This window comes from Opisthocomus hoazin, chromosome 12 (genome assembly GCF_030867145.1).
Source record: "Opisthocomus hoazin isolate bOpiHoa1 chromosome 12, bOpiHoa1.hap1, whole genome shotgun sequence".
Lineage (NCBI taxonomy): Eukaryota > Metazoa > Chordata > Aves > Opisthocomiformes > Opisthocomidae > Opisthocomus > Opisthocomus hoazin.
Genome location: NC_134425.1, coordinates 17062841 through 17197316, shown reverse-complemented (window position 1 = coordinate 17197316; position 134476 = coordinate 17062841). Strand labels below are relative to the sequence as shown.

The following is a 134476-nucleotide window of genomic DNA, read 5'->3' as shown; positions in this document are numbered from 1 at the left end:
AACACCAAATAAGTTTTAGCAGTAATGATAATAAACAAGCCTGACATGACCTACTGAGGCTTTTTATTACAAAAAACTACTTAGACAATATCTAGAGGCAGAGGAGAGCTCTTTAGGAGTAAGGAATAAATACTTTTAGCATCAGGAAGCACTTCTTTCTAGCATATCTCACACATGCCAAAATTTGGTGTCAGATAAGACTCTGAAGCATCTAACAGTGTAAAGATTTTTTTTTTTTTTTAGTGTGAAATAAGTATTATGCAATTTTAAATGCACATCACCAAGGTCCATAATGTTACCTGAAGGGACATTCAGACTCATGGCATAGGTTTAGGTAATCCTGCCATGCCTTATTCTTCCCTTATTAAGTGAATGCTGTGGTATTTAATTCCCCTCGCTTCTTATTCGTAGAAGCTTTATGAACCCTCCAAAAGATAAACAGTGAGTTTAATACAATTTCTCAGTTTTTCTGGTTAATATACTATATACAGCTGCTATTCTTGATTCATTTCAGCTGCAGGCTTCTACTCAGGTAATATTGCTTTTCCCCACCATACAATCAAAGGTGAGAAACATTAATATTTTCCATACATTTGCAAATACCTTAACTTATAACAAGTTCGTTAAGCTATTTTTTTCCACAATGCAAGCCTATTCAAGTTATGGTGCCTACTTGTACTTTCAGCTCAACCACAGAAAATAGAAGCTAGCTCCACGATTACACAAGTAAAGCCAAAAGCAGTTTTAAGCCTAATGAACTTATACAAAGATTAGAATCACTCAAACAACAGAATACATTAAAAAGTAGGTTTAACATAACATAAATGAATAAAATGCAGATGTATATATGGATATTAAATACACACTTTGCACTCCAAGAGAAACGTAGATGTAATCCCATTTTATACCATGTATCTTAAGATACAAAAGATGGGGACAATCTTTTTAGTAGAGACAGCAGTGACAGGACGAGGGGTAATGGTTTTAAACTAAAACAGGGTAGGTTTAGGCTGGATATAAGGAAGAAATTCTTTACAATGAGGGTTGTGAAACACTGGAACGGGTTGCCCAGAGAGGTAGTGGAGGCCCCATCCCTGGAAGCATTCAAGACCAGGCTGGACAGGGCTCTGAGCAACCTGATCTAGTTGGCAGTGTCCCTGCTCGCTGCGGGGGAGTTGGACTAGATGACATCTAGGGGTCCCTTCCGACCCAAAACTTTCTATGATTCTATGATCTTCACACAGGACAACTTATAACTGTACACACTTAAACAGCAATGAGAAATTGTAATTATGACTAATAACTAACACTTATAGAAAGCCAGTGGGGCTGATCTTTATAAATTCCATCTGCTTGGTTCAGCTTGAGAATTGCTCCTGAAATTCCAAAGATTAAAAAGGAACAGAATGTACATAGCTTCAAGCCTCTGAACTTACAGGTGTTCAGTAAAGGATCAGTGTGTATTACTATCCAGATCTAACATTCCTACAGCTCATCAGTTTCTTCTTCTGTGCACAAGTCTCCAGCACTTAGTATTTTCCCTTGGTGGGCCTGAAACAGGGTAGATTTTGATTTATTTAAAGATAGAACTATAAATATTTGTTTGCAGTTATTCAGACATATCCCTTAAGTTACAAATGAGGTACAAGATGTGTGTGTGTACAAATAAATCATTCTTTTATTGGAAGTTGCCACAGAGACACACTACTTACTATTGACCAGAATGGCAGCTCCTGTTGAAGTAAACAGGTTTGAGAAGACAAGAAAATAATAGACCATGAGATTTAAAAACTAAATCCCATTAATCTACCTCTTCAATAAAACTCATTAGCTACACAGAAATTAATTTGGTGCTAAATATTCGTGTGGGCTATCATAACCCACTGACTTCAATGGAGTTACCTCAGGGATGAAGTTGTCTCAGCTCTACTGAGGCTCAGTTTCTGATAAAGCTTATCTGCCAGTGTGAAGCTGAACAGAAGGACTGGGTCAATAACAAGCTATCTCCTAACTTCAAACTGTAGTAACAGCTCTCCTGGACTAAATGAGAGGCCTCAGAATACATCCCCACAAGCTTCATCGTCAGAGCTGCTTAAAAAAAAGTATGATTGGCAGAACTCATTAATTTTATATTAAACTGATGTTAAATGCCCCTTGCAATTCAGCAGATAATTTTCTATATACACACACACAGAGTCTGTTACAAGCTTTAACTCCTAACTTCCAATTCTTCACTATGCCTTCTTTTTGCCAACTCTGCTGATCACCTACATGTCGGTTTACACAGAAGATTATTCTCATATCTTATCAGAGCCTTTCTTCCAGTGGCTTGTTCAGAAACGTTCCTCTGCCCAGCATTTCTGACATCTTTATTAGGCTGGAAACATGGAATCTTCAGGAAAATAAGATTAGACTAAATCATTCTACTCAAAGGAAAAGCCAGCCCCTCCAATAACGCAAGTGAGAAGCAGAAGACAAAAGTACAAGGAAGCCATTTTACCATCACCTCAAAAGATTAATGTGGTTTGACTGAGACCATTTAAGGTCCTCTTAGTTAAGTAAGGCATGCACTGACATCCAACCCAAGAGCTTGGTCAAGTAGGAAGGCTTCCAGTTCAGTTTATTTAAAAACTATTAGAGCAATAGGTACTTTTCAGCCAATGCAGAAATAACAGATATTCCTGCAGGACTCTAAAGTGACTACAGAAAGAATAGGCAATTTCAAAACAAGACATGCCTGACTAACAGGCAGGTCACAACTTCTGCTGCACACTGGTCTTTCATACAGGTGAGGAAACAATAGACAAACAATGAAATGGGAGAGTGGGAACTAAACTAACCACTATGATCCACCCCATCTCAGTTTTTTTTCTTCCAGCATTAAAAAGACCCACAACACCTGAGTCTGGAAAGCAAGGGAGAATCAAGGGCTGGATTTCTAAGCCATTGTCTGCTCCCTTTTCTTTTGTATGCATCTATTCACTACCAGGGCAAACAGTGTTAAGACCAATACTAGACAACTATCAGAACACTTTGCAGAAGACAGCTGTGGCAGGACATCAGTAAGCAAGGAAAGCTTTTCAGATTTCAGAGACATTGCTACAGGAATTTCCCCATGCCTGCAACATTTTGAAGTCTTCACAACTAAATATGCATTTTGCCTATCAGCCAATTTCTCATACTTTGTTGCTATCAGGAAAAGCAGCCATGGCACCAGTCATACAAATATATGATTTGGTTCCGAAATGAACTTTTAACACTATATCCATGAAGACAGCCAAAATCTAATCAAGTGATGTTGTAAGATTTGCAAAGATAAATGACATTTTAAAATGGACAACAATCCATATCCTTCAAATCTTTTGTAATATTTTTTGAATGAAGAAAGCCTTATTTGTTCTTACATCCTGATTTTAATATGGAAATAACCACTTTTGCACCAGAGGAATATGATGGCTATAAAAATGCACATAAAATTAAGCAAAAACTTTGCTACTTCAGGCTGATTTTGTTCAAACTGAAGTCAGAAGAATGATTAATGTAAAAAGATACGGGTTTAAACAAGACAGAAGTGTGCTCTGGAATGAGACCTATTTTTCAGCATTCGGTCCCTCCACATCGAAACTTTCCTTGGTTTTATTAGTCTTTAAGCAGAACCTGCTGCACACTACATAGCAACTAGAGCTGTAACAGGTAGTTTCACCTTCTAGGAAAGAAAAAAAAAAGTAATTTATACTGTCATCTGTTAAACTACAGTCTGTAAATAGTTCTTCTGAGGAAAGCCATTCGAGGACAGTTTAAAACATTTTAAGACTTGGGACTAGTTCTCCAAACCCTTTCCTTCCCACTCATTCTTGAAAAACAGAAAGGGAGGATATGGATTTGTACTGAAGATCAATAGATAAGGCTCCCATAAAATATACCCTTAATTGTCAGAGTCCTTATTCTTAAAGGAGCCACTTCAGCATCTCTAAAAACACACTCTCAAAAGGAAAGAGAAGGAAGCAGAGAAAACTAAGCAGAGAAAACTATTGATGGTGTGTCACCCGCAGAAAGATTTCATTAGTATACTAAGAGGGCTTTTCAAAGAAAAAGCTGGTTCTTGCTTTCTTTCTAGTCAAAGGTGAACATCGAAAGTTCCAGAGCTTTGGCCCTGGAGGTCTTGGTCTGGATCAGGCTGTCTGAAAATATGAGTAAGAAGAATCCATTACAGCTTCTCTAGTCAGTTCTTGCTGGCAGGAGGAATAAGCTGACACTCCTTTTTCCCTGACATTAGTAGGTCATATAGGTGTTAATATCATGAGGAACTTTGCTTCAAGTTTTTTTGCTCTCCTAGATTTCATAACCAAAAAGAGTGAACATACTGTTACAGTGGATCACACAGGCAACAATAATCTTCCAACATTAACTCCTTGCTGAAAACTGTATCACATCTAAAAGATTACCATAGAAGGACATCTTTTTAGCCCCTATGCATTACTGAGAAGTCATTGCACTATTTGCAGGATCCTGCAGAAAGATAATAGCTCATTAAAAACAAGACAGCTGGAGAACAACTTTATCTGCCAATTCCAAGAGCCATCATGGGGCATATGAGGTCAGCTCATACCCTTCTGTCATGTGTCTCACAGCATTAATCTTTCCGTGATACAAAGAGACTAAAGCTGCTGGGAAAACCTGCAGGCACCACAGCGTCTCCAGCAGTATTTCTAGGCCACTAACACAGCACAATTAATCAGCATGTGCAAAAGTGCATTTCATGGAAGTTATTAATCTCTATCTGTTCTTCTTCTAACCGTTGGGCACTCATATCTACAGACCAGCACAGCTGCGCTGGCTTCCAAACAATTTGGAAAGGTGAGGAATAGTAGTATCAAGGGACAAACAGCATAAAGCAGAGGTTCAGTTACAGTTTTTCCTTTGAGAAACAGGACTGAATGACCTTCCTCCCATGACCTTCTACACACAGAGACTGCCCCTCGCTCATGCATGAATGTCTCTGCCAGCTCCTCTTCACCCGGCAGCCTGTGCAGGAGGCACGCTACAAGCTATTTCTTTTTTCCTTTAAGAGAGACACAGACTAATTGAGTTTGCCAGAAAAATACACAAAGTTACACAGCTTTCACTTCAGGGATCCTAGGGCCAGTTACGTACAATTTCAGACAGAACTAGAACTGACATGGCACCAGAATATTAGTGTATCTACAGATTTTAAAGATTATTTCAGAGGCAGAGGCCATAGTACTTATTGTTGTATGGAAGGGGAGGGAAGGTATAAACCCAGTTCCCCTTCTCTTCCGAAGGAATTAGAGAATGGGTGTCAAGATTTGCTTCTTATCCCTTCCACTGATTCTGCTCAGAGGTGGCTCACTTTCAGTGCATATTTTACCCCACACATCCAGATGACCAAATCAGAGCCATCTGCCATTCTCATCTACCACTTATACAGATCCTCCTGTCTTTGAAGAAGCCAGGATGCTGTTGTCTCACTTCAGTCCTCATCTCACTTTCCTCAGCCCATTCAAGGTTTATGCATGAATACCAACTATTTGCCTACTGCTATACTCATTTTGTTTTCCTGTTCAGATGTCTCCACTACATTTTTCTTCTCATCTACCGTATTCTACCACACATAGATCCTCCTGTTTTGCCAATCATTTTAGCACACGAATATTCCAGGACTCTGTATCACAACTTCCATAGATTCATCTTCCCTGCACCCCTCTGTCTCTAGACAACAATTCTAGCAAGAGAGTACTTTCCCAATGAGACTGTTTATCAGGACCTATAGGACATATCTAGTTTTGATCCCAGTTATGTCAATGGCAAGCTTCACATCACTGAACACAGGATTTTGATCAAAGGAAGACATTTCACACTGAATTTTACATAGCAGGGAGTGTCAAATCTTTTTATGTAATTAGAACTGGGAACCAGCTACATGCCCATTTGTAATAGCACAGCTTCCTTTCCCAGCAACAGCAAAGAAAATATGCCAAGCCATAGGATTTTAAACTCTTATCTTGTAATTTCGCAGACAAACCCAAGCAGTTATCAAAACATGGCTATCAATCTATGGATCAAAGTTGGGTAAACGCTACTTTAAAAATATCATCACAGCTGAGTCAGAGACAATAGCCTTTTAGGTAGTGTCTTTTAACCTATAAAAGATTATCTGAAGCACTATGTCCATAAATGTGCACATATATCTTATTAATGCCAACTGAAATTATACTTGGGTGTGGAGTACAGAACAGATAACTCAATCTTTCATCTTGAATCAAAATTACAAATCACGTGTTTATTAAAACTCATTAAAAAATATCTTAATGCCCTTACTTTAGCAGAACAGGAAAGGTGGAAATAAAATATCAAACTGGGTTTTGGTAAGGTCTCTCACTGTAGATAACAGCACTCTATATCTGGATGACATCAGTAAAGCAAGCCAAACTCTTTCTTGCCCTTCTCACATAACAATCCTCACACACATGAATGCAGTTACTATTTTGCAGGGGCAAAACCCTCAGAAATTATCTATTTCATTAAACATTCTGCCATAGACTATGCATTTGGGTTCAGTAGAGGGTTTGGCCCCAATGACAAAAAAGAAAAACAAAGGCCTCAAAACAAATGGGGGGTATTGCTCTGACTAACCTTGTCTTGAGAAATACATTTCTTTCATTTTCCTTAGCAGCTCCTCTACATGGGAGCAGCAGAAGAGAGGAGACTGAGTCTTCCATTGCGTTGAATAAATTTATGTTTCCTTGAATTAAGGGACTAGTTAGACATTTTGGGTTAAAAGTGCTTCTGTTGGGTCTGAATAGGAAAACACACAGACAGCTCCTGCACTTCATTGTTTCTGTCCATTTCCTAACATCATTTAAGTGGTACAATCGAGGCATCATATTTATTTCCATCATTCATACACCTTTTAATTCAAGTTGCTGGTGCAATATTTAAGATATGCAATGAACTGATATGCCAGAGTATACAAATCACTATAAATCCTTCCATTCAAGGAATTAGAGATGGCTTACACAGGCCCTTTATTAAATAGCATTCATCTTAAAGGGAAAAGAATCTCAAATTTGACGGAGGGTTTCCTTATGAAGGCAACATGCAATATAAACCCAGCAGCTGAGCACAGTTAAAGAATCTTAGACTTTCTTCTGCAGGTACAGAAGCCAGAAGATCCCCACCACACATTCTACTTCAGTGAAGCAAATCACTTAGTTTGGCAGTGTCAGTCAAGACTCCCTAAGCCCTAGCAGGCTCTGAAAAAAAACTCTGAACTATAACAAAATAGATAAAATCCCCAGGCCACATTAAAAATCACATTTAAGAAAAAAAGACCAAACACTTAAACATGGTGTTTTAGAAGTTACAAGAGTAATCTAATGGGGTTTTTAGACTATTTCTACACAGATGAACTTTAACCAAATGGGCATTTTGAAAAAAAAAGTCAGAGTTGCCACTATCAGCTTTTGTTCAGCTGCAATGCTAAATTTTTTGATTAAAAAACTGGCAGGCAATCTGTTCACAGTTCAACACCACGGTATAGGGTCACAAAGTGCTTTTATAAATAGCAGCAATAGCTTATGCTGTTTCTTTTATGAAGAAAGCCAAGAATAGTGACAACCAAAATATACTATGCATTCACAGGAATTCCTCATTCTACAGAAAAAGCTGCAACCCAGCAAAGTTTCATGTACACTAAGTATACTTTGGCAAGCCATGATGTGCAGTTTTCTTCAGCCAAAAGGCATTCACTTGAACTTTGCTTCAATTCCCCATATGAAACAGGAGGGGGATTCCTTTCACCAAGCACATGGTGTAGATGTGAAACTTTGTTGAATGGATCCTCATACAGACATTTTACTTTGTTGGGCTAAACTGGGCACTCAGGTGCCAATAATATATAAAGATACTGCAGAAACTGCCTTAGGAGCATATGTGGAACTAGTACATACACTGGAAGTGAGAATGGCACTGAACTAATTAGTTGTTTAGCTATGTTGGTTTTCCCACTATCTTCCAGACAGAAGTGTTATTTCAGTCTCATTTACATTCAATATTATAATAAGAAAAACTGTCAATACAAGCCCTTCACTAGTGGTCATAAAACACTGAATAACTAACTATAACTGAGTATAGCTTAAGTTCTCAACAGGAAAACTACAGTTGTCATCTCCTAAAATAGTCTGAGGAGCCTCTACAGTCTCTACAAACATCATAACAATTAATTTCTCCCTAACACTAACTTCAATATGCTTTTTTTAAAAAAGATCATCACTTAACTTCTTAAACCTTGAAAACTAAAGCACAGAGAGGGAAGGGATGTGCAAAAGCCAACCAACCATCCAAATTCAGGGAGGAATGAGGTCTCCCAAGTTCCAGCCTACTACCTTTGACTATTAAAGAAAGGTTTTAATACACATCACATTTTCAGAAAAAAAAAAAAAAAAAAAAAAAAAGAAAAAAGTTACCTCTTGCTGAGTCTGTCTTCCTGCCCAGAGCAAAATGCAAATGCAAGCAGTAGGAAATAAGTGCCCATCTTTATACGGCTGACCTTATTTCACTGACTGCAGCCATCAAAATTAAGAGCTCTGTTTCCCCAATAGTTGTAGTACCAAAAGAGGATGCCACTTTTCAAAGGTGACCGGACTGCCAATAATTTGCTAGAAGATTTTAAATTGGGCATTTAAAACAAATAAAAGCTACAATGGTCACTACTAAAATGTCAGAACTCTATGGTAAATGCTGAAACCACTGACATTTTAAATGTCAACTATGTTATATTCCCAACACTACAGCAGCAATCTTTTATCATTTAAAAGGCACTGTCCATTTTTTTAGACTTCATACCTGTGGAATTTCTTTCTAATTTTCATGAGTTCATTCAAGACAACATTATGTACAATTTAACTCAAGCATGTATGTCCCAAACATTGATTATTTCATGCCCTCTTTTACAGTACCCAGACCAAATCAAGGCAAAGCCCTTCCAGTACCTTTTATTGCAGTGTCACCACTTCTCTTCCTTCTATCTAAAGCACATAATTTCTAAAGTGCAGAATTACAACTGTGCATGACTAATGCCAAGCTGGTAACAGTCTCACCACCATCGATTCCATGGTGCAGTGGTATTTCCAAAGCGATTCATTCCAAACTTGGTCTGTTTTCCTTCAGTTCATTTCAGTTGGAGAAACAGGACAATACTGACCATGCTTGAAAACTGCACCAGTCTAAAGCGATTTGGGAAATACCAACACACAGCTCTTGGAAATACTACACAAATTAATTCTTATGGTCATACAGGCTACAATGCTGAGAACTGTTCTGCACAAGCAGCTTTCCTTCCGTATGTTCCATGGAATGGAAGGAAGTCCATAGGCCTCCAAAGAGAAGACTGCTCAAACTACCCATAACCTTAGCCAAAATTAGTGATTTTTGCTTATCTTAAAAACACCAAATCAAAAACACTTCATATGTGAAGGTAACGTAGTTTTCTGAGGGTTCAGAAGTGCCTTTACCACAGAACTGCAGTCTCAAAGCTCAGTGATAGCTGACTGTACTAAAGCTCTTTCTCTCTCTCCTCACTCTGCTGCTTCAATCTAACACCCCTTGCTCAATTCTTGCTTACAAAACAGAACAAAGCATGCCTTCGGCAATCAGACACACTGAAGCTCTATGCTTACAAGTACTCCTTGAAAAAAGTGCTTCCTACACAAACGCAAATATATCTTCTGTAAGAATGTGAAGCGCATCACATACTGGGTAAACACTGCTAAACAGAGGCACTGGAAGATTTTTCCTGTTTCGCATGAATTCTCAGCATCAGGTTCACTGCTTAGTTTCTCCCATTTCTGCACTGTAACAATGTCACAAATTTTATTTCCAGAAGTGACTGACATCATTAGCTGAGCAGTTTTAAGATCATCCTCAGATGCAGTGCCCTGGTGTACGTTAAGTAATAGGTAAATGCTATAGACTGCACTCCCTCTTTCCAGTGCCACTTCCAAACTCTCTCCATCACTTTCTGACAGCTGCCCCATTGCTGCAATTTTTACCTTCATTTCTGTAATGCTTAATTCAAATCTCTAAACAGCAATTAGGATTTGCTTCTACCTACAAAACTAACATTTCAATCACCTTTAAACTCAGACTATAACAAAACCAAGCTGGAAAATAATGGAGAAAATAGTACTCTTCAAAACAAACAAGGGCCAGCTTATGTTTTAGATGCAAATACAGGAGAATTCCTTGGTAACAACGGATAAATATATTAAGAGTGGATGGTTAAAAAGGCAAATGGCACATTTGCTTGTTTTAATTCCAAGAAGCTACATATTTCAGCATCAAAACCCAGATAAACATACAAACTTACTTCCCTCAGTACAGAAGAAATATGATTATTTGTACATGTCATTGTGTTACTCAAAAAAGGATTCCAGCTTTCTTCTTTCCCATATCCACCTACGTCAACTATCATGCAAAGAAAGTATTGATACCAAGTCACAGTAGTTTTACTATACTACTTTAAATGACACTTTTCCACTGCTCAAACACCATGCTTCCAGGTCCACATTTAGACTAAAAATTAATCACATTCCTGATCATTTCAGAGTTAACTTACGCAAGCGGTTATTAAAACATTGAGCAGAAATACTCCGTTTTGAAGCTTGGATCACAGTTACACATAGTACACAATCTTCCTTTTTATACTCAGGCTATTTTTCGGTGTCCTTTCTTTTTGTCAAGTACATTCAGAGTTGGATGGTAAGACATTGCTCTCCGGAACAATCCTTCCGGCCTTCCTTCCCCTGAGCTTCACCCACCTTTTCTCGTGTGACTGATACAGGTTTAGGGCAAGAACTGATCATGCTTTCATACAGAGACTAAATGAGGGCCTCCACTGCCAGTTCGGTAAGATAAATTGGCACTTTTCCCCTACTACTAGTTGTAAAGCAGAAGCAAAAAATCTCATTTTGCCAAAATACTGAAATTCAGATATGTGAATTGGATAAAGGCTCTGGAATGAACAGGCCTGGTACAGAAGCTCTTTATCTCTGAATCCTTGCTTACAGTCTTCATAGCCCACATTGTCAAGTGCCTCAGAATGCATTAAGAAGTGTGTCAATGATCATAGTTGATCACTGCTAAAAAACAGATAATATCGTTTCCTCCTGACAATATTTCCATTGTGATTAGCTCTGATCTCTGTCATCTTCGAAGTGTGGGGCTTTACATTCTAAAATTACTTAAACACCTTAAAGACTGGCATTTCTTAAGAACTCTGCTCCTGCAACAAAGGAAACTTTGTGGTGGCTTCATTACAGTTCAGTGAGTGCTTCTGTTATTCAGACTTCTTTTATGGAGGAAGTTTTAGAAGAATATAAATATTTCCTTGAAGCTGAACATGGAACGCTCTGCTTCTGTCTGTCACCACCTAGCTTTTACCTAGAGTAGCAGGGCAACAGCCTGCTGCTTTTCAAATTCAAGTCACTGACTAGCTGCAGGAACCTGAGGATTTACTGGTTCATTAACACTTCAAGGTCTTCCCAAAAGTAGAACTCAAATCACATCCTCGATTTTTGAGGCCCAGAGAGCAGAGTCCAATTAACATGTGTGACTACTGTGATAGAGTACAAATAGATTTGTGTGTATTGATGACCATGAAAGGAAACCTCATAGTTTAGCAATCCACTGTGCATTTCATGTACACATTCACATATACAGCATGTGAATCCTGTTATTCTCTGGGGCGCATGCTCATTTCCAGTCTTTTGTAAATCATGCTGTATTGAATTCAATCTGTGGAAGGCCATGAGTTCTGCTTAAAATGTAATAACTCTGAGCTGAGGCATCTACAGCAGGGATAAGGAAAACTAGTCTTTTTGTGGTCACCTGAAGCAGACCTGTTTTAGCAGACAGAATTCAAAAGATCATAGAATGGTTTGGGTTGGAAGGGACCTTTAAAGGTGACCTAGTTCAACCCCCCTGCAATGAGCATGGACACCTTCAACTAGATCAGGTTGCTCAGAGCCCCTTCCAACCTGACCTTGACTGTTTCCAGCTACAACCTCTCCAGGCAACTTGTAAAGACCCCTTTCTTTATGCAAGTCACAAGGCACTTAATACTCCTCCCCTGTGACAAGTAACAATGGATAATGCCCAAACAGCTTTCTCTAGGAAGACAACACAAGTATAGATCTTCTATCTTTCGATAAATCTCTAAAGAAATACCCTTGAACCTCTTTGAGGCTAACTGGTTCCCATTACAGAGAAATGTACAGACAGATGTAGGACTCTGACTATTTTCAATGTTGCTTTTCACAAAATTTAAGTTGTACTTAACTAGCAGAATTCAATAACAACTTTTGTTTTAAGTCAAGCAAGGGAACAGTATGTGTGCCTTCATATTCAGGGAGCAGTACTGCCCATTTGCAACAGAACCAGCCATCTCAGTTGCCGCCACCTCTGGTGATCATGAAATGCTGCAGTTTCAAATGACATACAGCACAAATCTCAAATGAAGACCAAACATGCACAGACTGACCACATTTGGTACTGAATATGACAAGGTTTGAAGTGAAAGGGTATATTCTCAGGCTTACAGTGCTGGGAAACACTTTAAGACCTCATGTCACTGTTTCCCCCTCTGACCTTGAAATGACCATAAAGGCAAGATTTCCAGTAGGCTAGCTTCCACATAGAAGCTTCCATTGTAGGAGGCCAGATTTTCAAGAGATCTTAAACATGATTAGATGCTGGCTCCAAATCTTGTTGATCTGCATGCATAAAATTAAAATTTCATCTCCCTGCCACGTCTGCTCTGTCACAACGCTTCATGCTGTAAACTTCAGAGGCTCCCATTACGCATTTGTAGCTTTGCATAGCACAATGAAACTAAGATTTATTAGGGCCTCTAACTATATTACATAGAAAACTAAGCCAGATTCTAAACAAAACTCCCTTTCTCCCCCGTCAAGTGATTTTTACTTCACTCACTGGCAATACAACCTCAGGAGACAGGTAATAGACAAAGGAGAACAAACACACAAAAATATTTGCCTTACTCTTTCAAAGCAGTAACAAACGTCCCACTGTTTTCATAATCTTTCCTATGTCAAAGGCCACTTATGTTTAACTAATTAAAAATAAAGCCAAGAAAGAACAAACCAGCAGGGTAAAAGAAAATGAGAAAAATAAAATATATTTGGGAAGTACAAACAAAATGGAGTAAATGTGAAACAGGAAAGCGCTAACATGACTCAACAGTACAACTCACAGATGGCCTAAAGAGACATTTTTTGATATAAACGTATGAATGAAACCACATTAAACAAATACTACCCTTGATACTTTTCACTCATCATTTTACACCTTTCCCACAGCAGCTACACTTCAGTCTGCAGCCAAAGTCCATCAGTAATTTGAAAAAAACACTTGAATTTTTTAGTAGTAAAATATAGTCCCGTTGAGAGTAAATAATTTTCCAATTTATTGCTTTTAGTAATGTAATTTCTAAGTACTGTCATTTCTACATGTCCACATAGGAACTTGAAACAAATATTTAAAACATTAGAAAATAATTTAAAGTTTGGAAGATGTTTAAAGAACCACCAAGTCCTTAGCTGGATCACGATCCATATTAGATAATCTATTACTGCCAACAAAGGTTATTGATACCACTTATGGAGAGAGCACCAAGAAAGTGAGAGATGCATTCATTCCAGCAGAAAACAAACAGCCTTCCAACTGAAATGTTGACAGAGTGGCCAAAACAGCAAGTGGTGTAACAGACCAATGCTTAGTAGCCCAAAATGGTAACACACAAAAAGCTAATACTATTTGAAAAACCTCACCGTAGCAGAACATACCAGTACTCCTAATTCAAGATACCCCAGCTTTATGATCAATAGCAAAAATTGCAGGGGACATCACATAGACAGCTATGCGACTTGTTTCTTCCCACTAATCTCTATCATCCACGAGCTTTTTGCTGTAAGAGAATTTATATGTCCCTGAGCATACTGCAATTCAGAGGAACACTTGCCTCTAAACCAAACAAACTTCCACACCTTATTGCATTGACGTCCACAGATTGCGAGTTAAAGCATTTATTTGTTTGGATAGGGAACACAAGTAACACACTTTTGAGGTGCGTAGCTATGCATTCTTACTATAGTTGTAGTCATAGTAAGGATAACCTTATTCAGTGCCTTAGAACAAATGAAAAAACTATACTGTACGCATCTCCGTCAGTACACAGTGGGGAATCTAGGCCACATTCCAGGATTTGTTATTTCTGTGAAGCAGGCTTACAGGTCATTGTCTCACGCATCCTCCACAGACTGCAGCCCTCCACAAATGTCATTTTTGTTTAACTCTGATGACTTTAGTGATCTGGCTTCAAGGGTGTTCCCAGAAAAATAGCCTCAATGGAAAACTATGGCAGTGGTGAAATGCAGGGTTGGGAACTTGTAGCCTGCGGTGGGGGGTGGGGTCATGGCAGCACTTCACAAGCGAGTTTCCTAAACTGTTGAAGTTACCACACAACAGAACAGGAATTTATGAAAAATTAATCCAAGCCACTACAAGATTCTGATCCCTCTGGAAATTACTTTGAAGCACCAAGGATAGCACAGTGTAATATAGACTAACTTTGGACTGGGCCCTGAGCAACCTGATCTAGCTGAAGATGTCCCTGCTCATTGAAGGGGGGCTGGACTAGAATACCTTTAAAGGTCCCTTCCAACCCAAACTATTCAATGATTCTAAATAATAGAAGATTTTCATGGCACACAGCTTGTTTTTGAAGCCACATAAGCTCATTTCAAATATTAAGTTATCAGGAATTATTGTGCCACAACAAATGACACCTGAAGGTCAACTCTGAGCTCAACTATTCAAGTATAGTGAAAATTAAAAACACCAATACTAGCTAAATGGAAAGGCCTGCTGACACAAGCCACAGGGTTGGGCACTGTCAACAAACAGAACACATGGGGGCACCAAATTAAACAAGCTTTCAATCTGACACTTGGAGAAAACACTTTCCTCAAAAGAGGTTCTCTCAGTAGGAGATCTTGAGCCTCACCATCACCCCTGCTCAGCAAGAAAATTAACACAGGAAATCCCACTGTCTGCCACACATCTGACTTTCCTCTATCCTTTATTCTAACTGCCCTTTCTGTCCTACATCTTCATTCAACCTACAGTCCAACTACACCATAAAAAGACCACTCCAGAGCAAGATACAGCTTATCCTACTCTTCCCAGCTGAAGAGCAACGGGGATAGTTACCAACAAATCACCAAATGAAGGAACAGACTACAGCTCAACACATCACCTGTCATGTGCAAGCTCCATGAATGATCATAGCTGGTGTTACAGCTTTAATGCTTTCACTTTTAGTTGTTTAATTTTTCCTTTACTGAATATTAGTCGACTTACTCATAAACCAGCATGAAGTATCTTCAGCTATGGAACTAAGCCTGATGGAGTTTCAGTTCAAGATCTTAGACTACATTTAATTGTGTCCACATCTACTCTGCATCGTGGTTACACCTTGTTCTTTCTAGGGGATTTTATTTCTTCAAAAACTAGCTTACCATTGCCCAGCTCTCACAAAGCTATGAACAGTTTGGGAAAGAGAGATACTCTAGATTCAGAAAAGATTAAATTTGATTTTTACAAGCACTGGACTTGCATGTCTTCCCAGGCAAGACTGGCCATAAAGCATCTAACATCACATTTGAGTAATGACTGACCTCCTAATCACTGATAATACTTCCTCCCTAGAGGACATAGGATTATGCTAGATTGCAACACCCGGCACATGTTCTCCAATTTCATTCTTTTTCTTGAAAGGAAAAAATGAAGTTATGGGTAACAATATATCAGACACTGGTTTGATTTCAAGCAACAGAACACCAAGATACCATGAAATGTCACCACACAACCATACCAAAGTTACTAGTTGCCTTTCTCCCAAAACAATGACCTGAAATAAATATCTATTTTCCACTGACAGAGAAGACACCTTGTTCTAAATTTATTTGAAAGCAGTTGTACTTTAAGAAGTTGAAGAGCTTTGCAGTATCTTACAGTAAAAAACCTATAAGACATTATGAAGTTTTACAGGATCCTCAAGATACCTTCGTAAGTACATTTTTTAGTCTAGGGAAACAGTACTGCGTTGGCTGAAGAAAATAAACAGAATCACATTTAATCATATGTTTAGTATTAAATATATGTTCTCTCGGAGGCAGAAAAGGCATGATTCTAGTACCCAAAACACAGTGAATCTGGTAAATAGTACATAATATAGCAGGGAGCAAGATTCAGTGACTTCAAACATTCCCTAATGCTATTAAAATAAAGGAAAAATGTGATTTTTTTTGATGGCAAAGTGAGTTCAGTTTACAATTACAAACTGTAATCTAAAGGTGAGCTTCAAAAGGTCTGGATCTGACAACACATCAGCTTGAACTTTTGGCTGCTTATCTGAACAACTAGAAATCTCAGGAGAGCAGGCATTTTCATGAGCTTTCTAATATCTCACAAGGTAGGGCAGGGGTGGTGAAAGAAAAGCAGGAAAAGAAAAAAGCAACTTCTTTTACAGTATTTCAGAGCTATGGATTTCCAAGCCTCGGTGAAATCTAGAAGAGAAGTAGAACACTAGAGTGTTATAACAAAAAAGGAAAAAGAACATTTTAGAATTTGAATTTTGTTAAATGAGGCCTAGCCAGAAAATAATTCCTCTAACCAAAAATGCTGCAGTTTCTACAGTTTTGTTTTGCATCCAAATAAAAAGCTAAAACTTTTTAAATAAATTTTAAAAGACAGCAGAATTAAAGAACCCAAAACTCACTCAGCAACTACACTCAGCAGTAGGACACTCATTTTGCAGATTCTCCTCTCTGTTCCAAATCTGAAAAAGTATAAATTTGAATCCATGCCCACAGTAAAAACTCTAATGCTGGGTGTTCTAAATCATTTAAAACTTTTGTCTTCCTTTACATTCTTTGGAAAAGGAGCCACAATTAATTTCTATTTTACTTCTGCCTAACTATATAATTAATGAATACAAGCTCTTAGAGTGACTCTAAACACTCCTCACCTACAGCAGCATTATCATTTTAATCTAGTTTTACTTACCCATTTACCTACTTGGCAGGTACTATGTGTGTATCTTTGAGGGATGACAAATAATCCCCTGACAACACTTTTGTCAGAAAACTGTATTTTCAATTAAATTTTGGGTAATTTGGCATAAAGCTGTTCTTCAGACATTTTTGCTGCCGCATAAATGATTTCATTTTTTAAATTAGTCAATTTTCTGCCGGTTTTCCCAATTTAATTTGGCTGGAACTGCTGCTGCTGCCCTTTCTAGACTTTCTCCTTTCGTTCAAATGGGATAAGTATTCTCCTTTTCAACGTCTAGCTAGGGTGCATTCCAGCCATACCTATTCTTCATACATTTCTTTGGGACAATGTGGCAGCTGAAGTACCTGGCAGGTCATTTCACTTTCAAAACATAACACCAAACAAGCATTGGTTAAAGCTTTGGAGGTACATTTTCAGTTAGGAAAATATCAGGAGCCAAGTAAATACTGTCAGCGGAAGAAAAACTGGGTTTGGAAGAATAACCAGAAGACTAAGTAATGGAATGCCAAAGTTCGGAAGCTAAAATCCTATGAACAGTCAGTACTTTCTAATAAATGAATCCTTATGCGAGTTGAGTGAGAAATCAACCCCACCCTGGGCCAACACATCGCCATTCTTGAGAAGATCAAGGACAGAGTACCTGCTGACTGCAGAGGTAACTGCAGTAGGTCAGCTTCAATCCACAATACCAGATTAGCAAAGGAGACAGATTCCAGACTGCCAAGTAACTGCTAAGCACGAGATCAATTCTCAAGGCAGTAAACCCAGCACTTCCTTACTTTAAAAGCATGTAACACTACAACGTCACACAGTCAGAAGTACATCTGAAAAATAGCAGGAAGCAGTGGTCTGTTGATATTGTCTGAACAATTTAGGTGAGTGTAACTGCCCATTATCAGAAAGGGGGTACACATGCTACTCTTAGTTAAGGACAGAAAACAATTATCTGTTGTGTTTGGCACACTGACATTTTCTTTTCTTCATGATATTTACATTTACTAAAAGCAAGAAAAACATACATTGCTTTGCTCCATCTTGTACTTTTGTCCCATCTTAGAAGATTCTGTAGTTAAGCAAAGCCATTACAAGGGGTTTTTCTATAAACCATAATATTGGCAGAATGTCAATGTCAAAAGCTTTGAGATCCGGATTTAAAAGCAATTTAAATAGTCAAAAAAATAACAGCCAAGACCAACAGCACTAACTCCCTATGTAATTTTGTTAGGGCAATAAATTAAATGCTTCAAAACAAAGTCAAAAAGACTTATTAGCCAGCGACTTCACAGACAACTAGCTAGGATTTCAGCAGAATTGCTTATACACCAGAAAAGCTCAGAGAGAATGGTTTTAGAAAATCCACCAGGTAGCATATTTGATAATGTAGTGCTATTATACTAGTAAAACAAGCCAAGAGTATCCCACCAGGACTCATAATTGTAAGCAGCCAATACTTAAAAAAATAAAAAAGAGGTAAAATCCATGTCACCCTTAAGACTTTGTTTCTACAATATCAGCTGCAGGTGTTTTATTCAAGTGTATGTTCTCGTCTTACCATGATGACAGGTTTATTGTAGGAAGTTCTGATTCTGTCCGGTCATAGGCTGCTCCTTGAAGAGCCTGAAAATTTATCTCGGGGTAATTTCACCAGGTCTCAGCAGTAAATCTATAAGAAATACAAAAAGCAGTTTAGAAGTCTCATTTTTAGGGGACAATAGCCTACATAAAAATACAACAGTTTCAAATACATCATCTCCTATGGAATCACAAGAATAAAAAAATACATATAACCCTGCAATTGTAACTTTTAACTATAATTATATAGAAAGTTGTTATGTTAATACTAATTAAGTTCTCATGACATGATTTCAAATACATGGGGGAAAACTGTACCAACCCACTAGGAGTACTACACAACCAATAACCTACCATTCAAAGTTTTCAGAATTTGCCTGCCCAGGTCCTAATCCCAATTCCTCATCTATTGAAGGTAACCTAAACTATATATAATTTGCTAACTACAAGGAAATAAGGGACTGTTTTCTATGGGTAGAAGTGGGTTAAGGAAAAAAAACACACCCAAAATCTGTTCAATTTCGCTCAAAAATAAAAGGTTCTTCTTGTCTCACTGAAAGAGAAAATTACTTGTATTAGTGTGAGTGCTTCAATTAAGTTTTATACACTCATAGAATCTTCCAGCTAAAGTTTATGGGTGATTGAGTCAGGACTAGTTTATAACCAAGTATTAGTAGATCCTTGCCTAGAGCTACTTTTTAAGTTCTGGCTTTTGGTGAAAAGCCATCTCTACTTTCACGCACCCCAAAATAACCTAGGCCCTATATTTGGATAAATGATTTGCTTCTTACATCTTTTCTTCAGAGTTCCAGTTATCAAAAGCACCACCACATGCACAAGTCTGCTCTTTGTTAATAACAGAATAAATAAAAAAAAAAAATCCTTTCTTATGGCACCGAATATTAGCGCTTGCAGTTGTTTGAAACTAACCCCTTGCAGTGCCTGCTCCAGAGCAGATGAGCAAATGAAAGCAGACCAAATGTCTGACCCAGCTGTCATCTCAAACTGCTCCTCAAGCTTTTCCGTTGCACCCGTACACCTGCCAGCCTCAGCTCTGGGTTTAAAGAAAACACTTTCAACGAAGCAGCCAAGCAGAACTGCCACAAAAGATTCAGCAACTTAACCGCCCCTTACAACTACTGATTTAAAATTAAAACCTGTAGCTGATGTAGCTGAAGTTACACCAATTAAATGAGGAAAAAGATGGGAACTCCATGATGGATCAGTCACATGTCGATTGTATTTTCCCCAGCAGCACAGCATTTCACCAATGGTTACACGCTGTAACATGAAGCTGCCATTTATTTACCATATGAGTGTATTTTTCAGTTTGTCTCTGGGTGAGCTCTCCTGTATGCAGTACGCAACACGGTTTCTCTTCGCCCGTGTACCAGTACAGCAGGTAACCCTCCCATCGCACGCCGTCCCGAGGCCCCTCCAGCCAGAGGAGCAGGGCGAGGCCCTCCGCACCCGTCCCTTCTCACCCAGCTCCCAGGCACCCAGAGGGCTGACCGAGGGGTTCCGGCCAGCCGAGGACGAGTACTGCCGGGCAGGGAAGCTCCCGGGTCTGCCAGCACAAACCGGCAGAAGCCGCCGGCGCGGTTAGGCGGAGCCGCTGGCAGAGCCCCGCGCTCGGCTGCCCCGGGGCCACCGCCGAGCTCCCGCCGCCTTCGCGCCTCTCCTTGGGGGGAGCCGCGCGCCTGCCCGCCGGGACTGCGGCGCACAGCTCCGCATGCGCGGGGCCGAGCCGCGTGCGGGGAACCTCGGCGTGCTGCGGGCGGCACCGCCCGCCAGGAGACCGGCAACAAAGTCCCCAGCGCCCCGCTTCTCCCCTCAGCCCGCGCTGCCCGCCCTGGCCCCGCAGCCGTGAGGGGAGGCGGCGGGCAGCAAGTCAGGGGCGGGCGTTGAACCGAGGTGCCCGCGGCTGCTTGGCCGTGAACACCCTCCCGAAGTCAGCGCTGCCTCAGGCACAAGGCTGCCCTCTGCCCACGCTGCTCGAAGGGAGGCTTGAGGCACCAGAGCGCTTGATCACCAGACGGCTGTCCTGTTGGGGTAGCAGCCCCAGCAATGGATCCGAGCGTGCGGCAGCTGACAAGATGGACAGCTGGATGCTTGTTGAAGTCTCAAGCTTGTTGGTACACAAGGAGTCACCTGGCGAACATCTGCCATAGCCTTAAAAGGTGGAGTGCTCAAGACTATGGCTTTGTGCCTTATTTATAGTGGAAAAAAAACCTGCTTACACACACCGTAGCCAGTTCAGTAACAGCTATCATTAGTTGTATTTCAAATGATGTGACATGCCATTGCTTTCCCCCCCCGTGCCGTCCTCTATAATTGCCATGGGAAAATCCTTGAAGGATCCCAAACATCTCCCAGTTAAACATGAAGTTCTGAAATTCTGGCTGTTCTTATGGATCTTTATATAGACAGCTTTTTGGTCCTCCCCTCCCACCAACCGTAAAAAGCAAGAGGTAGTGAACAAAAGAGAAGAGGGTGAGAGGGATTCAAGTTCTGGGTCCCAGCAGTCAATGTTGTTTTCACAAATGTTGCTGTCTAACCAGTTGCCATAAGTAACTCGAGGCCGATGTCTACCAATTATTTAAATATCTGGAGTTAGATTCACAGGTAACATGCCTGTAGTAAATGCCATTTATTAGTGCAAAAAAACCGAAAAGGCAGTAGGCATCCCCCCCACGCTGTGTTTTAATGCCAGCAGGCCTGCCTGGCAATCAGCTGTAGCGTTTAGCATGGAGCAGAGATGAGAAATAGCCACTTGTTGCATTATCAGTAACATTACCACAACTGTCTAACTCAGCAAGCTCTTTCTCAAACATCAGCAAAACTAAAATTAGTGTTTCCCTGTTACTAACTGGATTCCTGGACTAGTTTCTTGGTAGAAAATGCTATTTCAGAAAAACCTTTTTACCAATTGTGACATAAGAAGTTAATGCAGCAAGCGGGAAAATCTTCCATTATTTCTTTCTATGTAAAGAACTAGAACTAAGGTGACCTTTGCACTTGCTGTTTGCTTTGCATCCAGTCTCAAAGATTATTTTGTGCTAAAATATCACAAATGTCCTCAAAGAATGAACACTGCAAGAGGTTATATTTATTCCTATACTGGTACCTTCTAGTATGGTTGTTCTTTAGACAAGCTTTTAGAGGAAGCCTGCAGCCACCAGACCTGCAGCTACATACAAGCTATTAGAACTGGCTAAAGAACGCAGCCCTAGTTCAGTGCTGTAAGGCCACCATTTAACATCTACACATGGATAATCCTTTTCAGTGTCACAAGGGCACATATACTGAGGTACCACTTGCTCAAGCAAGCTGTGCCCAGACTCATACAGAATAAAGCCTTATTTGCCGAGCTTCCTTTCTGACAGTGGCTTCCACTGACAACTTGTTGCTCTATTCTTTATCTATGAAACAGTTTTGCTTTCACCTATCACAGTATGAAAAGCTTTACCTATGCAGTAAGGACCAGAAACAAGGCGAGTATGTGTAGCTGTTGTGCTAGAGTCCCATAGAATTTACATTCTGTTGAGATCTACTGTGTCTCAGAGATTAGAATGAAAATTCAAGTCCCCTTAGCTCACCACAACATGAATAGACAATATGACACTGTAAGAGAAAGTAATACAAAGTTATAGCAGCTATATTCTGCTGTTTCCCCTTTTCTTGCAGGCTGCCCAGCACACTGAAAAGCTTGAGTATTCTTATGAAGTGGATTCCTCCCTGTGCTTTTCATCTGGTCTGGTTCAGCTGAAGGAATTAAGTTACAGCAGTTAATGTTTTCTTTTAATCGCATTCACAAGGGACAAACAAGACTGTTTACACAGTTTGCTCACTGTTGGAAAAGCAGTTGAGTCTTGTTTGTTGTTGTAGTGGTTTTTAAGACAAACTAGAACTTGTGTATTAAGCCGGAAGTTGCCACCTTTTACTTCCTTAGTGTTGCACATGGTCTAACATGGGAACAGGTTATGAAATAAGTGTTTGGAAGTTAGTCAAAGGACTTCTGGTTACTACATTATTAAGTGATAGGGTCTGTTGTAGGAAACAAAAGGAGCAATCTCCTGTCCTACACTTGTTTCCCTTCAGAGCTGCTATGTGAATTACAGCTTCTTTAAGTCCGCAGCTATTTCTTGTGATTCTGGCAGCACAAAAAGTCATGAAAAAGTCAGCTAGATAGATGACATAGCACATCTCTATGCAACAGCTGTCACCTGAAGACACTCTTAGCAGGTAGGACAGACTGCTCTCCAGTTCTATCAGTTAGGCAGAAGGGTAACCAGCAGACTCCACAGTTTTAGAAGGCCTGTCTAATGCCAAGACTTTTCCATACTACTTAAGCAGGAAGCCTGTGCAGGAAGAAATACACATCTTTGGAAGGAGGGTGATATGCTAAGATTGTGTACAGCCTTGACTGTCTGAAGAGTGTGAAAAGTCTTGTCATCACAGGAAGTCTCTGCTTGCCTTCGTGGAAGACCTATCACCTTCCCAGTATCCCGATTCCTGCGTGACAAAGTGCACTGAAAGCATACATTGCTGGCTTGCATTCACAGAAGACTGGACTTAACTCATGGCCTATGATCTGTATGTAGTTGCTTCCCCATTCCCTTTCATACTACAGTAGCCACTGTGAGAATGGCAGAGGTGAAGAGTTTTAACTTTGTTACGATGAGGGAACATTTTCCCGCTGCCCTCTCAGCAGGACGGCCTGATGGCTCAGAGCTAAGACTGAAATCTCATACTCCAGGAGGAGGTAAAGGGTTGCTATCTTCACTCATCTAGCTCTGGTACTCTGCATGTGGATCATTCTTAGCAATACACACCTTTGTTGTTCCTATAATCTGAGTGGTAGGAGGAACATGCAATTCCACAAGCTTTGTCTTAAAATTCTTTGTATTCCCCTCAAGAGTCACCAGCTCTTTCATGAGTCCCAATCGCATAGTAGCAACAAGGACTAAGTCCAAGATAGAATCACAGGAAAAATGGAAAATACATGATGCTGAGAAGGCTCACAAGCAACATTATCAGATGGATATTCCTTACTGCTTTTCCATAATGCAGTGTTACATCAGACAGCATTGGCAAACACCAGGGCAATCTAGTGGATTATTGCTAGGATCTCAGCAAAGTCAGTATTCCCATTTTTATTGTTATTTTTTTTTCTTCTTAAGCTGATACAGACCATGAGCTCTCCTCTACAGACTCTGCCTCCACTGGACTAGAAAAAACAGATGAATGAGCTAAACAACGGGACTCTGTTGTCATCAATAAATATTATCAGGAACAAAAACCCTCGTGAAGGTGAAGAGTTATTTAAGCTAAAGGACAGTTTTGTTATGAGAATAAGTGGCAAGAAAATCCTAGCTATTTGAAATGCAGAACTCAAGTTTGAAAGGAATGCATGCCGTTTTCCCACGTTCATAGAATAATTAGATTTAGTTCAGTCCTACCATTTACAGCTTAGTAACTTTTGAGCAAGCCAATATGCTGCCCTAAACTAATATATGAACCAGTTATTTTACCTCTGCAGTTCTGAGAACTGGGGATATTCACAGTGCATTCCCCGGCTAAGGAAAGACACAGTGGTTGCAAGTCTAAAATACCAGAAATTATATTTCTGATGATTCCAGTGCACGATCCAAGAGATCTTCCAGGTGGAATGTAAAGAGTCTTATGAGGACAAGAAATAGGGTATTTTTCTAGTAATGAAAAATATAGAACAAACCAAGTTATCAGTGCAACTGCACACATGCACTGAATGTAAACCCTTATTCCATGAGGTTCTTCAGGCTTCAGCAACTGCTCTGGATTTTGTCCTGTCAGAATTCCTCCTGGAATTCTCCACTGTTCTTTGTGTTAGAAAGTTCCTCATGGCAGGGAGCAAGGACACCACTTTATCTTACCTACTTCTCAATAATTCCGTTAGCACTAAAGTTAATGTAACAGTGTTGTCTTGGACAAATAATAGTAGTCTTAACTGAAGATCACAAATGGGCTAAGCCTGAACAAACATCGCAATGGTTAACACAAAGTACCCCCAGGAATATTTTGATATTTAGGGCAGTGGGTAAAGCAAGCATAATTTGGGAATAGGTTCTTTACTGCATGACAAATTTCATCCTTTTGTTGTCTACCATAACATACTCCTCCTTCCTTACCTCACACTGAATTCTTTCTTCACCACAAAGCATTATTGCAACAACCCTATTGGCCTTACAAAAGTCACTTTGCTTTTCACAACTTCCCCATACATTCTTCCCTCCTCCAACTGAAAGAAATCTAACAATACCACATTAATGAGACTGTCAAATGAGGTATAATAGTTTATTATTTACTGCAAGAACCAGACTTTGTTGCAAGTGAAACAGCAGAGGGTGGACTCTTCCAAAAAATCCAGAATTGGATTTAATTGTTCTCCCTGTGGACATCATTAAAGAGGTGCCATTACCTGCTGTGCTAGGTGTCCACGATGAGAGTTCTGGTGCATATCAGCTCACAGGTCTATTGAGTTTTGTATTGTTTAGGGAGTCACCCTGCTGCAGAGTTTACCTTGCTTTCGTTGCTGGCAGTAGCCTTGAGCAGACCCTGTCCCTTCTGAAGCTGAAAACTACAAGTTCTAAGATGAGGATTCAGGAAGAACTGGGAACTGTAATGTGGCCACAAAACAAAAACCCACAAAATTCCTGGAGGGAATTTAGTTCTTGAGCAAAACTAGAGTTTGCTTAGTGCTGCCTCCTGCTCTATCAAAAACATGGCTAATTTTAGAACATCTAACTTAAATCTTGATTTCTTAGTACAGTCAGGAACATTCTCTCCACAGAATCTTTATCACGTCTCATCCCCTAGTTCGGTAAAAACAATTTCTTACACCAGATTTAATGAGACAAAACAAACACTATACAAAAACTATATAGAAATCAATACAGCCACCTTTTCCCCCTACCCACCCTACACCACCTTTAATTCTGATCAATTAAAGCATCCACCATAACTGACAGTTGTTCTCACACAGTAGAAGCACACTCCCTACTAGCCAGATTCTGACTGCAGCTCACTGAGACTCCATAGCTCAGTAACTGGGCAAAGAGAATTAATAAGAGGTAGGCTATTTGGGTAGAGGGGAAGGCAGAATTTGCCTCCTCCCTTTTTGGTTTTGCGCTCTTAGATATAATATCTTTAATTTCAATCAGATTAACAGTTGTCTCCTCACTTAAATTTTTCAACCACACAGCTTGTCAGCAGTACCTTCTTCCCAAATCAAACTTACTACCAGCTGACAGAACATCTTTAAAATTTATTACTTCACATCTATGCATTTACTTTGCAGCTTTCAGGGAAGAAATACAACTCGTCCCAGTTTTATAACAAACTTTCAATGCACTCAGTATAGAGATCGGTGCCATGGGTCACATGGGTACCAGCATTCCCAAAACATTGCTACGCTTCTTCCATGCAGCTCCAGCAAGTGCTTTGACATCTTTCTTTAAGAAAGGATGTAGATAGAATCATTTATTCTGATACAATGACTGTCAAAGTGATGATTCTGTGGAACAAAAACTCCACATAAAAACTTCTGGCAAAGATCTGCTTTGTTCTCTGACTACTCACATATGTACCATGTACACATCTGGAACAGGGCAACACAAATCAGATAGGCAAGGATGAAGTCAGATTTACTTCATTTCAGGTTGTTAATCATCAAGTTTCATCATACAAAAGTTCTTACTTTTCACTTGGTCTCCATTTGGGAGATGTTTTTATAAACATAAGGTTTTTGCTTAATGTGAATGTTTTGTCTCTTGGCCAACTCTGATTATAGTTCTCACACTAAATATATCATAAACATGTGTTTTGGCAGGGGCAAAATTACTGTCTTCCAAGCATAAAGAAACCAGAAACTACTGATTTGAGCTGACCTAGCTCCACCTCCAATTCCATTGTCCTTACTTTTCAACTGTAAATTTTTTTCTATTGCTTCAATTGCGGGGGGGGGGGGGGGGAAATCTATGAATCATGCATATTATTTTTTGTGCAGCTGTCAATCTAGAATAAATACATAAAGTATCCCAAAAATTTAAATTTTCTATCCGAAGTCTATGCTAAGGATACCCAGACTTTTTTTTTTTTTTTTTTTTTTTAAGTACAGCTATGAGCAGCAGCAGTAAGAGCAGGGGGCACAACCGCTGATACGTCACAGCTTCGTGACAATTTTCATACCACACTGAACTGGCTTTTTACTAGCAATACATATTCTCAATAGAGGAACTGCTCCTTTAAGCCATAACAACCAGCTACCTATTTGATTGCCACATCTTTTATGCAGGCCAACCAAGAATACTATAATAAAAGCTCTACATGTAATCCATTTGTCTCGGTGTATTCTTTCCTGCACTGTAGGACAAAGGGAGTACAGCTCTCAGATCATCATGGCATGCTGAGGAAAAAAGGGTATTTTCCATACTTCATCATGAAAAAGCAGCTGCATAGGAGCCCTTCCCAATACATTTGCAACCCTTGCTGTTTAATTCCAGCCACATAAAGAACTACTGCAATAGTTCATATTTGGAGGGCGCAGGAAAGCAGGAGTCTAAACAAAGGCAATTCTAGCTGAATTGCTTTTTCCAGAGCAGCAATTACTGTCCATGCCTTGCAGACTGTCTCATAGAAGCAAAAAGAAGACAAGCTGTAGCAGCATTAGAACAGCAGCTGATAGCAAGAGACAGCATACTCCTCCTCCCACTCCACACAAGTAGTACTAGCATTCGTTATTACAAAAAAGTGGAAAGCAAGGCAGACTCTAGATCAGTTTGCAGTTACTAAAAGAGGTGACAATCTGGAAGTTATCAAACCAGGTCTGATTCTAGAAACAGCATTTCAGAGTAACTTTATACAAGACCATTTATAATATCTTTCAGCAGGAGGGAAGACATTAGTTCCTTTCTTCACTCTTCTGAACTTTTTACAACTGTGCAGAAAAACCTTAGATTTTGTACAGAATATCTTTAGCACCATTTCAAGACCACTACTGCAGGTTAGATTTTCCTTATTTCTGTTTTAGTGTGTGGGTTCTTGACCAGAGTCATTGGTCCCCAATGTAAACTTCAGAAAGGAAAATTTGTCCAGTCGTGGATATTTCTGTTAGTAGTTAGTGACTGTTGTGGCAGACTTTTGCTCTTATAACCACAGAAGGTGTAGTAACTAGGCTATCTGAGATAACGTCATCACAACAGAGAAGTCCTTCTGACATTTAAGCAGTTCTCCCTTAGATAGCCCCTTCACGTATTGATACAAACCCCACCCTGAAAGGCTTATAAATCACCACAGTCTATGGAACTTCGAGGGAGATGTTGCTGAAGAGGGCTAGTCAGTGTACTCTGTACTTGCTTGTAAGCAGTCTTAACAGAAGTTTGCAAACGTTAAGCTAGGGAAAGTAAACAGGACAGATTTTTGTTTACAATAACTAGCAAATCTCACTGGAGCTTTCGACACTTAGTATCTATCTTGGAGCTTTTAAGTCTTCACATCTATTGCAATAGACTATATACAGGCTACTGAGAGTGAGATAAAGAGACCCGTTCCATTTTACACATTAAAAGGCTCAAAAATAAGGGCTTAATGTACAATAGCACACACGGGATTGAATATAAAGTGAGACCTCTCTGAACTGGCAGTTTCACCTGTTCTGCAACACATGCTTGGTGAACACAGTCCACTGTTTGCCACCCATGTGAGAGTGTAGTGCTACAAACAAGCTCTTACAGATCACAGTTGCAACTATTTCTGGGTTCTATACTACTTTAGCCTCCTCACTGTTTCATACACCTGCTTAAAGGACTGAGCTCTCCAGTGACTGTGGGAGCACAAGTTTAATCAAGTAAAAGCCTGGTGTTCGTGCCAGATCCTACACAAATCAATGGCAGCTTTGCTCAATGCTTATACTGAGGCACCAGAAATTGTTGGAGATGCAGAGGAGAAAACTCTTTGGGATTTCCTCAAAGCTAGAATGACAAGCTGTGGAATCCTATTGCTTGATCTGCAGTCAGCTTTTTCTCAGAGTACTTCATCTCTTGCTTAGACTGGCAGTAAAACAGCAAAGGTATGTCCCTCTAGTGCCTGATTTCTCCTGTAGCCATGAGCCCTCACACAAAAGTCAGATTTCTGTCACTAGCTTAGCTTTCTAGCAGGGCCTGGTTGGTTTTCTTTAGCTGCAGGGCATCTTGTGAAGCCTCTAGGCTGTTGCCTCGATAATCCTGTTCTGGCTTGTGATAACCAGGATAACACATAAGCGCCACAGGCACCTTCTCTATTTCCTATTGAGGCACCTTTTCCCAAGGCACAATGGTTTGAGAAGCCAGACCCATTATTTCACTGAAAGCAATATTCTAATGCTTGGTTAGCTCTGCAAGAGCTATCAACAGTCAGTAACGCAACTACAAACATAAACAAGGCAGGGAAGACAAGCAAGGCGGCTTGTTTACTCTGTATCCAGTTTATCCTTTGTATGAAGGGTAAGTCTAAGCTTTTCACCACAAAAATCTCTAAGCCAATGCAGCTAAAACAATGGGATTAAGTAGCCAAACTGCTTCTCATATCTCTCAATAGAAAGACTTTTTGACTGATTACTTTAGAGGCTTTAAGCTTTTCTTCTCTATACCTTTCCCAGTTTAGTTCTCCTATGAAACTGCCCTCTAGATCTTAGGTTTTAAAAACATTGGTTTACCTCGCCATCCTACAAGATACCTCCTTTATATGCTCTTTTCAGATACCTGATGACCTTCTCCATATGTTTCATCTCCTTATAGGGATGCTTTTTCAGGACCACATAATCATGTTTAAAAACAATCTGACTAAAGAGAAAGGACACCAGGGAGGCTATTTCCATATTTGCTGCTGATGAACTAGTTAGTAGAAGAGTTGGATTTTTCCATCTGAGTTACAGGTGTTTAATGTGCTTGCCTTCTCCTCAGTCCATAGTAGAGATGCACATGCTTGTTTACTCATTCCAAACAGAGTCCCTAAGGTCAAATTCCTTTCTGTGAGTATCTGTATATGAGGTAACACAAGCAGCCCCCACAGAAGTACTTATAAAGTTTATTCTAAAAAGACAGAAGAAATAACAGACATTCATAGAGACAGCATAGCTACTCCAAGAATTCAGTTGCACCTTTGACAACAGCTTGCTATTCAGTCCTCCAAAAGACCAAAGTACTCAAGAGAAGCTAGGAATCAGGAACAACTTTAGTCATGGGCACCGCATGTACTACATAAAATGCATCTCAAATTTGTTGAGCAAGACATGTAGTCTTGCAGAATTCTCACACAGACTTTTTGAGTATTCCACCATAAATAGCTTAAAATCCCTAATAACAGATATCTGCAGCAGATTACTAGGGCTTCTAGGTATCAAAGAATAATCAAAATCCCAATTCATACTAACCATAAGTCCTCCAAGCACCAAAGAAGCTAACACAGCAAGAAACAGTTTTCTTTCTGAAGGAACAGTAATGCAAATAGTTCTTTACAAGCCTCAGGTGACAACCAGTACTTGCAAAGAGATAAAGCAGTGAAAGATAAACAACTATCCACAGACAGACAGACAGACGCTGCTGGAATACAGCACCATGCTGTTCCCAAGATCTTCACTGTGAGGGAGGAAGCTCTGATATATGTGAGATTCCATTTTAACCAAGTCAAAAGTTGCACTCACCAGAAACCCCAGGAACACAGCCACAGCACTGAGAAAATAGGGCTCTTCCTCCCACAGGTGGTATTAATACTCATCAGCAGAGCTGCAGACCTGAGTGGCTGTCACTGCTGGCCTATAGAAACCCTTAGTAGCTAATTATCATTGCTGTTCTCTGGGTCTAGGAATTCTGCACCACCTGTGGTGCCCCCAGGGGCCCTCTCTGGGTATTCAGAACTCTCTTCCAGATCACCAGTAGTAACCCAGTGGTGGGTTTCATTGCTCTCATGGTCCAAAACCTCCGAAGTATCTAGGGGCTACAGCCAAGTAGCATGCATAGAGCAACATGGAGGCTGGGCTGTAAGCCTCGGTATCTCCAAAAGAGTGCAAACATACGATATGTAGAAGGTTCTGGAGAGGAAGTGCTGGAGGCCCAACAAGGGAGAACATGAAGTAGAGAAGGATCAGCCTTTTCCTGAGGAAAGAGAGCCCTTGTCTTAACATTATCAAGAGTAGGTGCTGGAACAGAAATGAACTCGATAATGTGAGAGGCCTAACTGGTATCCAGATAAAAAGGCTCTACAGAGTGGCACTGCTGACAAGCTCTGTTCCCATTTGGTCACAGTGATACGGTGAGCATCTGGCAAGTTCTGTTTAGGAGACCTTTTATTAAAATGGATCAATTCAGGGAAAAACAAACTGCTTCCTGAAAGCAGATGTTCAAATATGAAACTCCATGGAGTTACCAGTGAACACATAAATAACACATTTTGAAATATGGAAGAATAAGAAACATTTAATTGCACAATTCCAGTTGTGAACAAGAAATTACATAAATTCCCAAGGCTCCTATTCCTACGGCATGTCCTGAAAAACATGACATCAGTATATTGAGCACATCCTTATTTTCTCTCAGAATTCAGAAGGCTTTTAGAAGTGGCTAAAGAGATTGCTACAGATAGGATATACATAATGTCACTTTCCCAGTGACTTTAATGGAAGTTGTGTCATTTATTACCAAAAAAAAGCAACAAATAAAAAGCATGGGGGTTTTCCTTGCTGCTAAGCCTGGTTGCAGAAAGGCTCTTACACTTCATTCAGTTCATGTACTGAGAGTGGCCACTATACCACCTGTGCTGGAGTCAGAGACTTGTTCTGCTGAGAGCAGAGATGAGAAATCTCAACTTCTCCCTGAGGATGTACATGGTCCATCAGGCAACGATGGAAACAAATTTTCTTTCACATAGCTGGTATGGCAACAAAGACGACATTAAACCTAGCACATTTTAACTGTCCATTTGAAAAGAGTGGTTATCTGAACACAGGACTATGGGACTGGATTTTTTGAGGCTAGTGTCTGTTTGATTTTCAAGCAGTATGAAGAACCATGTATTTGTGTCAGTAAATAAGGTTTTCAAATGTAATTCTGATGAGAAGAGGAGCTCAACACAAGAAAAACTCTAGCTTCTTCCTTTGGCTTAGCAGAGGTACCAGGACCTAGTTAAAGTTTCTTTTTTGTCTTGTCTGTGGTACGGGTAACCTGTGAAGATGCCCTCAGCCTGAAAAATTTTCATCCAAATTCCAATTTAATCCAATAACTCAGACTCACAGTACTGCATTTGGAGTAATTTCTGATTTTAAAATGAACATCAAGTATTCATTTTAAACTTCCAAATTTAACTGAAAAATTGGCCGAGACTAGTATGATGACACCTGAGTCTTGTTTCCTGAGGAGTTCAGCACCTTCTGTGAGCTCTACTATCTCCAACAAATGTATAGATGTTACAGGCTGGGTACCCTAATGTAGCAGGTTTGGAGTCTCGTTTGACATGGGTTTCTCTGATGATGCCAGTATGTGAAACGACTTGGACATCTGAGGTTGAAGCATGTCTAATTCCTTAGTTACAAAGGTGAGATTGGTTTCTTGGCCAATTTTGGTATCTGTGAGATACACCTTAAAGTAAAAGAAAAGTCAGCATCAAGAGAAGGTCAGCTTTGCTAAAATCTGTACACTTTTTCCTCTAAACCTTTAATGTCTAAGACTATTGACTTCTGCTTTTTTTTTTCTAAGTTGTCTTCTCCGCTTCGTAGAAAATTTGCCACTGTATGCCCAATTTAAAGATATTATTGAGTTTTCCTGAAAATACTGGCAGGCAAGTTGTAGTACCCAGGATTTGATTGTGGGCATATGGTTAGTAATGAGATTCTAATTAGATTTTGATACTTTAGCCTGGTGTGAGAAGGGTCAGTCTCTTAATCATGTTAGACTTTGAAGAGATTACAGGAGTGACTTTTTCCTCCTTACAGAATCTGCACTAAGAGCTGCCTCTCTTTAACTAGATTGCGACACTAAATGCAACTTGATAAATGTTGGCACACTGCTGTATTAGCTATAAAATCGCATACACAAATTTATTCGTTTTGTAACCCCACAGCACTGAATTGCAATATGAAAAAGGGCACTCCACATGTTCTCCTACTAGAATAAACTCTCTGGCATAATCATGAATGTCCTATTAAACAAGCACTCTGAATTCTAGCAGGATTTTTTCTCGCTGCAGATTTCACTGACCAAGGCGAACCAACACAGACATAAGACTACCTCTAACTTCAGTCTCACAGTAAGTTTTCTCTGACTTGCTACTTCTGTGTAGATCAGAAATAATACTAAAGGGCACCTCTGTCACTTCTGCTGTCATTTTTGTTCTAACTTCATCCAAAATGAGCCTTTCAGGAAAATGAACAGCACTCCTGGTATTAGAGAAAAGCTAAAGGGGAGGGGAAAGTGCAGGGATATAAATCCATGGCCTTAGAGGGCATATGGTCTAAAATTTATGACTTGGCATTCTCATCTCACGTACCTATCCTTCCTCCACCTCCCTGCCAGCGAGTACTGGTCTTTACAGCCGTGAAACACACGTCAAGTAACTAGCTCTGTCTTACATGGTTTTCAACAGCAGTAGCATTTATTTATGTACATTAAAAATTGACATGTGCCTTAGATCAGAGGCTGTACGTTGAATTAATCTCCCTGATTTTGCATGTAAGTTTACATCCACACGGGTCAAGCAGCCATCAAAGTGAAAGCTCTCTGACTGTTACAGAAAGGATAACCTACTTTTTCCAAAGCCGCCATCCTGGGCTGCCACTGTACTCAAGGTACAATCTGTCCAGGAAGCCAGAAGGAGTCCTGTGCAGGAGACAGCAGGAAATGCGCACATCAGAATCAGATTTAGCCATATTAGGATTTAGCCATACTGACTTTCAAGGCTATGTGATGTGCTCTTAGCATGCATTCTTAAGATGTGTGGCCTGATTGTGTAGATGCTGAGGTAAAACACTTCTGTTTTACCCAGTAAAGTGGATTTTTATGCCAGTTTCCATTAATTACTGACATACACTTGGTGCGTAGCCACTTTAACCCAGCCAGTGGGAGATACGCACATATGTAGCCACAGATATAAACATACACATATATATATACACACATGCACACACTAGCATATTTACTGTGTCTGTATAAAACCCTGTTTGTTTACTGAGGAGTATAGCCTTTACAACAAAAAAGTCTCCAAAATACTTTCTAATAAAAAACAACCTGGGGAAGCTACTTTCCCTTCTTTCTTTCCTCCTTCCCACATCTGCTTTCTGTGGTATGAAGAAGGAAGAAATTTTTTTTATAATGAGGGTGGTGAAGCACTGCAACAGGTTTCCCAGAGAGGTGGGCATCCCTGGAAACATTCAAGGTCAGGCTGGACGGGACTCTGAGCAATCTGACCTAGCTGAAGATGTCCCTGCTCATTGCAGGGGGGTCGGACTAGATAGCCTTTAAAGGTCCCTTCCAACCCAAACTATTCTATGATTCTATGATAACAGCTAGCAGAAAGAAAAAAGTAGATGAAGGGAGTGTTCTGTCCCCAAACATAAGGAGTAAATCACGCTTGTTTAAAAGGAGCTGTTTTTAAAATCTGACGAAAAAAAATACATTGTAGAAACCATGCACTACTCTGGGAACAATATAACTGCTAAGCTTTGCTCACAGCAGAATCTTAGACAGCTTTAGCTTTAGCATGTGTAAAACAGGGCACAGGAATCTGAATCCACCTAAGAGACTGGCTGGAGTAAATCTCATCTACTTTTTATCTTCAGTATGTTCATTTTAGTTGGCTGGCCTGGCTGACCACTTCAATAAGCTCTTTTTGAGGTGAGAAATATCTCCATAAATGCAAACGAGTTGTTGAAAATGGTAATGAATGGAGCCCAACCAAACACGCTTCTACGAAAAACAGAGCTGAAGCCACTCTGACAAGACAAGAGTTGTGCTAGTTTAAAGTCTATTAACAATAAATAGGGCCATGCTTCACCCCCAGCACAGCTGGCCTCTGAGGAAGCTAATTGTACTTGTCCTTGAAAGAGAAAAGAGCAGATAAGCCACAAAGAGTTATATTGTGGGAACAGCTTGTGTGGACTCTGGTGGAGGACATGAAAGGAGCCAACTAAAAATACATTCAGTCCTGATTGTAGCCAGCTTATTTTGATGGGAACTATTCATATATTCCGTTTAGATCTTTAATGTTTCTGTGGTGAATTCCTCCTTCTCTTTTTTTTTAAAGCCTCAGCAATTGATTCCTAAATAACTGAGATTTTTTAAATCTAATCGAAAGCAAATCAAGGTATTTAATCATAGCTGTAAATTTAAAAGTACAATGAAATTAATTGTTACACTTAGGAAATTGTTTTGTATGTGTAATGAGAAAATCCTTTGTATTCAGCTATGTAAAGCAGGCAAGTTTGTCAAAGTACTACATTCATATGACTTGCTACCTTGTTACCTATATTAAGTCTTGAATTTAGAATTTATGCCTCTCAATTTTAAGCTGTAAGTCTTAAAATCCTTACTGTTGCTTTCAGATTGCGAGCGGGGTTTCTGTAGAAGTACTGACTGCCTGACTAAAGACCCAACCAAACATGAACGCACACAAACAGATTATGAGAAACTGAGGAGCAATAATCAAGATAGGTTCATAAGCTTATTGACTTTGGGTTCCTTACTTCTTTTTTCTGTGAGCGATTTTTCTCATTCGCATGCTCTGCTGGATGCTGGTTTTGCCTCTTGTTGACACACAACGCAAAGGACGAAATTGTCAGAGAGGGACCACACATCTTTGCATTGACAATATCTTACACAACTTCATATACAACTGCTCAGTGTAAGTCACAGATACTCTCGTATTAAATCACACGGAAACCAGCAACTCTTGAGAGAGGATCACCTCAGCTCTTGCATTTCAATTTGCTGAAGAGAAGAGCTTTTCAAAGGTATCACTTTTTGAAACTTCAGAGTATGGGTCATGTTGGAAAGAATTTACCTTCACTCAGATTTACTGCCCTGACCTCCTGCAGAGGTGCCAAGGACAGGCCAACCCCATCTTACATAACTATGAAGCTGGTGTTTCTCCTGAGCTCTCCAGCTAAGAGTGTAGGCGCATTCCCTACGCTAAGAAAGCTATTGTTCAAATCCCTTCAGTACTTTACTGTATTTGAACCTTGGAGATTGTCTTCTGTCTGGACATTGCCTTATGTCTGGACAATGTTGTGTCCTCCTGGCAGTGGTATTTTGTTGGCAAGAGAAGAAGCTACATCAAGAGGACATTTTCAATTTGGAGCTGGCAGGCAAAACATGGTGAATTGTCTACTTTGGTTCTTCTTAAAAAGCATCATTTTATGGGGACTGACTTTGCCAGACATTTAGCCTTTATCTCCCATCCGGTGCTGCAGTTTAAAGAGGAATTCAAATGGGCGTAACTTGTCACTGCTGCCAAAAGGCATGGTCCCATCCCACTGCTACACGGCTGCATGACTGCTTATGCCAGCACAAAAGGGGCGGAGGTAGAAGACATGACAAGAAGCAGGAGAGGGCAGGCAGGACTGCCTCCAGAAGCCATAGCAAGCTATGGCAATTCAAAACCTTTCATGAAATTAGATTTGAGCTGAGAAGGATGCTGAGCAAGAACTAAATAGATATATGCAAATCTTACAGCAGAAGCACAGGCACCTCCTGAGTCAGGTGAAAGGAAACAGGTGAAGAGTATCGAAGCATTGGATATTGATGCACCAAAATGGTAGCTTGCTGCTTTCGTCTCCCTGCTGAAGGTAACCCAGACTATCCTGTACTAGATCCTGACTGCCTTCACCTAGATTGGTGGCTCAGCTAGTATTTTCCTCTTCTAACAGTTCTGTAAAAAGTCTTTCTCTGGCGAGACAGATGAATTTTTGTTTTACTTATGAATGAGATCTATGCAGCATACAGTCCTATCCTCTCCCTCTTGCATTTCTTTCAACATCATAGAGAATCACTGGCCTACTTGCACAGCACAGACGTCTCAAAGGTGGAGACCTCAGCCCAAGGTCTCTAACTCTGTTACTAATCCGTAAGTAAGGCCATCTCTGCGGGCCACGGACGCATCCTGCCGTGTTTCTGTTTCAGCAGTGACATCTGTATTATTGACATGCCAGGGAACAGCAGAAATCCTTGCAAGCTGGAGAGCCTCAGACCTCATGGTGTCAGGTACTGACAGCTATCTTGGGAGTCCCGCAGGATGGTGCAGAGAAGTGCAAGAGAACCTCAGACGAAGCCCTGTGCAGAGATAAGTCAGGGACACCTCCCACCGCCACCAAGCACTAGCCTGGTACCCTTTGCTGTTGAAATTGTCCTGTTTGCTCAGTCTGTCACCCATTTCTAAGCTCGGATTCAGCCCATCACATGAAGTGCACTGGCTGTCTGGCACTCCTTGAAGCACTACAACAGCCTTGCTTCAGGAACTGACAGAATTGACCATCAAGCCTGCCTTGAGTAAGCAGTATATGCCCGGTTGGCAGGCGCCTTCACAGCCAGAGGAGGAGACGTGCCCTTACAACACTTTTCCCAGCAGCAAGAAGCCTGCCTGCATTATTTTCAGGGCAGACAGATAATTCTGGACAGAAGTTGCCATTTTTGTCACAGTCTGTTCAAAGAGCTGTCTGAGCTTGGAATATAGAGTGTGACTATGATGGGAAATCTTCAAAAGCCCGTCGCCTGCTGGACTGCGCCGCAGTTCGGACCGCTGCTGCCTGACGTGGCAAATCCAGAGCCATGGGGTACCTCTCCCCAGAGGGAAGCGGCACTTTCCATGGGCAGCATCCGCCTACAGACCTGGGCCAGTGACTATGCTGGGGGGTAACTTTTACAGAACGGAATGAGAACTTTTGACCTCCAGAGCACAGCGTGAGGCAGTTTTTCCTTTCCCAGGGGAACTGCTGAGGAAGCAAACATTATTATGGATGACGCAGATGAGAAAATGAGAAATGGGGACAGGGGAGGAGGATGTATTGTTTAAATGGAAATTTTTTAATTTATCACGTTTCATTTCCTATCAGTGCATCTAGAATTCAAAGCGGTAGTGTTTAGATGAATAGTGTGAAAGATGCCCACTGCGCATTCATTCCCAAGTAACGCGGGTCAGGGCAGCGGTGTTCCTTGGGCAGGGCAGTGGCCCGGATCCCTCCAGCGGGTGTCGGGCCCAGAGGCCCAGCACGCCTTGCAGGCCAGGTCAGTGCCCGGGGAAGGAGGCGAGCGGCACGCTGCTCCTCGCAGAAAGGAAACCAGCTTTTTGGTTGTGGGTTTTTTCTGACTGCGAGTTTTCTGGAGGTGAAAGATAAACGCAAGTGGCATCTTTGTGGTACAGTAGGATTTTTTAAATAACTAATTATTAAAAGTACACCACAGAGGTTTTAACTGTAATTTGCTATACCCCTATACAAAGAGCTTAAAATAGAAAATGACAAAGTTGATTTAATTGCAATGATCTCAACTCCTTAAAAAGTTTTAGCGTAGGGACAGGAATGGAAGCTGACTCAACTAGAAATTACCTTCTTCACTGATGTTCTTCTTACACGACCTTTTCCATGCTACTTCCAGTTTTCACTGACATGCACCCCTAGACTGCACTTTAACATAAGCTAAGTCTCAGAGAACATTATTTTGAACCTGCTCTATATAGAGGTCTTACATAATTGAAGCCTATTAAATTGTCAGGGTCCACACAATGCTGAATTAGGGTGGTTTTTTTAATCCACATTGTGTAGAATCACCTCTGAAAGCCTAACATTGTATCTGTAAGGATATTCACTTGGTTGATTTGATACTAAAACTTAATAACACTGCAAACAGGTTACTTGGGTCAGGTTATAAATGGCACCAAAATCCTTTTGTGAGGTGGAGTTATGTCATCTAAATGCAGAAAACTTCATAAGAAGTGCACGTATTTCTCAGCATGGTTACAGTAGAAGTTTACATTTGGTAAAAGAAAGTTAGTATCTCATAGTTAGACCTACAAAAGTCTGAGGAATAAAAAAAGTTTTCATAAACTTCTTTTATTGCTCCTGTAAAAAAATGCTTGGAAATAGTTAAATATCCTGATTGCTGTACACTTGCATACTACTCCTCAGCCCTCTGAAGATGTAAAACTGGTCTCTACAAATAGCACAGTTACAAATAAGCAGGCTTTATTCTTTCCCTTCATTTTAAAATGTGTGTGAAATAAATTTCAGCTTTCAAACCCAAAAAAGCAAAGACTGTTTTTCAAAAAATAAAATAAAAAATATCCAGTAGAGAGCGCACCCTAGAGTCGCTTCCTGGCTGCTGTCTTGCAGGGATCTCGCACGCACCAGCACCATCACGCACGCCCTGTTTCACAGAGACAACAAACTTAGGCTTTAACTATAAAACTCTTATAACAAGCGGGGTTTTTTTTAATTATGTTATTCAAGGTAAAAGCCTGGATAGTTTCTCAGATTTCTGTCTTGCCGACAAACTGGTCATGCTGTTATCAGCAAAACTATCAGGAGTACTATCCCAGCAGGGCTGACAGAACTAGTACACCAAGGAGCAAGAGCACACAGGTCAGAGCAGTGTGTCAATCCCCACCTTCCTTCCCATACTACTAATGCATCCCACAGAGGTTAGCTCACACTTCTCCCTTGTATGGGATTACCGATTTCCCAGACAGCCGAAATCTTGAGGGGGTACCAGCTTGTCTGTGTTGTATAGTCTACAGGTACGGAGTGCTACCTGGCTATTGCACGTGGCAGTAACTTCCGACCTGGGAGCCTCTACCCGCTTACGCACGCCACCAGGCTGCTTTAAAGACAAAGCTGGCACCTCCACATCGCAGTATGTGCACCATTTGGGGAGTACCTTCCCTTCATACGGTGGATCCACCAGTGCTGGTGCACTGACACCAGATCACAGCAGTTCTGCACAAGGAAGGACAGACGGACTTTTCCTAGGTAATTCACCATAGCACACAGAAGAGAGAATAGGTTCAAAGTGTATGCAACATTTTATTGAAAAAATATGAATGTTCTGTACATAAAGTACAACTCAATGGGCTTGATAAAATCTCCAGAGACTTATTGGTTAATGTAGGTCATCTTTTCTTCTTTTTCCTCTAAGGGCATAAAGTATATAATGAAGCTGCAGGTCCCCTGTACTTGTGCAAGGACAACCCCGTTGCTGTGCGTGCAGCATAGCGCCTGGCTCTACAGACGGGACTCCAACATGCTCAATGTACTTTGATGGATGGTCTGCAAGAAATGTAAAGCATGGAAGAACTGCACAGGACTGGTCCTTCAATCCACTGATGATTCAAAATTTATTGCGAGATCTCTGTTATCCTAAACAGTGTGCATCTGCGTATCCAATATTTCTGACAAATAAATACAAAAATAAATAGGGATCTGGCCTCACAGAACCTAAGTCTCAGAAGCAACACAATTTGTAGCAAGCTACATACATAATTTCAACTATACCAACATAATTTATTTAAATCTCTATCAATAAAGGTATTAAAAGTATAAATTCTTACCCAATACTGAGAGTTTAGTTCTGGAAATAAACCCAGAAAAACAAAGCTTTTTCAGTCCTCTCTTTACAATTTAGTGTGCTCTTAGAAAATGCTTTATAGCTGAACTTCAGCAGAAACTAGCTGCTATATAATGTAATTCTATCCCCCAAACCTAATATAAAAAGCTTTTAAAATCTTTTTACAGTAACTGGCTTTCATGTCCTAACTTTACATACAGTTACGAAAAATACTGCACATAGCAGTGCTGACTAAAAATAGGTTTAGTGTTGAAACTACATGCACAAATGCTGGAGTATCAAAGCAGAAACTGAATAATGTGGCAGCTTCACAATTAACTTATGTTGCTAATTGGATGGTGTAACAATACTGCAATCCCAAAAGATATGTATGTTGCAAATGGAAAGACAATGAACAGGACTGGATGAGGAGAAAGTTAGGCAAAAAACCTTTTTGTCTTCTCCATTTAAAACTGGAATGTCCGTTATCGCCAAGAAGGTAAATGTAGACCAGCGTTAGAAGCTTGTACTAAATCAGGAGTAAATTGTGATGACTTCTCGGCCGCCTCCCCTAACAAGTAATACTCTCTCCAGACCCTCAGTCAAGACTTCAAGAAACTCCATGTCTGTTTGGGTAAAGTCAAGGACAAAATACATATCAAAACCAAAATACACAGAGACCAGCGTGCATATTGGGTTTATGTGGCAAGGCGTTGGTAGCGGGGAGGTTGCAGGGACATCCTCTGCAAGACGAGACCAGGGGCTGCCCCCATGTCAGACAGAGCCGGTTTCAGCTGGCTCCAAAACGAACCCACCACTGCCCAAAGCTGAGCCTGTCAGTGATGCTGGTGGCACCAGATTACACAGCCGAACACCCTCCCAGCTGCTCTCTGTGAAGATTGAGTGGTTTTCAGTCACAGTGGCCCAGCCTCTCCAGGGAATGGTGGAGGAATAAGCATCCTCACCCATAACCTCAAGTTTAAAACCTCTCCTGAGCTGTAGTAGCTGTGGCCAGCACACTGTTGTGAAACAGCCATTGACTATTACTATCTTGTTTTAGGAGAAAACAATCATTCCATCTGTGATTTGTGACTTGTGAGGTGCGTTTTGTGGCACAGGCCAGTGAAAGGCTTACTAATTTGATGGTACAAACCAAGGCTGAAGAGCAGCTGTGCACAGAGAACAATGGTGCCAACTGGCTCACCAGATCACAATCCTGCACACTGGCCTTGCTTAGGGCAGGGTGCAAGTATCCCTCTAAGTGCCACAGTGCTGTCGGTTTGAATTTTAGTCTTCCCAGAGCAATGCACTTGGAGCTAAGCTCCCAAGTTTGGATGTGTGAGCCACGCCTGAGGTACGCCCGCTCTGTCAGGACTTCCTCTTTGCTCCAGTTCAGACACTGCCCTGCCCAGGGCGCTGGCTGCTGTGAATGCCACCTTAAACATCTGCTACATCCACTACTGACAGTTAAATTAAATAAATTTAATAAATAAATAAAATTAAGTATGACTTTTGACAAGACTGAGTTCAAACCTACAGGGCTTCCAGAGCAACCAACTTTATGCAATTACCACGTAACAGCCGCAAGCCAGTTCCCTCCCCTCAGTGGACACTTTGTCACATATGACAGCTTGACAGCATTTGTGGCAAAATGAATTCAAGAGCACAGATCATAGAAGGATTTTCTCTGTGGACCAGGCCTTGCCTGAAAGGATACAGTTTTCATCACCATCAGTATTCTTTGGAGGACCAGGCATGTTGAGGAGAACAAGTCTGGCATCATGGGATCTATTTACAATAACTTCATTGAGCTTCACTGCTGTGTGCATTCTTCGGACATTAGACTGGTTCCTGTAGAAGGAGCACATTCACGCTTATTGTTAGAAACATGCCTCTGAAAACTGAATGATTAACAAGGCCCTTAAAAGCATACCTTGAATCTCCTGAATACCCTGTTAAATGTCAACTCAACACGCAATAAAATTCTTTAAACTTAATGATGAAGATGCAAAAGAGATTTCAGAGTTCTTCAGGTACGGCTAAATCCATCGGTTTTAAGACCCCTGGAGTCAAGTCTCCAGTTTACAAAGTTGTATTGCTCTTCAAGAAGCATGTTTTATAAAGATGATTTACAGTCTTGCATAAGAAGTTAAAATGCATTTTCACAAGGGGAACACGCTCTTTGACTGTGGACACTGGTGACTGCAGAGCTTCCTGTCGGGCAGCCCTCTCCAGATCCCCTCGCTCCCATGGCAGCGCAGACCACGCACCTCTCCTGGACTCAGTACCTGAAAACTCTCTCTCACACCCATTGGAACCGAGTAGGAGACTGGCACCACTGTGCTTAGTCCACACTTCCCATGACTGCACTTGTCTTTCCCTGTTGAACAGCTGTTGACATCTCCAGAGAAAGCCTGGTTTCCTCCAGTCGCAGGCTGGAACGCAGCCTACAAAGGGCTGGATGTATGCCTGCTCCTGGGCTTGTCTGGTGTACAGTAAGGATTCTGACTTTTCCTTCAGCTGGATGCTAATCAGCCTCTCTGTCTGGTTATTCACAAGAAACACTTATGGCCCAAGTATCTTTAAAATCTCAATCATGCTTTCGAATTTGAGTAGCCACTTGATTCAAAAGTTATGGAAGAGAAGGGAATAGATGCAGCATGATCTCATAAGCCTCTGCTCCTTAAGAATCCAGGCTAAGAGAGGTAACAGGATTAATTATTCAGAATATATCATCACAAAAAAACACCAATTCATGCAGGAACAGAACTGGAGAGTGCCCTTGGGAGATTTTGAGCCAGAGAATGATGTTCCTTCCTACAGGAAATCAACCATTATTTTGGTAACACAAAAGGAAAAACAATATAGAAATAGATTTATCAAAGGGAGAATACATTTAAGCTTTGAGGAGTTCCACTTGTTTGTTGTTTTTTCTTTATTTTAATATATTAAAAACAAGTACTAGTAGAAACAAATCAAATATGTATCTACAGTTTTGTTAATTCAGCTTTACATCATGAGTGAAAGTCTCTAGTAACCTTGCTACTCTTCTGAATATTTAGGTTTGCAAAGAAATGTTTTATATAGACAGAAAATAGAAGATGCAATGATGACAATCATGTTTATTATACTAACACCATAATATACCCAACTTTGAATTACCTCTCTGTTATTTCATGTTCTTATTTAATTTAGAGCAAGGACATCCTCTGTCTCACCACGTCAGCTTCAGAAAGCCAGGGACAACACAAAGGCCAGATCAAGTTTACAGGAAGTGAGGAAGAAATCAGCACCAGAAACAATACACTGGTATTAACTGTGGATAGTTTTGGAAAAGTAATTGAAAACTAAAGACTTGGTATTCTCTAAAGTGACATTTAAAACTGGCCTCTCCCCAGTGATTTGCAGGTGTACGCTCTAAGAGAGGGTTTGCTTAGTGTCCAGAAACTGCCAGAAATAACATCATAGCAGTGTTGCAGAACAAGAGCTTCTCTACATGAGTAATGTTTCCTCCTGCTTGTGTCATACTCTGCTTAAGGAAATAGGTTCAGACCTGTAACTGTTTTCTATCCTGACTTAGTTCTTGTCAGGACAACTCCTGTAGTTTATTACGTACTATTTATAACGATACTTAGCTTAAGTGGCTAATCCTGCTCCCTTTAGAAACATTGCTAAGACTGCTCAACTCTAACTGCTTCTCTTTTCTTCCATAATTACATATAGTTTTCCTGATTTTTAGTTGAGAAAATGAAGTCTTCCCTCTCAACCATCTTAATGTACTTCTAAGTTAAATAACAAACTTACAAGTTTTCCCACTCTCTGAAAGCATGGAAGAGGAAAAAGTACAGGTAGTTAACACCAAATTCAGCAGAATTTTTACAGTATATAAACTATGTATGATTCATCCTAAACTAGATTTGAATTCTCACTGATTTATTAGGAAGAAGTATCTGGAACTTTGCCAAGTACACAAAGCTGACTGAGTGAACGCTTCATCTAAGATGTAGTATCACAGGAGACTCACACGTTTTTATACAAAGCCACAAACAGAGCCTTATTTCTAGCTATTCAGGGGCACACATGTGGTAATACCAAGGCTGTTGTTACACGTCAGTGCTCCTTCAACAGCAAGTCTGTCTCGGAGGGTTTTATCACACACATATTCTATTCACAGTCATTCATCAGCATCTCCACAACTTCTTCCTTGCTGTGTTAAGTATCTGCACTACACATTAGATAGTGAAATTATCAGTCTTTTTTTTAAATTCTGATTAGATCAGTGAAATCATCAGCCTGGTTTTCAATTGTGTGTTTTGCTGAGGTATTTGGGAGACAGGAGGAAAGTTGTAACAGGATTTAACAGCTTCAGTTTAGAATTTAACTATACCAGGTAGGATGGTATATGTATGTATGCCACATTTAATTGGTTATAGATTTCTCAGGAGGCTAACTGCTGTCTTTTCAGTAGTCAGATCTCAATGTTTATTGCGCAAATCTAAACCAAGGATTACGAGACAAAAGATAATAAAAGCACAGCACATCTAGAGTTTCAGGAGGTGCAAGCTGTTGACTTAGACAAGACTCACGGCTTAATGCTGATGAGATCTCTAAAGCTTCCCACAGCACTGCCTCGGTTCCGCTTCTCAGCATCACATTTCTCTTTTGTCCAGGTCATCTGGATGTTCTCAGGAACTGGGTCCCCCTCATCTTCTTCATCCGAGTAGAGGCTCTCCAGACGTGCTATTGAATGTCTGTCCTTTACCAGCTGAGCCTAGAGGGCACATGAATGACAAGGTGAACTCAGAGACTTCATTTTACATTCTCTGGTTCTGTTTAAGCAATGAAAGGCTTTTTCTTCCATTGTATCCTTTATTTTGTCCAGTCAATTTAGCATTTAGGACAGCTCTGATACCAGACAACGTCCCTAGCCAATAATCTCACATATCAAACTTGACTTTAAACAGTTTGATGGGTGTCAGTCACACAGAATTTGGACTAAGAGAGGCCCGTATCTATACAAGAGAAAAAGACAGTCTAGCTCACATTGTGACATAGTCTGAAACAATGCACAAGTCTGACTCAAAAGTGACAACAAAAAAAAGCTGGACAAACACATGCAGAAGAATGAGATCATCTGCACCTTTCATAGCTACATGCCCTAACAGTCCAAACTGGAATGAAAGCTTCAGTAGCAAAACAAATAGAGACAAACTCCAGACATCCCATATAAAGCAAAAACAAGGTCAAGAAAAGGTTAAGACTTACATCCTCAAGTCATCGAGCATCATTTACATTGCAAAGGGGAACACACAAATCCCTTCAACAGCATATATGCTGTCATTTTTTTCCCCCCCGAAACAAATGATTTCTAGCATTATTTTGCAAGTACAGCCAGGCTATTCAATGACTTTGTGCAATTTTGGGAAACAAAAAAGCTACATTAAAAGTTTGTCCTTACATCTTTTGAATGCAGGATTTAAATCTAAACAGCAGCTATACAAAACACTACTAGGAAGGCACTTTGTTATCCACCTCAGCAGCCCGTACCAATCAACCACAAACGACACACATACCTCCCTTTCCCTCTCTGTTTTTGTCAGCCTCATTTGCCTCAACATCTGAGATCTCTGCTCCATCATAAGAGTTCTCTCGTAAGTATATGCTGAGATATCACTATTGTGCTGCAGAAATAAGAAAAAATTATTGTGCTTGTAATCAAGTCATAACCAAACACCATTTGCATCATAAGTTGAAAAACAGGCTCAAATCCCTTACCATTTCTACCACTTCTACCTCTGCCTCTATTCGGAGTTGATAGAGAAAAGTGGCCAAGTCCTTCTTCATCTGGATGCTGTTATCATCCATCTGGGCTACAGTAAAAATTCTCATTTTGCATTTTCTCCAAACCTGGTGAGGGAACGCAAACTCTCAGTATTTGAACCAATAATATTTTGCTCTACAAAACAGGAACTTATCAATATATCCACTCTTGTTTATCAATACAGGCTCCATGACTGGACCTTGATTCTTTAAACTAAGGCACACAGAAGTAGCTGAGTGACCAACATTCTTTGGCTAGCTCCTTACTTTGTGCTGTTTGAGAAGAAAAGGAAGCAACATCAACATGCCTCCATCATGCACAATCCACCACACGTCAATGTTGCCTTCATTGTAGCGGTCATGGTTGCTGGGGTAGAAAGACACATTTTTGGGAACCAGCAGAGCCAGATGGGCTGCAGTTGTGCAGCGAACAGTACCTGCCCAAAAGGGGAAGAACAGACAGTTACTTCCAATTCTGCAAGAGTCAGCTATGGTTTAAAAAAAGAAAAGAGTTACTCACTGAGCAAATGTCAGCAAACCACAAAAGTCATTACTTACGTAAAGAAAAGTATGTACAACAAGGCTTGCACAGACAGGTCGGACCAACTGACAAAGCTAGGATAAAGCAGACTTACAGGAACACAAGCCCTATTTCACGTTTGAAATAAAAGCAGCAATCTTCAAAGCTAAGTATGAGCAGAAAGCATCTGCTCTGTTCTAATTTGAGTGTGTGAAGTAACTGGACCATAGGGGAAGGAGAGGGATATAGGCAAGGAGCGTGTTAGCTCCAGTAGTGAAAAGAGATGGATAGGTTAGGACCTGTGAGAAGACAGAGATTATCTAGGACACAAATTATACTTTGCCATAAACACAGTATCTCTCAAGTCTGTAATTTTTTAACCATTCATTGGACAGATTAATTTTAGCCGCTTGATCTCTGAAGATCTTTCACAGGTCTTCTACCTACAAGAAGTGGTATTTCAAACATAGAGCAGTTTTGTGAGAAATTATCTACTTCACAATCAATACTAGAAAAAACAGACTAAAATCCAAAACAAATTTCACAAGGATTCTGTTAAAATCCCCTCTGTGTAGTAAAACACCTCTGTTCACAATGTTTGATCACACAGAACCTTTAAAGCTCACCTATAAATGTCTTCCATGACCTTGGATCTTCACTTTGTCTCCAGCCATATGGCCATCCCAAAACCACAGTATTATGTTTCATGCCACCTAGTCCACAGGACTGGATCAAGTGGGCAATTCCTTCACGAACTTTATTGGCTACAACTACTTGACAGAATCCTTTCACCTTCTCGATGTCCATCATATTCTTAATAGTCTGCAAGACAGACAAGGAAAAACCTCACAACCAAAAAGGAACGCTTAGTATTTCTCTATCATGTGACTACAACGTAAATTCCCAGTTCATGCGTCCACAGGTAAAACATATTTCAAAGCAAAGTTCTGCTCATCCGCTTTCCTTAATAAAACGAAGAGAAAATACCCACTAATTGTGAATAATACTTGTTAAAACACACATAGTCCCTTCCAAACATAATTATTTCTAACATATTCCAATGTATTCTAAGATCACGGTTTTTTGGTTTGTGTTATAATCTCTTATTCATAGTAGTAGTCAGTGATACAGATGTCTCACTTCCTATTTTCTAATCCTAAAACACTCACCTTTTTAAAACCAAGGTTAATTAACTTCATTCAGATTTCCAGCTTCAGATTTCTATGTAACATGCTGTGTTATTACATTCAGTTTACAAATATAATCACCAAACATCCCACACCTGTCAAGCATACAGGACCCTTTATTTGTTTAAAAACTAACCAAACTTGATCACCACATAGGCCTATGTATTAGTTTTCCCTTTATAACAGTTTTCCCGTATAAAAAGACTCTGGGCAAGAAAACAGTCATGTGCTGATACTATACAGAGGTAAACAGGGCCATGATGTCTTGTTTACACAGTGAGGAAGACGAAATGATTTATTAACAAATTTTCAAGACCATTCTTCAATGCTTTTTGTGATAAATTTATCACCACACTGAAAGAGACACAGCACATTTGCTAAGTTTGTAATAACTGACAGTTACTGAAATGTTTCTTGGTATGTTCAGAAAACTAGACAGTCCTCTTCTCTCCATTGATCTGCATAAACAAACTTCCACAGCAATTCATTCTTATAAATGAAGACAGTTTTATACAGTAAGGCTGTTTACACAAGTTGCAAACATTGATCATCTTATATTCCCAAAGCCACAACTGGAAGCTGACGCATCTGGTCCCGTATCGCACAGAAGCCTTACCAATACCTTTTTCCCTGTATGACTATGAAACTTTTAAGTTCTCTGTCCACTCACCCATTTTTAAGTTAGGAATTTAAGACACTGACCTGTTCAGCAGCCTGGGCTTCTCCATAAGTTTCCAAGAAATTCCCTTGGATCACTGATCCTATGATAGTCAAACCTTTGCCAGCTTTCAGCTGAGATGCAAATGTTAACAATCTAGGGTATTTTACATGCAAATCTTCATCAAGTTTCAGAAGCACCAGCAACTGAGGCCTGAAGAAGATAAAAAAACATTGAAGATGCATCACAGACTTGAAGCATTGATGCAACCTTTCTGCTGCATTGTTTTGACAGTCATAAAACTCATTCATGTACTTAGCTTAAGAGGCTTGCATTAGTGTTTTATTTACATAACTGATTTTCAAGGCTCTTTTAAGTAGTCTTGGAGCACACACTATGTTCATACTCGTAAGGCCGAATCTATCTGGATACTTGTGCCAAATACCTGGGAAATATGAATATTTTCATCTAAACACAGATCCCACCTGCTTTCTGTCCCCTAAGGTATTGCTACACATCAATTAAATCATTTTCTCTCTTAAGCTGTGGTTGAGCAAGTATAAAAAGATTTCTAAAACTCTCTCTGGTAGATTCCTAGTCCTCTTGTTCAGAGCCTAAGAGTTGTGTGATGCGTAACTGAGAGGAGGGTTCTTGCCCACTTAATCTGTCTTCAGCTCACAAAGCCACAGGCAGAAATGTTGGCCACTATGCCCATTTTTAATTCTAGGATGATAGCAGTGACTTCTTTGTGCCCCCAGTGCAATTGACCAGGGGCCTCTGGACCTCAGTACTCAGAGATCTCCAGGCTTTCCTCAAGTTCCACTTCTGAATTCACCAGTTCAGAGTCCAATTAGAGATCCAAAGGACACAAAAGGTCTGCCCATACAGGGCCCACACAGCAGGGCTTGGCCAGTGACCAGGCAGCTTACCGCAGACTCAACACCAGGCATTTCAATTGATTCGCACAGACCAAAAGCATCTTGTTTGGAGTCCAGTTTAATTCCTTAAGTGTAAGCAGAAAATCATGACAGTGCATTTTATCAGTCTAAACTGAGTACCTCCAGTTCTTCGTGTGTGGAGGGCCCTCCTCCAGTCTGAGTAAGGCATATCTTGCTGCGCTGAGTGAAAGACCTCGGATACCATCACCCCATTCCTTCTCCGCACTGTGAAGAACACACAATGTAGCCAACATATGGTTTCATGAGCATTGAACTGCACACTTAGTCACGCTACAGAGAAACCATTACTTTGTAATGAGTTTAATAATGTGATACATAGCATGCATCACATGTATATTTATCCCTTGTACATGTATGTAACGTGATACTTACCAAGTATCACCTAAGAGAAATGCAAATGTTTCAGTCAAATGTATACCACAGGACCACCATTCTGTGTTTACTGTAATCAACACTCCACTACAGAGAATGCTTCCCAAGCATAAACAAGTATCAGGCATGTCCATACCTGATTTGTTAAACTTCAGTTACACAGCCATAGTACAGCCTGGCTCCGTCAGACATTAACAATCTCAGGCAACTTAACCTGCAGACTGAGCTTTTCAAAGACTGTTCTAGACAGACCTTTGCATCAGAGAAATTGGAATGAGATGGTTGTCTTCACTTGTTCTGGGCCTGAAGTAATTGTGTGTGATAGACAGCAGAATGATAGATGCCACCCAGGGTTTCTGCTTCCAGTGACTCTCAACTTTCACCAAACACCTTTAGAGGCTTAACAGCAAAGCACTTCATGACCTTTTGTTTAGCACTGACACAGTAAAACAATGAAAAAAATTTAACTAGTAAGGGAAGCCCACTAAGTGATATCTCTGGACAGTTCCTTCTACAAGCGTGAAGGCTAGAGATAATTCATAAAAAACAGACCAAATCTCCTTCCTACCCTTCTCTATCCAGTTAACACTTACCCTTGGTATTCAATATACTTGTAAATCATGCCTGCAATAAGCATAGCTACCAAAGCATAATACCAAGATGAAATGAACATCAGTGCCAGGCAAATACTCATGCCCAAGAATGAGAGGGCCCTGAAACAGAAAGCAAAGATATTAGTGAGCAGTGGGGAAGAAAAGCTTAAAAACAAGTAAATTCTTCTCTTGCTCTTTAAATTGTCTATTCCGAATTGGCAAGTGAAAGTAAAGCTTCCAATGAAGCTCCCCAGTCCCCGACAGTTCTCGTATCCTGTTGTTGGAATGAAACCCTCATGCCACTAAATGTCTGGGTCTGGTCCACTATGAATACTACGTCGATGTACTCTTGTCTAGAACTGATATCCAGAGAAAGAAGAGATGCCCACAGCCCTCATGGAGAGGGTTCTTCTAAAACCCATGCTGCAGATTACAGGAAACATGTTGAGCATGCTGGCCTTTTTTTACTTACCAGTGGTAGTATTTAAACCGGGGCCGCCAGTTTGGAGTTCTAAGAAGTGTTTGTACTGCACATGCTAGATTAACAAAGAGGTAACACATCAAGAAAAACCTGCAGAAGCAAAAAAAGCACAATACGTTTTAGCACGCACCTTTTAGATTCTGGCACAGATTATAAACACAAGCATGATTTACAGTCAAAATACAGCTGACCTGCCACCTGTGCCTATCCCTCTGAATTTTATTAGCCTGAAATATCAGTATAAAGCAGTTAAAATGGCTTTTTAAGTGGATCAGAAGTCAGATCTATCCACAACATCAACACTATCTTTGTTCTGTGATAAAAATAACATTGTCCCAAACAAAATAACAATCTACTAAAAACATGATGATTCACAAATGCTCCAGAGCAGAAACAAATAGATTTATGTGCAGAGCCTGAAGTCAGAGAATTTACAGAAATAATAAAAGTGGAACTCAGGCTCCGTTAATTTGCTTTACTGGCTTAAGATATGGTTCTGAAAAACAATCCAATTAGCAAAACTCAAAAGAGTACTGCTCTTTTCTTCCCCTTCCACATCGCCTTTACATAGCAACCACCCTGCTTCTTACATTGAGAGAATCGGAGCCACCATGTCAAGTGAAGCAATAAGGATTCCCAGCTCAGCAATTAATGCTGTTAACAGAAGAGCCCACGTTGGTTCACCATTCGCTTTTCCATGACCAAAAATCTGAAAAAATAGAAACATTAAGCATATCTTCCAAATATTTCATAAAGCTATAAAGAAAATTTTAAAAATTATGTTTTAAAAAGCTACAGTAATTTTTCTACATACTTTTCTCTCTAGAGCAAGGAGTCAAATTATTCTAATGGCTTTCGGTGCTTCACTGAATTAGATGTTAGACTTTTTCATAAAATTACCATATATGTCTATTCAAACTCCTTTTAAAATATTCTTAGTTTTTAACAAAAGAAAACAAAGCATTAAAATAAAAAAAAATATTGACCTTCACTTCGATGCTGGGCAAACAAGGGAAAATAAATCTAATTTCCAAGAGCATAAAGTCAAGTAGCTGGTTAGCTACTACATACAGAATCTGTTCTGTTTGTTGTTTTTTTTTTTAAATAAAATAAAATAATAAAAAGAGGTAAGTACGAACCCAGAGGAAAGGAATGATGTTGTCCTTTGCGATCGCCTGCAGCAGCCGGGGGGCTCCGGTAAGGCTCTGTAAACCTGCTCCGCAGGTAGAGAAGAAGGATCCTATCACGATGACCCACGGCGAGGGCCATGAGAGGGTGCCCACCACTAAGTTCTTGTTCACTGCATCACCGTACCTGCGGAGAGGAACAGCAAGACATTCGTATTCAAAGGAGTATTTTGACACTCACGTTTGGTTTTCTGGGTCAGTTTTAAGATATCATTTAAATACTATTTAATATTACATATTTTCTTGATTAGGAAATATACAAAGTAGTAAATCTGAGTCACTTTTGATACACAGATAGGAATTGTCTGCAGCCTGATCTCAACAATTCAAAAACTTTCTTCTGAGTATATATCATAAAACTGTTACGTTATTATGACAACATTCTTTTCCACTTTCACCTAGAAAGATGCAGCTCTTAACAACACAGTAAGTTTAATGTTTAAAACACCCAACACAATCCTGTATCAGACATCCCTACAGAAGACTTTGGGGTTTTGTTTGTTGGTTTGGTTTGTTTGCAGGTTGTTTTCTCAGACAATTATATTCACAATTATACTCATTGCTTCTCCCCTGGAAAGACTCCATTAACGCAAGGGAAGCTGTCAGAAAAAGCCCTGGTAGACTCTAGTATGGGAACACTGTCATTGGGTTTACAGACAGAAATGTTTGTTAACTAATAATCCGAGGGCAAATATAACCAAATACCAAACTTTGTCCAGTTATGGATGTCTGGTTGCATTTCTGAATTTTGTTTCTATGCAAGAAATCATCACAAATGCCACGAGGAAATACTTCTTCCTATGAATACCACTATCAGCAATATAACATACACAGATACAGATGTGTGCTATCTGCCTGTCCTTGAAGATTTTTCTTTGGGGATGTACATTATACTGGTCATTGCTTTGTATCTTGCTTCTGCAGGGAACAGAAAGAAACAATAGAAATCTCTAGTTCACTGCTGGGGATCTGATCTCTGAATGAGTACCCCTGGAAACTGAAAAGGGTACATCAACACAGGACATGATAGCTTTGGGGGGGTGGGAATTAAGACATAGGATGGAAAATCTGTATCAAATCAAATACAAGAAGATTCCCAAAACACTGTTTACAATTTACATACAAATATGGTTCAAAAAGCACCCAGACGTAAAAGTCAAAAAAAAAAAAGCGGGGGGGGGGGGGGGGAGGAGGGTGAGGGGGAGACAAGGGAGGGGCGAGATAGGAAAGAACACACCTTTCCTGGAAAAAAGAAAAGAGAGCACTAAAGCAGTAAAACTTACTTATCTCTCAGGACTACGCCTTCTATGCAGGCTCCAAATAATAATACACAACTGAAGTCTTGAGTACAGAGTGTGCTAAGGAAGCAGGATTTATTTAGACATGGCAGATGAAAACAACCATAGAAAGTACTGTGGAAGTTCAGCGTGTGCCTCTGCCCTACAGCATCTGCACTGCAGCATCTCCACAAGTACAGGGTAAAGCTGGCGAGTAAATCATTGTCTCACTGCTCATATATATCTTCTAATGTGAAAGTGACAAAGTTACTATTCTAAGTTTCAATTTTTAAAAAAGATAGTTTAAAATGTTACGATAAAGGACATAATATCAAAGGAAATAGTTATACATAAATGTCAATTTAATCTGCAAGTATAGAACAGAAACTGCTATTAAAATATCTTTCTTTTCTCTCTCTTGTGCCTGAAGATATTTTGAACATATAGCAAACCATTACCTTGCAGTTACTCATTTTGTGGTCTCTGATGACATTCACATCACTAATAAGTGTTTGAATATTGGGTTTGTAATTAAACTGTACTACTACTGCACTGGAGAGTGCAAAATACTTCAGGTTTTTTAGATCTGTCATTGCAGTAAAGTTTTTGATCTTGTGATTTAAGTTCACAGGAATGGTTAAATCCTAAACCCGACTCTCTACACCTGAAATGCAAAGAGTAACAGAAGAGGGAAACACTGATCCCTCCTGAAAGTTACAGTGTCAGCCTTCCACGGGGTGGCGTATGAATATCGAGGTACGTCGCTAACCACCACCCAACAAGATTTGAACTGCAAATGTTTTAACGCGCCAGCTGGGGGTTACGTCTGTGACCTGTTTTGATATTTATCACGGTCACAAGAACTGCAGACTTCTTGGTACAGGGTCAGGGCCCAGAGTAACATCTGGAAAAGGCTGTGCTCCTAAGAATCTGGGACAAGCAAGCTAGGATCCCAATTTACAGCTAGGCAAGGCTTTGCTAAAAGCAGGTTTAAAACGGCAGAATTTCCAGGAGAGTCACCATCTCAGCCAGGCGCCCGTTTGGTGGGATTTATTCAGAAAGTTCTTGCAAAGAAGTTTTGAAGTCTTTGCTCATATTAATTGCCTTTGGGGTTTTTTTGTTTGTATTTTTTTTTAAATCTCCTATGTTGATAAATTGTAGATTAGGACACCAACAACTAGCTGAAGCTTTAAGACCTTGACTTCTCTTCTCTAGCAGGAGAGAAGAGATTAAGACAGTCTTTCCTAAGCAAAGCTCCTGTGGTCCTACGCCCTGAAGAGTTTAACCACATACAAAACCCGGCAGCTTTAGCTGGGACAAAGGCTGTTCCTCTGAACACATACTTGGCACCTAGAAATGTGGGATGAGGAACATCCTCACGTTCTGCAGATTAAGTGCTCCAGTCTCAGTGGAAACAGGCGGGAAACAACGAGTCATTCACAGCTACACAGAGCTCACTACTGAACATAGCGTTTGTAACACTTCCACGAACACCAGCTGGGGATGTGTCTCAGAATCATGGAATAGCATTAAATCAGATTACCATCTTAAAAATCAAGGGGGAGCGGGGGAGAATACAGTCTGTAAACTGGTGTAAGATGATCTTGTTTCACTGACTTCAAAATAAATACATAGATTCCTGGGTAGCAGTGCACAGCTAACTCTACACGTGAACCTTCAGCCCCCTCCCCCCAAAAACACCTGGGAAACACCTAGTCTAATTTCTAACTCTAGTTTATCTTGCCCTAAAATGTTCAAGCAAGCACACACTCCTTAATGCCACTCAAACTAAAAGGTTTTGTTTTGGGCTTTTTAAGGAACTGAAATTTATCATCTCTCCCATGTAAAGCCTTCCCTCACCTTAACAGTCCACTGCATCCTAAAAAATATCTGTGTTTCACCAGCCTGAAAAGCTCTAGACAACTGCACAGCAAAGCAGAGGCAACAGAAATGCAAAAGAACAAAACAAAAAACCCAACACAAAAGGGGGGATGGAAGACAACAGGATAATAATTCTTTCAGCTCAAGGACTGTTTGGGTTTTTTTTTTCCATTGACCAATCATACTCTACACTGAGCACACTGATAATTTCGTCACCCAAAAGCACTTCCACAAATCAGATACAGTAATTCAGCTGAGTCACTTACAACGTGCCAGGACTCGACTAATTTTAAAAGGATACAGACTAGCGATGTGGTGACAATAGCAAGAATTGTTCCAACGGGAATGGATTTCTGTGCATCTTTGAGGTCCCCTGATCTGTTTGAACCAGCCATGATACCTGAAAATACATTTTGGATGTAAGATCAAGGGAGAGAAGAAAGCTCAGAGACCCAAGACGCCCGCTTGTCCCAGCATTCTCACCGGTCACTGAAGGGAAGAAGATGCCCACCAGCACCATGAATGAAGTAGCTATATCTGAAAGCACATATAGGTGAAGGTTGTTCTTATGGCCTGCTACATCAACAGAGGGGTGATGGGCTTTCTCCAGTATCTCCCCTTTCTCCAAATAATTGCTCCATAAGTTGTCTTCAGTGTTAGTATCACCCCACAGAAAGAAAAAGCATGTTTCAGTTCACGCCTGTTCTCACTATAATGCATCTACAGCTGATGATTACAAACTCAATTCACGCAATTCAGTGATCAACACAAATTAAGACATACACAAGTTACATGAAAAAAAAATTTATATTGCATGCTGTCAGGGGAATCTGTAACAAAAACAATAAATAAGTATGAAAAGCCTACAGAAGTCTAAGCACTTTTTATCCTTTAATGTTACCATATATAACATTCTTTTAAATTCATACCTATTTTAACCTCAGTAAACACACTGAATATTTTTAATGAACCACCATATCCACACAAAGCCGCAATACTGACCAGCTTTCTATATATAAATGGATTGTTCTTTAGACAGTGGAAGAATTACAGAATTATTTAGCATCTGAAATTTCACTGATAAATGCTGAGTCCATTTTAGAAACCAGACTATTGGTTCCTGTGCAAATGGGAACCTTGGGTGCTCAGCACCCGCACAAAGCAACTGTTCTCCGGAGTTCATTTCAATAATGAACACTTTTCAATGGTATGATATTCAGGAGCAGACAAAGAAGGAGGTACATTTTTTTCATAAAGTACTTTTATCTTTCAGGACAGAATCTTAACCTGTCTAAAATGGACAGTCATAGCTACACAGAATTAAGAAAAATTTTAACAACTTACTCATGTTAGTATGGTTCAAAATTACAGCTGACTTTCTGCTGAAATGATGAGACATACAAGGCAAATTTGATCAGTTTTACAGCAGACAAGTACCGTATCAAGACAAAAGTGCCATCTACTTTTTTATTATAAGTCTTTGCTTTCTTTATTGAAAATAATTTTCTTCACTGTAATTACATTTCTTTAGTCCCTCTTTCTTAACCAGCAGGGAACAGTTCAACCCATTTCAACTGCTCAGCATGTCTCCTCTTTAACGGATAGCAATATTTTACTATACCTTTTAAAATGCCACTAGCAGCTCCTGGAATTCCTGCTATCTCAGAGACATTGTTCATTAGGAAATACTCATCACAGTTCTCGGTGGTTAAGTTCGTACTGTGGCAGAAGAGCTCCCAAAGCTTAGAGGCCACAGTAATGTTATCCTTAACTATGGTTTTGGCACAAACATCAAATTGATCTCTTGACAAAGTCCTGTTGCCCAACATGCAAATCCTGGAAGGGAAACATGAAACCCAGTATTATCCTATGGTACCGGGAAAATGACATCTGCCCTTCCCCATCATTCTTCCTTCACATCATGGAAATTTCAAGTGGCTCTAATCTGCTACATCATTTCTCTGCTTCAAAAAGACAGTGGCAGCCGGATGAAGACTGTGTATCTGTTTCCTTTAAGGGTCAGAAGTACATACCTACTTTTCCAAAAATTTTGGTAGAGGTATAAAAAGCTACATCAGTGTGATTTATTGAATTTGGTAAGTTTACCTTTAACAATGAAAGGGAAAGATTAGGCAACATTTTTGTTTTCAGTTAAACCAAACTACTGGAATGGAAGAGATCTGAAGAATACCAGCATTCAAATTACTATATATGTAGAGTATCTGAAGATATTTGGAATTGCATTATCCCAGATTATGTATAGTAGCACTCAAATGACTCCTGACATTGTAGCTTCAGAATTAGGAACATACATTTCAACCACAATTAGCAAAGGTTCTGCTTGTCAGAGGATACCATGCATAACTGCTAAAATCCTCTGGTGCCTGTTGTGTTTCACCTAACTACAAATACAATTTATTCCAGCACTGACAATTTTTAACCCACTTCTCCAAAGACAGTTCCATAAGACATGGTGATACAGCATAGCAGCTCGCTGCCACTAAAAGTTCATTCAGCTTCTCTGCCCAGTGCCAGAAAACATCCACAGAAAAAAACACATTAAATTTATTGCTACTTGCATTTTAATAAGTTTAATTGTTTCAAAGCTTTCATCAAGCACTAAAGCCAGGAAAATGGAAGAGACAGGGCCATTTTTGCAGGGTTTTTAGGCCTGTGAACCGTAACTTCAGAAAAGCTTTCCCCTCCAGAATTTAAAATAAATACTTCTGGTTACTTCAGCAAAACAAAAAGGAATACAGCCCAAGGAAGAAAGACAGGGAGAACATTCAAGAACAATCCAAGAGATAATGAGGGGGAGGTAAAGACACTGTTTTATTTTTACTGCTGTAAACCTGCCACTGTTGTAAAACATTATAATCATTGGGCCCTAAATATCTAAAGGGAGCACTTGAGGGTTGCTAGTACTTAGTTGTGGTCACAACATTTTAAGATGTGAATAATTATGCAGACTCAACTCCTCTATTTCCAGCTCATCCATCTCTTGTCAGCAGTATCAGGAAACACTGTGTGCATTTCTGGTAAAACATCTGCATTCACATTATTGCTGCTCCAGCTCTGAGTTTAAGAAACTGTATTATGTTTAACTGCTAAAGTGCCAAGGAGCACACGCTGTGCTCAGAGCAGGGCTGCTCCTATGGTGGACTCATCTGCTTACAGACTGAGGGGAAGTTTCTCTGGAGCCTCAGCATGGCCCCCCCCCCCACCTCCCACATTCCGAAGAGATGCCCAATTTCTCAGCAAGCAGCTGCATCACATCACCACAGTTTCCAGCCACACAGGCAGCCCATCATGTCTGACCGGCCTGAGGAAAATGGACCTGCCAACCTGCTTGCTACTGGGAAGGGCTGCCATAAATAACCCAGCCAAATTCTTGCTAAAATTTAACAGCCATAGGCTAAGATACTGGATTGTCTTTGCAGAAAGCAGAGAAATGTCAGCCTCCGTCGGTCTGTATACTCACCACAAGACTTCATTCTACCGAGACAGTTAAAGAATGTAATAATGCATTCCTTTTACCCTAAGAAACTTCTATTCCACAAGCTCTGCATGCGGAAGACTCTCACTGTCACTATATACAGCTAAAAATATCTGAAGTAATTAAAAAAAAGAAATCTTTGACAACGTATTAGGCACAAGTTTTAAGTAAATTCCATTGAACCCCGCCTTCCAGACCTGTAGGCAAAGCTATAACCCCATCAAGAAGTATTACTCACGGAAATTCAGGTGGATCAAAGATGGACTTGATAGCTCCAGCATAAATGGACAGTATGGATATTACTACGCAGGCCAAGAAGAGGGAAGCAAATTTGTTAACATATTTCACGCCTACAAAGACCACCACTGCCATCAGGATGAGGAATACGGTTCCATACACCCTCATGTTGTTTAGCATAGCACTGGATGCATCATGGGCACCAGACGCATGAAAAATTGCTGCTTGTGGCACAATATACGTCTGAAACAAGAAGAAAGCAACCTGAAGGAATGCAGGAACAGAGCTCTTGTCTATATTACTGTAGTGATCTTGTACCTATACTAGAATGTACATCACTTTCCAATTTGCAATGTGCTCTTCAGCAGGAATTGTCAGTTTACAGGAAAATTCATGGGATAATGACCCGTCCTATTTCAGCAGTACAAATAAGCCACCTTTATCCATGATCAGCATGTGTCTGTGATTACGTCATACTTCCATCTACGTGTTCAGGAGAGCTGCCATTCTGGATACCCATAAAGTGTGCAGCTTCCAATGGGAAGCAATAAGAGGTACAGAACTGGACACCAAGAAACTGGAGATGCTACCTGTGAATGTGTATACGAACACAGGACAAGAATACTGCTGTATTTTCTATATGTTATTTGTCTTCAAAGCAGGACTACTCTGGTACTACTCACCAATAAAATCTCAATGGCACCAAGGATATACATTGCTCCTGCAAATGTTGTTCCCAAATAGAAGCACAGCCCTACAGCTCCACCAAACTCTGGGCCTAACGACCTGGATATCATGAAATAGGAGCCACCAGCTGTGAAACAAGAAAATGAGAGTAAAATCATTATTTATTCATTGTTCTAAATTGTAAAATATTCACAACAAGAATACAACAAAATTACACACTGTGCATCTGCTTTTTGGGGGTTCAATTGAAGTATCTTTTTGTTAGCACAGGGGTAACTAAAAACCAAACAAATCATAATTGATACTAAGAAGAAATACTAGATATGAATTCAGGCATTGTATCCTGGCTTAAGCAAATTTCTCTAGACTAAAGCCACATTAACAGCTTATAGCAATTTGTCTGGGTTTGTTCTTGTTTGTTTTTTGTTTTTTTTTAATACAGATGAGACATTTGCTAACTACACTCACCTGGAACAACACCATTTGTGGCAATAGCACTCATTGATATGGTGGTCAGCATAGTCTGGAGAAAACAAGCAAAAGGAAGCAATTGTGTCAACAACATTTCTTAAAACATAACTTGTTTCTTGATAGAGCAAAGCTGCCACTGCATATAGGTTACAATATTTCTATTTATTCTGCTTCTACAGGTCATTATCTGAAAGAAAACACAGCTAGCAGGAATTTAATCATCAGGCTGTTGAGGCTTTTGCTTGAGAGATGAACACTGCTTTATCGGGTCAAATAATGGGTGTCTGCAGACAAAGCAAGATAAAAGAAGGCAGATGTCCCTCCATCTGCAGGGCTGAAATTCCAACGAAGGCTAGTGCAGCAAAGCAGGCAGCCATGACCTGGGACAGGCACAGAAAACAGCTGCTTGCTGAACAAACACCATTTTTAAGAGTAAATATTACACTAAATACAGTTTGCCAGTTTAGAAGTACTAGTGGGAAGGGGAAAAAAAGGGAAAAAAAGAAATCACATGGCTACAAACATAGCGGAAGTGTCTAGCATAAATCTGGCTTTTCTTTACGCATGCATCTACAATGCTGACTCTCCAAGTTTCTGAAAAGTTTCACAGAGGTTACGCCACATGCATTATTTTACCTATATACTTACACAGCAGCAGCAAAGCAATACAATCAGGAAGGACTGAAGAACTCCAGCCATTCCCACCATCCAAGTCAGCCGCAGGAAAAGAATAACCCCGAAGATATTCTGCATGCATGGTAAATACACCCCCATCAGGGTGCCCATGCTGGGTGACTGAAAAAAAAATCATTGACATTCATTAACTGGAATTATTCAAAGCACAGATAACCAGAAACCCCTACAACTTCAGTTTTTCAAACGGTAGAAATCTGGGAAACATCAGGTAAACACAGAAATACTATTGCACTGGACTTCCACAAAACACAAAGCAAACTCCTAACACCAAACCCACGGATTTCTGAACAAAATGCTGACTCTACCACATCTTCACATTTCAATTAATTATACTCTGCATTTAACACCAATTACTAACAACAGAGCATACATGCGTTTGTTTTATTGCAGAACCACAGAGTTTCTAGGATGAAACCTGTTGAGTGCTGCAGACCCCGAGTAATATAGATCCTACCCTACTCCCCAAAGTAGTTTTAATGGAATTAAAACTTAATGGAATTAAGTAGTTTTAATGGAATTAAAACTAATTAGTTTCATGGAAATCATACTTCTGTGACATTAGAACCAGAAAAAAATTGGAAGCAATCTGGAGACATGCATAATGTATTTTCTTCCAGTTTGTATATTCCATGTAAAACTAGTGATTCTAACTTCCTTATGTTTAATGTTAGCATCAGACTCTGAATTACTTTTTGACGGTGACTGAGAAAATACAAGTTAGTTACGTGACTTCACAGGAACTGCACATGACTTGCATTCAACACAGTATCCTGTAGAATTCTCCTTTGCCCAAATAGTTACTGTCAGAGGACAGTCAGATCCAAAACAATGATATCAAACTGCCACTGATAAGGTTTTATTTCAAGGAATACAAAAGAGTTCCCTGCATTGGCACACGTGGCACAGGCAGCAATTCGGAACCCCAAATCTCCGTGGTTTCCTGCCAAGAAAGGTAACATGCACCCTTATAGACAAACTAGTCAAGAATCAAAGGCAATGGTACTCAAGGCAAGCATATTATTCTCAAAGCAATAAGATGGCTGTCAAAAACTTTGTTCTTGCCTCGTCTTCACTATGGAAAAATTTAGTTACCTAAGGCAAGTGAAGAGTATATGTTATTATACAAAGCAAAATCCTAGAAAAATCAAATGGTTATAACATAACCAGGTCAAACTAAGCAACTTCAGAATTTATCGCTTCAACTTGCAATTACATGTTACAATTCAAAATTTCCTCACCTGCATTAGGCATGTGCCCTGCCGGAGATGAAAAACCCATGCCTGAGAACACGAGCTGAACAGTTCTTTGTTAGAAATGCCAGGAATTGCTGACTGAATATTTTGAAGTCAGCTCTGAATTCTTCATGTGACTAAAGCTAGATCAGATCAACCAGACTTTCCCCATACACACTTCAACTCAAGGGAACCTCCTGAAGTAAAGTGGGCAACAGAACCATGTGCTGACAGTTTGCAACAGACATACCCTGTGAGGCCTACCAGCCTGGGGTCAGAGCGCTGTTACTCAGCTGTTCCAATGTCACAGGACAAAAAAAGCCCTAAAGCATCGCCTTCCATTTGTACAAAAATTACCATCCTGTAGAACTAACCTGATCAGTTTGGTCATGATTGGGTATAAGGACAAAAGGAACTGTTGTCTTCTGATACTAACAGAAATGACACTTGTACATAAGCATCCTGACCAGAGCGAGGTGAGGATTTCCAATGAGCTGTTTCAACGCTACAGTGGAGGAGGATCTTCTCATGGTATTCTTTCTAGCGTACCTGTTTCCTCAAGAAGGGAAGGCTTAGATACTTTTGATTCAAACACCTTCATCTGATACACATTGTGTCTTCAACTGCATAAACTTAACCGAGAAAGGACTAAATAATGTTGTCAGACACTGGGCAGACCGTGCCCTGCATAATGGCTTCCTATTGTCACAACAACGTACTCCATGCTTCTCTGAAAGACACATTCCACATAATTTTGTCATCTCTCTGACCATTCATCCATCAGTCGCCCCCTCACAACATCTCTGAACCCAACAGCCAGCATCAAGTGAATTTATCAGATGTGTGGGTATCTCAGAGGTAAAGCAGTTTCTACGAGTTTGGCAAAACTGGCATCTGGGAATAGGAAATCAGCCCAACCTACAGCTCCTACAAGGCAGAAGCACAGTTGTTCCACATTGTATGTGCCAGTTTTCCAAGCACTGTCAAAGCAGGTTTGTTTTCAGCCTGCCCTTTGCATATCTCCCAACACACACTTCCTTTGCATAAGAATTCACTTCAGCTCAGCTTTCCTATCTTCTGCCCTGCACGGCTCCTGCAGCTTTGGTCTGCTGTTCATCACCTTCTCCACCTCCCACTCAAGTGGCCTCTTATGCATATCAAGTGACACGCCAACTTCAGCCCCAGAGGAAGGGAAATTATGCATTAGTTGTGTAGTTATGGGACTACTGCAGAGCAGCCCAGGAAATGCGTGTGTGCCTGTCCACCAACAAAACCTCAGCCACAGTATTATTACGTGTATCTCCAGCATAAGAGTTTACTCTGGATTTTCTGACCCTGTGGAATAAAAAATACTGGTATGAAAGAACAATCCACACATACTACTTGAATCAGCTTGTCCACAGAAATATTTAATGCCAGTAATCTGCAGTGACTTGACCCTTTTTTATAGCATCTTATGATCAGTAAGGGATACTAAACCAGTGCTGAGGTCTCAACAGAACACAGTCAGAAATAAGAAGGGTATTACGTTCAGACTCCACTGCTACCAAATGAAAAAAATTAAACATCCTGTGCTGCATCAAGGAAATGAAACACAAAGACATTTTGAAGAACGCTGTTTTAGACCACCCAAGCAGGCACAGAAAAATCTCGAAAACAGTCTCAATTTCAGCGGTGCAGATCGTGTTTCTGTTCACCCTAACCAGCTGCAGACACGTAATTGATAAAAATATTGATCTGGGTCTGAAGGACACTATTTCCATTGTGCCGGCGCGATGGGTTGTCACAGCACTTGGCCGTAGGGCTCTGGGACACTGGTCGGTAATGACAGCTCTTGCGGTTGCTCTGTGGCATGAGGACAGACAGCAGCACACAAACAAACTGCCTTATTACAGATACACGAACTAAAATAGTTAATCTATTTTTTTCATCATAAGAAGGGGGTATTTTTATAGCACTGCATCTATTAAGTGCTTTAATACAAGACTGTATTTAGAAAAAATGCAAAGCATCTCAATTTCTACCCTATTACATGGAGTAGCGTCAATTTTATCTGATGTGTATCTAACACAGAATGCCACTATCAAAAATATTTAATGGGAATGCTGAAACAGGGCAATATGCTTATAGTAAGATGTTTTGCACTGAAATTGTCCTGATCTTCATTTGCCACAAACTTTGCAGCCATTATTCCAAGAGATGAGAAGGGGGATAGTCACATTATGTATTTTCCAGAGCTTGTGGAAATGTTCCGCTGTCTTTTGGTGGGTTTTTTTCATTTTAATGGAAACGATTTGGCAGGCAGGGGTGTGTTAGATCACAAAAAGTTATTCACTGAGAGACCTGTCCTATCTGCTCAGATAGACAATTATGTATTCCCTTACTGCAAAGACTGAATACCAGATCTAGAGTCTGCTCACCCTCCATGCTCCAGTTCTTGCCTAGGAGATGTCAGTTCCAGCAAGTGACACATCAGGACAGGCAGCTTACCACATTGGCTCGGTACGGATTCACTGAGCACACACAGTAGAGCATTCAGCAACGAGTTAGTTAATAACGCTGGCACTTAAAACCAGAACCTGCTATCATGCTGTGGTGGATATTCCTGTGTCTGTACTAATACTCAAATGGGAAGGATGAGGCAACAGCAGTGTATTGATTTATACTTCAAAGATGATTAAAAACAAATGTATAGAAGAAGGCTATTTGCACTGTTTCTGGATATCTTCAATCCACAGCATTGTACAGTTACTGCTTTTTAATTTCCTTGTTTTAATGGTTATTATTATTATTGGACGAGTTAATAATCAACCTTCTTATATTCTACAAGGTGTTAAAAATTTCATATTGCTTATAGCAAGAGAGGCAGAAGAAATTCATACTACAGTTATGATATTGCAGCTGATGTAATTTATCCCACTTGCTAGGCAAAGATTCACCTAAGGAAACTGCAGTGTTTACACAGAAAATACTAAGATATTAACTCAGGATGATATTGTCACTTTTGGAATGGTTACCCAACCCATTCTACAAAAAAACATCTGAGAAGTCTGCAAATGCACATATTGGAGACACAGGACAACCCAGGTATCAATCCCAAATGCTATTTTACCATAGAAGCATAGCTTTAACAAGAGCAACAGTCCTTTTTTATGGCAGTCAAGTTTGAAAACACGCGTTTACATAAATCGTACCTAGATGTAGAAATATTAACACCAATCCTTACATGTTACTCTACCAGGGATTTAAAAAAACTTCTCAGTTTCCTGTTATTTGCCTCATTTTTACCTTATGAAGCTATACTGTATTTGCTTTAATCAACCTTACAGCACAGACCCGTCAGCAAATTCTCCCAATTCTGTTTCCAACAGAGCAGTAAACGACTAGCTTTGAGATTAGACTGCATCTTGCCCTGGTATTCTGGTCAGGCAATTAATAAGGAAATAAACAGCAAAAGTGATCAGAACTTTCTCAAAATACTAAAGACTGAACCTATTGTATCCCCCTCCACTCTACCTTTGTTGGGGTAATGATCAATCTGCTTTTGATAGCAAGAGGCTGAAAACTGTTTTAGATTATGCAGTAACATCATATTAACAGCTGCCGCCTGACACTATTCCCACCAACAGCATGCTAAAACAGAGGTGCAGCTGACACCTCATATTAGTAATGCGAAGGTAAATACTTTGGACAGACTCAGCAATTAATACAACACCAAGCACTACACAAAAGAAATTAACAGTTAAAATGTTTAAATTACTTTTTAAATCTAAGCTTATAGTACCAGAATGCAGTTACTGCACCCAGACGACCTTCACTCAGTCTTGTAATGATGTCATATTAACCACAATACTACAGCACTTCAGCAGTGCATGTGGCCCGAGATAAAATTGAATTTTAAGTCTCATGTTGACTAAATAACTTCATTAAGGCCAGTGTAAAACCATGCAGAATAAGGAACTGGAGTGCGAGTAAGGGAGCTGGAATCCGGCATTCAGTGTGGGGTAACACGCAAGCTCTTTGCGAAAAATGTGCTGGTTTTCAACATTATCACTGTCATCTCTTTCTGAAATGGACGGCTCAAACTTCGACAGGGCACTACTATAAAATCTGTAGAATTCAAGTGTTATCTTAGCTTTTGGGAAAGCTTTCTTCTGACAAAATTTGCAAGCAAACTGACAGGTCTGGAAGTGCCATAAAATGCAACCATACCACTTGAGGGTTTACCACTAAGTGAAACACCTGTCAGAATGCCAGAGCATGAAGAGGAGCAGTGATAGACACAGCCTTCCTGAGAGAAATCTGACTCCCAACAATCAAACCCCACCTTCTACCTAGTCATTACAAGGCCAGCCCAAAAGGGCTAATCATCTAAAGGCAGTTCCTTTGGGGCAGAATTCAGTTGCCCAAGTGCCTAACACCAGAACGACTCTTGAGCTGCCCCAGGGTGTCCAATCTGACCTCCACCCACCACTCGAGCAGGGCGTTGTCTCCTGCAAGTGCTGTGTCATACCTACCAGGCTTGTAGAGATGTGTCAGATGCTGCCGGGCAGCTAAAACAGCTCTAGGAAAAAAAGCTCGGGGTTTTGTTTTGTTGTTTGCTCCATTCACCACTAAAAGCCTGTCCTCCTTGTCTAAATATATACCAAAGGTATGTAACTGCACTGCAGTGCACAGTGCTTAACCACTACATCGGCCCCAGTTCTTTGGTAACATCTGGTTACCTACAGAGTTCTACATTATTTCTTTGCAACACTGTCATGGGTCCTGGCAGAGGTTAAGATTAAGCAGAAAGGAGTTCAGCTCTCCAAAAATCACAAAGGGAATCATCCTGTTCATCAGCTGGCCAGGGAGAGAATCTTTACTTACTTTTGATACTTTCTTCTTCGAGCCATCAGTGCTTTCTGCTTCTTCATGTTCCTTAACACCTTGGGTAAGATTTGTGTAGTTGACCAACTTGCCAAGCAGAGATGACACTTTTGGTCGTATATCAAGTTCCTCCTGCAGAAGAAGACAACTAGTCAACTTCAGCAATTCACAGCATTTCTGAAGAGCGGCTGGGGTCATGCCTTCCTTGGCATGCCTGAGGCTGCCAGGGAACACACCAGGAAACTCATCCAGGGAATGACAGCATATTTCCTTTTGCCTGAACCACTGATGAGAGGATTTAATTTCCTGAAAGAAGTGCAACTCCGACAGGAAAACGCTATGCCAACAGGTCTGCACTGTACACATCCTTCTCCTTAGGTGCTGCTAAGCAACAATTACAGCAATAAAGAAGTCATCTGAGCCTTGGGACTTTAAGAAAATGAACGTGTACCTTGAATGTATCTCTTAAGGTCAGCTTACATCAACAGATAAACTTTTAAAAAGGTCAAGTTGCCAAAAAAAAAAAAATCAGATTTAGTGATTAAATTCCGGTCATTGCAGGCGTGCATGTTCTCTGATAATTTTATTACATTTTTCAAACTATGTCATCTAATTCATGTGGATCTAGATAAAATCCCAAAAGCCGTATGTACAGAGGCCTCACTCCTTTACTTTCACCCCATCCAACTTCTCTTTCTGAAAGGAAGTTCAATGGGAGAAAAGAAAAAAAATTCAAAATCATTCACTTCCCCTTTCTCTTTGAAACTAAAATGTCTTACATACCTAATTGGTAAGTAATGCATAGAAAAGAGAAACAATTTTCTACAGAGGAAATAAAAAATGATTAAGAAATATTTCACTGTCTGGAGTTTTATCGTATCTTCACAACCAGTTTCCGGTAGGATCAGTAGCGTTGCGTGCTTTGTACCTGACGCAGAATCTGACCTCAAATGGCTAAATGGATGCCATGAGCCAAGCACCCCTTTTCTTACTCCTTTCTCTGACCTGATCTGCACTTCATGTCTTTAAAAACCTGATTACAATTCCTTCCAGAAAAAGTCTGAGGCAACACATGCTTGCTGTTCAGCTGAGCAGCATGGCCTTTGGGCTGCTCCTCCCTCTCTTCAGTGCCACAGAAAGAGCCTGCAGACCTGGTGTGGTACCATGTTACTGCTTATGGAAGAGCCAGGTGTGTGACTGGGAGGGGCCACGCCACAAGTGGCCAACTGTCCATGGCCTACAAGTGAGTTTAACCTGATCACAGATTTACCATGCCTCAGAGGTTAGAGACACCACAGCTAGGAGCATGCTTCAAAGTCTTTTAGCTCAAGCACCCCGCCTCCACACACAGTTGTAGCCTTTCCACGATGAGATCCTCTCTAGCAGCAGGTCAGTTCTACTTTAACAGCCTCTACGCCACGCAGCTGAACTCCACAGGCGCCAACGTGGTGGGGTGTAGAGCCAGCTCAGGCTGCCCCACACCGAGTTTCCAGAATGAGAAATGAGGGGTACATGTTGCTGGTATTGCTGTGAAGCTGTAACTCAGAAGCCCAGCTAGAAAGCAGCTGCAGAGCCATACAAAGGCTCGCTGCACCACTCCCCAGCACCTGAGCTTCTGAGAACATTTTTTATAAACTTGGGTCTTAGCAGACCATGCCAAAATTTGCAGTTAAAGCAGTGCCAGTGAGGTGAGGATGTGGAGGAGGGCTTGGCTGGACTTGGTGTGGCTCCAACAGGCCTCCTGCACGAGAGTTTGGTCCTCCTCACTTCCACACGCAAACAGTCACACCTCTGCCTCACAGTCCTGAGCGCTCATAATCTTTCTCATCACACAGGATACCTCGGCCTCCTGGTACCTCGGGCGACAGACACACTCACAAAAAAGCATGTGGGGAGGAATCGGTATTACTGATGTACTGTTGTCATACAGGATACCCAGGCTAATTTGAGTACCAGAATTTAGGCACTCTCCTACAGATTAACATGGTCCTGCTTAACACAGTACATCAGCCCATGCTCATTTTCCACACTAATTAGCCCACAGTGCCACAGCTTCACTACTTAACTTATCCAGGTCACCTCTGGTACCATTATGTTTTGCTGCTTTGCAGACATACCCTTAAACACACCAATGACTCTTAGATTTGCCATGCAGCGAGAGCTAGGTACCGACCGACTGCCTGGACCCTCACAGTGCTCTGTCTTCCACTTAAGACGATGTGCTTAATCCCTCCCATCTCAGAAAATCACAAATCACATTAGAAGTAAGAAAAACAGTTAGAAATCACCTCAAACAAGGCCAGATTTCTGTCATAGTAATCACCTCCCTTGCCAGCTTCTGAACTGTTCAGGAAAGGACTGTTTTCTTTATGGTTGCCATGACCTGCAAAGAAAAAAAAAACAAAACAGGTTTTGATAAGAACAGAAAGACAGACTTTGTGACCTTGACAAAAACCACAGGGAATGAACTTCTGCGGTGAATTGAATCTGTTTCTTTTTAGTATCTATACTTGTGCAATATCATCAATATCAGAGGTGCTACTCTCAACGTAGAGTTATTTCTATTTCTGCTCCTCTGCTTTCATTAAAATAGAATTAAAAGTCACCTCAAAGTAAAACTTACAAGTAGAGTCACAGCTACAACACTATCTGTGACTTTACTCTCCAGTGTTCCCTTTTATAACTATTTCTTACACAGAACGGTGACAAGTGAAGAGACAGTTCTCGTGTACTTAGAAATCGTTACTAACGCTAAGTGCAGCTTTTGAGCAGGATGTACAAACAGACAAGGCAGATTCAGTGAGACCGAACAATTCAAAGACTAGATTCTGTAATTACAATACAGGTAAATATCAACCAAAGCCCCTCTCACTTTTTTGTTGTTGTTTGGTTTTTTATTATGCCCACTAGTCCTAGACATCAAAGGTGCTCACTTCATGATGCCTTCACCCTTCTTCTATTTTGAACATTTAGACTGTGCATTCTTCAGACTCCTCTCACACTTTTAAGTTAAAACCTAACATCAGGTACAGTAAAAGAAAAGCATTCCCATATGCAAAGAACAATGTTAAAAAAAAGATAACAAGGAAGATCAGTAGAGCTTTTCCTAACAAGTAGTAACTTTAAAAAATAAAAAAGGGCACTACTTAAAAAAAAAAAGGACACACTTTAAAAAAAAAAAACGAGCTGGGGAGGGGGGAAGTGGGGATTACATTGATTCCAGTATTCAGAAGTTCGCAGACCCGTGGGTCCCGTTACACCCTGCCTGAAAAATAAAAATTCCTTTCTTTTGCGTATAACCCTTCACTCCCTGCTCTTTCAGCCAATACAAAGTAAAGAGATTTCCAAGAGTATCTCAATAAGAAAGGATCAATCCAAGGAATACTTATTCTATTTGCAAAAAAACTAACCACTAAAGAAATTGAAAATTAAAGAAAAAACTGATTATCTCAAATGAAAATACTGCAAGTTAAAGAACTATTTTACACTGAATACATAAAGAACAGGAGATTAAACAGACAGATTTTTTGGTGCATATTTTCTATGATTAATCAATTCAACAAGGCTACACTAAATTATTTTAATATAATTGAAGTACCTCTGCATTTTGAAATCCGAATCAACTTACAAAAAGAACCTAACCGGCAAATAGCAGACTCCTCCCCTACACACAGTGAGCAGCATATAAGTTATAAAAGTAATTGCTATGATCAAAAAAATTATGAGAAAGTTCAGCACTATTCTTACTGAGGGGAAGGGATGCACGGAAAGCAGCACAATTTGCTGGGAATTGCTCACAGGTGTCTCGAACAAAATTGTTGAAAAAAACACCAATATTCACAAACAATAGAGGTCTTTTTAAGCTTCTGGAAGTAAACACTTCGCTGACCAAAAATATTTGCAGATAGCAGTCTGCTGTGTTTACATGGCTACTGCCTTTCTCACAGCTCCGACAACTAACACCAAAATGTTAATTAGCAGCTGCCTTGCACAAGTGGGCTCAACTTATTTGCTGACCCCACCTACACGTAAGATGTTCACGTCGCTGTACTTTTTGGAATTTTTTGCATGACTAGAAAAATATCAGTAAGCTTAGCAACACAGCATCAAAATAAAAGGTTTAGCAACTTCAGCAAAGGTAAACATTTACTTAAAAAATTGCAGAAACTACTTGCTTGCTCTATTTGTTATGTCTATATTGGCAGAAGGAGTATACAAGATCAATTTTGTTGCAGTACGTGTTGTAGGCTGTGCTGCAGTCCATCCTGTCCTGTTGCAGTTGAAGTACATTTGTGATTTTTGCTGAGGAAATGGAGTTACCTGCCATCCAGGTTTTGCTCATTAAATTGGACACAGGTGCAAAGGATAATGACACCATCAACAGAAATGCCATCTACTTGATTCTTCGAGCCTTTGGTCTGTGCAGTGTCTGCTCATCATTACACTTACCCAATGCAGCAAGGTCAAGAGTAACTTTGTTTTGTTTTCTCATTTCCTATATACTAGCTCTGGTAACTGAATGTTTGAGACACCAAACTGGGGTTTTTTTGTTCGGTTGGTTGTTGTTTTTTGGTTGTTTTTTTTTTTTTCAAATCACTGAGTGATTTTTAAATCAGTTCTTTGCTGTCTTAGTCTTCCTTGTTCTTCCATCAAGAACCTTACCTTACAGATGCAGTTTACCACTGTCTCAAAGAAGTGTAATGGCGGTTCCTTTACGTGTAATGTTTACAGAAACTCTCTCCCTTTTCACGTATAAAAATCAGACTATTGTCAGGATAACTCAAACATTCAATCTCATACTTCTATATAAGATGACAATTGTTTTGCTCTTTTAAAATGCCAAGCCTCTCGCTACCGTCATCAGTATAACCTATCCTTACTTGAGAAAGATTACTTCATACCATCTCCCTGAGCCTAGCAAAGACCAGTGACTTAAAATGAATCTTCAAGTTAATTGGCATTACTTTATAGATGTATCTTCATTTTACGTCCAGTAAATTTTTCACAACTGGTCTCTTCAGAAGCTCGCTCTCTCTCAAAAAAAGCTTCCAGCTCCGCTCTCATTCTCCATTTGCATGTTCAAGCATCACCCAGTTCCTTCCCATCAGACTTTTACTCTGAATTTGTCTCCCTGGTGTGTTTGCTTTATACATCTTCCAGCACACAGGATGCCCAAACAAAGCAAACTGCAACAGACAAATCAGTAGAACTACTGATTGGAAATACAGTATTGGTTTTGCAACTACTAGGGCACACGATGATGGAAAAGTTCAGATGATAGAGAAATACAGCTAGCTTTTTACCACTTTCAAGCACTAGCTCCATTATCCCAAACCATATACAGATTCTGAATTACTGTGGACAATGCAAAAATAAGTGAATTTTCAAACTGCATGATTCTACTGCTCCAGTGCAGTGCCACTAAACCCCCTCTCAAAACACTTTCAACGGGAAGCAAAGGAGCGTAAGTTTATATTCAAGCTCTTTACAATGACATCCTATTTTAACTTCACCACTATGTAGAACTGGGTGCTGCAGAGATGTGTGCCAATTTGGATACCACATTGCTAAGTTAAATACAGCTAATTAAATGATAGCCAAAATCACCTTCACAGTTGCATGTTTGGTGCAATCTACTTTTCAGACACATCCTAAATCACAACATCAACGTGTTAATCTCATTTTCTCTCTTTCCATATTCTGCTTCCCATTTCATGAGTAAAACATATGGCAGATGACTATTTCCTCAACCAGAATCACAAATGTACTTTGACAAAATAGAATAGAATGGACTGCAGCACAGTATACAATGCATATTGCAATAAAAAATTTGTCTAGTATATTCCATCTGCCATTGAGCAATACCAGCAGCTTCAAAGAGACTTACTTGCATGGGAAGAGCTTGCATGGAAAGAGCTTGCTATCTCCATCAGTTTTGGAAGAGAGCGGAGGTGATCTCGGAAAGCTACTCGGGGGAATTCTTGCCCCAGCTTCACATGAGGATAGTTTACATTCTGAAGCACGAAGTCTCCTGGGCAAGCACCATCTTGTGACATGCGCACCGTTTTCCACATTCTGAGTTATCAAGTCTTTGGTCTTGGAGAGTAGCTATGTGGTGTTAGTTTTCATCATGCAAGATTGTTTTGCAAGGAACATTTCTTAAAGAGTGAGCTATATACGCTGCAACAGAGAATAATTTATTTGCCTTAGTCCCTACTTAATCTCAGTTTTTGAGGCAGACAAGCTATATTCCAAGTAAGTTAATGTCTCCTCTTCACTTGTTTCACTGCTTCTCAGTCTTCCTCATCTTTCAAGAATTAAGGCATTTTATTTCCAAATGCTACCAGTTCTCTTCCAAACCAAGTAATTCTATTTGCAGCCACCACGACAACAGTTTATCTAAACATCTCCACCACAGTTCCCTGAACTTTTAGAGCTCCCCTACCCAGGTACAGACACAGGTCTATAGAATAAGGTTCATCATCATGTGGACCACCTGAGTTCCATAAAACATCAAAGATGGTCCATGGAACAAAACCTAAAGATCTTAAGTAGCATACACCCACACATGCAAACACACAAGCCCAGGAGACAGAATGAAAGCAATAAATGGATGTCAAAACTTTTGCCTAACTTTTATGCCATTGCCAAGAAAAAAACACTGCAGAAAAAATGTAGTGGATATTCTACTGACTGGTTTTATTTTGCTCTTCTCCGAAAGGTTTATGTTGCCTTTAATTAAAAAAAAAAAAAAAAGAAAAAAAAAGAAAAAATATTAAGAACAGACAGGACAGCGTTCACATTACTGCTTGCTTTCTGGAAGGGGATTAGGCCAGAGAGACACAGTCTCACTGCTCGGGCACACTGAGCGCAAGTATTTTGTGCAAGCCATTGCATTTTCTTTAGTAACTGAGGGATGAAAACCAAAATTTAGAGAGAATTACAGACAAAACACATATATGAAAGTAACTATAAGAAAAACAGGTCAGTGAGGACAAATGAAAGCTGAACAATTAGGCACAGTGAGACTACTGTAAGGAAAGAGCAGGGAGCTTCACAGTGATAAAGGATCCTCAGCCAGACTACTAAAAAAATAATCATCCCTGTAAGGCGGCAGGAGCAGCTGCATGACTGGACCTGTCAAGGCTTTATTCTCCCCTATTGTCGGTTTCTGAACTCCCTTAAAGAAAACCACCACTCCCCTACTTCATCACGTTCAGTTAAATAAGTGGAAGGTAGTACATGTAAAACAACTTCAGATTTCTCCATTTGGACATGACTAACTCGGAGACGCTCACCTAGTTCTTACGGAGGCTCTATCTACCCGACGAGTTAAGGCATGCTGAAACCACAGATGGACGTAGTCTGACTAGCTTTAGTCTAGCCAACACAGATAACAGGAGAAGCCAAAAACACAGCAATGCTAATTAAGCTACAGTAAAGCTTAAAACATTAAAAAAATAAAATTCCCCAAGAGGGCTGAACTTTGATAACAAACTTCTGCCACTTTGCTTTTACAGGCATATATCCGAGCTAATAAAATGCAAGTTGGTAGAGGCACACACACCATGCTCACAGTAAGCCAAGAGGAGCACACCGGCTCTCCGACACGCTTTGCCAGGCAGGCAAGCTGGACAGAGCTCCAGCTACGGCTACGACCTGGGATGATGGCATGCAGCGTTGCCATAATCCTCCCTGCTTGAAATATCAAGAGCTAAATATTAACTGAGGGGCTAAATTTCTTCAGAGTATTTTAACATGAATCAGAGTACAAATCCAAGTTAGAAATTAAATGCTAGGCTTGACAAAGCAAGAAACCCGTAGGTTTATTTACCCCTTTATAACTTGCAAACAGCAGGTATTTACTAGAAAACCAGCTCAAAGGACAGCCCAACACTCCTCCCTTCAATGTAATTTAACTTCTAGAGCAGCACAAGGGCTAGTATCTCACTTGTAATTGTACTATGCATGTGCAAACTCCTTTGTGTACACCACAGTAAAAAAATAAAATTGTAATCAAACAGATTGCATAGCAGCTAACACCACTTTTTTCTGTCATTCAGACACTGTTTTACAAGCATCACTGGCCACAAAGCCTGCAATAGCTAGGGACACAAACAGCCATTTTCATGCACAGAGAATATTATTTATCTTAGACTTATTTTTTTTAATTAAAAAAAAAAAATCAATCATTCCTATTTCTAATATTCCATCCACAAATAACACTGGAATTTAAGATTAGCAGCTAGAGTTGATACCCAAGCAGTTGGTGTGGGCTTCCTTTAACCTAATTTCAGCTATCTAAACAGCAGGCAGTTATATTCAACTAATCACGTAGGCTCGCTTTTTACTCAGAAAGAGATGGCTCAATTAGCTGATCCCTGGAGTGCCTCTCTTGTACACACGTCTTGCCATGCTGCAAACTACTTCCAAAGAGAGCCTAACTTCAACAAAAAAACTAATTTATAGATGGTTTAAAGTATGCAAAATTTATCTCACTTTAGAAAGCAAGTTAGTTCTGTTCCAAATTATTTATGCTTTTCCAGATTTTCATGTCTCAAGATCTTCTGCAAATTTCTACACAACTGGTAATGAGGCCAGAATTCAGTTTGATCTTTTGACCACAAAACCAAAATGGGTTTGCTACGTTTACTGTTCTCACAAGACATAGAAGCAAATGAACACACCCAATATAGGTATTCTACAGGAAACAAAACAGAAATTATTTTCAGGTAGAATATTTCTTCCTTGCGTAATGAGGTAGTTTTATTAGTCGCAACACTGCTTTGAAGACATTCGTTCACAGCCTTAAGGATAAAGTTTTAAAAGCTGTCCATGTCCATTTTTATTACACCTTGAGATATTGGTTTGTTTGTTTCTACAACAGAAACTGTTTTAACACAGTTGTTAAGATACTACTTTCCCAAGCACCTGTATTGTGAGATAAAACTTGGTTCCCTCCAAAAGGCTCCACTGTGTTCAGATAGCATTATTCTCATCGTCCACCAGCAGCAAAGTTTTGCAGAACTGAGTATTGTTGAAGAACAGAAAACCCTAAGCAAGTTTATGGCCTTTCCTAGTAGTTCAAGAACCTCGATACCTCCACGTTCCAGCAGCAAAGCACTCAAGAGTATTGTTGAAACGTATCAAGACACTGTCCCATTAAGATAATCTAAGAAACATGTACACGACAATTTGATTTCAAAATACATTCTAAATCTGCTCATATACTTTATTAATGTGGCTCCTCACATGTGGGTGGGCTAAACAAAACTCTTTCACTCTCAGAACTGTTATGAAACCTCTTTCTTGGTTCATTCAGACGACTACAACAAATCATTCAATTTACAATTATATTTTGCAGATGAAATTTGTAAAATTTCATAAACAGAAATCAGATATTGCTTCTCAAATTACTCACTTCCAACCGCTTAGCAAAAATCCTAATCCAACGTCAGTAATAGTCCAAAGTACAGAATCTTATTTAAAAATAATAATAATTAAAAATAGGCAACCTATTAGAAAGGTTTGTTTCTCCATGGACAACACACAGCTAGTTAGAAACATGAAGCATTTCTAAAAATGAAAATTCTGATTACAAATTCATTTATGGCAGTGGAACAGGCAGCTGACATTACAAATCTGATAATGAGGAACAGTCATTTTCACTTTAGCTACTAAGTAGTCAGTATTATCCAAAGCACTTTTTTTCATGCAAAAGCAGAAAGTAATAATTTAAGATTTAACTTCCAGGTTTTTCAAAACTGAAAATGAGAATTTCATTATTTTGTAGTAGCAAAAGACTTATAGTGACACTCCAAGCTCAGAAAAAGCAGTTCTCAAAATATTTCGAGAACTTATACTAAGTTCTTGAGGTTGGGGGGGGGGGGGATGTTGTTGGTGTTTTTTTTATCAGGAGTATTATATTTATATCAGAAATAGGAGAAACAGGAAATAAACAGCATTGCATCTAGTTAGATAAAACTCATTCACACTGTTAATTCAGTCAGTTAATGCCAGTTCACACATGACCTTGGGCTACCAGGTCTTTTTCACTGAAGGTGGTAGAAAGCATGAGCTGTCAATTCCAGGCTGACCCAGCATTTTATGAAAATAACGGCCAGAGTTGCACCAGATAACAACCCAACCCATGCAACAATCAGGCTGTATGAGAGGAAAGAACAGCCGAATGAAAGGACAGATCTTTACCAGGACAGCTTCTAGGCAGTGAAGAGACCCTCTGTACTTCAAACACAGGCTCAAGCTATCAGTTACACTGACGACGCTGAACTCACATGCCAGACTCAGACACACTCTTCCATCAGAAAATGCACCTTACGGCCAAACTACCGACATTCATGGGTGTTTTAAGAATATAATGTCTTCATTCACCATTTTAATACATAACAGTATTTACTTCACTGTTAAACTGACACTGTCACTAAAGTTATGAGTTTACTGGATTTTGCCCAACAAGTAAAGGTGTGCTTCTTAAAACTCATTACACACTACACTGCAGATACCATGTACATATTTATAATCAGCAACAGCTTTGGCGTCTACAAAAGGGACACAAACAAAACAGTTTTACCAGAAAGTAAATTTAAAAGCTGTACTGTTGATAATATATTAGTTCCTCTGAAATAGTTCAGAGTTCTAAAGACTGCATTTGTCTATGTTCTGCATGAAAGTAACAGCCAAAGCTTTCCCAGACAACAACCTATGCAACAGTTAAGCTGCACCAGAGTACAAAATTACGTGTACAATTAAGCACAGATCTTTGGTTTATCAACATGACAAACGTGCGAAGTTACTATCAAACTTCTAGGGTAGTTTGCAAAACTAGATTAGAGAATAGTTTTACCAATCAAGTTGACTGATACTACACAACTGAAACCATTTAGCAGTTTAATAATCCTGTGTTTCAGAAAGAGCAATATTTTCATTCTTCAGTTAAGATACACTGAAAGTTTCAGAACACTATAATCCTCTGTAGGTATTCATATCAACATGAAGTACTTACCCTTTAGCAATAGCTCTTTGCCATTTTCAGTAATTTGGTTTACCATTATTCTTCTTTCTGCTCGTAGTACATATGCTTTAGCAAATGCCTTCGCTATGAAGTCCTAAGGATCGGACAAGTTTAATAATATCGTATTCCCAAAAGAATTTTCTTCTGCCTCCTCTTGACAAACTGACTGCTAGCTGCAATGTTGAATGGGACTGATCTCTTCAAGGAAGCAAATGGGTTTCTTACAGAAAGCTAAGCTGACACTGATATAATCCTGGCATTACAATCCTTTCAACACTAGGAAAATACGCAAATGTCAGGATCTTACTGAAAATGCTATTTGTGAAATCCAAACCCAGCCACACTTCAGAGGCACATTGCCAGCTGTTTGCTCACTCACTCAGGAAAGTGTGTGCCACAAATCTGCTGCTTGCAGAGTGTGGAATCAGACAGCGTTTTAAACCCACTAACACCAACAAAAGTATAGCTCTGTGACGTTAGCCCTCCAGGCATTTCAGCTTTCCAGTGAAAACAGTGATGTATTTCTTTCCATCTTCAATACTTTTTAACGTGATTACCCACTAGCGGATGAATCATATGCAAGATCACACACAAAAAAAAAAAAGCATCAACAAAATGAAATGGAGGTTTATATAAGATACATAAGTAAATACTAACGTACCAAGCAGTGCATAAATACCAGAAGCCACTTCATTCTGCTCATTCATGAGGAGGTCCTCTGGATACCAGCACACACCACACAGAGACTTACCTACGCTGTACAGTAGGTGCAATCACCAAGCATGCCTCTGTAATTGAAGATGCCAAGTCACTTTTGAGAAATTGGATTTAGGAACTCACACCACTCAGGAACTTTCATAATGTAACTTGTTATTGCCAGCCGAAAAACACACTGTAAAAACAGCCTTTGTACTTTACTGTAATCCACTTCAGAGGTTCTTTCACGGGGAACGACTCCAAATTATTTCTCACGACTATCCTCCCTGAAACTATGTCCCTTCACATGCATGAAGGCACCTCAGATACAGCATACCCTGTATCAAAATACAGGGAGAAGCACTCTAGCGTTTTCCTTGCCTCAGGAAAAGCCTTTTGCCTTGCTGTAAAATGTTCTCACTTTCTCTGAGAGACGGCAACATACATCTATGATACCAGCATGCAGACTCCATGAGATAGTCAATTCAATTCACCTTTCTCACCAATACCAAACATGGAGAATTATTTTCAGCCCTATGCCTGTTCAGGTGACCATGGCTGTGCAGTAAGCAAGATGAGAGAACAATCAAAAATCCAAACTCAAAAAAACCCTCACAATGCACACCACAGTTTCAGACATATCTGCTCCCCTCTCCAGCTCAACAGCGGCCAAAGAAGCAATTGTACAGACACAAACCACAGAGTGAAACCAAGCAGATGGGAACAGCGACCATGAAGTCAACACTGCAATCAGCTCAAAAAGCTCCTACAGGAAACAAGTGGGAATAGAGGAGATATGAACCAGGGTGCTAAATATCTCCAGATATACAGAAAATAACAGAAAAAGGATGTTTAATCACTTCAAAATTTTCAATATATGTACTGTCTATGCATTACATACTATACAATGTACATTAACAGACATCTACCATCCATTCCTGGAAGACAGTAGAAAGACATCTGTAAGCAGTTACAGCTTATTGTGAAGCCCTGAATGTTCTATTAAGTTTCCAGTTAAATCATATACAAAGTGCTGAATATCACATTTTTCTTCCATTTCAGAAGTACTTTGTTCCATGTGAAAACAAAGTGTATGAGAGTGTTTTTTTTTTTTTAACTAAGGAAAATAGAAAAGAAAAAAAAAAGAAAGCTAAAAAAGAGCTAAGCTTGTATACGCTCCAAGGATGAAGAGCTGACCTGTCAGTGTGAAGTGTCACCAACAGCCAAAACTCACTGTAACTCCTCTCATAACACTTAAAGAAAGTACAAGTCAGCATAAGACTTCTCCAAGCAGAGGAAGTCACTCCATCCCACTGAACATTTCAGAGGGTGGAGAGCACTCTGACACTGCACATAAGCAACAAACCACAGTATCTGTAAAATACATACATTCAAACACATGTTTACAAAGAGCTCACAGGTCTTCAAAATAGCACAAAACATTTCACACTGTGCAACACACAGCACAAAGTCAGATATCTGGAGAAGCCACAGTGGCTTTTATCATCATTTTACAAAAAGTTCATGAGTTTGCAAGAGCATCAGAGCAAAATAAGAATAGCACATTAGCTTACAGAAACTCTTCAAGGAGCAATGGGCAGCATTAGATCACTTGTCTTCTGCTCCATCAGTCAGGAATTAAATGAAGCACATGCAACAGAATCCAAGTCAGAAGAAACTCAGGGATCTGTAATGGTGACCTTACTCCTGCTAAACACATGTTTCTACCACAAAGTCCAAAATACAACATCTTAAAAGGGCAAAGGAAAAATACTGCAATTAAATTATTCTCTGTGTGTTGGCTTGAGTTACAGCTGAAAATATTTGGGAGCAGTACGTTCTTAAATCAGACCTGCAAGACTGTTAAAGAACCTCTACTTCTGTCCTTTGCACCAGCTCTGGATTCAAACGTATACTATAGCAAGTTGTAGTAAAAGTGATGTCAGTTATATCATTAAGAGATGGATCAGGAAGGCAAAGCTCCCGAATGCAATGCAAAGGTAGAAGGCAGAGAAGAAACTGTAACATGCTGTCTTCCACCAGAGACAGCAGCAGCTACACTAATCTTCTTGAATTACTCCAAGTCCTGATTCAGATGGAAATAGAGGTGGACTTTGCATGTAGCAACTAAGCTCGGGGCTGCTCAGCTTGCAAGTAGACACAGGGTCATAACACAAAGTAGCATTGCTACAGATAATTTTACAAAAAACAATTACACTCCAGGGCATAAAAATTGTGTTTTACTGCAGCAATCAGCAATTTAAAGCATGCAAGAGCAAGTCTCAACAAGTTTGCCCTCCTTAGGAGTTACTCAGCAAAAGAGCAACTTCTAATGGAACACCTTAACATTCTTCTTTTCCCTGTGACATGGAACTGAAAGGCAAAAGTCTGGATGGTCTAACCACGATAAGAAGGTATCTGTAACGACTGAATGATGTTCTAAATCCCTCAGATAAACACAAGAAATTCCTGGCTACTGGTAGATGAAAATGAAGGTTGGCAATTAGACTGTAGAACAAACACACATACAGTTTTGTTCAGGCATAATTAGCTTAAACCTATACAGAGTACAGCATGCCTCTGCCCTAAACACAGAGCTCTGCGTCATCTCCCCTCTCCCAGGATCTTGTTATACAATCTCTGCTACAGTTCCCTGCAAGCCAGCTTCCTTCAGTTACAGCTTTGATTCTAATTTTCAAAGTAATCAATGGATTACATCCTAATTATATTATAGACTACACGTCAATCAATGAAAGAGTTGGGCTTCTAGGACAACGCAGGTCACTTGGGCGGAGCAGGGAGAAGGGGGCAAATTAAGCATTCTGCATTCAAGGGGACTGACCTGTGGGACAAACTTTCAGGGGACATTAGGCAAACCCAGAAACGGAATACTTTTGGAAATGTTGCTAAGCCATGCTCTAAGCAAATCAGCTTCTGTTCGAGCACTGTGACCACCAACACAAAGGTGGGATGATGACTGTGCTCTCGCCAGTACCAGCAATTGCCCCCCTCACCCCGTGCCTCAGCAGCACAGTCCAGCCTGGTACTGGCCTCTCATCTTCTGCTCAGCAAAATGCCATTTCATCTACATTTCTGACGAGTCTTCGGCTGCCTCCAGTCAGCAACACATAGCTAACGTGGCAAGACTGCCAAGTTATCAACCTCCCCCATTCATCCATAAGCTAATTGAGTCAAAGCTCTTTTTGGGCAATAGGCACTTTATTCTGCACGTCAAGCTCCACCTCTCCGTCCTACAGAGCAGAATGAAGATCAAAATATGATTAAGAAAAAATTCCACCAAGTACCTTTAATAGCAACAAAAATTTTTTGGGAAAAAAAAAAAGTATTCCCAGAACTGTTCTAACTTGTGCCTCTGTCGCTCAGACATGAATTAAGGCTACTGGAAAGTAAACAGTCTTTTCCAGGCCAAACCTAATACCTACCACAAAATCTAAAGCCCTATTACATGACCTATTTGGAAAAAATGCTACTCCTTTAATTCCAGTAACTTCTTTTTACGGTTCAGAAGTGACAGTCTGAAACTCGGAAAACAATGTTTAAAATAAGAGTCACTGAGGACAAACCAGCAGTAGCCAGCCTACAAAATAACCTCTGGATTGGCGTGCAGAGGATGGCAGAAGCAAGGGGACCTGTACCACATAACAGCACCCAAAATGCTTTCATATCCAAAATCCAGAGAAGTTAAACCTACGTGCATTATAAGAGCTATATTTTTCCTGGTTACGTAGACTTCTTATATTTAAAGACAAAAGATATTACATGTATGTCAAGTATTTGATTTTGCTAAAGACTAATTTTTGTGCATGGTATTTAGTTATTTCACTTTCTTATAAAGAAGATATTGTTTGCTTAGAGTTCACAACAGCAGCCACTGTGAAAGATGCGCAGTTCTCCATGCATGACAAAATCAAAGCACACTGAAAGAAATCATCCAAAGCAGCTCAACTGAAAGAACAGAACTGCTCATTGCTAAGGGATCACTTGGCATCATTTAAACAGACACCTACTGAAAACTAATAATTAAGAAAGAGGTTTTACTAAATCAACAACAAAAAATACTGAAACTTTCTTCTCTTTAAGAACAAAAATCAGCTTAGTGCAACTAAGAGATTCAAAATTTTTGACTCAAAGGTTACTGAAGACAATGGAAACATCTCTAAAACGTAATTCCAATAGGCTTTAGGCCATGTCTGAAAACGACGTGTTTTTTTCTCCATAGTTCAGGTCACAGATCAAAGTATTTAAAGAAACATGTTGAAGACACAAACGCTTGGATCATATAAATCTTGCTCCTACATACTGGCGATAACAGCAATTTGTCTGTAACACAAATCAGTCTGCTCATTAAATCCTTTGTCACGTCATAGTCAAGAACAGCCATGAATCTTTAACTTGGTCTGGAAGGGGAAACTCACCAAACGCACCTTTTCTCTCCCTGTGGCACTGGGTGTCCCCTGTTCTGTTACACGCACTTAAAAAGAAAGTAGTGACCACTAAGTTTGATCTTCCTCAAGGTTGTTCTTTAACTTCAGCGAACGGCCTTTATTATGTTTGGCTACACTTCCCAGTCAATGACACTGCAAACCATTCCACATAGAACTTCAGAGAAAAAGGCAAATTTAAACTTAACATTGAAAAGGCATGCAAAAAAGTATTCTTTAACTTTGCTGCAGTGGGGAAAAGAAAGGAAATGTTTTTCTATTTTCTAAAACTATTTTCCTTAAGGAAGTGAAACACTGAAGAAATCTGCCAGGGGAAATTGAACAACATATACATAGATCAATTTGATCCATGAGAGGTACGTACTACAAACACAATGTAAGAAACCCCTAAATTTATTTGAATTTCTTGTTAAAAGTGCAGGATTTAATAAAAGATATACAGCTTCAGTATGTTAAAAAAAAAAAAAAGTTCCCCAAACTAAGTCTCAATTCCAGTTTGAAAGGGGCGCTTAACAAGTCAAAAGGAGCGACCATTTGCAAGTAGAAATAGATGGAAAAGCCATGTCTTTTCATATGCAATTGCTTAGCCTGCTAATACAGGTGTTCTCCAAAACACAAAAGATCGGCAGCTACAAGAGACCAGCAAGGGGGTTGGTTGGGTGGGTTTTTATCTTCTCTTCGTTTGTTGCAACATACAGACCCACACACACACAGTTACAGGAGTTGCTTTCAAATCACTTAGAGATATCACAAAGATACTTCCCAGAGCTTTTCCAAATAACTGAAATACCACAGAACCCACAGAAAGGCCCATGTTTTTCTACACTTAGCTAAGTCTCCTGGCCCGCAGCAATTGGCACCAAGATCCCCTAGGTACTGGAGAGCTGCAGCCTTTCCAGCTGTGTCTTAACCACCGCACAGATTAGCAGAGGTAGGAGACACATGCTTAGCAAAGTAACAGTTTACACAGTAACATGAACTTTCTTCTTCTCCTAGACAAACATTTTCACAAAGGAATTAAACCTTACAACACCACATGCTGCTAAAAGAAGCTTGAGGTACCCACCACGAACTCCACTGAGATGAGCTTCTCTGAGAAATTCCTTTGCTTACAGGCTACAAAGCATAGACCATCTCCTTCACCCACCCACGTGCTGAAGCAGCTAATCATGTCACAAAGCACTTCACTCATTTTTCACATACCGCACTCATCGCTTTCCTTATCTGAACCAAGAGCCCACTTATCTATGCACCTGTACTGTTGAAAAAAGTATTCTGGAGTTTGGCACTGCCATCAGTGCTGTGCTAATTGCAGACTGCACAAACCAACCAACCAACCCACCCCAGGACTTCACAAGGATGACCCTGCTGCTAAGGCCCCTTTCAGGATCTGCATTTCAAATTATAACCCTTGCTGTGCATCTCACGAGTATCCTTTATGGAACGGGAACAAATACTGACAGGACACCTTTAGTATCTTCAAATTTACACATTAAACTCTACAGAGAGGGAAAACAGATGCCAAGCTTAGCAGAACAGAAAAAACCCTTCCTCATCAAAGTGCAACTAAACTGAAGATGATGCAGTCTCCGTACCACTTTCAGCAAGACAACAGTAAACAAATCACCAGAGGGGACAGTTCACTGACACCAGTGTATTTCTATTCTCAGGTTACTTTCTTTCCTCCCAAACAATTCAGAGCTTCTCCCTCCAACTCCTCCCCAGGCTCCCTCCTCCAAGGCCTCTTTCTGCAGTTTTGAGCAACATGAAAAAAGCTGAAGATGCACGTGCTTCAGAGGCTATGCAAAAATGTCCTGCTTTGACTACTGTAACAGCGCCATTTACCCACATCGCTGCTAGCAGAAGTTCTTGAATTTAAGATAACCTAAAATGTATTTTGACACGTTTCTGTCACTCCTACTCAGCTGTAGTATCTAAACCATTTCATGACTAATTCTATCTTATATCTGGACTTTGCCAAAACACCTACATATAAGAATTAAGCACTTTGGAAAAGAATTTTTTAATGATTTACGTATCTCCATTGAAAGCATCTTCAGATGTATTTTATGTAAGCTTTATTTCAAGTCTTGCAAACGGCTTAAAACCTTTACTAGTAAGTTACCACATATCAAAAAGCAGCAAACCAGGAAGAAGCTTAAGGTAAAACCGCACTGCTATCACACCAGAACTTTCTTTATCCATCGTTTCAAAAATAGCTTATTGCAAATGACCAGCATAATCTGTTGCTGCACAAGGGCACTGTACATACTGATGCAGGCTGTAAGCATGAGGAAAAGGTCTCAAGTCTGGTTAGAAAACTCTGGGCTGAAAGGAAGCCATGTGATAACAGGAACAGAGGCAGAGCAATTCATTGGCAAAAACCAAGGGTGGCAGCTGACCAAAGCTGGTTAGTGACACCAAGCTGATTAGCGTCTCATTTCCACAAACAAAAGTCACAGAAGATAAATAACTTCCCACAGGACACATGACATTGCCACACTTTGGCTAACAGGCTGCACAACCACTGCGGAGCTGAGATTCCTATTAAAGCAAAGCTTATTTGGTATTTTTTAAACACTATTCGGGCCCCACTGTCTCTCTTCTTACCCTTTGTACCGAACCTAACGTGCTGGCATTATTTCAAAGACTGAAGAGATGCCAAATTCACATTTCTCATCCCTGCCGATCCATAAAGCAGGGCTCACAACGTTTATCATAGGATCACAGGATAATTCTTTGTACTTCTTTCTCTAAATGAAAGACGTCAAAATCTATTACAAGCAGTGGCAGTCAGTGGAACTTGTTTAGAAAAAAAAAAGCTGATTTTATTCACAAGCAAGCACTGGAGCTATCTGGGAAAGCTACGTTATTGCACTCTGACTGATGTATTCTTACAGAAACGGTTGACAAGAAATTCTGTTGCAGAATGGCTTCACATCTGTAGTGCTTAGAGGACACCAAATCACTTCATGTCCTAAATACAGCGAAACTCAGAAAAAACATTGAAAAATAAGGCTATGAAAAATAGAGGTTGGACTGAAAAGGTCAGAGTGAACCAAGAATCTGTCAGAATCACAAGCAACAGCCTAAGAGATTGTGCAAGGAGTACTGGACAACAAAGCCACCACTTTGCACACTGTTACAGACCAGCTACGCAGAGTTACGTTACCCTGACAGACCACACTCTTTAAGGGCCATATCGTTACTGGGTCACTTTAACACATCTCTGGACAAACTGAGCAATGCAAATTAGTCTTTAAATAAGGTTCTAAATAGCAAGCTGTCAAAATAAAATCTCCCCTGGAGAAGATTCACCAGAACAACTGCAACAAATTCCTCATACTGACTATGGTAGTGCTACTTGAGTGCATGGAAAGACTGGAGAACCGGCATTGCTCAGCCAACTGTGTGTGCGTTTGCGCAGTGCCCTAATGAACAGTATGCCCTTTCATAGAGTCACAACTGAAAACCCTGAAATCGCGAGCTCAAGACAAACAAAGTTTACCTTATCTGGAATCAGGGGCATCACCAACACCAACAAATGCCTTTATGAGCCCCGTAATCAGCTGCCACAGTAGGCTCTGGAGGGTCACTCTTCCCTCCAGTCCACAGGCTCCAGCCAGCGCTAAACAGCTGTGAGACGCCTTGCCTTCAACAGGAGCTTCGATCTCCATCATGTCATATTATCAATGCTGCCTCAGCACAAGAGGCTATGGTACTCTGCAGAGGATGTAGAAAGCAGCATCGAAAACCAAAGGAATAGCACAATGGAGTTCAGATTCCCCTCTACAGAGCCATAAACCCAAGAAACCTAGGAAGAGACAGCAAAGGCCAGTGGGGAAGAACACGCTGGTCAGTACACGTAGGCAAGACAGCGTATCTGTCTACATACACCCTGAGGATATGAAACAACACTTCATTACTGTGAAAGTAAATTTAAAAATAGAAGGCAGTTATAGTTCTAACAGAACTACCATATATTAATAGAGATGTTACTAGCTATTTATCCATTTTAAAATAGAGTCCTCTAACTTCCAGCAGCACGGTTCCGTGCTGCAGTGGAGTAGCAGTACTCAAGAGCTCACAGCTTGCCAGCCACCGATAGACTGTGACGGTGAGCCGAGTATCTTGAAGCTTGTTGTTTGCACACATCCTACAGGCAGTCTGCCATCCAAATGACAGGCAGTTTGAGTTAACCTTCCTTTGACCACCATGGCAGTAGCTTCCACAAGTCACACTCACCAACCCACAGCCAAAGCTAGCTAGTAGAAGAAGTACACCATGAGGTCTCCACCTCTACCTGCTGAAATGGGTGAAAAACACCCGTTACTTTCATACACATGGACTATATGTTAAGTAAACCAAGAGTAAAACAGATCTTTTTTACAAAATGAAGTCAAGGCCATGCACAGCCTTTAGGGTTAGAGCCTCAAATGGTTTGTGGTAACAGGCAAGCTGGGAAAAGCACCTAACCCTTCCATCATTCCAGAATGCCCACACTAGAACTGGAATCAACTGACATAGCAGTCATCAGGCCTATGTAAGCTACTCAACACAGCAAATCTAAAACTCCTTTGAAACCTACGTAAAGACAAAAAAAAAAAAAAAGGTACACATTGGAGATTGAAGCACAGATTCACAGAGAACAATAAGACGACCAGGTAGGAACTGGACCTTGATCTCATGACAGCAGAGTATCAGCTCTGCAGAATAACCCTTTTGTCTTCCTTGAGCACAGGCCTGAGCAGGTCAGGCTCCCTTCAGGAAGTATGGGGCATCCAGTAACATTCGTATTCAAAAAGTTTGACTGCACAGGCAAGGAAGAACAGGTCAACTGTTTACGGGTTTTTCTTTTGTTGCCTAGAGCCACGCGTGATTCACAGAGGGCAAGCCAGATTCACCAGCTGAACCCACGGGAAGGTCCTCTTCCTGAAGGTTACAGAACTAAACGTAACCAAGGCAGAAAAAAGAAACAGATCCCACAGAGCTACAACAACCTTCCACCGGAACTACTCCACTCCCCAAATCCAAGTGTCTTTTATTTTCTCACTAGAAACACTCGCTGCATTTAAATTGATTTACACCTAAAAGTCAAAGCAGAACCCCGACACTGGCTGAGCAGTGATATTAGCTACCTGATTAAAGAATGTGCTTCTCGCCACCCAAAATCCCCTCCGACTGACGTGATCCTCTTCTGCACCTGGAACACATCAGCCACCAACAAAGAGCAGCTCTGCCTAGCAGGAGCAGCTGGGAAAGCGGCACGGACACAACACACATGCTGTAGCATTCACGGGCCCACTCTGAGGCGGTGAGATCTAGCGGGCAGGCGCAGTTTTTAAGATGACATAAGCAGGAGCAGCAGCCACCCGAGATTCGGCTAATCTAACCGAATTTTCTATCGGTGAAGCACTGAAAAGGGTATTTTTTTCACGGAGCGCATCTCTTATCAGCTCCGGGGACCGCAGCGTGTGGGAGCAACGATAACCGCCGGCCCCCCGCGCTATCGGCGAGCGGCTGCGGGGCGGAGGGAACCCCCGGGCGGGGCCGGCTCGGCTCCTCCGCGCATCCCGGGGGCACCCGCCGCGGCCACGCGTCCCTCCGCCGGGCCGGGCGCTCCGAGGGCCTCGCCGCGGCGTTCCGGTACCGGCAACAGCGGAGCGGTCGCCCGCCCCGGCGGACATTGGGGGGGAGGGGGCTCCTCCTCCGGGCGCGGCCCCCGAGAGCCGCTACGGCCGCGAAGCGGAGCGGGGGAGCCAGTCTCGCCCCGGTGGCCCCCCCCCGCCCCGGCCGTGCCCGCTCACCGTCGGAGCTGACGGTGTCGTAGGCGTCCCCAGCGGCGGGCGCGGCGGCCGGCTCCCGGTAATCCACCCAGCTGAGCCCTTCCACGCTGTCGTACTCGGCGCGGTGCTTGTCCTCCACCGGCACCACGGTGAAGTGCGGCATGGCTGGCGGGGCGGAGAGGGCTCCCCGCGGCACCGCAGCCAGGCAGGCGGGACGCGGCGCGGAGCCGGCGGCGCATTCCTGCCCCGTGCGGTCACTTCCTCTCAGGAAACCGCGCTCCTCAACTCCACCCATTCCCCTCCGAGCGCCGGAGCGGCCGGGCGGGCAGGCCGGGGGACGCCCCGCAGCCGGGACCGGGACGGGGGGGGTCGCTCCGCCGGACGGGCGCGCTCAGCAGCGGGGGCGCGGAGGAGGGGCCGGAGGCGGCGAGGCGGCGCGGGGAAGGGAGAGCCTTCCTCCCGCAGTCATCGTGACAGCAGCCGGGCCCGGGGGGGCGGCGGGAGCCGCGGAGCGGGGCGGGGCGAGGCGGGCCCCCTCCGCGCCCTCCCTTGCCGGCGCTCCCCCGGACCGCCTCAGGGAGGAAATTTCCCTTCGCCGCGGCCTGGGGCCGCCTCCGACCCGCTCCCCCCCTCCCCTCCCGCCGCCATTTGCTGGGCGGGGGCGATGCGGGGGTGGCTGCGGAGAGGGCGATCCCCGGGGCCGTGGACAGCGCAGGGCGCGGCAGGGACCCTGTGCGTGGTGGCAAAGGCTGGGGAGGGGCCTTGCGGGGAAGGCATCAGCGCTGCTGGGGCAAACCCTGCTCAGGACTCGCAGCAGCCCGCTAAACCCTGGCCCGGGGGCTGATCGGCACCGAACCGCGTAAAGGCACCCCGAGAGCGGGTTTATTTCTATGCACGTTATCGTTAGCTTCAGAGGCGGCAGCTGTCCCCGCTTCCTGCGCTTGTGGTTTCCCTTGCGCTCGCTCTCCGCTCCGGCTGCACGGAACCCTCAGAAACAACAGGGCAAACAGAGCGAGCCCAAGGGAGCGAGGAAGCATCAGGCTGGGGTAAAACCCTGAGTGCGGGCTAGTTATAGCTGCATGCAAAGCAGTCAGTTGCTAAGGCAGCAGTCTGCCGGGGCAGATGAACCGTGGCCCCGCTGCTCGGGCCTGGGAGCCAGGGTTCCGCCCTTGTTTGGTCCCGCTAATGGAGGCAGTGGGGTGAGCCACCCCTTCCCAGCAGCCAGGACGGACGCCTCAGCGGGTCACCAGAAAGCCCGGCCGCACGCCTGCCTCTCAACCACTTGTCCCCAAGGGAGCGAAATTCAATTTTGCCTTCCCATTAGAAAAAACTGGCACCAGCGAGGGGTAGCTTGGCCTTCATTTTGTATACGGTAGCCTTCAGCTCGAATTTAACCATGAATTAATAGTTGATAATGCTATTTATTGCCTGTGTTTGAAAGCTAGCCTTGAAAGGAAAAGGATCCCTTTCTCCTGCATTGTGTATTTGTGAGAAAAAAGCTCTAGAGAATAGTTTGTGCATTTTGCTATGGAATATCAACTCAAACTAATTCTGTAGATTTCTGACTAAAATACTCCTTAACCAAGAAATCTGTGTACAGCTTCAAGTCAGTCCAGTACTGACGTAAGTTTTGTCTTCGGATTGTGTAGGAGTCTATAGAAGGATGTAAACCTTGAGGGTAAGACTATTTAGATATGTCCTGTGCTCAGAAGAAACTTACCCCTAGCTTTCTGAATTTGTCCTGCGTTTTCAACAAAGCAGTCTCCAGGTCACTGGGAGAAAGAAAAAAGTGTAATGAGCAAAAGAGAGACAAAGATGAGGGAGAATGCTTTGTTCATGATAACGGAGTAATGAGTCTACTTTTAATTAGTTGAGTTTTGAAATAAACAAGAAGGATCCATGCTGTGGAGTGACAGCTGCCAAGGGGGTACAGGTGTCTCAGTTCACTTAACACTAACTTGCTGGTAGACTGCCTCTGGGGAAAGCCAGAGCAATTATACCTCTTAGTATTGATCAGACAGGTGGAAAGACTTCTAAGACTCCTGTGCTTTCATATAACCTACATTTTACTTTTGTCTCTTTGCTCTGTTAAGGAAAACAACAATGATCTTCGTCTGGCCATGTAGATCTCAATAATAGCCTCATCAGTTTTGGAGGAGATTAAAAGAACCCAGATTTTCCTCTATTCAAAACTCGTGATATCTTGAAGATATTTTTTTCCAGTAACCCTAAAATGAACACATCCATAAGTACAATCCCACTGAGGTCTGTAAAGCTTTACCAGCAATTTCTGTGGGCAAGCTAGGCCAATTTTGATAATTTAGAAAGCATTTCTGTTAATTTTAGAAGCATTAGTTCTGACAGACAGGAAACATCTTGGTGCACCACTTAGTCCACTGTTTTATCTCCAGCAATATTTTTTCCCCTGGAGGAAAGTGGAACAATTGGACAAAAAGCAGCATTTTCTGTTAAACCCTCTTTGGTTGAATTATCTTTCATTGGTGTTCATTATAAGTATGAGCTAATAAGCTAGCGTCCACCAAGAAAACAGGAAAATTAAGTATTAATTGGTAGGGGGCAAAGAATTTTGCCTAGAAAAAGGGCAAGATAGTAACTCACCATTAAGCAAGGTAGTTCATGCTTAGTCTTCTGCATTCTTCTTTCCTGTTTTCCACTTTGTAAAGCTTTTGAGTGAAAATGTCTGGTCTAAGTAAGCTATCCTAGAAAAAGGAGACAGGGGTTGTAAGAAAGAAGTCTCAAGAGTTAATGTTTTAGGAGTCATGCTTATTCAGCAGGAAGAATTAAACTGGGCACTGTCTTCTCATCCGGCTTTTGAAAGCAGGTCTGGCAAGGAGCTGTCTTTATGCACTAAAAAAAGTGCATCTAGGCCACCACAAAACGTTTTAGTATCATGAAATCAATTGCACAGGAATTGTAGGGAATGAGGGGAGAAGAAAAAAAATACAATCCAGCTCATGCACATACACCAGCAACTCCCCTCTCTGGAATGGAAAGGACATTCAAATGTCTTAGGAGATAATTTAGCCCTAGGAAACTATTCAAGTTTATTGAAGCAAAAATACTTCTTTTGTCTAAATACAATGGTTCTTTACTGACTTGTAGACAGCCCATGTTTAAAGATAAGAAGTTATCTGCCCAGTCAACTTGGTTGTTTAGCATCTGGTTTGTAAGAGAACTGAAATTTCAACCTAGGTGATTGGCCTTTGTTTTTTTCCCTGAGTATGAATACTGATTGTTATTTCTGAATAGTATGAGTGGCCATCAGAAGCTTAAAAGTTGTCTGATATGAATGTGAGGCTGGAATGAAACTAGATGATCTACAATACTACAGCATTTACCTGACACAACATTGCTGTCTCATTAAATAATGGAGATGAAAATTACCTGTTTTCTACAAAGCTAAATGGAATTTGGGATTGTGGTTTCATCTGGGTACAGACTGGGCAGTGAAAACAAAAGAAAGAGCAGAGACAATAATATTACTTTTTTTTTTTCCTCTCTACCCACCACACACCTTACCCCACCTCTAACACAGAAAAACTGCACTTCTAATAAAAAGTCTGGTGGTTTCACTGCTAAAAGCATTGAGACCAGCTCAGCAGAACCAAGGCTTATTAGATGAGAAAAGACCTGATTTTTCAGTACTCTAGCGTACATTAACAGCATCAGTGAAATCAGCAAATCCATGATCTCTTCTCTGATACATCATCGGGAACTGCTTTTTAAATTGTTTATTACCTAACAAGTCATACAAGCAAAGACACAGTTCAGTTCTTATTCAGTAAGCCACTGGGTATTTGTGAACTACTTTAGGTCTAAGCTTCCAGCGGAAAGGTCAGTACGCTTCTACAGGAAACAACTATGCCGTTCGACTCAAAGTAAAAGGTTGTATGAGTCTTCTAGCAGGGTAGTTTGGTAAACTGCTGAAGACCCTGATATAAATCTTCAGGGCAGGCAAGCAAGGTCAAGTTTGCCTTGAACACTTCTTATTACAAGTGACACCACTCAAGCATTAAAAAAAACAGCTTGGCTTTTACAGCCCAGCACGAGAGAGTTACAGCTGGTACAGAAACAGACTGGACTTACACGTGAGAGGTGTTTCGTCCCTTCTCTGACAGACAGCAATTCACAGGTTCTCACGTGGCCCTCATACAGTCCATCCTAGGAGAAAGTGAACATACAATTAATACCAGCATTACTGATCACTTGTAAGGATATAGTAGAGGGAACAGCCTGCCTCAGCCCTCATGTACGTGCATTGAACACCCTTGTAAATGAGCTCTGGAGTATTGTTAGTTTATGCACTTGCAATGTATGATGTTAACATCAATCAACCAACAAGAAATAACATTGTTTCAGCTTCTCAGTGAAAGCAATTTGGCGTTTGTTTAAGGATAGAAAGACCCAGCATCTGAAACTGTGTTTGTAGATAGCTTTTCTTGCCTTCTTCCTGAATTTAATGGGAAGATACCTAATTTTAAACAAACTAGTTTGTTTTTTCTAACCAGGAAAGTCAAGACCAAGCAAAAAACATTATCCTTAGAAATAAATACGTCATAAAATTACAACTGTGATTATTTTTTTTTTTAATTCATCTGTAAAATTGTGTTGCTTCCAACATTGTTTGGAGTGCTTTAACATACCTCAGAAAGCTTTGTAGAAAGTTTAAATTAATTTTCTCTAAATGCAGCTTTGAAATGCCTCACTGGTGAAGTAACTTACCCACTTATTGCTGTCACTGCTGACCATAGTGTTTATGTCCCCAGGCAGAATACCTCCCCAGCTTAGAGGTATGTGCACAGGATGCACTGGCCTAGAAGCCTGAGAGATAACATCCATAACACTCTTTATCCAAAACACGTAAAACCTCTTAAGTAGAATACCTGCATTCTGATGTTGTAGGCAATAATCATATTGTATCTCTGTTAATACAGACAGGTAAATTGCTTCTCTCCTCTTTGTAAATGGGACACTTATGCTTTGAAACCATGGAAAACTTCTAAACCATATGATATGAAAAGTATTTCTGAGATATCCTGGATCATTGATTTAGTAGCAGAGTAGTGGCCCAGAAAAAAATGTATTCCAGTTAAAACAGAAATAAGATTATTGGTTAAAGGAAAAGTTTGCAGATTTATAGACAGCATAAATATAGTAAAAAAAACTCTGGGAAACTGAAACCTTGCTCCGTTATCTCCCATGCAGTTAGGCACAAAGCCCTGATACCTGGAAGAATTAAATACTTTCAGTTTTTAAAGCCAACATGTTTTTAGAAAGCATAAACACAGACATTTAAAACTGTGTAAAGAGAAAGGCTGGGATATGCACAACAGTGGTTCCGTAACTATTATTTATTGTTTTGAAAGATTTTTTCCACTGGAGTGGAACCTGGGTGACAAATAGCCCAGAGCTGACCATCAGAAAAAAAGAGAACAAAACTTGCCACTGCCAAGGCACAGCTTCCCTGGACATGAGGCTTGGCAGAAATTATGCAGGTTCATGGCCAGCATTTCACCACAGTGAACTTCTGTTTTCTCACATTCTTGCCTCTCCACGTCCGAGGATCACACCAGCCCTGTGGATGAAGCAGGCCGGAAGCTGGCAACCTGGCTGCAAAAGTTTCTCGGCCAACAAAGATCACGATCTATTTCATCCATGACAAAGACAAGCACTTGCTGAAAGAGGTCCTTTGGAGAGGACCACAACACCTACATCCACATGTCAAGAACTGGGGGCAGAGTAGTGAGAACTTCTGGGAGTTGCACTGTGCGATCCTCCATATACCGTTTCCAAGAGAAAAGTCAGGCAAGGAAAGGTCACATTATACTTGTACGGGAGCTTGTACGCTAAATGCAACTGAAAATTTTGCTGTCTTTCTCTTAGAAAAGATGTCACAGGTTAGACATTAAAAGACCACAAGAGGACACCATGGTGCCACTTATCTTCAAAATTTGTTTCAAGCATCTTCTGTCTTACTTGTAAAATTAGTCATAACTGTACTTGCTATGTGGAGAAGCCATTTCTATCAAAGATGCCTTAATCTCATCGTTAGATACTAGAAAGTTACCAAGTCTTTGAGCTGTCGTGTCCCGTCCACCCCCCCAATTCAGATTCTGTAAATTCCAGTAGGAGCTGGATGAAAGTTTTCTCCACTAAACACGATAAATATTGCAGTAATTTTCAGGGTAGGATTAAGATGCTGGAAAAATACTACTCAGAGGTTTGTTGTGGGTTTTTTTATTTTTTTACTTTTTTTTTTCCAGGGTTCAATTTGCAGTTCAATTTTTAGCATGGATAGATTTGTCATGGTCTATTTAATTTTTAATAAAGGGCTTAGAGAAGAAACTGAGCACAGGCTTAGACAAGATTCTTTGGATGTTCCGAGTTAACTACAGGAGAATATTCAGGAAAATTAACCCAAACAGACTTTTCAAAGCTGTATCAAACTTTTTTCTGTATGTTTATATCCCGGACTAAATGGACCTTCTTTTGATTTGTCTGACAAAACCTGTATTATCTTCAGTTTTAATCTTAGCATTTTAACCTTTATTTTGTTCCTCAGCAACAACCCACAGGGGAACTTGAATTCTTGCTTCCTGGACTCTCTGCTTTTCTTTCATTGCAGAACTGCAGATTCTGCACGTGAAAGAAATGGTTTATGAAAACAGTGAAACCAGGTGCTGAGAAAGGGCTTCAGAGAAAAATACTTGCCCATTATATACCAGAAAGAATCATCCTAGTGAAGTTTACCAAACAATTTGGGGAGAAGCAACAGAAACAGAATAAAATTAAGTGCCCTGTGATTTGACTTCTGATCATTAAGGCTAGAGCCTCGACTGGAAGCAGCAACATTTCTGTGATGTAAACTAAATGCTGAACTTTGTTTACTTAGCTGTTTGGGTTGTTTTGTTTTTTTTTTTTTTTTACTATTTTTTGACTCATGACAGAAGCAGCTGAACCAAGTCTAATATATCCTCTGAGGTCACAGCTTTGGGGAAGATGGGTAGGCTGTTGCTTTCATTTTGCAATTAAAAAATTGACATTTATAGGTTATAATAATTTCTCAGACAGTACAGACATTGGAGAAAGAATTGCCACCATTGCAATCTGAGTGTCAGGAAGTGAAACAGGCTATGAACATCTCTTCTGGTAATATTGGACTAAGAGACTGAGAGCTTCTAGTTCAACCATTGAAGATCCTGGACATCTGTGAAATACAGAAATGGGATAAAAGTACTTCCCATTTCCACATAATTTTGTTTTTCCTCTGACAGAAACTACATAATTAACATAAATAAATGTGAAGGTTATTAAAATTTTTTACATTTTCTCTGGTTTGAAAAGATTAAAAAAGGAAAATTATAGGAGTACCAAACACCCACTACAATCTCAAGTTGTTCTGTGTAGGTGTAAAGTTCGTAGGTAAGATACCAAGACAAAAATCAAGACCAAGTTAAAAAAGAAAAAGTTCTTGAAATACTGACTCAGGTCTTCTGAAACACTCCAAGAAGGGTTATCTAGCATCACAGTCTGTCCTGAAAACAGTTCAGCAGATCCACTAACATACTGCTCTGGGTCTGCGAGTCAAATCCAAAAAATCTTAAGAGCAAATGAAAGTCACTCTTAGTGGGAAGAAACTTTTGGCTGTTTAATTTTTTGCAGTTTAGACATGTTACGTTTTCAGAATTTGAAGCAATTTGATCATTTCCATGTCTGTATAAATCCAGAGAAGAAAGCTGCTGCTTTCAATAGCAAATGGAAGAAATCCAAGTTGCTGCAGTCTTACTCTGCTTTTGTGCTCCTCCCCTCCACTAACACTGAACATGGTTAACCCAATCACTGACATGATCAGCAGGAAACCCACTACTTTAGGGAGGAAAACAGTTATTTTTCAGCTAGATCAGCTCCCTGAACCAGCTTACCATATAGTTACACCAGCGGTGTCACAAGGGACAAGGGAGGAAGCATGCAGTGAAGAAACAGGGTAGGACTGCAGCAGCCAAAGTTAACGCTCACATAAATGGCTAGGGCACTGCACCTAACTCCAAAAGGTGATGGAGATGCAATGATACCCGGCTTTTCAAAGCTGATTCTGTGATGCAGATGCCCACTGAACCTTATGTTTAAGATAAAGTAGAAGTTAACAAACTTATAGAGGTGGTTCAACTTAAGGCATGATGTTTACTGACCTTGAAACATAGAAATATGCTGGCATATTGCTTGAACAACTCAATGATACGCAAGAAGGAATGCAAATGTTTAGCACCAACCAGCACAGCTCAGTAGTCCATATCCAATGTAAAACATGCAGAAGTCCTTCCATGGCCCAAAGAGGTCAGAAATTCTGCTGAGCAGAAGTTAGACACATGAACTGAACTACTCAGATTTTACAGATCAGCTGTATATATTAGACCAGCAGCAGACTTTGTAAGGCTTGGTTTCTGGCATCACCACTTACCTAGATGAGACAACTGAGAAGTTTTTTTCTGTGGATGCTACGGCCCACTAGTCTGGAAAGGGAGAGTACTAGGGGAAGGGCACTGGCATCAACCTTTTAGAACCAAATCAATAGTCTGCATCAATATTATGTCTGTAGTTTTTGGCTGTTCATATCACACGTGTGAAAGCATGAGCCTTGGATTGTTAAAGATGCCTTGAAGTTTGAGTCTTAGAAAATCAGCCTAAAGTACATTGATTTTGAGATTTACAGAAATAGTAATAACTATTTTCAGAATTCATGTTAGCACAGCTCATTATTTAGAAGAGGTAAATAATGACTTGCATCCTTCCATTCGGCAGCCAACAAAGCTTATTACAAAGTTGGTATCTCAGTTATATCTGATAGCTCACTGACACCACTAACCAAAATAGAATCTGTCAGTTGAGCTAGCATACATTTCAAATTAACAATGCAAATTGCTTTTATTAATTTGTGCAGGGCAAAGTCATTCAATTTCAGCATAAATCATCCTCTCCATCAGGTGGCAGAAATCAGAGTGCAATCATTTTATGGTTGAGCTGTTAGAAATGCAGTATTGTGACGCCTACTACAAGCTGCCATCAGTAGGACTGGAGACACTAGCACTCAGACTGAAGGGTCACTACAGTTTTTCGGCCATCAGTTACAGCCGTATCTTACCTGATTTTACTTTTGAAATGGAATTTTAACGAAATGCCTTTCTGCCATGTTTCAAGCTGTGGGATTCTGACAATCTGAGAAAAATAAACTAGCTGCATCCACTAGACAAGCTAGATATCATGTGCATAATCATTGCACGATGCACCAGATTCCATTTCTTGTTTGATGATTTTGCACTCTGATGTTGGTTTCACACACACAGCTTCTTTGAAGTGTTCTGAATTAACACTGTAAGTAGTAATGGCAAAAAGGGACTTCTAGATCATCGCATATCTGTGAGAAATGCTGTGAAGTAGAGGTTATCCTAACCTTGTGCAGCCAACCTGTCTAGTTCCCTACAAGCCTTGTTCTCTATGAATTGACTAGCTTGGCAAAGCGATTTGCTGCAGGTAACATTGTCATCATGGGCGCACTGCAATGACTAAGTCATCCATGTTCCCTTTCCATAGACAGTTGCTTGGACTTCTCTACAGGTTAGGCAGTATCTGAGTGACAATGAGGCTGACTGCCTACATCCAGGATGCTCTAGGGTTAAACCTACCTGACTTTCTCCTGCCTGCCGTTGGGGAGGCTACCTTCCCTGTGAAGAGCAGTCACAGAGCCCTCTTGATACCCTGGCCTTCCTTCTGCAGCAGTGGCATGGTTCTTTCATCGTTTCCTGGAGTTCTAAACATTTACATAGTTTTGTGAGATTATGCTAGTATCTATACACAAATTTAAACAATATTTTATTTAAATTTCATGTATGTTTTTCTACAAGGTTACAAATTTTTCATTGCACAAAGCAAACAAATAAGTGCAATATACTACAAATAAAACAAGGAAATAAACTACAAATATCTATAGTATGGTAGAACCAGTCATATAAAAGTATTATCCATATCTTTGAGAAAAAAAAATATATTTTTAATCCATGCTGTAATATAGAAAAAAAAAGTAGAAATTAGCAGGCAGGAAAGTGACTACACAGTAGAAAAAAAAAGGCTGGAAGGAATAAGGAAGCATCTTACATTTCAGATGTGTAATGAAGTTACTATCAAGGTACTAATTCAGTGAAAAGGGACCATGGATGGCAGCTTTCCAATGGCCTATGAAGCTATTAGCAGCAGTACTGATGGGAAGCAAATATTTGCCGTACTGAATTCATCATTTTACCAGTAAAACAAGTTCTGATGCCAGTCAAGCAGTATCAGGAAGGCAAGACTTCAGAGTCAGTGCAGTAATTCCCCATTGTAGATGCATAACCAGGATCAGTATTTATTGAGAAACTGTACTTAAAACCATGGCTTGTATGCAACTAGGTTATTCAACAGGATTTGTAAACAATTCAGTAAGCGGCAGTACTATATTCAGAATATATTTATCATGGAGACCACATTATGAGAAGAATTAGTGAAGCTTCATTTTGGAGCAATAGAACAGTCTTCTTCCAGAAACGTTACTTGTACACGGAATGCTGGAACGCATGGCAGGAACAGTCTCAAGTGACTAGAAAACAACTATCTTGCTGTTCCATTCTGTTCCTGCTTAGCCTTGTCTTTCAGTTGTTAAATACTTCATTTGTGTGTTTACAAATTCTGTCCTTAGATCAATTACAGGACTTCTATTTTATACTAAGGCTAAATTCTGCGGATGTCATATCGGTAAGCAAAAGCACCTATCATGGGATAAAAATCACAATCAACAGCAAGTACCACGAGAAGGCATTTACCAGCAAGCACTGGGAAATAACCCTCCAAAGATATAGTGCTGCCATCTTACAATTTCATCATCAATCTCCAGAATAGGCCTACTGCAATATACGCTCTTCTGTACAAGAGTAGCTTCTAACCTCACTTACCTTGTGTATTTGAAAACGTGTTCCAAAGACTGAAACAGCAGGAGATTTATAATAAAAAGCTTGCTTTCTAACCTCATGCCTATGAATCCTTTGACAATGGTCTGAATTTAGGCAACTAGAATAAAATTAAAATAAAGCCTGTTCTTGATAAGGATCATTGTTTAAATGTGACAAAGATTCCCACAAAGCTGTGGAACATTCTAACATTTTTATTTCAATGTTCATTTTATACTGTTCAGACTGCAACACCCTCTCACCCTCTGAGTAGCCAGAATTTCTGCTATCTATCTGCTTCTGCTATCTTCTGTATCTACAACATTATCTGGTCACTTGTACCTGAATGCAAGACATCTACCTCCACCCTTCAGTAGCTCTCCAGTTGCCCACTCTCCTGGTCAGTGTTCACAAATAAGAGTTTAGTACTGCAGGATGGGTCCCTAAAGCTAGCACTAGGCATGAAATCCAAATTGAAATAGCCATGTCATCCAACTTGTCATCTTAAAAACAAAACAAAACAAAACCCCACTCTTCTACACATACCAGGGAGGTAGTCTTCTCTGGCTAAGCCATTGACTGATCATGAAAGTTGTATGATTTAAAAAGAAGTAATATCTGAAAACATCTGAGAACAGCTGTCAATCATATTCTCTCATTCCTGTGTGGAACTGCTGATTCTGGACTCCAGTATTTATACCAAGTGCCACAATATGGGTACCAAAACCACGGGTCGTGTATTAGAGAATTTATTCATTAGATGTGAATACTTTCCATTAACAACGGTGGTCCTGGTTTAGCCAAGATGACACAGAATTTATCACTTCAAATTCTAAATGCTTTTGCTACAGTGTTTAAAATCGACATTAACCTTCCAGTATGCAGATGAATTTATAAAAATTATATAAAAAATTTAGCATAGCCTTACATTAACAAAACCCCAAAAAGATGACTAGTTGCATTGCAGATTACTCCATACACCTCTCTCTAGACTCCATAGGTCTTATGATTCCTAACACAGTATCAAATATAATACAATTACAAGTGTCAGCCCAAAAGGTTGTGGCACAGTAGGAAATCCACAGGACATAGCTGTCTGAAGCTGATGATTCCGTAGGTCCAAGCGACAGGAATTTTGCGCTGCTTCTTGCGGAATTTCACTTTCGCCTATGTCCATTAGTCGACTAATGTTCCGCACCTAGAAAAATTCAAAAGATTGCCCCTGAAAGCCAGACTGGCACAACAGAAAACAGCTTTACGCAGCTAGCAAACTCAATGCTATTTCAAGTGAACCAACACAAACTGTGTTGCAAAACCACATCTGAATGTGAAGAAATCAATATAATTATCCTGATGTTTGCATTCCTATGAAACACTTCCCAGAACTCAGAATTGATACATTACAGGCTAGGGTCACGGGTCTGGCTGTTCTTTCTCTTGGCTCCCTTGACATATGGATGGCATTAGCTGGAAAGCCTTAAGCAAACCCATAAGTTTTCTTCCCTGAAGTCAGCTCACAGTCTCAAGACAGAGCTTCAAACATCTCTAATTTAGAAGGAAACAAAACTTACTACATCTCACAACTCTGTTAGGTGTAATGAATTTCAGCCTCTTTGTAATGGTAGTCTGCCACACATGCAACTCGGCATAAGGTATATATTTTGGCAGATAAACTGGAACAGTACAAAATTCTCTAACTTCTGTTCATCTAACATACACCAAAAAGGCAACTGGAAAAAGATCACTCTGAAATATGTGTTGTCTAAAAGGCTTTGTGTGTAGTATCTACTTACTTGTACCTGTAAATACAAACAGCAGGAGGCAAGCATTTTGCAAGTTTCAACAGAGGCTTTTGAAAACGTTACCATTTAGGTGGTCCTTACTCTCATACAATCTCTCTCCTTCCCTCCTCTCCTCCCTTATCCCTCTGGATTAGCTTCTACCATTTACACATAAAGCTCGTTGTGATCTAGTTGTGTTTATGGGTTGTTAGTGATCTGGTCATGGCAGGAGCCTTTTGGATAGCAGCCTAGTCCCATGACAAGAATTAAATTGATTTGCAGGAGTCAGCATTCCTTACTGCACCAGCAAACACAGCCAGACTGTGACGTTGGTACGTCCACAGTTTCTCCAGACCATGAAGTAATTCTATTTAGAAGTCAGTGATGTGTACTTATCAGATTAACACAGAGAGACAAAGTTCCCAACAGCTTTGTCCGCTCTCTCTCACTTTCCTTTATTCTGCCAACACTCTCTTGCCATCTTGGTTTCTTTCCCAGCATTTGGAATTATTGCATTAAGTGTTTACATTCCCTCACAGCTCTCTCACTGAAACAGGGGAAGAAAAAAAAAAAAAAGCAGCAAGGCACCAGCAGTTCCTCTCTCCCTCTTAGTAAGAGTCAAGATTCAGTTTAGTTTTTAATCTTACATTTTCCACTTCCCTGAAGACACGGAGAAAGTTCTCCCTTAAGACCCCTTTCAGTTCAGTTTCATTCCATCCTCTTCTAAGAAGTTCCTCAATCAAAGAAGGGTATTTAGAAACATCTTCCAATCCCTCAGGGAAACTGTTGGCAAGAGTCATACAAGAACATTCAACACACACCACTGAAAAAACACAGAAGATTTTTAATTAGTCTTTTGCACATATTCACTTTTGGAGTGAGCTCACTTTGGACCCAGTTCATCACTGAGAAATTAAAAAAATAATTAAGAATTCAACTGACAAACAGAAGCAGGACTGGGGCACAATAAAAGGCCTTTTCTGCACAGAGGATCCCATTAGCAGAACAAAACTGTGTATTCTGGAATGAAGACGCACTTGTGTATAGGAAGAACAACAGCATGGAGGATATTAAAACTAAACAAAAGGAAAAAAAACCCAAGCTCCTGTATACATTAATCCACTCTTTATATCTGGCCTTTAAAGTAAGAGGAAACAGTTCCATCGCAGAGGGAGTTGGCGCAATGTGCTTGTGTAACTGAGAACAGAAGGGAACCTGAAAACACATGACAAGCTAAGGAGTTGCAGGCAATCTTGTGTACTCTGTTGTTACAAAGTCATTTTTTCCAAAGCAAATACAATAATAATACTGGTTTGAATTCAGCAGTTTAGGCAGTGAAAAGAAAGCTATTCAGAACCATCTACTGCAGGAACTGCAATAGGCAATGTCTTGTGCTAGTTCTTATCAGAATAAAAAGGAATTAGAAGAAGCTGCAAACCCTGCATTAAACAGCTGTTTTAAATTGTATTTCCATGAGTCTTTGACTTTGTTTTGAGATAACTAATATTTTCTGTTAATTTTCTTTTCTGTGGGGGGTGTGGTGATAAGCATCTCTCAAGAAATCTGTGCCATTACTTTCTACCAAGAGTTAGGACCTTAACAACTCCACCACCAATTAAACTGATGGTCTTTGTGAAAATGCAATGTAATAAAATGTGTCCTTTGTTGCAAACCGTGTTTTTATTTTGGATATTATAGTTTCAGAGCGATGATGAGCTAACACACTGTTTTTGTGGTCCTACTTTACAGATGTGAGTCAGACTGTTTTTCATACCCAAGTGTGTCTTGCCTCAGGGAAAAAAAAAAGAAAAAAAAAAGAGGAGATGCAAATTCAACAGAATGATGAAAAGCAAAAAAAGGTTTAGGGTTACACCAGCAAATGCCACCCAATCTGCATTTATTTCCTGTGCTGTAACAGCACTAGCCCAGGAGTTAGCAGGAGAGGTTACGCTGTAGGCTGTTCACCATGCTCTGCTTGCCTCAAACCCTTCCCAAGCCCCGAAAGCAGGAACAGTTTCACAGCCCCAAAAACACTTTGGGCTTTCCCCACTGGAAAGTAATAGCGGTGGAAAGAGTTTTGCAGCATCTCCCCAGGCTAATCCATTTACGATGTAAAGGCTGAAGGAGCTTTTCTGTCATTCATCTTTGACTTCTGGAGGAAACCCTCTGTCACTGTTTTTGTATGCAAAAACCACTGCCTAGAACACACAATTGCAGGGTTCACAAGGCATTAGGATCCGTTTCCATATTTGTAGCACTGCTTCATACAATTCTAAAAAGGAATCATTGTGCCCATCTTTCATAAAACTTATTTTAGTACTCATAACTAGACAACTTGCCACAACTCTTTTAGTCTGCTGCCTTTTTTCCCCTAAAAGGAATCAAAACCTTCATAATTTAAAAAGCAGATGTCAATGTATGTACAATTTTACTAACCGTTCCACTCCATCATAGTCACCACCAATTCCTATTGATTGTGAACCTGCAATTTTCTTTATATGGTCAAAATGATCTGAAAGAAAATACCAAGAAAATGATATGTAAGCATTCGGTAAGAAGAAATAATACAATTCAGACACATTGGCACTAGGCAATTGTTCTCCTTAGTCATGGACTCTGAACCAAATCCTTCTAAAAAAAAGTCAAAAGACATCCTGATAATACAGGTTAAAATTTAATAATACAGTTGACATTCTGGATATTCACTGATGCTTAACTAGATGTTATCTGTTATTAGGCGCATCAGGCAATCTTAAAAATAACAGCTACACTGATGAGAAGCAAATGAGAAAAAAGGCATGATCATCACAGCACATTAATTCCCAACAAGCAGCCCACATATACCTATAGATTTTTCATTACCCATTACATACTGTGTTTTCCACTCTCAATTACAAAGATTTAAGACGTTTTCCAGAAAGTAAGAACTTCCTTTGGGATTAATGGTTCTTGGCTCCATTGGGGAGCATCATGTCTTCCAGCTACGTACCTTGTACCTCTTGTTATTGTTTAATGAATATTAGCTCCAAATATAGAGCTGGGGTAAGGAGTGGAAGGGAATAAACAGTGTAATTTACATGATCTCAAAAATGACATAGATACCAGGAAACTCATAGAGGCCACCCACAAAAAACTACAGTATATTAACTTCAAACCTGCAAGGGTAGAAATATTAACAACTTTCCTGCCACAGGCCAGCACATCTGCATTGAAAGTCACCATGATAATTCCCTTGTTCTTTTTCTGAAAGATATGAAGAGACAGGTGATGAGCGGACACTCTTGTGTCCTGCAGACCTCACAGGCATCTCATAGATCCTTCTACATCCATGTATCAGTGAGCACAACACCACTCTTATTAGTCAAAGCTTAGATGGCAACCCAAGGCTTTGCCTCTGTCCTGTACCCTGGATTCATTACATTCTCATGTAGCCTGAATCAGCAGAAGTCCCATGATGATGTCAAACTCGCTCAACCAGAATTTCAAAGTATTTGCAAATACCTAATTTTTGTAGCCAAAGACAAAATACAACCCAAAGAAAATGTCTCACACAAATGTGTAACTTGCTGCTCAGGGATCTGCTTATAAATCCAATTCAGATATGAGAAGATGAAAAGTAAACACCACAACTTGAATGTGCAAGTTTGCTTCAGACTAGCCAAACATTGCCATTAAAAATAACAAACCCCCCCACACACACCAAGCCACCCAAAATACCAAAACCAACAAATCCAAACAAATCAATCCCCAAAAAAACATATTGCTCACCAATTGCTGGAGGATGTCATCAGGAACATTTCTTGAATGATTACAAATAGAAAATGCAGAGGAATGGCTGAAAATTACTGGTGCTTTTGAGATACTCAGTGCAGCTTTGGCTGTAGAATATGAAGTATGAGATAAATCTATCAGCATACCCAGGCGATTCATCTCCTTTACCACTTCCTAGAACAGATTTACAGACAACAATATCAGTATAATGTTTCCTTAAAGGAAACCATCTAGCTCATATATGTAAACAGATAAATAAATTCTGTAGCTGTCAGCTAGTCGTAAACACACTGTGCCTGTATAGGTTTCTATTTACCTATTAATTTAATAGTAATTTATTCACTCACAATTAACTAGCACACCACCACAAAACTTAGAAAACTTAGTCAATCTAAAATAAGTCATTTTAACCATTATTCACATCCCACTACTGCATGTTAATTCATACATCTGATCTGCATTAAAACAAGTGTTTTAATTAAATCTAGCACTTCTTTTACCTTAAGGAACATCACAGGGAATTTGCTTTGACTGAACCCTGATCACCTATCAATCAAGAACTTCCAGTAATTAATTTTTAATGACAAGTTACTTTTGAAAAGATAAGGTCAGTAGTTGTTAGTTACATGAGTGATTGCTTAGATTAGCATTCAAACGAGATCCTTACTTGGCCGAATGCAGTCAGACCAACAACACTAGGATAAAAGTTGTGCATTCCTTTAGATGATGATTCAGACCTTAAAAAGAGGAGTGAGGGAGGAGAAACACCATATTATTCTGGAGACTAGAACACCAGCAACTGAAACTTCTTATGCTATACACAATAAAAATCATTACCCAAGTCACATAGCCAAATGTAGGGATAATGAGTTACATAATACATATGTTGTTCACACAGTGCTTCTTAGGTTCATAATTTTTCTGGACATTATGCCTTCAGGTTCAGCACTGTTGTATGTTTATGAAGCAATGCGAGACAAGCAAAGAGATGCTTGTCAGAAGTTTTCTGATTCAACAAACCTTCATCAGAGAACAAAGACACACTGAAATGTCAGTTACCTGTCAGCCAGAAAGCCTGCTTTTCAGCCCTCTCTGCACACAATTTCCCTTTCTCTGATCCAGTACAAGAAGGAATTCTGTCAATCCAGCAAAAAATAGGTGCTAATATTCTGATACAGGAACCGAGTACCCATCCCTGTAGCTGCAGATGGGACCTGCACATTTGAGCTGGCCAGAGAGGACAGCATTGCAGGTTGTTGACTGCTGACTTCTTACATAGCATTTACCCTCTTTTGTCTACATCATAAGCATTTTTAGTACTTTTTTTTTGGTCTGTTTTGCCCTATGTAACTTTACTAATAAACCAAAGGGGATAGCAATTTTACCATCTTTGTGTTTTTAACAAGGTTTACAAGTTCCCAAATTGTCAGCATAACAAATATTACATACTAGATCCTTCAGTCTCCCACATGACTCACGACAAGTGATTTACCCCAGAAACCTATCATCCTTGACTTGGGTCAGAGTCTCTCATAGGGGAAGTCTGTGCCTGAATCCATATTTTCTCCATCTTGGAGCTGCCACCAGCTTGCATTAGACAGTCACACAAAAACATGCTCTTTATTTACCAGGGTGTATTGCAGGAATGTGTTAAAGTCATGTAACGAGCACCCAGGTCATAATACATCCTCAGTGTGGCCAAACTGCTGTCAATGGAGTGACCACCTTCTATTCCAATCAAACACGCGATCCTTCTACTGTCAGAGATACCTGGAAACAACAAAGGAAGATAATTCCAAAGTAATTTCAGGATAGGTAAGAAGCCAGCACAACTGAGAAACAATTGTTATTGTAAATTGCAAGCAATAATACTGACGTTTTCATAGAATAGGAGCTTATTTAGTGAATGTTTATATGGCAAAATTTATCATGAGTGCAGCGGGCCAGAACTGTGCACAGAGTTGGTTATTGTGGTTCAGTGGAAAAACTGAAGTTAAAGTTATTCTTTAAACCAAGATAACTTGCCTGCTTGCAGCTGTCTTTTGCACATGCCTCCTGCAATCCCATTTTAAAAAATGTCTGTTAAAAGAAAGAGCATCACCTTGCGAAGTTGTCACAAGTTCAAGCTCTTCATAGCTGTTACACATCCTCTTGACAACATCAATTTGCTCTAAGGTCAGACGCACAGCATCCTTGTTCTGAGCGCTGCAAAGAACATACACTGACCAAAACTGAAAGAGACATTGACAAGTAAACTAGATAACTTGTGTTTCAACTTGGAAACTTTCATTTGCTAATAGTGAAGTTCATGAACATAGCCCAAAATAATTTCCTACAGTTTACAACAGAGTTGCCACTCTAGTTTCTGCCCCCCAAAGGAAGAGTAATAACATAAGGCAAGAGCATCCACTCTAGACATGATTAAAGCCTCCTGACACACTCAGCTACTCCACAGTACATGCAGGAAAGTGAATGTAAGTTTCCTTTATTTATCACAAAACAAATGCTGCTGTTTTGGTAAAGGGAACCTGGATTATAAAACACAAACATTTGAAACACAAATGTTGTGGAAAAGTGCCTGTGGCTTCTCAGTTTCATTGGTTTTTCTTTTTCAACAGAAAGAGACAAAACCAAAGCCAGGAGTACGTTTGTGATTGGGAAGGAGGCAAATGTAAAAGTATATTCTCAGACTCACAACCATGGCAGTACATACCTGAGCTCCCACATAACCAGCCTGAAGTTTCGCAAGGTTTGTGTGGGTTTTGTTGAGTTCTCTTAAGTTGACTCTACTGAGTCTATTTTGGTAAAATATTCTCAGCTGCAGTGCAAAGTCATTGTGGCTAGAATTGAAAACAAGTAGGGCTTGTGACAGAAATAAGTCATTCCTTTCTAACCCAAACATAATTTCTTCCACTGTCCATAGTCCCATAGACCATTAATAGCCAATAATCCTTGCAATAACCTAAGCTTAGAAGTCTCCCGTCTTCTGCAAACAAGCTTTATTTCTTAGTTAGGACAGCAAGAAACTTTATTTGATTCTCCCATTTTCATAGCTGTTGTGTTTCTGTATCTATTTTTCTCCTTATCGTTTCTGAAGGAATAAAAGAACTGAAATCAGCCACCATGCTCCTTAGAAGCGAATACTTGTGGTAGAATAATCGGTTCTGCCTGTGCTAGAATAATCAGTGTTTGTGTTCCCAGGTCAAAACATACTCACCACAGACATCATTCCTTCAGGTTGTAAGTGTACCTTTTCAAGGTATGATGCCTGCTTTCTAGCTCTGCTCAGAAGTTATTGCTAATCAAAGATGCTATTAAATTATGGGAAGGAGACAAGGACATTATGTAAAGGAAAACAACAGTTAAGTGGTGAAACTTGACCAGAAAATTACAGATGCATTTATAATAATCGTATCCTATAGTCAGTACCCTCTCAACCAAAATTCCTTCACGACAAATCACTGCAACAGCAACTAACTGCTGTGTACTACTAACAGCCTATGTCTCTACTGGTCCAAACATACTTTAGCATTTCCTCCTCATTTGTTAAGATTCACAAAGAGGGTTTAGCTGAACATATTTTGTATACCCATCAATTAAACGTGCATCTTGCATCAGCTCGATAGCTCGCTCTCTCATTGATTTCTCATAACTGAATGGCACAATATCGGAGAAGAACATCAACAGCCAGAGCAACTCAGTTGTATTTCTCTTCATTTCCATTTTCCAGTTAGCTAAAGCCAAGAGATACCACAATTATTCACTGATGACAATAAAACAGCAAAGTTTTCAGTCTGCGGAGGTTGTAGACTTAATTGTATAGGCAGAGCCGAAATGCCTCTCCTTCTGGTAAGGCTGGGGTGAATTCTGCAGGAGGAAAGGAAGAAATAAACAGAAGAGTAAACAGAAGGGAAGGTAGCAGCAGAAACTGTAAAACAGCTACCTTCTCCCAAAGATTAAGGGCTCTGGCTATCGTGTTTTTGCACATATAACCACTCCTAAAACTCTGCTGCTGCCACCAGCTGATTGCTGAAGGGAGCCACCTCCTCAGTCGGATCTGGCAGTGTGAGCCTGATTGACCCTGGACTCACACCTCCCAAAACAGCGTAACAGGAGAGTTTTCTCGTTGCATTGACTGGTTTGTTCTCATTATTTGGGAAGCCTCACACTGAAATGAACACAAACTCTTTTCGAGAAATTCCAAAAACCCGCTGCTTCTGAGTAAACTATTGTTAAACACACAGTACGTTGGAGTATTTTCAGAGCAGAGCTATTGAAATGCAACACTCTTCCATACCTTCGCAGGACAATATGTACCAAACTTGAAAGGGTCACTATTTCCATGAGGAGGTGGGTATGACAACAATTTCAAGAGTAATCCAAGCACCCCCTACTCTTTTTTAAAATATAGTACTCAAACACTCAGACAACAGCCATTCAGGCGTCAGTTAAAAAAACATTTTTACAAACAGGAATACCTCCTCTTCTATGTAAAGTGAATATAACATCTGCTAGGAGCTGAAATACCTTTGCAGGGAAAAGGTTGGGGTTTTTTTCCCCCCCCCCCACATTCAGAGTTACTGGCACTGTTACCTATAAAACTGAGGAGCAGTCGCCTCCTTCATTCATTGGAGTGACATCCTAATTAGATGCATGTGCCCTGTGAATTCTTTCACATCAAAGAAGTTGGGCTACAACTCTAATATTGCAGAGCCAATTTATAAACTTTCTTCTCACAGCACAAAACTTTGTTTTTACTAATAAAGGAAGTTGGGTTTATGTATTCCTTGTCTGCAGAGGTAAAAACAAATAGCAAATATCCAAGATATGATAAAATTAGAAGACAATTCACCTTGCCTGCATGCTTTGCTTCTCTTTAAGCAATTTTTCTAAAGCAACAGGAGGTAGACATAAACCCAGGAAATAGTTTCCTGCTATAAAGCCACATATTCATCAATAAAGTCGCAGATATTTCAAGGAGATCCATAGGTGACAGTGGCATTGGAAGCCAATTGAAGTCACACTAAGCAGACTACCTATTGTTCTAAATACCTGTTTTAAACACATTTCTTTCTTTCTTTGATTATAAAAATCAAAGCCAAAATAAGAGTAGGCCTGTAACTAGGATATTGAAAAGCAGCACAGTGAAAAATCATATTATTAAGATTCTTATATTTCCAGCCTATGTAGTAAACCATTTTCCTGTAATCTGCATAGTGTAAATCAAAGGAAAAGTTAACTGGCTTATTTGCTCTGCCTATGCCTGATAACATAAATACGTTTGCAAAGAAATTATATTTAATAAGCCAGTGTAAGTTTAATGAAGCTGTGCAATAAAGATGTTTTAAAATAAAAACTAATCCATTTTGTATGTATTTTATCTCTAAAGCAAAATGATGTATAAGTTAAAGCAATTAAGACATAACCTCACAAATTGGGTTTAGAAAGGTGCAAACTGCTATTCTGAAAAAATCCTTTAACTTTGACAAAAATTCATAAGGTTCATCTTTGGAGAAACTGGCTCAGGCCTTTTTCATTTCACAAGATTTGGGAATGCATTAAATTGTGCGACCATCTGCCAGGAAGTACTTTTGAACAGCTGGAACATACAAGCTTGTACACAGGGAGCCTAGATGGAGAAGCAAGTTTAAAATCAGCCCTGAAGTGGTCTCAGAAAGCAGCTCTAGGACAGCTGAATAAACACAGTAGTATGCAGGCACAAATGATGATCCAGCATAAATACAATGCCAGGGGGGCTGTAGCACTAAGTAAAGAAAATTAATAACCCTCACCCCTTAATGTTTTCTACAAGAAAAAGATAACGTAAGGAATGGCATAGAGAGTATTCACGAAGCACAGAAATGTAACACTACATAGGGGAAAATACTCTAGAACTAGATTTGTCCTTCAAGTATTCTTCACAGTCTATGTTCTCATTCATTAACACGCATAACAGAAGTGACTGACTCCAATTTTCTTCTCAAAAACTTACTAGTTTTTGGCTAGGCCCTCAGGACAAGATGGGAATCAATTTATATCACAAGTCTGCAGATCTGGGTTTTCTCATGACAATGGTTTCTTGCAGGCCCAGCTACTTCCTCTGGGGTCAGAATAAGAACCCACCTTCCAAGACTAAGATGATACTCTCAGATTTTCCTTCACCAGAGCACAGTTGACTCCCTGGCAACACTTTAGTTTGTCCAGGATTCTTACCATAGCTGATGGAAGAAGCCCTTATTCCTCTCATGTCTGCACAATAACCAAGGGAACCTTCTGTGTTCTTCCCATATTGACTGATTGGAAGGGAGATTTTTCCGCTTTTATACATTGCCATAGCTTTATATTTGTATATAGGGAAAAAATTGTTGAGGGTCATTTTGTATCTTTTTTTTTGGTAATACTGCCTTTAGCAGAAAAATATTTGAATTGTCATAGACTCATAGGTTGGAAAAGACCGCTAAGATCATCAAGTCCAATCATCACCCCAACCCCACCACGCTGGCTAAACCATATCCCGAAGTGCCACATCTACACGTTTTTTTAACCTCCAGAGATGGGGACTCCACCACCTCCCTGGGCAGCCTGTGCCAATACCTGACCACGCTTTCAGTAAAGAAATTTTTCCTAATATCAAATCTAAATCTCCCCTGACGCAACTTGAGGCCATTGCCTCTCATCCTATAACTAGTTACCTGGGAGAAGAGACCAACACCTGCCTCACTACAACCTCCTAAACAGCCCCAGCTCCTTCAGCCACTCCTTGTAAGACTTTGTTCTCTAGACCCCTCACCAGCGTCATTGCCCTTCTTTGGACATGCTCCAGCACCTCAGTGTCTTTCTTGAATTGAGGGGCCTAAAACTGGAAACAACTGTGATGTGACAGTGCTGAACAAGTTGACCTCTACTATTACTTTTACTCAAAGAAACTGAATATTTATATATTATGTATTTGGGAAAAAATGAGGCAGGTCACAGATACATGGGCTTACACATTATATCTAGGTACAGCGAAATCCATGTTCAAAATGAGCCCTGTTGTGCCACTGTGACATGGTGTTTGATTTCCTTCTCTTACTTGTTTTTAATAAAATCCATTTATACAAGAGGGCACATTCCAAAAAGAAAAGATAAACAGAATCCTACTGGAATTTTACATGCATTTAAAACTGCAGTGGCTTGCTTACAGTTATTTTAATTAACCTCAAAAATTGAAAGGCACTATGCAGTGGGAATATAAAGTAAACGAGGCCCAACAGCCTGTTATGTCTCTTGCCAGGGTCATCTCTTGCAGCCCTAGGGTACGTAAAGCAAAGCACATCATTAGTCCCCACAGGACAAACCAAGAGGCAGTTTCATGATGCTGCTCCAGGAACTGAAATACATCTCCCGAGTTCTGTTAGGCACCACAGCTGAGTCTCCTGCATACCAAAAGTCTGTCCCAAAGAAATATGTGTAACACTACAAGGGACAATGAGCACAAAGAGAAAATTTTCTTCTGATTTTTAGCTCCACTCCAGCTACATCACAGGTTTGCAACAGACAGACACACAGTGTGGAAGAGATAAAAAGGGAGTTGCAAAATGCAGCTTTATCTGTTCTTCCACACTGCACTTCAGAGCCAAAATATCTCTTTATATATCTGCCTTTGCATCTCTCATTGAGAGCATAACTGCTTTTCATCCCCACTATAGCTCTGCACACAGGATAGGCACAGCAATCTGGGGGCATCAAACTTAGAAAAGCCGTCAGCCCACAGCCCAAAATAAAATAACAGTCCCTGAAGAGCTGCAGTGGGCACAGAGTGAGTCTTTGCAGACACACACTACAGAAATAGAGTTCTACTACTTCATGATAGTTAGCTGCTACTATTGGTTTACATTCTCCAAGCTCCTCATGAACAGCTAGGAAGTTACTATTGACAAAACACGAATGCTGAGAAAGTGTATGTTACACTAAATGTTCCCACATCAGGGAGGACAGAGCTATAATGAGGCAGGATAGCCATATCTGCCATATAAGGACGCAACAAGGAGGGGTTTGCTCTTTTAAAATAGATATATTTTATTGGAAAATTTCACAGTAAAAAAGGAAAGTTGCTTTGCATACTGCTGTCATTTACCATCTTCGGAAGTATGGGCAAGCTGCCTGGCCCCTCTTCTTTCCAGCAGGCAGGCCAAACCTCGCTGCAGAAGGTTCAAGTAAACAGCTGCTATTTAAGTGCAGCAAATCTCAGTTAGGAATGGCATTCCTTTCATCCCATTTGAAGTCGTTATTTTCCATCTTATTCTTTATTAAAACACTTCATGACAGCCATTATATTAATACTCAAATTTGGTGAATTATTGTGCCTAATCAAATATATAAAGTGGAATAAAATAGACCTCACAGCTCAAGATAGTAACACACCCTGAAAAATGAAGAAAGTTCACCCCCCACCACCCCCATCCAACTACGCTGAGAGCTCATGTAGACAATCCTAGTGTAGCTCTGAATTAACTACCTGAGATCATGGCAGCAGCTTAATTTCAACAGCACAGACAACACAAGGTGATCAGGACCCTAGGTAAAAACTCCCTTGCTGACTGCTGGCAAAGGCATGGGTTCTCCCTATACTTAAATAATAACTAAACATAATTAGTAATACAGAAATAGTAGACATGCTTTTAGGAGCAGAACACATGCATCATACTATGAAGTACGTTTTTAAGAAAGATATCAATCCCTTTGAAATTATTGTGTCATCAAGATGGTCTTTGAAATCTTTCTTCATTTTTGCTTGAAATTCCTTCCGCCATCACCAGCCCTGAATCATGTTAGGTTTACCTGTTCCCCTGCTTACAGACCTCTTTAGTGCTGTATTACAATTTATAATTTCCAACTTGCTATTCTTCTTCTGCCTGTGCAAAGGTGCAACGAAGTGCCACCAAGCAATGAGAAAACATGGTGCTGTTAAACTTCTTGCTTAAAACAGGGATAAAAGGGAATAAATACAATAATGATTGGAAGGCGTTTCAGGATCTCTAGGGAAGAAAAAGAAGCTTGTCCCAAAGTTCCTAGGAAACAGGAACACACTAGGGGCAATTTTAGGACTTCCATATATCAGGAAAGTCACTGTTCACTTTCAGGCTTGAATTTAAGTGCATCCTTGAATATTTCACATTATTGACCGCACGTGTAGACTGCGAGTTTTTCAGATGCAATATAACCTCAGCTGGCAAGACTTCTTCGCACCTGAAGTGTAGGACATTCATTACTTTCTCTTTTAAAACAATCCATAACAAAATTATTACAGATAACAATGATGTTTTAATTCCAGAAAGGTTTCTCAACTTCTTTTAGGAAAAGGACAGCTACTGAATTTCTTTCCTATTAGGTTCTCATCCTTTACTTCAGTGCAGCTTTTTCTGTGTCCGCAGTTTTTAAGACTTTGACAAATTCAAATTGCTGAATCCAGTAATTTTGAAGTAAGTAGGAGCTCTGCTAATGCTATGCATTTTTTTTGCCTAACCACTAATAATGAGGACTATTTTCACAGAAACTCTTTTAACTTCAAGACAGATACACCTTGTGGCATAATTTCCTACAGGCAGAACAAACCAGAACAGCCTGACAACTACTTCTATAGCACTGCAGCAGACCACACATTATCAGGCAAAACTGTATCCAGCTTAAGAGTGCTGACCTCAGTAGCAGGGCTGGCCAGGACTGTTGACAGAGGGAGTCAACCAGCTTCTTTGTTAATGCGCAGGCTCCTCTTTCTCAGATCTGGCGATACTACTTTCCTGGAATGCAAACCAGAACCTGTTGAACAGCACATGCAGACTTGAGCAAACAACTGCTCCAGGGTTCCCCTCGGCGAATGTACTCCATACTGTATGGACCACAACAGGTTTCAAAGCTATAGATAGCAGATTACATGGAAGAATTGCTCTTCCTCTCAGTCACCCTATTTGGGCCATCTGTCCCACACTCCTGTTTAACATGTGCTTATCACCATGCCAGGGTCAGTGCAAGCCATGCCCCCTCCAGCCCCTACTCCTGACAGATTCATTCCTTTTGGCAGAGTTTTGCCCACTTCCCTATAATTTCTAATATAACATAATATAAAAATAATAGAAAATAATACAATAGTACACAATATAATATTTCAAATGTTCTGGAAACATTTGGATACCGCTTTCAAAAAACAAAGCTACAAAACAGCGAGAGACACAAAGGCCACAAGGACGAGCATTACTGAGCATTAATAACCAAGTTTTACCTGCAGCCTGTGGAAATATTGCTTTCATAGGAGGTAATGAACTTTGCCTTAGCACGAGAAAGCCTGTCTGAGTACTTGTGCCACAGTGGAGTTTACGTGCCTCTCCCTCACAGCTGTGTTAAGCAGCATACTCAAGCAAGAAGTCTCAGTACAGATGGCCATGAACAGTTTTAAAGAGAGACCATTTTCAAATACACCATGGGCTTTTTCTTTTTTTTTTTTCTCTTCTTTTTTTTGTGCTTCCCACATGTTTCCAATTTAAAAGAGAACACTTTGTTTTCTTCTGGTCATAGCACGCAAATGAAATACTTCGAGGAACAGCATTTATGGGAAACACAATCATCCTCAAAATCCTTCCTCAGATGCGAGTGCAGTCTTGAAGAAGAATTTTTTTCTTCCATGAACATGCATCAGAAATATACATGCATTGTGAGACCCAAAAACTTTAGTGAAACAGCACTTCTACAGAACTGTAAAGGACAGAAAGCAACCAAAAGATGTTTCTTTTCTGCTTTGTGGCAACCGTAGAGATTTCCCCAAAATGCCAAAGCACAGACTTACCTTTTTACCACAAATGCAGACTTTGTTACCACAATGAAAAATCCTTGTATCTCTAATCTAGAAAATGTTAAATTTCCTTCTGACAGCTGAGCATGCAAAATGTTAAAAATGAAAGATCAAAAAATTGCCCAAACATCAGAATTCTGGCAAGTTGGCATCACAAAGACATATCAATTTCTGCATGCATTTTTAAATTTCAAATTCCTCATACCAAAATATGTATCAGATCCACAATCTGTATCTCTAGAACTCTGACAGATACTGACAAAATGACTCTAAAGGGAACATTAAGATTTTATAGCTGACTACATACTCTGTGACACAATTGCAATTCCAGAAATCCACATAATCTGTTAATTGAACATGCTTAATGAGAAAGTAGCAAGCCTTGTCCACGCAATAACACTGTTCTGATGCCATAGAAACTGCTACACATTGTAAATTTTGGTCCAAATATTTACTAGTTTTCCATCAATGTGAAACACATTGTTATTTTCAGGACTATTTTTAAGCAGGAAGTGTACTTTCAAGCAGTTTAACTGCTAACATAAATCATACTTCTCTCTACATTACCAAAACTCTGTTCTGTGTATCTGCACAAAAATGCTGTTCATGGTAGCTACAAGCATTTCCTGTAGATTTGCTACATAAAAGTACCTTCTAGGTCTAATGCAAAATATTCTTTATACTTTGACGGTAAGATTCATTTGCCTTTGAAACTGCTTAGGTAAAAAAAATTACATAAGCATACCCTCATTCAGAAATCAGTTCTTGAAAATTGAAGGTGTGATGCAAGCACTACACAAAATCAAGAACATGGTATATTAGGCACTCCTGATTAGAAAAAAGCCTTTAAAATACAAAACCCACACAGCTTTTTTCCATGCTGACTAAGCAGAGTTGAAAAGTGGAAGCTGACATGAGATTTATAGCTTTTTCTTGTATATCTAAAGGCTCCTCGGAGCCGTTACCTTCTTAGGAAAACGCAGCAGAGTCGAAATCCGCATTCCACTCTGTTGGATGCAACAGCTAAGGCTTGGCACCAGGTCCTCCTGGCATCAGAGCAGCAACAAAGAAACGTCCTCTATTTCTTTAGCTCACATCACGGGCTTCACACTCAACTGGCATTTGGGGATTGCCCTGTTCAGAGATGCGAGGTCTGTGAGAGAGCTCTCAGCTCAGCTACCACCCACGCAGAAGCCTGTGCCATGCCCTGCTCAAAGCCCGGCATCTCCTCCCTCTCGTGGCAGGCTGTTTGTGCAGCCCATCATGCAGCTGGTCGCTAACGTATGATGTGTTTAACACTGCTCCGTTTACATTGTTTAGAAATACGTGCCCTTCACCACAGAATCATTTAGGTTGGAAGGGATTTCTGGTGGGATGTAACCTAGTCCAGCCACCTGATCCCAGCTAAGGTAACTTCAAAGTTAGATCAGGTTGCTCAGGTCCTCATCCAGTGGAAGTTTCGAGGTCTTGAAGGGAAAAGATCATGCCACCTCTTCAGGCCCCTGTTCCAGTGCTTGCTTATTCACATTGTGATTTTTTTTTTCCTTGTATTCAACTGGAATCTTCCTTGCTGTAGTCTGTGATGGTTGCCTCTCATCCTTTTGCTGACCTGCTCTCAGAAGAGTCTCTTAGATTTGAACCTACAGTAAACACAGTTACAGGTACGCACCTTACTGCTAACTTGATTTTGCCACATTGACTATACTTCAGCAAATAAATAGCTGCCCCTTGTTACTATATCTGCTGGATTTTAGTCAGGACTTGCAGTGCCATGGTATGATATTTGTAAAGGTCAAAATGCTCACAAGTTACATGTGACCTTTTCAAAGATACTTATGCCTCTGAACCTATTCATGCCCTTTGTGAGAGCTGACAGTTTGGAAACAAAAAAAATAAGTGCAAAAACATGATCCTGTAGTTTCACAAGAAGTAAAGTTTGCTTACCGTAATTTTTATTTTACTTCATACCTTGCACAAAAAACCAAAAGGGCATCATGCTTTTGTTTATGATTCCATTGCAGAGAAATAACCAAGTCTGACAATCAAAATTCCTACAGAGCTATTGTGCAAGTTATTTCTTAACTAGAACATATGTCTGTCACCAATCCTCTAGTTCCCAGTAGTCAGAAAACTTAAACAGAACTCCCCACATCACTTGGAATTCTGCTGCACATTGCTAATTTGGTGAATTTCACTTATAAACATTTACCATCAACTCAAGTGGACTAAATAACCTTAAATTATACAAAATAATATCAAGAGAAAAGACAAATATTTTCTTTAGAAAATATTTTCTACCTAATGTGCAGCTTATCCAGGCCAGGTCCATTTTTATGCCTATGACAGGAAACTACCTCCCAAATTTAATTTAAAGCAACAAATAGCAGGCTCAGATTAATTTTCTCACTTGTGATCTAGTTGTAGTTCACACTTCCTTGTTCATTTTCAACTTTCCAAATTCTCATCCCCTTCTTCCAAAGTAAGTAATATCACATAACCATCAGCACTTGCAATTTATTTTTCCTGTTTTCTCTCCTTGCAAAGTCAAATTTAATCTCTGATCTGATTTCCACCTAAAACTCTTTGTTTCTACAGGAAAACTAAGCTCATCAACTCCTTGTTCAAGAGCAATTTTTGCTGAGCCACTAAGCTCCTGCTTGGACTTCTAAGAGCTCACCTCCTTGCAGATTCAGAATGCAACTGATTTTTAAAGCTATTAAAACTCAAATTCTTCCTTTGACTCACAGTCAGGTTTCTCCTATCTTTTTATTCCAATAGCCCTGAATGAGACTTAGCAGCTGTTTGTGTATAATAATTCTTATAATGTGGCATTTGTGATGTACATCCTTCTTGCAGAGTCCATCTTGCAGGACTGTTCTCTTAAGAAATATCCCAAGAGATATCTTTATTGTCCAGGATGTTGTTACACAGCTGTCTCTCCCTGATAATAGCTATCCCTATGTTTATACCATGTTGTACTCACCTCAGACATATTTTGGAGCAAGCTGAGAAGCTATGAAATATCTGCAGCACTTACACTCATGCCAACTGCTGCCAGGACACAGAGGCATAACTTTATATGTTGGAACTATTTTTCACACTAGGAAGGCTTGTTCCAGCCACAGAGCAGCTTCACTAATTTCAATACTTACATGTCCAAAGTGCTAGTGTTTTTACAACCAGCACAGATTAAACTGTAGATTACTAAAGCTGGGAAAGTAGGCTTTGCAAAAGCAGATGCCTGCTGTGGCAGCCATTTTTAACTGCAATTTGGTTTCTCCATAAAATCCTTATACCAGCTCATGGCACCATCTACCCTACATAATAGCATTTGGCATGGATACAGCTTTGTGTGGGAATCAGCTTTAAAACCAGATACAGTGAAATGGCCTAGGGACAAGCCACATTAACATAGTATTATAAATGCTGCGTATGAAGTGTCTGAATTCGGTATCTTATGCCCATGTAAAGATTGCAATCTCCAAGACTGTCAGTACGGCATTTCTCAAGCACAATATGTGCTTCAATATATCTTAACTGGAACATATCAAGATTTCCATTTGCATAAAAAGAGCAATACAGGCAGTCTTAACTATTGTGAATTAAATCCCATCTGTTTCTTCTACTGATCTCAGTATTAGTTTCAGTTCCTAAAATGGAGAGTTCTCACTTGGAGGGTGTGGTGATGTCAGGTTCGTTGGTTGTTTTATTCTGTTTAAATCAGCATGGTTGCAATATATTTGTCAGACAAGACCTTGTGAGAAATACTAATCTTAGCTTGGGAGATCAAAGAGGTTGCAAACCAAAGTTAGTAAAAATCTTCTTTTTCACATGTTACTGTCTTGTGGATGGCTGAAGCTGCCAGTTTCATGACCCTAGTTTGCCCAGCACCCATGAAAAGACTTCAGATAATGCCATATACTCTCAGGATATGTACATACCGAACCGCATGAGTTGATGCCAATTACCAAATGCAAAAGAAACAGGAAGGAGTACAAAGATGAATGTTTCTCTTCACAGATGTTGGTTTTATTTTCCCGTGTTCTGAACAGAGAAAAGGCTTCATGAAGCACATCAGGATGTCACAAAAGCTTTGTTAGTCACTAAGAAGGAAACTGTAACTGAACATTTCCTGCAGTTGAAACCAAATAGTGCCATAATGAAAGCAGATGACACGCAGGATGAACACAAATGAGTACTACACTGACACCCATCAAAGACTCTTGTCAACAACTTTTCATACAAATACCAAAGTTGTTGTGGGTTCTTCTGGCTCCATACTCTACTTTCAGAATTAATTTCTGTAGTGTGTTGGAAAGAAAGATGGACGAAGCAACTGCAAAAACAAGTTGCAATAACCTTATATATGCATTTAAATTATGCTTATTTTACAATACTAGTAATATTTTAAGTGATAATGCCCAAATAGTGAAGCAAACCAAACAAAGCATCTGGTCTCCCTGCTTTGTTTAGCTATATGTTTGTTCTACAAAGGTATTAGGTATCCAATTTAACTCTTTTGTTTCAAGAAAGGTGAAAGTTCTTACCACAAGATGGCAGAAGCTTCCCAGTTAAAACCATACCTAATCTGATCTAATGATAGATTGCTAATTATCAGGACTATAGACCATTTCTGCAAACCAGGATGCAAACTAGCTTGCTTCAGACAGATGGGGTTTTTTGTTCTGGGTTTTTTTTCCTCCCATAACAAAAAAAAAAAGAAAAATCTTCTTAAAAAAGCAATAGAAGAGATCACAACAGCCTTGAGGACAGCAGCAGCTGTTGCTTACTTAGTTCAGGAATTACAACTAAAAAGGCTTCCAGAAACAGTTTAAAAAAACCCCTCAAAATTACTTAGAAAAATTGTTTTCCCATTCTGGATTAATTCCTGTATAAGCACTCTTTCCTGTTTAAAAGCAGAATTCTCAAAGTTCTATTTCTGCCACTTTCCACTCCAATTTTTCAGCAAGAGCAAAGCCATTCATCTCTATTTAAAGTAGCAGCTGCCTTTATGACATTAGGCATCCACACCCATGCAGGGCAGCAAGCTCTGCTGAATGCCATATTTCCCACACAGCACAGGTTTCTGAGAAGAGCCAGTCCTTTTGGTATCAACGAGAAAACCCGATTTCGAGCAAGTCTACTTAGTCAGCTTCATTTCTGCCATCTAGTAATGGGTTGTTTTTTTATTTGAGTTTCAAAGACTTGACTGAGTTTTGAGGGGATGCCTAAACATCATCATCGTCTCTGATCTGCAGATGATGTGCGGATAATCCTTGACCCAGGCCTGAGTCCTCCTTATACCTTCCTTTCCTTCCTTCACTGGAGCCCATGCCCTGAAATATAGCCGCTACACTGGTTTTGGAGATGTTTTACCCCTGTGCTCACAGCAGACAGCTCTGCTGGTATAAGTACAGACCTAGCCTAAATCTAGCTAGTGATGTAAGCTCACCAACATTCATGAATGCAACATTGCAAATTACATTTTTGTGCCTTGGCCCATGTAATATTTGCATTTTTTACCAATTTTTCCTCTTATTTTTGCTTGTGTTTACTTTCAAGATTATTCTGGGGAAACGGAAGATCATACCGCTCAGGAAGGACAGGAGTGTTTCATCCACTCACACTGTGCTATCAGTAGCAAGAAAGTTACTAGGTGTGACCTTCTGGTCACAGTGTTCACTGGTGCTTAATCAGCACAGAATGGTTTGGGTTGAAGGGACCTTACAGATGAGCTTGTTGCAATCCCCCTGCCATGGGCAGGGACACCTTCCACTAGACCAGGTTGCTCAAAGCCCCATCCAGCCCAGCCTTCAACACTTCCAAGGAGGGGACAGCCACAGCTTCTTTGGGCAACCTGTGCCAGGGCCTCACCTCCCTCACAGTAAAAAGTTTCTTTCCCATATCTAGCCTAAATCTCTTTCAGTTTAAAGCCATCACCTCTCGTCCTGTCACTACATGCCCCTATCAAAAGTCCCTCTCCAGCTTTATTGTAGGTCCCTTCAGGTATTGGAAGGCTGCTGCAAGGTCTCCCTGGAGCCTTCTCTTCTTCAGGCTGAACAGCCCTAACTCTCTCAGCCTGTCCTTGTACGAGAGGCCTTCCATCCCTCAGAATCTTTGTGGGCCTCCTCTGGACCTGCTCCAACAGGTCCATGTCTGTCCTGTGCTGAGGGCTCCAGAGCTGGACACGGGACTCCAGGTGGGCTCTCACCAGAGCAGAGTAGATGGGCAGAATCCCCTCCCTCAATCTGCTGCCCATGCTGCTTTTGATGCAGCCCAGGATATGGTTGGCCTTCCGGGCTGCGAGCATACGCTGCCAGGTCACACTGAGCTTCTCACTATCCAACATCGCCAAGTCCTGCTCCTCAGGGCTGCTCTCAATCCATCCTCTGCCCAATCTGCATTTGTGCTTGGGACTGCCCCGACTTCAGATTCTCTCCCCAGAATGCTTCAAATCTCTTGTCATGTAAGAACAGCCAGATTATGGCAGCAGAGAGGATGGTATCTTCTGGATGTTTTTTGATTTTTTTTTTTTTAATAGTAGAAAAGTATGAGAAATGATTCAAGTATTCTGTCTTCTACTGACTTTAAACTTTTTTCCTGCATATCGTTGCTTTAGAGCTCTTATTGTTTGCTACTTGTTCTGCTAAATCATAATTATTATAAATTGTGCTCTTAAAACACAACAAAATCCCAAAGATACTTCTGTATAAACATCATTGAAGTTGTACATAGCATTATTTGTAGATGACAACATTTTGTTAACAAGAATAATTATATTTAGTTCGTGATAGATTCCACCTTAAGTTAGAGCTGAGGATATCGCCCTTCTCTCTCCTCTTTTATCCCAAGCAGCTAGCCAGCTATTTTCAGCAATTTTTTTCAGTTTTGAGAAACAGGCATTTCCACCAGAAAATCATTATGAGTAGAAGCTCCCAACCACCTTTAACTGCAAGCTTGTCCACATACCCTAGGATGTTGGAAGAGTCTAGGTTCTACTGATTTTAATTTTAGTGTTCTCTCCTCTATTTAACACTTCAGCACACACCCATCTTTTTTTTTTTTTTTAAATGTCAATGTAAAATGCAATTCCATGGAGAAAGCCAGAAGAAAAATTCTCATTAAGTGAATCCACATCCACTTTCCCACACTTCTTGGGAGGAAGGGAATCCCATCCACAGCAGAGCACTTCAAGTCAGCTCCAGCTTGCCTTTTTGGTAGACAGTGAGAATGTTTAAGCTCAGACATCAGACCTCCTGGCTTGCCTCCTTCACTCCTCTTCCTCCCAGGAAATCTTATAGACTGTCTCCCAGTCTGTGGTCACACACGTGCATTGGAATAGCAAGAACTGCCCTCAGATGCCTTGGGGTCTCTGAAGCTAAGGATTTACCAGAAAGAGGTCAAACTTTTGAAAGCCATTGAATAGGTCTCACATATGTCTTTCTTGACAAGACTCAGTGTTAATAACAGAAAAATATCAGCAAGGGACACAGACAAAAAGTAATAAGCCACTTTCATCTTCAGGAGGTGACTGATTATCAATATTCTAAATTTCATGACTGGTTTTCAACCCTGATAGATGGTGAAAACAGATGCATTTTACTTCCTCCTCTCCTGTACAGAGCCTGTTTCAAGCCTCTGCAGTGGCCCAGGGATTATTACTTATCTATGCTGTTTGAAGTGGCCCCTATCCAAAACAAGACCTTTGGACTCTACAATAGCGATGTATCTACAAAGTCACGTGCCTAAGCACAAGTTACAGCACAAAGAAGAACAGCAAGCTAAACATGAGTAGGGCTACAGAAGGTCTATTATTGACTGTTATACCTCGCCATACCACAACATAGTTACAAATACAACAGACATCCATTATGTGACAGATTTCTACTGTATTTACACTGAAACACATTCATGTTCTTATACCAAATGTCTAGATAATAATAAATTGTGTGCTTATCACTTCATTAGCAATTCCTAAACGTTTATGCAATGACCATGAGCCAGCAGTGTGCCCTGGCTGCCAAGGCGGCCAATGGCATCCTGGGGTGCATTAGAAGGAGTATGGCCAGCAGGTCGAGGGAGGTTCTCCTTCCCCTCTACACTGCCCTAGTGAGGCCCCATCTGGAGTACTCTGTCCAGTTCTGGGCTCCCCACTTCAAGAAAGATGAGGGGCTACTGGACAGAGTCCAGCGGAGGGCTACGAGGATGATGAGGGGGACTAGAGCATCTCTCATATGAGGAAAGGCTGAGGGAGCTGGGCTTGTTCAGCCTGGAGAAGAGAAGGCTGAGAGGGGACCTTAGAAATGCTTATAAATATCTGCAGGGTGGGTGTCAGGAGGATGGGGCCAGACTCTTTTCAGTGGTGCCCAGCAACAGGACAAGGGGCAACGGGCACAAGGTGAAGCAGAGGAAGTTCCATCTGAACATGAGGAAGAACTTCTTCCCTCTGAGGGTGATAGAGCACTGGAACAGGCTGCCCAGGGAGGTTGTGGTGTCTCCTTCTCTGGAGATGTTCAAGACCCGCCTGGACAAGGTCCTGTGCAGGCTGCTCTGGGTGACCCTGCTTCGGCAGGGGGGGTTGGACTAGATGACCCACAGAGGTCCCTTCCAACCCCGAACATTCTGTGATTCTGTGACTTTTCTTTGCTACATATCTGCAACCAACTGTACTGGGCACACAAAAAAGTAGAGGTTATTTTCCTACTTCAGACATATGAACCTAAACGCAGCGTGGAAATAAATTGACTAGCTGTGCTATCTTGTCCAGACTGCACAGAAACTCGAAACTAAGTAAAATTGCTCATTCAAAGTCTGTCAAAGGCTTTCAGAGAAATTATAACTCAAATCTAAAAAATTTAAAATTTGCTGCAAGTACTTTAAGTTCGCTGCCTCAGAATCTGATAGGAAGCACAAGCATGTGCTCTTTAACATCTGGAGCAGCAGGGAAATAAGAGATTCTATTTTTTTTTTTTTAAACAGAATTTTTGCTAAGAGACCTCAAAGTATCATTATCTTGGTATGTCTTTCTTAGATCAGAAAATTTGCCAACTTAGGATCCATTGTTTCTGAGGTACTTTATCATCTGTACAACATATTGTTATGCTTAAACACAGGTCTCTTTAATTGAGGAATTTGGCAGTAATTTGAATAAGGCAGTAGACAGAAAATTGCCATGGTTCTGTTGGAAAGAGACCTCCCTCACAGGTATGAGAGAAAATCACCATGGAAACCTTTTGTTAAGATGATATTAAAGCACAGCATGTAGGCTTACATCTATCCTTTTGTAATAAGCAGCATTTTGTGATACAGTCTAGAGTGAGTGAGCAAAAGGGCTATTTGCACAGCAAGAGACCAGGACTTATGCAGGAGAATTACTGCAGAATTCTGTTATGCTCCAGAGCTGGCTGTCTGACAATGTATCTTGTTACAGAAAGACAAGTATTAGGAGATGAACTGGACAAATGATCTTACCCAACCAGCTAAGTAAAGTGAAGTTGATATACACAGGAAATATATATGTTTGTGAACTGGTCTTCAGTTCGTTTGACTCCATAAGCAGCCAAGCATTTTCGTGCTGTCACAGCATGACCTGTTTTTCAAATCAGGATGGACCATAAACTCCTGTGAAACTGTAGAATTTTCTCAACTTTTCTTCATCTAAACAGGAGCAAGTCTGGCATTTAACAAGGGGAGCAGCACTTCTCCAGGGTGATGTCCTGCTTCTAGCTTTCACAGTACAAGCATGTGTCCTCAGACTGCACTAGGATTTGATTACCTTTTTCACAGTCATATATGTCTTTACAAATATATCACATATGAGTACCCAAATCTAGATATCTTGTTCTTCTGCGTAAGGCCAAAATGTGAGACATCACTCTCATCACTTAGACCACACTCAGCTCACAAAAGAGCTGTGCACAAAACCACAGGAGCACATGGGAAGAGATAAGTTCTCTTGAATCTGATGACACAAGCCAAGACACATTCCTTATTCTGTACAGAATAAGCAACAAGTATCAACAAGCATCCTGTTTTGATGTTTATTACAGTTTCTGCAGGTTCTTGTCCTAGTTTTACATATACCTGCCAACACTGTATGCGAAAGTCTTCTCTTTCCATAGCTTTATTCCAATATAATTTCTATTAGAGCCAAGATCATAACTGGTTATTCGGTTGTTCATAAATGAATAACAAGGTTTATGAAATAAATCCAGCTGTCTTATCAAAAATCAAACTGCAGAAGAAAGTCTGCAAAAAAAGTGTGGATACAATGCTTTTGACTGCTCAAATGGAGAGTTGTGTTTTTTTATTATGAACTCTAGGTAAGGCAAAAGTAATTTATAGGGTATTTATAATCAGCAATAGCTGCCATGCATCTACACCTGTGCAGTAAGGAAGGCATGACAGTCATGCAAGGGATTTGTCCCCACACCAAGGAGCACCTGAACTGCTGTGTGTTTAACCAGACCTGCCTCATCATGTCTGTGATAGAAGCAGTTTAGGAGAGAGAGGGAAGTCACCAATTCTTAATCTACATAACTGCTTCAAAAGAGGCTGTCAAAGTGCCTGAAAGCAAACTCTATGGCATCACACGCTTCAGTTTACATAAAGACAGCCAAATATACCTACACTGCTGCTTTTACGTGCAACCATGCATGATACCTATTACACAGGGAAAAGTAACTGTCTGAATTTTTAATTCTTACAGTTTTCAAGTCGCCATTGCTGCAGAAGTGGAGCTGATGGGACTTAGACTGTTAACTAAGCATCTAGCTAAAGCTGAAAAACCTTCACTGAAGTACTAATTTAATTTCTTAGCAGTCTAATCAGCATGGGAAAAGATTTCTGTGGATATTTTGAGCATATTCTCAAGTAATTGGAAAGTAATGTTACTGATTCATTACTAAAAGGAAAATGTTTCACTAGAAGGTTTCCACCTAACAAATCACAGCTTGGATATATATTTCTGCCAGTAGGGCTGAGTTGTACCTCACTTTGAAGAGACTCTCACTGCAGTTCACAGAAAGATGTGCTCATGAATTCTCTTCATGTACATATATAGTTAACCTAGATAATATCAGATAAATTTAAATGAAACAATTGGATCTTGGATTATTGGGCCATACACTGCAAGAATTGAAAGATTTCAGACACAGCTTAAGTTAAAATTGATTTTGACAAGTTACCCTTTATATCACCTAGCTCTCTTGCAATGTAGAGAGAAGGATGCGGGTTATTTATGTTATTCGCCAATAGTTTTTAATTACATAATTGATTGTATATAACATGGAGCTCAAATACAAACATTCTCTCGTGTAACTTTACAGAGTATCTAACTACAAAAGAATGATTGAACTTAGGCATATTACAACCTTCCCTGACCTAAGCATATACTGCATACTGAATCTAAAACCTATACTACAAATCAGTGCAAGTTTCACATTACTTACTTTCTGTTCCTAGAGAAGAGGTTAAATTAGAATAAGCCGAGCACAGCATCAAGTTAGGCTGTAAAAAAGCATTTTAAACACTGAACATTCAAGTCACAGAATACAGGGCAAAAGACATTCTGTTTCTTCATAGAGTAGTCTCAGCCCACTGTACAGTAAATAGAGATTAAAAAAAAAATAAGCAGAGAAGCTATTTTAGCAAAGCATGTGAAATGTGTAAGAGTTATTGAGAGTCTTAAGCCTTTTACCAGAATGTATATTTAAGTTTCCTTCTTTAGCAGACTGTAGGTTCTGGCTTTAAGAAAGTCTTTATCTTAGCATACAATATAAAACAATGTCTCAAGAGATAAAAGAGCACAGCAAAGAGATTATTATCAGTTGTTTTAGTGACAATATAGTAGACTGCTCAGAGGAAGATCGGACAAAATGTTTCTGCTCCCTTGATCTACATCAGGTTGAATGTGATCTGTTTATTGCTAACAATTTTCTATCTTGGAGACTGACTTTACAAGTCATTATAAAACAGCTTTTCAATGATGAGAAAGGCAAATCTCTGTTTCGAAGGTTTCTGCAGACACACTCTGAAACACAGCTGTTTGAACATCTCTAAATTGGAGAGCCATGGATTTGATGGGTGGACCATTTAGTGGATAAGGAATTGGTTGGATGGTCGCAGCCAAAGGGTAGTGGTCAACGGCTCAATGTCCAGATGGAGACCAGTGACGAGGGGAGTCCCTCAGGGGTCAGTACTGGGACCGGTGCTGTTCAATATATTTATCAATGACATGGACAGCGACATCGAGTGTACCCTCAGCAAGTTTGCAGATGACGCCAAGCTGAGTGCTACGGTTGAGACACCAGAAGGACAGGATGCCATCCAGAGGGACCTGGACAAGCTGGAGAGGTGGGCCTGCGTGAACCTCATGAGGTTCAACAAGGCCAAGTGCAAGGTCCTACACCTGGGTCAGGGTAATCCCCAGTATCAGTACAGGCTGGGGGATGAAAGGATCGAGAGCAGCTCTGCTGAGAGGGACTTGGGGGTACTGATAGACAAAAGGCTGGACATGAGCCGGCAATGTGCGCTGGCAGCCCAGAGGGCCAACCATGTCCTGGGCTGCATCAGGAGAAGTGTGGCCAGCAGGTCGAGAGAGGTGATTCTGCCCCTCTACTCTGCTCTGGTGAGACCTCACCTGGAGTACTGCGTTCAGCTCTGGAGCGCTCAGCACAAGAAGGACATGGAACTGTTGGAGCGGGTCCAAAGGAGGGCTACAAAAATGATCCGAGGGCTGGAGCACCTCTCCTATGAGGACAGGCTGAGAGAGTTGGGCTTGTTCAGCCTGGAGAAGAGAAGGCTTTGGGGAGACCTGATTGCAGCCTTTCAGTACTTAAAGGGAGCCTATAGGAAAGATGGGGACAATCTTTTTAGTAGAGACAGCAGTGACAGGACAAGGGGTAATGGTTTTAAACTAAAACAGGGTAGGTTTAGGCTGGATATAAGGAAGAAATTCTTTACAATGAGGGTTGTGAAACACTGGAACAGGTTGCCCAGAGGTAGTGGAGGCCCCATCCCTGGAAACATTTAAGACCAGGTTGGACAGGGCTCTGAGCAACCTGATCTAGTTAGTGGTGTCCCTGCTCGCTGCGGGGGGGTTGGACTAGATGACCTCTAGGGGTCAGTTCCAATCCAAAACTTTCTATGATTCTAACATGAGCCGCATATGCCTATGGTTTAGGTGATGCCAAATTATGTACACACTGAAGTTGTAACTCTTTACAAGTTGCTTGTTCGGTTTTGTGGGCTTTTTTTTTAGTTCCATAAACATCTAAATAAATAACTTATTTTTTTCTCATACATCCAAGAATGTTCTGAAACATCAGATTTGTCTCCTCACCACTACAGGTAATTATTTTCACATAGCCTACATCATTCAGGAAATCAGCTGTTTTTTTCTTGTGAAATACACTGCCTGCACTCTACGACTGCATATAAGCAATTTGGGCACTCAGCATGCAGACTACATATTCAGTCCTGTGGCCTGAATCTCCTACGGAGCCTCCTAAGAGGTTTTTAGAAATAGTTCCTACTTTAACCACATTCCCTCAGGGAATGAAGACTGAGTCATTAGCGTAATTTGTGTGCTAAGACACCTTCAAAATCGATAAATTACCCATGGGTCATTTCTAGTGAATAATCTGAATATGTTGCAACATATAGAATAGAAAACAATTCGTCAACACCTTTAACTTGGGTACTGAGGAAAAAAAAAAATAGTTTATCTGAAAAGCCGAGGCTGTTTCATAAATCTATGTGAAGCTAAAATGATGGTATACCTCAGCTCCCCCTCCCAACCTATTAAAATGAATGAGAGAAAGCTGGAATTTGCAAGAGCTAACACTCCCAGAAAGGAACATACTTCTGAGAGCAGTGCAGATATAGCACTGACTGACTTGGAACAAAAAGGACATTTCTTAGATCAAAGTACCTTCTACTAAATCAGCCATTTCTTTGAATAACAGTCAAAGATCAGTTAGAACTTTACATAAAATTATTTAACCTGTGGAAACAGATTAACAGTCTGATCATTAAAGGAAGAATACTAACTCTGCATCAGCTCCATGCAAATTTTAGAGTGAAATATAGCACAAAGTTCTGCCAGATCAGAACATTTCCAGAGTTTAGATTATCATATTTTAGATTATGTGTTTGCTAGGAAGTAGTGCAGGCCAACAGAATCTGATTTCGAGCGTGACTCTGGTACAAGCCACAAGAAGCAGGGACAATTAACAGTCTCAGCTCAGAAGTGCACTTCTGATGCAGATTTGTGTAGATACACCTTTATGATCTTCCTGTCCTTGCTGGGGATGGAAAGCACAGAGTGCTTTTTCTTGGTTTATCACAATTTCAGTATGTAGCCTATATTTACATTTAAGAATATGCTTTGTTTTGCCATCATTAGATGGCTGTATACTCCATGAGCTCTTATCTCAGCCAACACTTAAGCAATACAAACAAAGCAGATCCACAGAGCCAGCCAACAGCCCATTCAAACAGTTCCATGATTAAATCTTGTTAAAGAGAAAAATAGTACAAACTGATCTAATAGATTAAGAATCAATCAATAAACCTCCATCTGTTTTAAATCCTGACTGCACCACCTCAATGGAAACATCACAGGGCTGTGCTAGAAGCTGTCATCAAATAAAATGACAGGACTCTTCTCAATTCTGTTCAATCTAAACCCCTAATCTAAACTTCTGTGCTTTGAAGGCTCTCCCCTGTGCACACACACAGAGGCTTGTGCCAAATGGGCAGCTATTTACCAAACTCCTGTCCAGCCCTCCAAGATCCACAGGTGAGTGGAAATGGCTCTTTATTACCCCTGAGGTTCTAGTTTAGTTCACAAACTGACATAGCACATTAACAATTTCAGACTCCTCATAAAAGATGTTTCTATCTTTTCGTATCATACAATGTTTGACATCTTCATGCTGGGGTGAGATACACAGGTTCAATTCCCATACTCCACCCAAGAGACTCAAACTTTACAGCTCACAAAAGTTTCACTTCATTATATTGGCTTTTCACCCTAAAATTCATGAAGCGGAGAAGTAATACTTCAGAACCCCCTCTTTCCTCCACCAGGTGTCTAGCTTAAATAGTCAATTATTTTTTCTTCTGGCCCTGTGAAGTTTGTACTCTCTGCAGCACTTCGTCATAGTTCCCACACAAGCAAGACTACCCCATACAGTTTGGCTTATGGCCCTACGGACAATTAACTTTGTGTCTAGGGGATGAAGGTTTCAGTTCCTTTAGGAAAGGGTTTGGAAAGGAATGGAATCTGGGCTCCCATGTTTTGGCCAATACATGAGGGCAGGCAGTAGGACCTCCTGCCCCTCTTGAGGTCATACTTCAAGAGAAATGGATGCTGCACCTTCTCTCACCAGAGCATAACCAAGCTCAGGATCACAACTGCCTGTTTCCTAGTAGCTGCATCTAGGTAGCTCGTTACTCAGACTTAAAAGGCTTTTCTGCCTGAGTCAGCCTTCTGAAGAGCACAGTATGCAGAGACAGATGGCGAACTCAAAGCCACAAACTGGACTTTTGGGGCTGGATGCCTGTTTGTCTTCCTTTAAATGGATCTGGATCCAAGTTGCAACCCACATTCGCCAGAGAGAGAAAGAGAGAGAGAGAGAGAGAGAGAGAAAAGTGTGACATTAAGTTTCTTGCTCGCTGTTACGCTTGAGTGCCCTCCTTCCACTCAAAAATCAAGAAGCTTAGAGAGCTACTGCACAGGTATCAGCAAGCTGAACTATGACTATCAAACCAGTAAGAGTGATTTGCAACATACCTGATATTCAGTGTAATTAGGAGCTGAAGCACCCATTAGCAATCAGAAAATGGACAAATTAGTTTGTACCTAGACAGGCTAAAAGTGTTACCATTTAAATACCACCATCTAATGTTTTGGGGTTTTTCCCCCAACCTTGTCCATAGGGCTAACATTCTCCCTCTCTTCTCCTTACTGTGGGACTGCCAATTTATACATAGAGATTCAGAGGTGTCTTGTTTAGCCAGGGACTTGGTATGCAAGTCCAGTGCTTTCATTTAGCCCAACAACTCAAAGGCAACAGCATCTGGCTTCCAGTTCAATCTTGATCTAGGTGATATCTACCTTTTCTTCCCCTCTCACAGAGAATATTCAGTTTCGTTTTCCTACATTCTTTTACTCATTTAAATGCTTGCTGTCTTCATCCAGGAAGCAACAGAGTTTCTAAAGAACAGTAGAATTTGTAGAGCTGAGATATTTCATGCAGCTCAATCCACAGTGAACGAATTTCCATTGGTTTTCAGGTGAAACACCATTTATTTTAAAGTACCACACACAATGTGAATGCTCCCAGTAAATCAGACTTTACAGGTTCACTTGCTATTTGTGTTCCCGCAACACATTAGTTGAACTAATTAATGTGTCTTATAGCAAGTACTTTGTTTTGGCATGGCCAGTTGCCTTCCAATTGCATTTGGGCTGTAAATTCTCAAGGACAAGGGTTTTCTCCCTGTCAAAACCATGCCATTTAAAGCAGTGGAGAAGTGGCAGAAAGATGGAAACAGAAGAAGGAATCTTGACTTTTTTTTTTTTTTAAACTTTTGAATGTCATGGTAAGCAAGGTTTTGGGATAAGTTTTCAGCAAAGCACGTAAATTACCACTGGAAATTATTTCCTCCCAAGTAAGACAAGCCAAGAACACTCCCACACCAGCCTGCCTCCATCTGAAGTCTGATTTGCAGCATCTCAGTTCCTTAGGGAAAGCAAGGTGAGTTTTTACACCTATTACTGGATGTCTAATTCAGTAGGTCATTGCCACTTCCAATCCAGAATATTCACCTTACAATACTCTCACTGAAATCTGTGACAAAAAAAAACCCCACGAACTGGAGCAGTTTAGTTTTTTTAAAAATTTGAATAGTATTCCGAAGATGGAGAAGAAAGTTTGTAACATCCCTTTTGCAAGAATTTAGGAGATTATTTTTTTTTTTTTACAAATCTAAACAGTCCTATGATCTCTCCCTCCTCACTGCTAGAACTGTGCTGCCCTCTGCCCATTTTCCACTCAGTGTGCCACGCAATCTTTTAGATCTGCAAAGCTGTGTTTGTTCTGCAGGTGACACATGCGTGCAGTTCTCAGATTCTTGCATGCATTGTCTCAAATCCCCTGCAGTAGAAACCACTAGTTCTGCAGTTTTTATTATTTTACCCAAACCTACTAAAAGAAAAAAAACACATGCACTCATTTGCTGTGATTGCTACAAGTGCTTCTTAAATAATTTCTGATATGACTGCCCACTAAAGAAAAATGAAAAATAAATACAAAACCCAAAAATAAATACAAAATCCAAACATAATATACAGAAAATACAAACTACAGAAATAACCGTTTCTTAGTTAGTGAGCCTTCTCTAGCCTTCAATAGTCTTCTCTGAAATGTAACATGAAGTTATATGAACATTATTACAAGTAACCTTGCAGTGGTCACAAAGGAAAAGGAAGTGTATTTCAGTTTCATGATTTAAGGGTGTGTACGTGCACAAGGATGAGGAGAACAAGAACAGATGGAGTTACTTACTGAACGGTAGGACTGTATGAGAGAAAGCAAAGACAAGGACCACCACCACAGGAGCAGTCTGAAGGCAGTGAAGGAGGTGAAATGCCAGTAGATGGCACTCAAATCTGCAGCACAACCCCAGCCTGCAAGCGGCTGTCTGCAAACTAAGGGCAGAGATCCCAGCAAACAGACAGAAGGTTTGGGGGACTGAAAGACTTCATGGTGTCTGAGGTGCTGTACCACAGCACACAAGGCAGCCAGGCCGCAGAAGACCAAGAGAGCTCAGGGTGGCATCCAGGTAGCTGGCCGAGCCACGGTGATCTGCTCACTGGCACGCAACAAGGGTAGATATATTTTCCACTACAACTTAGACATCTTTCACTCCCTGGCCACTTCCCACCTCACCCCATAACTAGCCTCAAAACTATGGGGAGAAATAAGGAGTCTAGCTTCATAACAGATCTTAAATCAGCATATCAGAGCAGGCTACGGAAGGCAGCACTATCACCTCTCTCAACAAGAGCTTAGAGACAAGTCAGAAGGCAGGGCAATTATTCTACTGAACTTTGTTCTGAAAATTAAGGGGCTCCCTTCAGTCTAACCC

The 134476-nt window shown here is 40.5% G+C and overlaps 2 protein-coding genes and 1 long non-coding RNA gene across 12 annotated transcripts; all 3 read right to left on the bottom strand.

The window, feature by feature from the left end:
* Positions 1-39809: 39809 nt before the first annotated feature.
* On the bottom strand, positions 39810-89409 carry SLC12A4 (solute carrier family 12 member 4). Of its 5 annotated transcripts, XR_012765294.1 has the most exons (26): positions 88965-89409; positions 69255-69349; positions 66967-67098; positions 60818-60964; positions 60167-60221; positions 59695-59825; positions 59013-59254; positions 56900-57114; positions 55762-55926; positions 55580-55678; positions 53404-53461; positions 52073-52247; positions 51524-51642; positions 50925-51023; positions 50453-50572; positions 49587-49691; positions 48573-48741; positions 47310-47505; positions 46431-46600; positions 46119-46250; positions 45917-46024; positions 44930-45114; positions 44148-44162; positions 42061-42194; positions 40794-40969; positions 39810-40066 (listed from the first exon to the last, which is right to left on the bottom strand). XR_012765294.1 is itself a non-coding variant. In XM_075433391.1 (25 exons), exons 1-25 carry the CDS (start codon positions 89236-89238, stop codon positions 40878-40880), a joined length of 3432 nt encoding a protein of 1143 aa, XP_075289506.1. In that variant the 5' UTR covers positions 89239-89408; the 3' UTR covers positions 39810-40877. The 5 variants fall into 5 exon arrangements, 4 of the variants coding, with proteins under 4 accessions (XP_075289506.1, XP_075289508.1, XP_075289507.1 ...); XM_075433391.1 differs by having other exon boundaries at positions 39810-40969; positions 88965-89408; XM_075433393.1 differs by lacking the exon at positions 88965-89409 and adding an exon at positions 72854-73141 and having other exon boundaries at positions 39810-40969.
* A 1252-nt stretch (positions 89410-90661) lies between these two features.
* Positions 90662-97218, bottom strand: LOC142362794 (uncharacterized). Its single transcript, XR_012765293.1, has 4 exons — positions 97154-97218; positions 93051-93125; positions 91563-91663; positions 90662-90715 (listed from the first exon to the last, which is right to left on the bottom strand). It is a non-coding gene; the product is annotated as an uncharacterized LOC142362794 (long non-coding RNA).
* Positions 97219-98968: 1750 nt separating this feature from the next.
* Positions 98969-117509, bottom strand: LOC104333947 (dipeptidase 2). 6 transcript variants are annotated; one of them, XM_075434077.1, is made up of 12 exons: positions 117283-117509; positions 115172-115271; positions 109079-109356; positions 108203-108329; positions 107591-107720; positions 107118-107259; positions 106157-106226; positions 105487-105663; positions 104874-104961; positions 104155-104230; positions 102366-102501; positions 98969-101135 (listed from the first exon to the last, which is right to left on the bottom strand). In XM_075434077.1, the coding sequence occupies exons 3-12, from the start codon at positions 109210-109212 to the stop codon at positions 100950-100952; spliced, it is 1266 nt and encodes a 421-aa protein (XP_075290192.1). In that variant the 5' UTR covers positions 109213-109356; positions 115172-115271; positions 117283-117509; the 3' UTR covers positions 98969-100949. The 6 variants fall into 6 exon arrangements, with proteins under 6 accessions (XP_075290192.1, XP_075290194.1, XP_009937818.2 ...); XM_075434079.1 differs by having other exon boundaries at positions 109079-109223; XM_009939516.2 differs by lacking the exon at positions 115172-115271 and having other exon boundaries at positions 109079-109223.
* Between the last annotated feature and the right edge of the window lie 16967 nt (positions 117510-134476).

Coding starts and splice junctions, on each gene's coding strand:
- SLC12A4 (XM_075433391.1), bottom strand. CDS start 89,238: ATGGGTGGAGTTGAGGAGCGCGGTTTCCTGAGAGGAAGTGACCGCACG. Junction 67,099..69,254: donor GAAATCTGGCCTTGTTTGAG/GTGATTTCTAAC, acceptor CTTCTTCTGCAG/GAGGAACTTGATATACGACC. Junction 46,601..47,309: donor GTCATGGAAGACATTTATAG/GTGAGCTTTAAA, acceptor CCTTTTGGGCAG/GTACTGTTCGCTGCACAACT.
- LOC104333947 (XM_075434077.1), bottom strand. CDS start 109,212: ATGGAAATGAAGAGAAATACAACTGAGTTGCTCTGGCTGTTGATGTTC. Junction 106,227..107,117: donor CATTCCTGCAATACACCCTG/GTAAATAAAGAG, acceptor CCTCTTTTTAAG/GTCTGAATCATCATCTAAAG. Junction 102,502..104,154: donor GACTATGATGGAGTGGAACG/GTTAGTAAAATT, acceptor TCTTGCCAACAG/TTTCCCTGAGGGATTGGAAG.